General features: G+C 36.2%; 4 protein-coding genes across 11 annotated transcripts; 2 read left to right on the plus strand and 2 right to left on the minus strand.

Annotated features, from left to right (window-relative positions):
- Window positions 1–988: 988 nt before the first annotated feature.
- LOC137396981 (RNA helicase aquarius-like) lies at window positions 989–59,641 on the plus strand. 2 transcript variants are annotated; one of them, XR_010978686.1, is made up of 30 exons: window positions 989–1,060; window positions 4,919–5,101; window positions 9,019–9,153; window positions 9,873–10,003; window positions 10,223–10,341; window positions 10,999–11,171; window positions 11,263–11,376; window positions 12,472–12,708; window positions 14,857–15,070; window positions 17,287–17,414; window positions 19,045–19,221; window positions 21,122–21,319; window positions 21,500–21,669; window positions 23,216–23,344; window positions 24,412–24,507; window positions 24,631–24,811; window positions 26,362–26,471; window positions 28,044–28,179; window positions 30,239–30,433; window positions 31,178–31,315; window positions 32,866–32,937; window positions 36,953–37,124; window positions 41,259–41,446; window positions 41,546–41,702; window positions 49,683–49,801; window positions 52,144–52,299; window positions 53,914–54,030; window positions 58,050–58,558; window positions 59,241–59,401; window positions 59,545–59,641. XR_010978686.1 is itself a non-coding variant. In XM_068083262.1 (28 exons), exons 2-28 carry the CDS (start codon window positions 4,970–4,972, stop codon window positions 58,212–58,214), a joined length of 4,059 nt encoding a protein of 1,352 aa, XP_067939363.1. In that variant the 5' UTR covers window positions 989–1,060; window positions 4,919–4,969; the 3' UTR covers window positions 58,215–58,740. The 2 variants fall into 2 exon arrangements, 1 of the variants encoding a protein (XP_067939363.1); XM_068083262.1 differs by lacking the exons at window positions 59,241–59,401; window positions 59,545–59,641 and having other exon boundaries at window positions 58,050–58,740.
- Window positions 59,642–61,456: 1,815 nt separating this feature from the next.
- On the minus strand, window positions 61,457–78,734 carry LOC137396434 (glia maturation factor gamma-like). 4 transcript variants are annotated; one of them, XM_068082712.1, is made up of 8 exons: window positions 78,717–78,734; window positions 73,128–73,151; window positions 67,119–67,176; window positions 66,330–66,426; window positions 64,975–65,024; window positions 64,761–64,893; window positions 63,810–63,883; window positions 61,457–61,811 (listed from the first exon to the last, which is right to left on the minus strand). In XM_068082712.1, exons 3-8 carry the CDS (start codon window positions 67,119–67,121, stop codon window positions 61,740–61,742), a joined length of 429 nt encoding a protein of 142 aa, XP_067938813.1. In that variant the 5' UTR covers window positions 67,122–67,176; window positions 73,128–73,151; window positions 78,717–78,734; the 3' UTR covers window positions 61,457–61,739. The 4 variants fall into 4 exon arrangements, with proteins under 4 accessions (XP_067938813.1, XP_067938814.1, XP_067938815.1 ...); XM_068082713.1 differs by having other exon boundaries at window positions 73,106–73,151; XM_068082714.1 differs by lacking the exon at window positions 73,128–73,151 and having other exon boundaries at window positions 67,119–67,193; window positions 78,710–78,724.
- A 7,976-nt stretch (window positions 78,735–86,710) lies between these two features.
- LOC137396294 (tetratricopeptide repeat protein 9C-like) lies at window positions 86,711–91,279 on the plus strand. Of its 2 annotated transcripts, none has more exons than XM_068082495.1 (5): window positions 86,711–86,823; window positions 87,049–87,228; window positions 90,375–90,485; window positions 90,715–90,900; window positions 91,141–91,279. In XM_068082495.1, exons 2-5 carry the CDS (start codon window positions 87,051–87,053, stop codon window positions 91,245–91,247), a joined length of 582 nt encoding a protein of 193 aa, XP_067938596.1. In that variant the 5' UTR covers window positions 86,711–86,823; window positions 87,049–87,050; the 3' UTR covers window positions 91,248–91,279. The 2 variants fall into 2 exon arrangements, with proteins under 2 accessions (XP_067938596.1, XP_067938597.1); XM_068082496.1 differs by having other exon boundaries at window positions 86,711–86,804.
- Window positions 91,280–91,541: 262 nt separating this feature from the next.
- On the minus strand, window positions 91,542–139,953 carry LOC137396293 (AT-rich interactive domain-containing protein 4A-like). 3 transcript variants are annotated; one of them, XM_068082494.1, is made up of 27 exons: window positions 139,831–139,953; window positions 139,296–139,403; window positions 138,358–138,423; window positions 138,150–138,243; window positions 133,129–133,315; window positions 125,167–125,391; window positions 123,217–123,299; window positions 120,170–120,348; window positions 119,787–119,853; window positions 117,763–117,870; window positions 117,114–117,192; window positions 113,825–113,978; window positions 110,073–110,286; window positions 108,092–108,308; window positions 107,670–107,879; window positions 107,211–107,292; window positions 106,646–106,767; window positions 105,673–105,800; window positions 105,261–105,317; window positions 104,601–104,723; window positions 102,597–102,784; window positions 102,083–102,211; window positions 100,467–100,583; window positions 96,516–96,704; window positions 95,118–95,268; window positions 94,234–94,383; window positions 91,542–91,716 (listed from the first exon to the last, which is right to left on the minus strand). In XM_068082494.1, the coding sequence occupies exons 1-27, from the start codon at window positions 139,831–139,833 to the stop codon at window positions 91,544–91,546; spliced, it is 3,603 nt and encodes a 1,200-aa protein (XP_067938595.1). In that variant the 5' UTR covers window positions 139,834–139,953; the 3' UTR covers window positions 91,542–91,543. The 3 variants fall into 3 exon arrangements, with proteins under 3 accessions (XP_067938595.1, XP_067938592.1, XP_067938593.1); XM_068082491.1 differs by having other exon boundaries at window positions 105,673–105,818; XM_068082492.1 differs by having other exon boundaries at window positions 105,673–105,818; window positions 139,296–139,399; window positions 139,827–139,881.
- Window positions 139,954–143,266: the final 3,313 nt, after the last annotated feature.

The raw sequence follows: 143,266 nt of genomic DNA on the forward strand, positions 1-143,266 counted from the left end.
GTATAGGAAATGGTGCCTTGAGATGTAAGTTAGCATACGAGCTCAGACCCAGAATCCATTAAGCTCGTATGTAGAGGTATGACTGTATTATTATTTATTATCATAAAAGCATCGACTTGTAAGATAGGTCAGTCAAAACAATTTTTTATTCACAAAAATTTCAAATCTTCAACAGAGAGTCATTTGTTAAAATGTGTAAAAACATTTGCTTAACCGAAAATGATGAAAGAATGTATTTTTAGGTGTTTGCAATCGTATTACGTTTTGAAAAGTAAAGTGATAAAAGTAATTCAAATAATTACGAGTTATTTACCGTCTGATATGGATAGTTTTGCTTAATACACTTTTATATACATTAGTACACTTTTATATACATTAATACACTTTTATATACATTAATACACTTTTATATACATTAATACACTTTTATATACATTAATAAACTTTTATATACATTAATACACTTTTATATACATTAATACACTTTTATATACATTAATACACTTTTATATACATTAGTACACTTTTATATACATTAGTACACTTTTATATACATTAGTACACTTTTATATACATTAATACACTTTTATATACATTAGTACACTTTTATATACATTAGTACACTTTTATATACATTAGTACACTTTTATATACATTAGTACACTTTTATATACATTAATACACTTTTTAAAACCTTTTGTAAATCTTTGTGTACATGTATGAAGATTTAAAGACTCATGTATCTGTAGCATTTAGGGAGGTTAGTTACAGTCAATGGAGGGGCCCTTCTGATCTATCGGAAACCATAGTTGACAGTTTGTGTGGCACGCTGATTAGGTCTGTAACCTTATTACCACATATAGAGTTTGTGCATTCTTTACAGCTTGGCATGGATGACCTAGGATCAGCTGCCAAGCGTAAGGCTGCAGGTTCGAAAGCTTCTGAGCCTAAAAAGAGAGGTCAAGGAGCATTGACTGTGGAAGATCTTGAAGCTGATGTGGTCTCAGAGTTGGCAGCGCAGCATTGGTTAGGGTCAAACCCTACAGCCTTCTCTAGCAAGGTAAGGTGTTGTTGCTAAGTGTTCTAACTTTTTAAGCTAATGAGAGACTCGTGTCAGCACTGCTTGTTATAAGCTGCATTTTTGTTAATGCTGATCTCAAGTATATTGCCATTCCTTAAAGGTTGACTTGCAACAAAATTCACATTACAGTTATTTGGTATCAAAAGATTCACCATGTCTTCCTCTGTTGTGTTGTAGGTGCAAAGTATGTGGAAATGTGATTACAAGCTCTTAAAAGCTAAAAAAACGAACAGTTAATCGCAGCCACACGAGACCGCCGTAGTTTGGATTCTCTTTCCAAAACGGCTCAAATGTGACTAGTTCTACGCGATGGCTTCTGTTTTCACTTTCAAGCAACCTCATTCGTCGAAATATTTTCACAAATATGCTTCACGCATTCAATAAAACCATGTCTATTTTTCTTACGCGTCAATTTTATCGTCATTGTAATGCTGTCACTTTTAGCACTGTTATCTTATAACTTACCGTCAAAATTTGTTTAATTTTTTAACCTTTGCTCGAAGGAGTACATATCATTGTCTGATAATCATGACGAGACTGTTGGTCACCCGTGATAATCAAAAAGTGCTGCAGAAATTATTTGCGAAGTATTGGGTCTCATGATCAGATTATGACTTGGCGATTAGATCAAGCCGAAACAAAACTGTAAAGTAGCGAGCATCTATATTTAACATGGGTTCTTCAGTAAAACCTGAAGTGTTTGTCATAAACTAGTGCTACAATAAGTTTTATACTGAGCTTTTTATTGGCCTTTCAATTTACGTGAGAACATCACGTGACAAGACAATAACCAAAGGTAATGACTACGTCAAAGAAGTAAACAGATTCCAATCTAAGGCGGCTTTTAGTTTTTGAGCTTTTAAGAGCTTGTAATCACATTTCCACATATTTGGCACCCACAACACAGCGGAGAAGACATGGTGAATCTTTTGATACTAAATAACTGTAATGTGAATTTTGTTGCAAGTCAACCTTTAAACTTCTATTTGATATTTTTGTCCTTCCACATAGGTTTTAGAATCCTAACAGGTTATTAAAGAAGTCAAGGGAATCTTGTGCATTCGTGAATTGGGTTGTGAGCAGAGCTCTTTGCTCTAGTTCAACACACTATAACTTATCCTTTAAAGGATTGTTTATTTTCATCTGTTTAGTGAGTCTTAGTACGTCGTGCATTCACTCAAAAGGTATGCGTCATAAGCGCAGTCAGTATACACTTTCAGTACACCTTGTCTACTGTTACTCAATATTAGGTAATGATAATGGTTTTTGGATGATAATCCAGAAACACTTAACAACATTTTGGTTTCAAAAAGATTTTACCTGTTGAGGTCATTTTTAGTTAAGCTATTCCTTCAACATTTTACAAATCAGTAATTATTGTAATTTGAAACCTTTACCCTATGTGGTAATTGAACCAGTTGGGTTTTTCCAGGTGGATCTTATCTTATGGATAATAACATCATATTCTCATTTTTTTGCAATGTTTTAAATTGACTTCCGTGTCAGCAGCAGTAACTGGTATTTCATAAGTGTGCTGGAGAGTAAGTTATTGAGAGTAAGTCACAGGCCTCAAGGATTTGATACTAATTTGCTTTTAGCATTTAAGAAGATAAAAATCTGCTCTTTTTGAAAAAATTATTTGAAGTAAATTCAGCATTTTCATAAAAAATAAAATTTATCATTATGTTAATTTTTGTAATGATTCTGCCAAACGTTCTCACATACAGATGCTAAAGTGAGCTCAATTTGAAAACTCCAAATTTTAAGATTCTTCTGATTGTTTTAACTGTGATCAAATTTCGCGGAGTTTAATCGTGAAACATCCTGGCAGTGAGATCACCTAAAGCAGACATGTCCAAAGTCCGGCCCGCTGGCCAAATGCGGCCCACCCAGGGTCAATTTTCATCCGGCCCGCATCCCAGGGTCAATCTTCATCCGGCCTGCAGCCCCTGTCATAAAATCAATAACGTCTGGCCCGCCTGTAGAATTAACCCGTTGAACCCTAATGACCGATTTTCCAGCATTGGGTAGGGTGTGTCAAAATTCCTAACGGCTGAAATTCTGGCATTCACATGGCTTTGTTAACAAAAGCAGTTTCTAAGTAACAGCGTAAACCAATCACATTAATTCTTGCACAGGATGATTGACCAGAAATGTCTCATCCATTTGTAACAGTTCTCAAATATCTTCACTTCGATTTCAATAAATTTTATTAGAACGGTATCGCGAAAAAATTGATACGACTCGTTTGTTGGTAGGTCATAAATGATTGTGATGCAAATAAAAAATTTTATGATACTAACTATAATTCTCCACTATATTTTGAGTCATGAAATGATGATAAACGTGTGCTCAATGGATATGATGCTACTGTAAATGTTTTTACGAGTTTTTTTTTTAAATCGTACGAACTTTTACAGTTTTTGCCCAAATAACGCTGACGCACTGTTTTTTTTTGTTTGATGACATTTGCTGTGTGTTGCTCGACCTTGTTCTGATGCTTTACCAAATATCATTGTATTATGAGCTTGTTTAGTTATATTTAATAAAAGTTGAAAAACTTAGGATCGTTGGACAGATTGCTTTGGGTTACTGACACCACTGACAAAAATGACCAGGGCTCAAAGGTTAATCAATTGGGCAGAAGCGCTGTTACCTGCGGGTTAAACATTTAAAAATCCAATCAAAATTTATAGTTACTGTCATATTTTAAATGAGCCCTGCACTTGTTGATATGCCTATTACTTGTTCATTTTTTTGTAATTGTGTTTTAAAATTCTATAAATATCAAACTGCCATAGTGAGATATTGTTTCACGTTTCAAATGTAATTTGTACCCAAGAGTACAATTAATTCTGTTAACTGTTACAAAAAAATTAGTGTTAAAAAGTGAAATTTAGTGATTATTAAATTTTAATTATAATGTCAATGCAATTTTGATATGCATGTTTCAAACAAATCAAAACACATGCTTAAGATAGCTGAAATTAAAATAAAAGGCAAACATGAAATGCAGATTGGCTCGGTAAAATTTATTTACATTATTTGCTGTTATATGTAAAAAATTTCCGCCAAGGTTGGCCCCCTAAATTTTTAACACGCCAAATCTGGCCCCCTTTGCAAAAAGTTTGGACACCCCTGACCTAAAGCAACAAACAAACTTTTAAAGGATAGAAAAATATCTAAACTTTCTAATAAAATACAATGTATACCAAAATTAGATGTGACCAACCCTTTAAAAATTTCTTTACAGACAGTTTTGATTCTGTCAATCCAACAAAACTCTAAAGTTACCCACAAATAGTATAATAAGCATCAATTCACGCATAGTTCATGAGTACCAATGCATAAATACTTCAACAAGAAGTAGGAGTAATGGCAGCTCTCACAAAGGATCTTAGACTCTTCCAGAATATAAGCAAACAATCTATGAACGCGCTTTATATGAGAGTTATGGGTTGTATCCTCTACAACACTTATCCATGTTTAAACCTTCAGGTGTGATTAAATTTAGCCAAGTCATATCAAAGTTTCTATGAAATAACTCTATGATGTAGCCTTGCGTTTGTAATAGACAATATATGCTGTAATCAGGCCTCTTCCATTTCAAATTGAACTTTAGCAACTGTATGTGAGAACTTTTGGCAGAATCATTACACAAATTAACATAATGATAAGTTTCCGTTTTTTTATGGAAATGCTGAATACTCTAAACAAAGAGACATGATCTTGCCTAGTTGATGTGAGTTTGTAATACGGTACAACTGATCTGGCTATTTTTTCTTTTGGATTTGCTATGAGCATTAACTCAACTACATGTACATTCAACAATTGTAGCTGGTCGATGAGATATACAAATGCCAACTAGTTTCCGCTAAGAAAATAAAGATGCTAGAAGTCTCTCAGTACCTAGAACTCTACCTCTGGAAACACTTCTCCGTTGCGTCCTCCCTTTCACACCTGATGTCCATTGTCACCATGGTGAATGAAAAGTTCAAGGAGAGAGTGCCAGCGTGGGAGGTTGGTAGTCACTTGTAAACTTACTCTATTTAGCTTGCCTCTTCAAGTACACCTATAGCTTGAGCTCTTGTTTACACGTTGTACTATAGCTTGGTAAACTCACTCATCTGGCAGTTATCTCATTTGGCATTTCGTGGATCCATTCAAAGCTCATCAAAGATATACAGTCATACCTCGACATATGAGTTTAATGCGTTTTGGGACTGAGCTCGTATGTCAATGTACTCGTATCTAAATGCAATATTTTTTATACAAATTAACTAAATACAAATTAATTCCTTACCATATTATGAAAAAAAAACACCTACAAACATGATGTTAGCATGGACAACTTGTTTTTAATTGTTGTAATCCAATAACTACGCTCACCAAGGGAAACAACTACCTATTTAGTGGTTATCATCTGCAATAGAATATAATATTACTATGTACAGTACTGTATGGAGTTCTTACCTTCAAGACAAACATAGCGGCTAATGATGGTGTGAGAGAAACTTACAATAATGCTGTCGATACTTCGGACGTTTGTAACGCTGTGTAACATAATACTAAAAATTTTCCTGTCATACAGCCCACGACCAAAGTGATATTGGAAAAAAGAAACTGTACTGCTGGTTGAGAAATGCAATATTAGCAGTCAAATGGCACTGCAGTGCAATAGGAGAACTGCAATGGTAGCTGCAATGGTAGCTGTAATGTACTGGGTGTTATTATGTACAACAAACAGCAATAATGAAAGGAAAAGATTATATGTTTATATCTCTACCCTGTAATAGGAGAAATGCAATATTAGAAATAAAATGGCAAGCTGCTGTGTAATATACACAGTTTGAAAGTTGGTTGTGTTGAATTTAGAACGGTTTTGACAGCGATCTGTAACCAAAATGAAGAAATGGGTCATGATCACAGAAACCATGGTGAAGTCGGGTGTGTGAGATTTAGATTATCTACACTAGCAGAAGGAGAAAATTCTCACAGTCATTTTGCATAAAAAATTTTGATTCTAGCTTAATTACAGCAGATTCTATGGTCAATAAACTGAATGCATGTTTACCATTAGTGCGCAAACATAGTTCTGAGAAAACTGATGTTACAGTTTTAGAAACGAAAACCAATGCGCAATTTTGTTTACATTTCAAAACGTCATAGCAACCAATATCAAGAAGTTGTGATATTTATCTAGATTTCTGTATTTATATCCAAAATAGTATGCTGAATTTAAAAATCTAAACAGATTTTAGTTGGTTGTCATAAAAATAGCTGTATATGTATATAAGAAAATGTCTTACTTAATTTTGCAGATACTAAAAATGACTTGGCAGTACCGCGATATTGGGCACAGCCGTAGGATCATCAGTAAAATCTTTAGAAAAATAATAACAGTAACATATTGCACACCATCGGTCACTATATACTTCGATCTTGTAAATTCGAATGATTATTCCTATAATTAAATCTTATAAGAATCGTTAACAAAATATCATCGTCATTCCCTTTACTTTCACTGCTTTTGACATCAGTTGAAATACCAAATTACTCATTATAAGTGTCCAAAATGTCAGAGTTAACTTTAAAATCGCCAAAACATCTTTTATCTTAAATCTTTTATCGGACGCCATTTTTTAGTACTTCTTTTAGTACTTCATTCAGTACTTCTATTACAGAAACCTTCGGGGGTTGGACAATGCCTTAGACTGGTGAAATGTACACGTTTTCTTCGTAAAATGCGCACGGCTTCCTGGTTCTACTATCTGTCGCACAGCTTTATGGGCGTTTTGTTATCGGGTCTTAATTTTGACTAAAAAAGGCTTTTCAGGTTTTAATAGCAATTTTAGGCCAAATGAATGTTGCTAGTTATGTATCATCCGATCAGATGGGTAAGTTTTAGGATATTGTCGAGAATTTTCAAAGACTTGGTAACATATTTAAATAGGTTTATATGTGTTTTGTATCGTCATTACACTTAAACGACTCCATACAAAAATGGTTGAATTTGTTGATGAGATTTCGGTACAAGGGTTAGCGTTTGGCCGTTCGCGGATACTTTTCGGGAGTTGTGTGCGCATATGCATTTATCATAAAGCTCCCAAACACTCGCTTCGCTCGTGTTTAGTCGTGGGGATAACTAAATACAAATTAATTCGTTCCCATACTATGAAAAAACACTTAAAAACATGGTGCTAGGATAGAAAACGTGTTTTTAATTGTTGTCATCCAGTACCTAAGCTCACCAAGGGAAACAACTACCTATTTAGTGGTTATCATCTGCAATAGAATATAATATCACTATGTACAGTACTGTATGGAGTTCTTACCTTTGAGACAAATATAGCGGCTAATGATGGTGGGAGAGAGACTTATATCAATGCTTTCGGTACATTAAATATTTGTAACGCTATGTAACGAAACACAAACGTTGAATTTAACCAAACTGAATGTAGCATACTAAACACATACTTAAAGCTAAGTTTTAATCTTTTACTAAACATAACTCTAATTTTGTCATCATTTAAACATTTTATTATTCGTTTCTGTATGTCGAGATAGTGCGTATAGCACTCATATGTCGAGGTAGTGCGTATACCACTCGTATGTTGAGATAGTGCGTATACTATTCATATGTCGAGGAAGTGCGTATACCACTCATATGTCGAGGGAGTGCGTATAGCACTCGTATGTCGAGGTAGTGCGTATATAATTCATATGTCGAGGTAGTGCGTATACCGCTCGTATGTCGAGGTAGTGCGTATACCACTCGTATGTCGAGATAGTGCGTATACCACTCGTATGTCGAGGTAGTGCGTATACCACTCGTATGTTGAGATAGTGCATATACCACTCGTATGTTGAGATAGTTCGTATACCACTCGTATGTCGAGGTAGTGCGTATACCACTCGTATGTCGAGGTAGTGCGTATACCACTCGTATGTCGAGGTAGTGCGTATACCACTCGTATGTTGAGGTAGTGCGTATACCACTCGTATGTCGAGATAGTGCATATACCACTTATATGTCGAGGTAGTGCGTATACCGCTCGTATGTCGAGATAGTGCGTATACCACTCGTATGTCGAGGTATGACTGTATGTGCATGCAGCTTTGTATTTGTGAAGTGGTTTGGTATGATCTCCTTCCATTATACATGTATATAAGGAAAGCTTGTTGTTTTATTGGTTGAACAGGTTATGGTTTGGATTATGCAACAGTATTTTGCATACCTGAACGTGTTTACGTTCATGGTGTGTCGTTGTCTCATCTTTAGCATGAGCTTGACTTGTCTGCTCCCGCCGCCGCTCCCCTCGTCCTCGCTGCCGTCGCTCCTGTCTGGGTAGGCAACAAACACCACGCCAACATTGGTCTACTATTCATGGTTTTTTCTTTTTACATTTGACCAATTTACTTCTGCGTTTTCCTGGTTTTTTCATGACCATGTAGAGCGCCTGCATTCTGCACCAGCATCCATCACCAGCGTCTGCATAATACTGGGATAAGAGAAATTACTATAATGTAGCTATAACTAGTTATTACTAGACTTTAGCCATTAGGTTTATAATTATTGTGTTCAGTGAATAATTGAGCTGCGTATCACTCACTTAGCTTTTGTCAACATTTCCTTGAAATAACATAAGCAATAGCACTCCACAGGCAATACATGGATTATTTGTTCCGTGAAAACTATTATGGTTCATGTATTTAATGTAAAAATAAAACGGTACATAAGTAAGTCAAGTGAGAAACGCTGTTTATGTGATTCTTAGCAGAGTCTACAAGTTGTATCAAACTTGGTGTGCAAATCGCATCAAAATTGGGAACAGTAGATAAAACTTAATGCCTGTTGTTTTCATATGGGCACCAACCAGCAGTTTCTATCCACCCAACACCGTCAATGCTGTGCAATCATGTCTCTTTACTTTTAGGCATTCAAGAAGTCTCCAGAAAAGTTTCCAGAGTTCTTTCAATCAGTTTTAAAACTGACTCTTAACCCCGGTGCTTTGAGCTTTGAATCTCAAACCCTCCTTCTAATTTTTCTCATTCATATATTCAACTCTCTGGTAGGTGTACATCATGCAGTAGATTTTTGTTTTTATATGCTGTCAGCATACAGATATGTTGATGTAGTTATTATGGCTACTCTCTTAATAGCGTTCTTTTTAATCATGCTGTTTATTTTTCAGTTTCGCTTGATAGACTTTTACATACTCTATTGATAGTATATTCATACTTTATACTCTATTGATAGTATATTCATACTTTATACTCTATTGATAGTATATTCATACTTTATACACTATTGATAGTATATTCATACTTTATACTCTATTGATAGTATATTCATACTTTATACTCTATTGATAGTATATTCATACTTTATACTCTATTGATAGTATATTCATACTTTATACTCTATTAATAGTATATTCATACTTTATACTTTATTGATAGTATATTCATACTTTATACTCTATTGATAGTATATTCATACTTTATACTCTATTGATAGTATATTCATACTTTATACTCTACTGATAGTATATTCATACTTTATACACTATTAATAGTATATTCATACTTTATACACTATTAATAATATATTCTTGCTTTATACTCTATTAATAGTATATTCATACTTTATACTCTATTGATAGTATATTCATGCTTTATACTCTATTGATAAGTATATTCATACTTTATGCTCTATTAATAGTATATTTATATTTTACACTCTGTTGATAAACTGTTTATATTTTGGTAGACTATTGTGTAATTGTAGGAGGTAGATATGATACGTGAGCAAGCACAAAAGCTTGTTTCAATTCACATCTGGACTAATCTCAAGTCTGGTCGTCTCAATGAAATACTCAAAAGGACTCCCAAGATGAAGAAGTTTATGTTAGCCATAAAGTGAGTAGTCACACTAGAGATTGATAGGGTGCAATGTGTAGGGATGTATGGTGCAATATGTATGGTGTTTGTATAAGATTGTTACTCTCGTTGTCTGGTATAGTACGCCACTGCAGGTACTTGAAAACGCTATGTTCAAATCATTATTACCATCAGGTCAATCCCCATTATATGCTCTGGTGTTACTGTTCTAAATTGTAGCGGTTTTTTCTTTTACAGGAAACAAGATGCTCGTCTCTCTGAAGAGGATTTGCGCATTACCCAGTTTGAGAGGAATTTTTTCTACAAGCTTTTAAAGGAATGCTTTTGTAAGACTTTGGGCACAGTGAAGGAAAAACGTAGGTAGCTCCTGAGTTAAAGCTGAGAGGTATTTCGTTCTTGCTTCTTCCAAATGTTTAATATAAATTAAGGTCACTACTAGATGAATTCCCGGCGTGGCATAGGTATTAAAAAACTGTTCGCACAGAACATTTGTTTTTAATCAAAATATACCAAATTCGCAATTCTAGCTTTTAAATGAAGGTGGTTGTTTATTTCTGTGTGTGTTATAACTTTAATTAAGTTGATACTATATTTACATATATTTATAGTATTTTTGAGTGGTCTGGGCACATGTTTTTTATTCTAATAAAAGCATGATAATAGAAGCATGAAGCGTTGGTATTTTACCCGTCGTCATTAAAGATTGGCAGGTGTAAAAAGTGTATGCACAATTATTCCGTAGTGTGGCAAGTAGGCCGTGTGGTGAAGTGGATGGCATATCTGTCTGCAGAACTGTGGTTTCCAAGTTCAATCCCAGTTTATCGTTTTATCTTGAAAGTTTATCGCTATAACTGGACATACAAACGACAGACCAACACTCACATTGATGGTGATAGCGGCTATGTTTTTAATACTACTATATACTTTAATGTAAATAGCCGAACATAGCCTCTGATACTACCATTAATGTACCTTAGCACGGAGAGACGCTAACTGGTTTATATGGCACGTAGTTGCAGGTGATTCTGACAAGGTACACTATTGTGAGAGGGTCCTTGAGCTGCTCATTGATCTCCAGGCACAACTGCCAACCAGGCGGTTTCTAAACACCCTACTGGATGACATGCATCTCGTGGTCACCTGTAGGAGGTCATTGCTTTGCAAAAGATCTAAACTCTTTACTCAGGTATGTTCGCGCTTCTTTGTGCTGCATTCCTATTGTAAACGGTTAGTCTGGTGTCGGTATATATGTAACTTGCCTTGGTCTATTTGAGTAGCTCCTGGACATGCTTGAGTTCTACACAGGCTTTGAAATAAATGACTTGACAGGAGAACCAATGACGTCTAAAGAGATGACCAACACACATTATAAGCGCATCAGAGACTTGCAGGTATGTTTTCAGACATTCCATTTGTCATATTTTCGCAGGACTTTGTATTGTCGTAGCCTTTTGTTAGTGAATAAACCTACTTTTAAGTTGGGAGGCACATTTATTGTAGTTTTTATAGCTTTAACCGACAATATATTGTGAGGCCTCATGTAATCACCCTTATATCACAAGCAATATGTTGTGACACCTCATGTAATCACCCTTATATCACAAGCAGTATGTTGTGACACCTCATGTAATCACCCTTATATCACAAGCAATATGTTGTGACACCTCATGTAATCACCCTTATATCACAAGCAGTATGTTGTGACACCTCATGTAATCACCCTTATATCACAAGCAGTATGTTGTGACACCTCATGTAATCACCCTTATATCACAAGCAATATGTTCTGACACCTCATGTAATCACCCTTATATCACAAGCAATATGTAGTGACACCTCATGTAATCACCCTTATATCACAAGCAGTATGTTGTGACACCTCATGTAATCACCCTTATATCACAAGCAGTATGTTGTGACACCTCATGTAATCACCCTTATATCACAAGCAATATGTTGTGACACCTCATGTAATCACCCTTATATCACAAGCAATATGTTGTGATACCTCATGTAATCACCCTTATATCACAAGCAGTATGTTGTGACACCTCATGTAATCACCCTTATATCACAAGCAATATGTTGTGACACCTCATGTAATCACCCTTATATCACAAGCAGTATGTGGTGACACCTCATGTAATCACCCTTATATCACAAGCAGTATGTTGTGACACCTCATGTAATCACCCTTATATCACAAGCAATATGTTGTGAGACCTCATGTAATCACCCTTATATCACAAGCAATATGTTGTGACACCTCATGTAATCACCCTTATATCCGCAAGCAGTATGTTGTGACACCTCATGTAATCACCCTTATATCACAAGCAATATGTTTTCCGACTTGGTACATATTGCTTACATGTATATTTCTTTTCCCTTTAACCTGCGCAGTATATTCTGGTTTTACTGCTAGCTTGCTGGTTCTTCGAAATATATTTAGTCTGCATTAGTATTGATGTTATAAATTACTGCAGAAAGCAGCCTTCAGAGATTTTAACGAAGAGCTCCTTAAGTTCGCTCTCTCCAATGTATCAGCTGTCGACACAAAGAGCTCATTGAGAAAGCATCTCGCTGGTCTCAGCCATGACAAGCTTGCTCTGTTGGCTACGTCACTTAACCTGCTTCCACATGTTGCTAACTCTGAGGAGAAGGGTACCTCTGAGGATAACGCGAAAAATCATTACAGCAAAGAGTTTATTATGGATCTCATGGTAGGCATTGTTGCACTGGTATAAGGAGACATACTCTGGTAAATGACATTATAACTACATGACAGATGAGCGTTTGTTATTTACTGTAAAACCTCTATGTGAACGCCACCTCCAATTGACCGCCACCCCGAGAGACGGGTTGATAAATACAGCGCCACTCTCCAATTGAACACCACCTCTATCTGAATGCCACTGACATTACTTTATCTTTTCGAACCCATAATATCAACTGATCAGTAGAAAAGTATCCACAAAATCCTATTAACAATGAATCGTTTATATCAATAACAGTGAGTTCTCTCGTTGTCCAATTCCAAAGCTTTTTGTTTTATTCGTTAAAACTTTGAAAGCACCACCATAGAAATATTCAATAATGGTCTCAGGCTGGTGGTAGCTCTCTGTCTAACGCAGTCTTTCTACTTCAAAGTAGCCTACATAAAAACGGTTTAAAATTACGATGCTAGATGAACAATAGAAACAATTACTGTCTTAGGCTAATAGTGGTTTCTTGTTTAACGCGGTCCTGATACTTCAAAGTACATTTACATATATAAAAACGGCTAAGTTTACGATGGTAGATAGAACTTTGAAAGCAACGCCATAGAAATAACTACTAACTGTCTCAGGCTAATAGTGGTTCCTTTTTAATGTGGTCCTAATACTTCGAAGGACATGCATATAAAACCGGTCCGCATATTTTGGACCTAAATTACGTTTACCGAGCATACTTTTATTGTGCTAAATGCAGCGCGTAAAAGTTTTGCTCTGCCAAAAATTGTTTAGACGCTAATATCGACTAGTTTAGCAGTGCAGAAGAACAGTTGAGGCCAGTAGATATTGTAGAAGTTATTGGACAACTAGAAGATGTGCGTTCCATCGGAAGCAACAATCAGAATGCAGATATCCGAACAAACGATGGAAATATTTTTGTTTAAAATGTTAATTTTGGTTTTTGCATGTAATATAAGTATGATTCTTTTATGGCACTTGTTCATAAAAATATATTTGTATCATTTAATAGATTATTGTTGTATAACTTATAAATATGCAGATTTATAGCATGCTATTTAATAGCATCCTTGCGGGTATCTTAACACGGCTTACAATGAATCGATGCTCATAACTCCATTTCTATTGCACATAAAAAGCTAGTTTTGGCTGTAGACTGTAACAAGCATATCAGTGAGTGCAATGAACCTCTATTCAACAATGTTAAATATAGATATAAAATAAAAATATGTCTTCAAATTTAGAATGAAATAAAAATTGAAAATGCCAACAAATTGCAAAGAAGGACACCAGCTATAATATCATCACAGGTCAATTGCAAGCAATAGATGCACATTTATTAAGAGATGTTTGACAAGTTAGAGGTAAGTTAGCAGATTTATTGCGTTCAAAATGTTAAATATCAGTCCACCGGAAAAAGTGGGCAAAATATAGGCGACATTTGCTTCGCCCGTAATAGGGCTAAATCTATCTTACGAAAATTCTGACGAGCCATTTGAAAAATAGACGACCAGCCTCTATTTGAACGCCGCCTCCAATTGATCGCCACTATAGAGGAAAAGTTGAAAAATAGAGCGCCATGGCGTTCGATAAGAGGTTTTACGGTAACTACATTACAGACGAGTGTTCATTATCTAACATCATGTACATTCAAACTGGTTGATGATCACCTTTACATTCTAGCTTTTTTGATTTACGTTGTCAAATTTCAGCAGATACTTGTTTCAACATACAAACCAGTTTCTGACATATCATGTCCAAAGCTTCTCAAAACATTTTGTGAATTAAAATACAAATCTGCTTGAAATGGAAAGTTAAAAATGTTTTTATCAATCATTTTTTCATGGAATTTAGGCATTGCTAAGCTTCACTCTCGTCTATGTAGCCCAGAAGTAAAGTAGCGATAACCTTCTTTTTCCATTGTTTATTCCTTTGTCACTTCAGTTTTTACTTATAGTTTAAGATTTTACATTTATCTTTGTTCATAGTTTTTATAATAGATCTGATTTTGTGTTATCTGTAATCAGTTGAGATGTGAATTATTGAATTTTGCCTGTGAATTATGAATGAGGACCGTTTGTCGTTGAGCGAGTTGATAGATCTAATAAATTGTATTTATTCAGTCCATTTCTTGTTCAGGTATTCAGGTTTGAGCGTAGAGTTTCTCAACTGGAGGCGATCAACGAGATGCCTCTTTACCCAACTGAGCAGATGATCTGGGATGAGAACTTGGTGCCAGGTGACTACTACTCTGGGCAGGGATGCCTCGCACTCCCTAAACTCAACCTCCAGTTTCTCACACTTCATGACTATCTCCTCAGGAATTTTCACCTCTTTAGACTTGAGAGCACATGTGAGTGAAGACCATAGAGTTAGTCTATGAAGTTGTCACTAGTATTAGATAATACCATTCAATGTCTTTCGATGGCAGTTTTATGGTCTGTGTGTCAAATGTCATCACTGGCTTTTTTTAGTGATCTTTATTAAAATTGCTAACGGCTACATTCATAAATTGACCACTTCTGCATCTCATTTTGTTATTTGCTAACATTAGTAATTTTGAATGTTAATAATTTTGTTATTTGTTAACATACTATTTGTTTGGGTTTATCTTTATGGTGTACTAAAACGAAAACGCTGGCAGCCCCCTTCCGTTGTGAGAGATTGTCATGCGTAATAGTTATGTACACAATTATTCCCAAGTGTGGAGTGGTGATTGAGTGGTGATTGAGTGGTGCACTGGTAGCATAATCTTTTTCTTAGCACTCTTAGTGTGGCTTTGGATGGACAGACACAGCAGTTGTTATAGTAAAGATTCTGCTCCCTGTATTAAGTGCAAATTGGCTCCATATCCTTATTAAATGTTGACAGCTGCAGCATTGACAGCTTTCAACATTGGCAGCTGCAGCGTTGACAGCTTTCAACTTTGGCAGCTGCAGCGTTGACAGCTTTCAATATTGGCAGCTGCAGCGTTGACAGCTTTCAATATTGACAGAGGTGGGTCGTTATAGCTTTAATACCATGCACTACTTTGCTTTCTATCTTCCATTTATCCATTGGCTTATCGATGATGCTCTGGTAGCAACAAATCAAAAATTGATGATTACTCCAAGTTACTTGAAGACAACAAAGCAGATTTTCTAAATGTGATAAAAAGAGGTGTAAAATAGCAAGCTAAATGATCTATTAAATTGATTTGATGACAACTAAAATACTGGTTAATTAACCATTCCTTGTATACAAATCCTTTGATGTAATCCCATGACCAAACGAGCGGGAGCCAAGTTTTGAGAGTTTTTATGATAAATGCATGTGCACACAACTTACGGAAATTATTAATCAACAACTTCACAAACCCTTGTCTCGAAATCTCATCAACAAATTTAACCATCGTTTTGTAGAGTCGTTAAAGTATAATAACGATACAAAACACATATAAACCTATTTAAATATGTTACCAAGTCTTTGTAAATTGTCGACAGTCTCTTAAAACTTACCCATCTGAGCGGATTATACACAAATAGACAGATTTATTTGGCCGAAAATTGTTATTAAAACTTCCTAAGCCTTACTATTATCAAGGTCAAGAACGGAAATTGAAATGCCGAGCCACAGAGAATAGACCGATTAAGTCGTGCGCATTTCACAAAAAAATAACGTGCACATTTCACCAGTCTAAAGCATTGTCGAATTGCCGAAGGTTTCTGTAATTAACGTAGGAGTACTGAAATCGTTTCATTTTTGCCGATTTCTAAGTAACTGACATTTTAGACACTTTTGAGTACTTTGGTATTCTAACTGATGTCCAACACAGTGTAAGTAAAGGAAATGACGATGATATTGTTTTCTAACGTTTCTTATGAGATTATTACAATATTTAATTATAAGTTTGGATGACTACAGAACAATGACTACGTAGTACAGATATTATAAAAATCTATAAAAATATCAGAACTTCTTGATATTGCTAGCTATGACGTTTTGAAATGTAAACAAAATTGTACATTGGTTTTATATTATTACTATATTAATAATATTGGTTATTCTAATAATATCAGTGCATTTTACTTCTAATATTGGCCAATATTGCATTTCTCCTATTGCAGGGGGAGAGATATAAACATATAATCTTTTCCTTTCATTATTGCTGTTTGTTGTATATAATAACACCCACACCCAGTACATTACAACTACCATTGCAGTTATCCTATTGCACTGCAGTGCCATTTGACTGCTAATATTGCATTTCTCAACCAGCAGTACCCTTTCTTTTTTTCAATATCACTTTGGTCGTGGGCTGTATGACAGGAGAATTTCTAGTAATAAATAGCTGCTCTAATGGTTTTATGTATTAGGCATACGGCATCTTTTAATCAGGTTTACTTATCTGTGTTTAAATATTCTCCAAGTCTATTCTGAGTGTCATATATTTTAGTGAGCTTCTATAGTCACTAAATGGCCACGGTATTAAATGGCTATTCACTTTGATGAATTTATAGTTACTAAGACCATGAGTCTATAAATGTATTGCTATCCTCACTGGTAACTGATGTCTGCTGTCTGATGCAGATGAAATACGTCAAGATGTTGAAGAGACGGTCTACAGGATGAAGCCCTGGCAGTCAGAAACTGGTGACACCTTGTTTGCTGGATGGGCCCGCATGGCATTACCTATTGAAGGCTTCAATGTGGTCGAGGTAATGTGCACCCCTTTGAATGAGCATGAATCATGCATCAGACCCGTCTCTGCTTGCGTTGCCAACGACACCGCATTGTGTGTGCTCGTGGTAGCAACATTTTTTTCCCTGGACGGTAACTATCACTAAGAAAAATACATTTTTTGCTGTCCTCCCTAAATACCTGGGATAAATGGAAAAAATGGGTCATGATCTCAGAAACCATGGTTGAGTCGGGTGTGTGCGATTTGGAGTTATCTACACTAGCAGAAGGAGAAAATTCTCAGTTATTTTGCAAAAAATGTTGATTCTAGCTTAATTACAGCAGATTTTATGATCAATAAACCGAATGCACGTTCACCATTACTGTGAAAACATAGTTCTGAGAAAACTGGTTTTAAAGTTTGAGAAACGAAAACCAAAGCACAATTTTGTTTACATTTCAAAACGTCATAGCAACCAATATCAAGAAGTTATGATAGTTATCTAGATTTCTGTATTTAAATGCAAAACATTATACTGAATTTGAAAATCTAAAAAATATTTTTTCTGGCTGTCATAGAAATAGCTGTATCTCTATCAGAAAATGTATTACTTATTCTTAATTTTGCAGATATTAAAAACTGCTTGGCAGTATCGCGATATTGGGCACAGCCATAGTATCACCAACAAAACCTTAAACAAATATTAACAGTAACATATTGAACACCATCGGACACTCTATACTCCAATCTTGTAACTTTGAATAGTTATTCTTATAATTAAATCTTATAATAATCATATAAAATCGAATAATTAGTCTTATATTTAAATATTATAATAATCTTATAAGAATCATTAGGAAAATATCATCGTCATTTCCTTTACTTTCACTGTTTTTGGCATCAGTTGGAATACCAAAGTGCTCATTATAAGTCTCCAAAATGTCAGAGTTATCTTTAAAATTGGCAAAAAAGAATCAATTACTTTTATCGGACGCCATTTTTCAGTACTTTCTGTTTAGCATAGCAGCGGTTTTAATGAGTTTTTTCCGAGGTTTGGAGACTTCTATTGGCTAAGCTGATTTTAGATTCAGAAAGATCACTCTTTGATTGGTCTGGATGCACGCGTTGCAAAAGTCGTTACCCATATTTTAAATTCAGTTAGAGCAGCTTCAAAGTCGGATAGCTCAACTTCGTGATTTGCGACTTAACCATGATTTCTGAGACCGCAACCCAAACATCAAAAATGGAAATAGAACAATAATTTTAAACTATTATGCCTCTTGCTCACTCTCTATATTTTAACTAAACTGTTTCTACGGTATCTGGTGGGTTACTAACGCTGTTGTTAGACATGGCTGTGTATCTGGTTGGTTACTAACGCTGTTGTTAGACATAGCTGTGTATCTGGTGGGTTACTAACGCCTCTGTTAGACATGGCTGTGTATCTGGTGGGTTACTAACGCTGTTGTTAGACGTGGCTGTGTATCTGGTGGGTTACTAACGCTGTTGTTAGACATGGCTGTATATCTGGTGGGTTACTAACGCTGTTGTTAAACATGGCTGTGTATCTGGTGGGTTACTAACGCTGTTGTTAGACATGGGTGTGTATCTGGTGGGTTACTAAGGCTGTTGCTAGTAGCAGTGCTAAAGGTCAGCGTTTATGACAGGTGGCTAAGCCAAGGCTTGGAGAGAATCATCCCGCACGGGTACGAGCTGATATTACTATACTCCTCAGTCCTCGATACAATATCAGGCACGAGTGGGAGTCTCTCAGAAAGCACGATGTTGCATTCCTCATCTCAGTGAACCCTAGCAACACCAGCTCAATCCGATACAACTATAAGGTATGTATGTACAATGACAGTATTGGCTATCCCCAAAGCATGGGTGGTATATTTTTTTGAAGGTTAACTTTGTCTGCATTAAGATGCACACTGCAGGGTTTGCATTTGTCATACCCAGTGTGTATCACCAATAGTATCATATGTAACTAACTGTTCATCATAGGTTCTATTCATGTAGATGGTATGATACTGTAGAGGCTACATTTACCATCTACTGTGTCATATGTAACTCTTCCTCATATCTAGCAGAAGTAAACCTACTACATACTAGGGTGATTCCTGGGGTGATTCCTGGGGTTTCTTTTCTTTTTTGAAAGTTTAATAGACTGATTCTCAAGAACCAGGCATTGTTTTGAAACTAAATGTTTTAGCTGCTTGTCAGGATACAGAGCATGGATATGCATGTGAAGTTAGAATGAAATCCGCCGTAACATGTGGAAACACATAGCGTTTACAAAGAAGTAATAAACACACACCCACACACACAATTCTGAATTAGGAAAGATTGTGTGCAAACACTAATCAAATGGCATCATTAACATGCTCACTTCTCGATGTACTGATGCCTATATTTAGAACCACAAGTATTCACTTTTCAATGGTTTTTACTACAGCGAAAAGTAATCACATTTTGCTAATAGTCGATCACAATAGTGTCTGCTGCACGCTGCCAGACACGCTGCCAGCCAATGGCTGGCAGCGTGTAGCAGACAATATTTTTTCTTGTGTCCAATTTATTCTCTCTTGAATGAAGCGTTTTTCAAGTTATTTACACATTATATTATTGAAAACTCACTCTTTAAAACTGTTAAAAGTGTAAATGTAAAAATGTAATGCAATCTACGAACTAAGGTAACAATAAAACTATGAAACTACTTACCAGACACCAACTCGTCTTCCATGATAGCTGTTAGCATTCAGAATACTCGAAGCATTTTTATCATGTGATCATCAATATCAAACTGTAAGAAATATTGAAATTGTGTGTAACTTTAGCCCCAATTACAGTCGAATATTACTGGCACATCAAATGAGCTGACAAACTAAATTAGAAGGCCTTATCGTTTGCCCTTAAAACGTTGCATTTAACAAAATGGGATTTAGCTGTGTTAGAAGATATAAGCAAAGCTCCATGAACTTTGTTCAACGGAACCTTAGGACATGGTGAGGCTACAACTTCACATATTTATGTACTTTAGCTTGAAAGTGCTAAAGATCTTAGAAGTTATTTACCTACAATGCATACTCTCAAGCTGTAGTCTTCTCAAAACTTTAACATGTATACTGACCATACCTTCACATCATAAATATTTGGTAGACAAAGTAGTGTCTTACTTTGTCTATTACCTTGCCAATACTTATAGGTGAACTTACAAAAAATTTTAGTAGATTTTATCAAAAAATATCGGTATTTTTTATCATTTGCGATCGTTTTTGATGTGTGAGGTAATCTGGCCGCCAGGTTGTTTCAAGATTAAAATTGGCAAAACTTGATCCCAGTTAGAACACTCAGAAGAAAAATACATGCGACATGACATCACTAGTCGCTATAGTTGATATCAGCTACTGTGTTCAAGTTGCAGCGTTAGGCATCTTTATTCTGTCGATCTCGTAACAACTATAGACGTTATAATCGAACTTTCGCTTGATCTGAGCATTGTCGATTTTAATCGATAGACATCCTGTTAGTCAGATCACCTCAAACATTCAACAACAATCTCAAATGATAGAAAAATACCGGTACTTCCTGATAAAATCTACCATATTTTTGTGCAAGTTCATTTTCAAGTAGAAGTACTATTACTAGGTTCCAGAAAAAATGATATTTTGTTAAACAGTTGGCCAAATGTACAGGTAGTCATTGAGAGAGCAATGATTGCCTACTCGAATGGTCTTACAGGAGCCATTTATTCCCCAAGTTGGTTTGACCTATGTACGAGGCTGTGAGATAGAGGGAATGTTGGACGCTGATGGCAGAGTTATAGAGGAGGGTCCCGATCCCCGCCCTGAATTGAAGGGGAACAGGAGGACCTACAGAGTTTGGCTTGACCCGAACCAGTATAAGCAAGACATGACAGCTAATGAAGAGGGAGAGCAGGTAAATGTTCATTCAGTCAGAGTTTATGGACAAATGCACATTTAATGGTAAAAGGTCAAAAGAATGTTTTTCCAGTGTTTTTAACCTTCTGAGGAGTTGCTGCGCCATATGTAACACTCTGACTGTATAACTGTGTGAAGGGTTGCTATAGTGTATTCACATGACACCATACTTTGGCAGGATGTGTATGATTCATTCAACATCATAATGAGGAGAAAGCCAAAGGAGAACAATTTCAAGGCAGTGCTTGAGACGATCAGAGATCTGATGAATACAGAGTGTGTTGTACCCGGTTGGCTGCAGGATATCTTGCTTGGCTATGGAGATCCTGGCTCTGCCCATTACAGCAGGTAATCCCAAAGTTACCTGGCTGTTCAGCTGTTCAACTTTAAAATCTTACATTAGGAAGTTTGGTTGATTCACTAGTCTACATCAGACCATACTCATTGACACTATGCGTTTGTTATGTGAATGTTTGAGCTGACAGGCAGTCTCTAATAGCTGTAAACATGGGCAGGCATAGTCTTTAACCCTTTGGCTGGGAAAATGACAAAAATGTCGTTTGTCGGTGGCGTGGTGAAACAACTTTTATGTCGCTTTCGGTAGATGTTTATAAAGCTGTCGCCTAGTAACGTTAAACAAAGGATAGTAACCCTAGTACAAGTTAAATATCATCAACAAGATATTAGTCAATAAATTACAGTATGAAACGATTATCTGAGAGGCGTTGCCATGTGCTAAAAGCCAAAGACCGTGCTTCCTTGGAAAAAAAATGGAAGTTGGAACAGTCAACACCGGCTCGACATTCAAAACGGTAAAATAAGTTTATTTGATCCTGCGAACGTTAATGATTTTTTGTCTGATCAGTATAAAAAATGACTCAGATGATAGAAGTGATGTAAACTTTTAGGACTTGAATATACAGAAAAAAGTGATCGTTATTGTAGCTTGCACGGATACGATGTAGCGTTGGACTGAAGGAATGCTTTCAAGCATTTCATACAGGGACAACTGTACATAGTTGTAGCTTTTTTGTAGTAGTATGTATGTAAATGAATGTTTATGTACAAAATATTTGTTTAATAGAAAGAAATTACAGTTTGAGCTATGCATGTTCATAAAATACCGATTTTATTGAAATTTCAAAAATTAATTGCACGACTTTCGTGTGTTTTTGCGGGGCTTTAAGCCTTTAACCCAGCCAAAGTGTTAACAGCTAAAAACATTAATAGGCAACTTTGAAATAGATACAAACATGGAAAGACAATCTTCAATAAATACAAACATGGAAAGACAATCTTCGATAAATACAAGCATGGAAAGACAGTCTTTAATAGATACAAACATTGAAAGACCCTCTTTAATAGATACAAACATGGAAAGACAATCTTTAATAGCCACAAACAATGAAAGACAATCTTTAATAGATACAAACATAGAAAGACAATCTTTAATAGCTACAAACATGGAAAGACAATCTTTCATAGCTACAAACATGGAAAGACAATCTTTAATAAATACAAACATGGAAAGACAATCTTTAATAGATACAAACATGGAAAGACAATCTTTAATAGATACAAACATGGAAAGACAATCTTTAATAGATACAAACATGAAAAGACAATCTTTAATAGATACAAACATGGGAAGACAATCCTTAATAGATACAAACATGGAAAGGTAATCTTAGAAAAACGCTAACTTATTCAGTTCCATTATTTGTCACTGTAATTATATGGCTATGCATTCATGTATCCTTACATATGTTTGATTAAATAACACTACCATAAGCATGACTATATATAATTGTATTCTTATTAATACATATTTAATTAAATTGCACTAGCATTGAGATGGCTATGTGTTCTTGTATCCATATAATTGATTGCGCAGAATGGATCAGCAGCTTCTAACTCTTGACTGGAATGACACATTTATGGATGAGGAGCACTTATGTCAGTCTTTTCCTGGAAAGGAGGTGCAGCTGGTAGACGCAGAAGGTAGCCGCCTCCCTCCCTATAAGTGAGTCCTTTGAGACTTGCCAACCTTCTCATGCTGTGATTGACACTTGTTGTTTTACAACTTAAACATTATGATGTGTTATTTAAAGTCTGCTTTTGAAGATTCTATTTTAATTAAATATGTGTTGGCATCTGGATGAGGTTTTTTGTTAGAGAGCTACAGTCAAATACCAATACAGTTATATGTCAGCTTCCGAATGTTTCTGATCTCAACCAAATCAGATTTTGACAAGAAGGTTGGAGATTTTATGCCTGAAAAACTTCGACCAAAAAGTTCAGCTTTCAACAAAACTAAAGCTTTCAACACAACTAAAGCTTCCAACACAACTAAAGCTTCCAACACAACTAAAGCTTTCAACAAAACTTAAGCTTGCTTTAAAACTAAAAGAAGCCTTTAATGTTTTTGTCACAATCGGTAAACATGTAGACAAGAAATTGTTTATGCTTTGTTTTTTTTTTATTGCACGCCGTCTTTGTTAGGATGCGCTACCGATTTTGCATGAGAATTTTTTTTTATTATAACATAGTGTCAGTTAGCCATTGTTGCTTCAAGGTTATGTTAAAATTGGTAAAGCTCAAACAGATGAAATGTTTTTGCTGTTTCATGACCTCAAATAAGTTATATTTCATTAAAATCAAACAGTCTATTTCTAAACATTGTTATTTATAGTGTATTGTACACAAGAATCTGAGTAACCAGGGATATAAGTTCTTGATAGTTATAGCAGTGCGGTACATTGCCCTACCTCGTCTAGTTTATTCACTGGCTCTTTATGAGACAATCATTTTATTTTAAGTATTGCTTTCTCCCTTATTACATATTGTTACAGCTTATGCTGTAAAAATATGTAACAAACTGTCTTCAAAAGGTTGTTTTACATACATGAAACGGTTGAAAATTGTTTACATTATATATAATGGGGAAAATGGTTTCAGATTTTGAACAAATCGCGTTCAAAACAGCGGAATATATTATGGTTGAAAATCAAGGTTCAACTTTATATGAAATTTATATACTCATCTCTAGTCACCTTTAGTCACTTCTGATACATTGAGATGTCTCTTTAGGCTAACTATGCCAGCTGATCCAGAAGAGACAACACTGGTTGCGAGGTGCCACACTGTAGCTAATAGAGGACCATATGACTACAGTGTTCCCAAGAGGTATGCTAGATAAATCATCTTTGATTGATAACTTCACTTTACTAACAAGATGAAAAGGTTGTAGCAAAATGCGTGTATGTCATCAGTGGAGTCTTTTTATATAGACACAAGCTGTTCTTTTAGGAGCAGCATACGGTTCACTTCAACACAAATTGAGGCCATCAGAGCAGGAACCAATCATGGCTTAACAATGGTTGTTGGCCCTCCTGGTACAGGAAAGACCGATGTTGCTGTGCAAATAATCTCTAATTTATACCACAACTTCCCTGAACAGAGAACTTTGATTGTAACCCATAGCAACCAGGTAACTGATGCAGTTGTCCGCCCATTGATGTCATGTGATATTTATTTACAGGAAGCAAGAAAATAGCTGTGTATTCATACGCTTGTTGGACAAGCTGGCTGGTATCTGTAGATAGGGGTGTGTATGCGTAAGTCAATAATTCAAGTTGGCAATTGTCTTCCAGTAGTGGTGAGTGCCATAAAATCTTTATTTGAATGCCACCTTTATGGGAACGCCACCTCTATTCACCGCCACTCTGACATTATTTAATATTTACAAACCCATGATATGAAGCTGTCAGCAGAAAAATGTTAATGATGACTCGGTTACATCAATAACAAGTAGTTCTGTTGGGATTGCTGTTCGTATCAGGCTAATAGTAGCTCATTGTTAACGCGATCTTGATACCTTGATGTTTGTGAAAATCGGTGTACATTTATGGTTGAATCTGTACCACTATTTTCAGAGTATGAATTGGGTTTAGCGCACAATTAGCGACTAAAAGTTTATCATTATTTTCACGAAAAGTTTTTCTAATAGCAGTGCGTAGGAGTTTCGCTCTGCTGAAAAAATGGTTTTAACGCTAATATCGACTAGCTCAGCAGTGCAGAAGAAGAATTGAGGTCAGCAGACACTGAAAAGTATTGAACAACCAGAAGATGATGTGGTTCCATACGAAAGTGACTATCAGAACGCAACACGCCGAGCAAACAAAACAAATATTTTTGTTTCAACAATGTTTCTTATTGTTTGTGCATGTATTATAATTATATTTTGTTTATGACACTTGTTCTTGAATATATATATATTTGTAGCATTTGATAGATTATCATGATATAATGTATAAATTTGCAGATTTATAGCATATTATTTGATAACATCATTGCGGTTATATAAACTCGGCTTACAATAGATCGACGCTCATACATGTAACTCTTCTTTGATTGCACATAAAAATCCAGTTTTGGTTGCGAACTGCAGCTAACGTATCAATGAATGCAATGAGTTTTAATGCAACATTATTAAATATAGTTATAAAATAGATATATGTCTTCAATTTTAGAATGAAATAAAAAATTGAAAGCTTCGACAAATTGCAATGCAGGCTATAAGATCATCGTAGGTTAATTGCAAGCAATAGATATCAACTGATAGAGATATTTCTCAGCTTCCCAATGCATATTAATTTAGAGATCTACCACAAGCTGGAGGTAAGTTATAGCAGATTGCTTGCACCCAAAAGGGTTAACGTAGCTCGGCTTGAAGGAAAGTGGAAAATATAGGTGACATCTGCTTTGCCCATAAAAGGATTAATTTTATTTTCCCAAAATTGTGACCAGCCATTTGAAAAACATAACGCCAATTTCTATTTGAAAGCGTCTTTAACGAAACACCACTACGGGGAAGGGTTGAAATATAGAGCGCTGTGGTGTTCAAATAGAGGTTTCATGGTGTATGTCAATGTCACAAGTTGGCATGCACATGCCAAGGATAGCCATTGATGTCTGTAACACCAGCTAGCAGGTATCTCCTGAGTTTCATGTGTTTCTTTATATTGCAACTCATTTTAGGCCCTAAATCAACTGTTTGAAAAAATCATGGCACTTGACATAGACGAGCGACATCTGCTGCGTATGGGGCACGGAGAGGAGGGCCTCGAAACAGACAAAGATTTTAGCAGGTATGTGGGTAATGTTGAGACATGGTTGCCTACTTTGCTGTGCGTGTAGCAAAATTTCATATTGTGGAACTGCCTGCTGCTGTTATTGCCTGATGAAGAGGTAGGTATTTATCACAAATAGCTGTAACAATTGTTGGATATTCAGTATGTAAGTGACCCTACACAAACTAGTACTGTTTATCCCTTAAGCATGCAAGTACTGTTAATCTCGTAAAAATGCAATTACAGTTAGTCCCTTAAACATGCAAGTACTGTTTGTCCTTTAAAGCTTGACTTGCAACAAAATTCACATTACTGTTATTTGGTATCAAAAGATTCACCATGTCTTACTGTGCTGTGTTGTAGGTGCAAAATATGTGGAAATATGATTACAAGCTCTTAAAATCTCAAAAACGAACAGTTAATCATAGTCATCACGAAACCGCCGTAGATTGGAATCAGTTTATTTTTCTGACGTAGTCAGTCCATTTGGTTATTGTTTTGACACGTGACATCATGTGAATAGAAAGGCCAATAAAAGGCTCAATATAAAACTTCTCGTAGAATTAGTTTATGACAAGCACTTCGGGTTTTATTGAAGAGCCTTCACTTAATATAGATGCTCGCTACTTTACAGTTTTGTTTCGGTTTAGTCTAATCATCGAGTCATAATCTGATCAAGTGACCCATACTTCCTGCCAAACAGCGTGAACAATTTCTACAGCATTTTCGAATATCACAGGTGACCAACAGGCTCACCATGTTTATCAGAGGATGATATGCTATCGTTCAGGCTAAGATTAAAAAATTAAACAAATTTTCACGGTAGGTTTGGAGATATCAGGACTCAAAGTGACAGCATTACGATGATGACAACATAAGCGCGTAAGGACACTAGACATTGTTTTATTGAATGCGTGAAGTATATTTGTAAAATTATTTCGACAAATGAGTTTGCATGTAAGTGTAAACAGAAGCCATCTTGTTCAACTACATCCCATTTGAGCCATTTCGGAAAGGGATTCCGATCTACAGCGTTTGTGTGATGGCTGCAATGAGCTGTTCGTTTTTGAACTTTTAACAGCTTGTAATAACATTTCCACATATTTTGCACCTACAACACACCAGAGTAAGATATGGTGAATCTTTTAATACCAAATAACTGTAATGTGAATTTTGTTGCAAGTCAACCTTTAAGAGAAGCAAGAAGTTGTCTTCCTTTTTCACCACTTGTCCTTTTAGATCCATGATTTTAACTAAAACTAAAAACGATGTGAAGTACTGTTCGATATCATTGAAACACTGCAGAAAGCAGAGCTGATTACGAAACTAATGTATTGAAAAATTGTAAATGTTGAACAATTCAGCTGTTGAGGTGATCGCATGGAGAAGTTTGTCTGTATGTCACATAAATGTGTAACAATCTACTGCAGTAGTTTTTAGAGCAACTTTCTTTTATCTATTTGCATCTCGGACTATATATCTCGGACTGACTTTTTGCTAACCTTGGACAGTTAGTCAAAAGGTCAGGCTAGACACATTTTACAAGAGGGAAGTTGAGTGATTGGGTTGCTAATTTGTAAAGTTTCACAGATATGGTAGAGTCAACTATGTGTTGGCGCAGAGGCTCGAGCTACTCGAAGAAGTTGCAAGATTACAGGCTAGCCTTGGTGTAGAAGGGGACGTCTCATACACATGTGAAACTGCGGCCCACTTTTTTCTTTATCAGGTAGTCTCACAGTTCACATGTCTGTTTCATCTCTCAATTAGACTATAACATTCACAGCTCACATGTCTGTGTCATATCTCACTAGACTATAACATTCACAGTTCACATGTCTGTTTCATCTCTCACTAGACTAACATTCACAGTTCACATGTCTGTTTCATCTCTCAATTAGACTATAACATTCGCAGCTCACATGTCTGTTTCATCTCTCATTAGACTATAAAATTCACAGCTCACATGTCTGTTTCATCTCTCACTAGACTATAACATTCACAGCTCACATGTCTGTTTCATCTCTCACTAGACTATAACATTCACAGCACACATGTCTGTGTCATCTTTCATTAGACTATAACATTCACAGTTCACATGTCTGTTTCATCTCTCACTAGACTACAACATTCACAGTTCACACGTCTGTTTCATCTCTCAATTAGACTATAACATTCACAGCTCACATGTCTGTGTCATCTCTCACTAGACTATAACATTCACAGTTCACATGTCTGTTTCATCTCTCACTAGACTACAACATTCACAGTTCACATGTCTGTTTCATCTCTCACTAGACTATAACATTCACAGCTCACAAGTCTGTTTCATCTCTCACTAGACTATAACATTCACAGCTCACATGTCTGTTTCATCTCTCACTAGACTATTACATTCACAGCTCACATGTCTGTTTCATCTCTCACTAGACTATAACATTAACAGCTCACATGTCTGTTTCATCTCTCATTAGACTATAACATTCTCAGCTCACATGTCTGTTTCATCTCTCATTAGACTATAACATTCACAGCTCGCATGTCTGTTTCATCTCTCAACTAGCCTATAACATTCACAGGTCACATGTCTGTGTCATCTCTCACTAGACTATAACATTCACAGTTCACATGTCTGTTTCATCTCTCACTAGACTATTACATTCACAGCTCACATGTCTGTTTCATCTCTCACTAGACTATAACATTAACAGCTCACATGTCTGTTTCATCTCTCATTAGACTATAACATTCTCAGCTCACATGTCTGTTTCATCTCTCATTAGACTATAACATTCACAGCTCACATGTCTGTTTCATCTCTCACTAGACTATAACATTAACAGCTCACATGTCTGTTTCATCTCTCACTAGACTATAACATTCACAGCTCGCATGTCTGTTTCATCTCTCAACTAGCCTATAACATTCACAGGTCACATGTCTGTGTCATCTCTCACTAGACTATAACATTCACAGTTCACATGTCTGTTTCATCTCTCACTAGACTACAACATTCACAGTTAATGTCTGTTTCATCTCTCATTAGACTACAACATTCACAGTTCACATGTCTGTTTCATCTCTCAATTAGACTATAACATTCACAGCTCACATGTCTGTGTCATCTCTCACTAGACTATAACATTCACAGTTCACATGTCTGTTTCATCTCTCACTAGACTACAACATTCACAGTTCACATGTCTGTTTCATCTCTCACTAGACTATAACATTCACAGTTCACATGTCTGTTTCATTTCTTACTAGACTATAACATTCACAGCACACATGTCTGTGTCATCTCTCATTAGACTATAACATTCACAGTTCACATGTCTGTTTCATCTCTCAACTAGCCTATAACATTACACTAACGTTCTCGTAGGTCTTAGAATATATCTTTGTTTTCATATTTTCAAAATGCTTAGCATTTATATGTTTAATATTTCTATAGGTTTTAGTATCTCTATAATCCTTTATAGTCTTTATAATTTTTAGTGTTTATATAACATTTAATATATTTATATAACACTGAGTGTTTATATAATCCTTAGTGTCTGCATAATTTGTAGCATTTACATAATATACAGGAGCTACATAATTTTGAGTATCTTTATAGAATGTAAAATCTACATGTTTGTAATGTTTCCAGCATTTTACTTCATTAGCTATTCGCATCAGTCATTACAGTTTTTTTACAGCATTGCTATTTGTTGTAGGTACTTGCTAATTGAGAACATGCCCATTTGCTCTTTTTCCTATGTTAATGGCTTGTATACATTTTACAGGTTCTGTCTAGATGGGAGAGATACTCAGCGCTTCTGGACAATTGTACACTCGATTACATTTCTCAAGACTTTCCGTTTCACACGTTTTTTGAAAACGCTCCTCAACCTCTCTTCAAAGGCAAGAGCAAAGAAGAAGATCTGGAAATTGCAATGGGCTGTTTCCAACATATCAAGCGTATCTTTGCTCAACTCGATGTAAATATTGCTTTCCTGTAATTGCCTGATTTTTCGCTGATAACGTTCATTCACTTTGACGAAACTTTCTACCTGACTTTTTTGCAAAGTATTCTGGAGTTAATAATATGGAGTGGACCATATTGAGTTGGAAATCTTGAGATAATATTTACTTGATAATGTTTAGTTCATAATATGTAGTTGAAAATATTGAGTTGATAATGTTGATTTGATAATATTGAGCTTGTGATATTTAGTTGATAATATTTAATTGATTATAATTAATTGATCATATTGAGTTGATTGCGTTGAGTTGATAGTATTGAGTTGATAATATTGAGTTTATAATATTGAGTTTATAATGCCGAGTTGGTAATATTTATTGAGTTGATACTGTTGAGTTGATAACGTTGAGTTGATAACGTTGAGTTGGTAATATTGAGTTGGTAATATTGAGTTGGTAAACTTGAGTTGATCCAAAGTTCATCGTCCAAAGAAGATGATCTAGAGTTTTCATTTGAGATATTACTCTTACTTATCCTGATTTCTTTAGATAGTCTGCATGATGGTAATCTATTAGTTGTAAGTGGACTCATTCCAATTTTATGTCAGCCTCAAATGTGATTAACTGGAGTCAACAATAATTTCATGAAGTAATTTAATGAAACTGTCTTTGCTACTCTTATCATTTGTCTAGTTTATTTAAGATTTCAGGCAACATATTCTTTGGCCTCATACTCTACTCTTGCTTCCTAAATTTTGCAGGAGTTTCGCGCATTCGAATTGCTGAGATCAGGTGCGGACAGAGCCCGCTATCTGCTCATCAAAGAAGCCAAGATCATTGCTATGACTTGTACACACGCAGCCCTTAAAAGACACGACCTTGTCGCTGCTAGATTTCAGGTGCTGATTGTTCTATGAGAGATGTTGCTGGCAGCTGTATGCGATTGATAGCTTATTACTGATTGGACCTTTCGCGTAATACTCAAGCCGGAAGGTTTTCAAAACTCCAACTTCCCACTTTCAATGTTTGTAACCAAAACTTGAGGATATTTTAAACATCCGGAGTAGTTAAGTTCAATAAAGATTTTGAGTAAAAATGCGTGACAGGTCAGCAATTCAATCATTTTTTCAATCATTCAATCATAATTTCACAATAATGTAGCCAAGCAGTTTAGCTAACTTTCAAGAACACAGGTGTATGGAAACGTACTTCATAAAGGAAGCCTGACACCAAAATCTTAACAACATTATAACATTTACACTTCAATTTATGCTAAAACCAATCATAGATTTGCTTCCCTTGGTTGGCCCTTTGTGTGATGGATGGTAGGTTGAACAGCTGACTACTACAACTGTTACTACTGTAACTACTAGCTCTTCCGTTGTAACTACATAATCGTTCATATACGGGTATACAGCAAATAATTGAAACAGGTCATTTTCATCGAAAAGTTGAAATTGTGCGTGTAATGTTTTTGACATATTTGAATCACCTTGGTAAAATAAAAGAATTTAACTAATGTTGTGTTTTGCTGACTTTTGATCCATTGGGATAGCAATGTAATATTTCTATAGCCATATTATTATACCACTTGTGTTGATTGGCAACACTACGTAACATAGTTAAATTCCTGTGCAGTATGCATCCACATAATTTGGCAGTATGATAGTATGGCAGTATGACAATGCACCTTAAATTGCATTAGTAGTAGACTTATTTTCATTCTAAATGTTAAACTTGAAGCCTAATGCGACAAAAAATGTTGATAGACTAATTGGTGCCTAGAGCATTAAATGTGATTGTCATTAATCTATCCGACTGGACGAACATGCTAAACAACTCTAAATTCCTTTGTGAGGAAATTACTCTTGAAGAAGATAAAGTTGTCTGCCCATGACTATTTTTGTGAAGTTTGCTGATTTTATTTGCTACATCCAATTGCAATCCTAAATAACTTTATTGGTTTTCCTAATCACATTCCTCCTTCATTTGTCCAAATCAAAGGAAAGTTAGCTGAAGTCACTACCAATGCCGTTTGTTTTAAATATTTGAGCATTTAAATATGCAAATCACCAGTAATCGCTCTATGACAACTACAACTAACAACTCCATCCAGCTATAGCTCTATGGCAGGCACAATTGATAACTCTATACATTGATAGCTCTATGACAACTACAACTAACAACTCCATCTAGCTATAGCTCTATGGCTGGCACAATTGATAACTCTATATATTGATAGCTCTATTACCAGTACAAGTAATAAGTTTCCTAGCTTTTTTTGTTGTTCTGTCAAATATTCAATTATTAATCTTACTTTAGCAATAAAAGTTCTTATATTTAACATGATGATGATACTGCCCGATGTTTAGATATTAGAGTTGCTCTAGTAACTGGCGTGCATACTTGGAGTGGGTAGATGATATGATAACTCTATTTTCTTCTGTAGTATGACAACATTCTTATGGAGGAGTCAGCACAGATATTGGAGATAGAAACATTCATACCGCTTCTTCTTCAGGTATTACTCAATAGTTTATATTTATGCAGTACAGTAGACATCCCCCATGATACAGTGGACACCCGCGAACGACATTAAGTCATTCCGGTGTTGGCATCGTAAGGCAAAAATGTTGTATAGAGGGGTATAGGAACCAATAGTAGTTCTAGAATTATCTAGTGCAAACACCCTTAATAAAAATCATCAAAACGTTATATACGTACTCTGCATATTGAAAACCAGTAACAAAATATTATATAAACCTTAGTAATTATAGTTACCTACAGTAACTTAAAGAATAGAGAAAGCATAATATTTTTATGCTTTATTATTTATCTTGAGGTGTTGACTGATGTTCTAAAAAAAGAATCAAGGAGATTGACCAACCAGAAGCTGAGATATAGCCAGCCAAACACAGGTCTACCAAAAAACATAAGTGTTTTGGTAGTCATCAATATATGATGTATGAAATCGACTTGTGTGCCATTGGTCAATTAAGCCAACTAATGCGCTCTCCTATAACAATCACGGCGTTTTAATTGGTTTAATCCCTGGAAGTATAGAACAATCAAATCGGGCCTAACAATCATTGCTCTGAGAATTCCGAACCAGTCCCTCTGACGTGTAAATTAGTTTTAGAATAAAATAATTACACGCATCTATTATTTCGCAACATTCTGCTATCACTTTCTACAAATTATATTAGTTACATCATTTATTCTATACACAGTTATATTATTATTTTGTATAATATGCATTATGATTATTATATTAATCATAAAAAATAATCATAGATAAGATAATAGATCAATAGAAAAATCAAATCAAAAGTTATCGTTTTCTTTTCTTACAGCAAGAGCAGCACGGTCAAGTTATTCCTTTTAAGATTATGGCTGTAGTGAACTTACAGTCTGTTAATAGTGACGATAATCATGAAAATCAACGAAATGCTCCAGTAGATACACAATAGAAAAATGATGAATGAACAAAAATTCACATTCTCATTTCTTATTCTAAACGAACTGCAATCGCGGATGTCGCATATAGACTATACACGCGCCGTTCGTTGAACAGAGGATCTTCGGAGCATATCCGTGGAGATCGAGTTAAAATTTGAAGCACAATAGTCAAAATCTGCTCTTCTGTTTTGAAAAATCACGGCGAGGGGTTGTGGGCAAATGCCTTTACCACACAATGTTTGCTTGATTTTCCTGAGAAACCAGAGCTAGTCTGTAAATTATTTACTATCGCGAGAAGCGTTTCACATCTCGTAGCCAAAACAATCATTATACGTAACGGCGGTAAGGGTGCACAACTCCGGCACGTGAACATTAAGTCGATTTTATACGTCACAGTTTTCGGGATTTTCGAAGGGTTTTCCTCTGATTCTTTATTAGGTAGACCTGTGTTTGGCTGGCTATATCTCAGCTTCTAGTGGTTCAATCTCCTTGATTCTTTTTTTAGAACATCAGTCAACACCTCAAGATAATTAATAAAGCATAATAATATTATGCTTTCTCTATTCTTTAAGTGTATTTAGGGGTTATGATCTGCTTATTATTATGATTTTTATTTCTTTCTTTAACGTCGTTATCAATCTTAGTACCCTTGGCTAACGAATTAAAGTTATATATGTAGTTATCTAGCTTTATACGTATGATAAATTAAAGTTTATAGTAAATATTATATTAAACGCTAAGATGCACAGTAAATATTCACTTTCACTTTTCACTACTTGTTTCACTCACGCAATAGGAAGCATTCACAAAATGTGAAGAATGCTTAACTGAGGGAGAGCGAGCAAAGCCGAGCATCGTATCTCTTTCAGGCGTTGTGGGAGGGATTTTAGCGAATAGCATATCGGCATCTTTGTTATTTCTACATATTCAGTACACCAACCGTCAAATTTGCATTTCGAGAGACATCTTTGTTGAAGTCGTATGGTGAAAAAAAATGCCGTAACGAAGGGACGAAAAAACGTGTTCCACATCATAAGGCGAAAACATTGTAAAACAGGGACACTTATGCTCCAGACATTTAATATAGAGCTGCTGTAAAAAGTTAGAATATTTTACAAATTTTTGTTGCTGTAAGAATCAGTACTTGGGTTGCAAATAAGCTACGTCTGTCCATGTCCTTTTGTTACAGATTTATCTACCCAGAGTTCATTGACGTTGAGTCTGGTCTTTTGTCCATTAATTTAATTCTGGTTAATTGGCCTGGTTGATGGCTGATTGTGTTGCCTTGACATTATAAACTAATTGCAGTGTAACCTCTATGTACGAAAGTCTCTGCGTAGAAATATTCCTTATGAAAGATATTTTTAGATACGAACCTCCGAACGGCGTTTCATATTCTGGCCCGTTTATTTCATTTGTTAGAAAAAAAAATTTGAGAAGCAAAACAAGAAATTTCAATTATACTGTGTATTCATTTTGAATTTACTGTGTATGTTTTGAATTTAGGGTATGTGTTAAATTTTTATACATTACATTTTCTCTCATAATTTATGTCAACTATTGGTCGCTTTCTCCCATTTGTGTAATTTGGAGTTATCATTTATCTCGAACAGGGTAGGACAACTTTAGTTTCTAGCGATTCAAGTGCTCTGTTTTCTACATGATGGCTCAGTTTTTTAGTTTGGGCTAATGTAGATAAGTTTTTCTATTTACATTCTTAAAACATTTATTCTGCACAAAACTTAAACCATGACGACAATACAACACCTATCTCCGATCACTGTCCTCCCATTCCACATCGTCAGCGCTTAGCCTCATCTAGACAAACAACGCCCAAAGTTAAACATGCTGTTCGTAGTTTCTATTTGTTAATTATCTGTTCTTTTTATGTGCACTTGTGCTATTTATTATGCAGTAATCATTGCTACATGTTTTAACCATTACATGTATTTATAATGTATACAAATATTATGCCCGAGTTTGGGAACATATTAGGGTATCTATACAGTTAAATGCGTTTCTGCTAATGAAATTTTCTATTTATGAAACTGTTTTCGAAACGAACCAATGTCATAAGTAGCAGTTTTACTGTTCTACTACCAAACTTATCTTCTACCGTTATCTTTTTTCCTCAAACTATATAGTGTAGTCTGATATTAGTGATACTGTCAGTTAATGTGCAGTTAATTTATTTTATTGTTTTCTTCAAATATCATATTGCATTTTAGAGCCAATATTCTTATTTAAGTATTTGGTTTAATTCGTTCTAATGGCTCATGATTTGATAAGAAATATTGGAGTTTATTATTTAAAATGTTATATGGAACATTTTAATAGCTAAAATTTATATAATAAAGTAATAATTAACAAAAATATGCTTTTATTGTCACTCAGCCTTTGTGCTAAAGACATAACCATGTAACCTTGGTGATACAGGTGATGAGTGCGTGCGTGTGAAGACTATGTAAACTTTATACCATAACTTGTGTCTGTTTTGTTTTTGATGTTTGTGATTGTTACGTGTATCTTTAATCCATTTTTACCATTTCATGTTCTCCTTCCCTTATATCATCACTACTCTTCTCCTCACAATAACTGATAGTTCCTTAGATTATCTCAAGAATTGAGCGTAAACTGTTTTAAATCAATTTTTTTTATTATAAAAAGAGGATTTGTTTTTGTAACCTTTTGCGTTGAGTTTAAAGAAAACATTGCCTTTTTTTTAAGCCATTCCTACTACTTGCTTTTTTCTTTTTTGAATCAAAACTAAAAAGGAGGGCATTAAGACTTGTTTCACCTTAGTTGAATTCCAGACAAACAAACTGAACTGCAAATGAGAACTGCTTAGATATATATTGATGTATGAAGCTGTTGTTTTGTGAAACTTTGTACCTGGTATGTTGAAAATCACATCATATATGAAGCCATATATGTTTGCTAAGGTAAACAAAAAGAATTTGGTTTGGCTGTTTTACAATGAAGATTCCATACGCATACTCAAAATTACATCAACCAGTTGCTTATCTGGGTTTGACTCATCCGGTGTAATAGTCTTACCAATTTACTTGTTCCGACAGAACCCTGAGGATGGTCATAACCGTCTCAAGAGGTGGATTATGATTGGGGATCACCATCAACTCCCGCCTGTCATAAAGAACATGGCCTTTCAGAAATACAGCAACATGGAACAAAGTCTCTTCACAAGGCTGGTGCGCCTCGGCGTTCCCACAGTTGACCTCGATGCTCAAGGTGAGTTCAGATTTTCAGTTGTCTCTCTTGTTGGCGGCCAACAACAGAGACAACTAAAGTGGGTACAGTCATAGAAGCGGCAACCAGAAACAGGTACAGTAATACCTCGAGGTGCGGGTGGCTTGACATACATGTACAATCAATTTGAGATACAAGAAAAATTCTGGTATCTCAAATTTTGACCTTAAAGGTTGACTTGCAACAAAATTCACATTACAGTTATTTGATATCATAAGATTCACCATGTCTTACTCTGTTGTGTTGTAGGTGCAAAATATATGGGAATGTGATTACAAGCTCTTAAAAGCTCAAAATCGCAGCCACACGAGACCGCCGTAGTTTGGACTCGCTTTCCAAAACGGCTCAAATGGGACGTAGTTGTTACAGGATGGTTTCTTTTTACACTTTCATGCAACCTTCTTCGTCGATATATTTTCACAAATATACTTCACGCATTCAATAAAACCATGTCTATTGTTCTTACGCGTCTGTTTTATCGTCATTGTAATGCTGTCACTTTTAGCACTAATATCTTATAATTTACCGTAAAAATTCGTTAAACTTTTTAACCTTAGCTCGAAGGAGTACTTATCATTGTCTGATAATCATGACGAGCCTGTTGGTCACCTGTGATAATCAAAAAGTACAGCAAAAATTATTTGCGAAGTATTGGGTCACATGATCAGATTACGACTTGACGATTAGATCAAGCCGAAACAAAACTGTTAAGTAGCGAGCATCTATATTTGATACGGGTTCTTCGGTAAAACCCGAAGTGTTTGTCATAAACTAGTGCTACGATAAATTTTATATTGAGCTTTTTATTGCCCTTTCAATTCACGTGAGAACATCACGTGACAAGACGATAATCAAACTGTAATGACTACCTCAGATAAATAAACTGATTCCAATCTACAGCGGCTTTTTGTTTTTGATCTTTTAAGATTTGTAATCACATTTCCACATATTTGGCACCTACAACACAACAGAGTAAGACATGGTGAATCTTTTGATACCAAATAACTGTAATGAGAATTTTGTTGCAAGTCAACCTTTAAGATAAGAGACAAATTTGAGATACAAGACACTTCTCAATGCGGTTAGTGGTGGGCGAGTATGCGAGAGGCCGCTTACAAGAACGACATCTCTCGCTCTTTCTCGTCAGATCAGTTTAAAAAAGTTTTAAAGAGCCCTGCTTAAGGTGAAGGTTAAAGCGAGTCTGAAGGCGAATCAAAAAGATCAAAGCCAGAAGAAACAATAGAAATGAAAACAAGATTAGAATTAAGCTTAGTGTAGCTTATAATTACAACTTATTTTCAAGTGTGTGTATCTTATGCTAAGTTCGTTTTAAGTTAAATTTAAAATTTATTTTACTTTATGTAGTGTCACAAAATTCTGAAGGTATACTGCTACCTTATTCTGAAGGTATACTGCTACCTTATTCTGAAGGTATACTGCTACCTTATTCTGAAGGTATACTGCTACCTTATTCTGAAGGTATACTGCTACCTTATTCTGAAGGTATACTGCTACCTTATTCTGAAGGTATACTGCTACCTTATTCTGAAGGTATACTGCTACCCTTTTATCTTTATTAGTGATCATCAACAAAATGATGCTTTTCATTACATGCCAAAAAATGAGTTGAAAGACAGAATTCAGGAATTATTGAGTGACTTGAGCAAAAGTATTTTACAAGTTGATATTCTACTAGTATTTCATAAGAGTTGGAATAATGAATTGTGGTAATAAGAAGTTACTTATGTAATAGTAATGACACGGATGCTTTGTGTGATATTTGCAAACTTTGAGTAGTTCTTATGAAAATTTTTTTATATTTAGACCCGATTTCTTATTTTTAGCATGGAATTTTTTGATAAGGAGAACGGTAAATATATTAGAACCTTGGTGCCGAGAAGTTACAATGTCAGATTGCTAGTTAAGACTATTTGTAAACATTCTTGGTAGGTACTGAAGCAAATGTCTAATCAATATCCGTAATCAAACATCTGAGGTACTTACTTTAATCCTGTTGTTTCTACTCAGCTACTAGGAGGTCTGTCACTCATCTTGCTACAATTTTATGCCAGCTTAAAGCAGGGGTTCTCAATCTTTTTTATTTATTCCTCCCATTTTGCCTTTTCATAAATTTTATTCCCCACGCACTTTCAACTCACATGACTAAAAACAGATTATAATCCCATTTTATTGTACATATCTAAACATATAACAACATATTATTAATTTTTATACAGCATGCATACAACACAAAACAATACCTTTGGCATGGCAGTGAGTCGGTTTATGACTAGGTTAACTTACTGTCCAATCAAAACCTGGATAGATGTGTTCACATATATCTGGGTTCTGGCTAGTAGCTCACTATTAGCAAATAGTGTTATAGATAAAACCAAAATTTTAAATGATGAAACCCAAACTCACACAGCACTGCAGGACATAAATTAAAAGTTTAACAAATTAGACACTTCTCTGTTCCCTCCTTTTATATTCAAAATTCCCCCTTGGGGGAATTCCTCCCTGGTTGGTAACCCCTGGCCTAAAGGCTGCACTCGACGTTGGATTCCGAATGGATAGCTTTTACAATTTTACAAGAAGTACACAGTACCCTAGGACACTTATGTATTCGCGTCATCTAACTTTTGCATTTTCGCGGAGTCATTCATCTCGCGAAAATATAATGAGCGAAACTAAACTATCATAACGAACGAGCGAAAACGCGAAGTTAAATAGCTTTGTTCATTGATATCCACAATAAAATCGTAATATTAGAAATGCAGGCAACTTTCGTCTGTGGTTAGGATAAATGGGAAATTTCTGGTAAACTCATTATAGCTAATACACCAACTGAGCAGCATGGCAAAGCAATATCAGTTTAGTCACCGAATTTGTAACTGATGAGGATGAAAGTCTGGTAGGTGAAGTCGTAAAATTGAAGAATAATTATTGCAGTGATGAATTCTATTACCATCCAAAAACAATATCAACCCTCATCAGGTCCAACCACATTATCTCTTTCACTGCCAATCATGTACAAATTCGTTACCGGCCTAGTGCCAGCCATTTTACCGAAATTGCCGATATTGCTTCATGATATGTATACAGTACTTTTCAAGTTCTACTTTAATTATCTGTATAATCACGAAAATCTAAACTGGCTGTTATGTCATCAACAACTAATTACCTGTTTTATGACTCGCGCAGGGTAGTTAATGAACTCACAGAAAAATGTTCGTTTTTAGATTAGAAATTCTCAAACAAAAGTTTAAAATTGCTTCGTTGTTTTAGGCTGATTTTATAGAGAAATCTTCGGACAACACAGTCAATTTCATAAAACACTTAAAGACCGTGGGTTATGTGGTCAACAAATAATAAAATCAGGTTACCAGACAATTGCTGAGAAAGTCAGAAAATGCGTTTATGTCAGTGGCCCCTAGAAAACACGTAAATGCGTTTATGGCAGCGTAAGGGTTATACAGTATTCGTTGTGAAGTTGGTTGTTACCTATCTATTTTCTTCTTCTTGGGATTCGAGTGTGAAAGTCACGGCGGGAGGGACCTAGACGTCATTGATAGTCTAAGAAACAAATGGCAGCAAGTGATCAAATTGAATTGTCAATCTCACCCACACATTTCAACCTGTGGTTTACAAATACGAACTATTCCCAAATTGAATTTTTTTTTTATTAGTGAACTGGACCTGAGGAATGTAATGTTTTTTCCACTGCATATATTTTCACACCACTATATTTTCGCACTCATCAGAGCCGCGAAATTAAGTTGCAGCGAAATTTTACTCTGTGTGCTACTCACGAAACTAAATACTAACGAAATATAAGTGTCCTAGGGTAGGTAACAATTCAAAACTACTGGAGTTGTCAGATTGAAAATTTTCAAATGGTTAAAAATTGTTTCACGAGGAAACTGTTCTTGATCTGTTAGAAAAGTTTTCTCCGTTGCCACCTTTTTAAAATGAGTAGATTTTGTCACTTTCATCGTTTTTGATGTTTTAGTACTATGCACATATGTTGCTATGGTGACATGAACTTAGCAAAGTATTATCTTTAACTTCCTCCAGAAATGGCAGTTACTTTATGCACTAATTGTCTTATTGCAGGCAGGGCGAGAAGCTCAATTGCCAATCTGTATAGGTGGAGATACAAAAGGCTTGGTGACCTTGAGCACGTCAACCAGATGGACCAGTACAAGACGGCCAATGCAGGCTTTCGATTTGACTACCAGCTCATCGACGTTCAAGACTTCAATGGGGTCGGGGAGAGTGCCCCCAACCCTTACTTCTACCAGGTTAGTTGTTCAGCTATGGCTGTGATTGGTGTATACTAGCTGCATTACTAGTTGATATCATCCATGTTGCTGACTCACAGGTGTTCATCCAATTGTTAGAACCTGGCTGAGGCAGAGTACTGCGTAGCCACCTTCATGTACATGCGACTCCTCGGCTATCCTGCTGAAAAGATCACCATCTTGACTACATATAATGGCCAGAAGCACCTCCTTCGTGATGTTGTAGCGCAGAGATGTGCGAATAATCCACTTATAGGTATGTCTCTTCATCTGGCTTTTCTTGTTTTAGTGGACTGAAGCCCCATCTTTTGATTACCACCAGTAAAACTTTATTGCAATAGCAGTTATCAGAAAGGAGTTGTCTACACTACCATGCACTTGTCTATGGCAGGTCTGTGAAAGCCATAGGGATTGTACTGCAATTCAACTAAATGGTTTTTAAGCCCAATCTATGTTCCATAACCTACTGGCCTCCCTCTGAACTATCAACGTTATTCAAATAATTTATCATTTAGAAAAAAACATAACTTTGCAAATGTGTTATGTGAGGAATCTATTATTTTGGTGTAGTTTAAACTGTATTTAAAATGGCTGAAAAGAGAATTAGATTTTTCATCATCTTTCACCGTTCATCATTCTGTGCATATCTTACTCATGTTCTACATAGAGTGTCTTTAGCTAGTATGTAGGCGATAGTAAGTAATATGGTCATACAATGGTTCTGGTCCTCACTGACCTTCTGAACTCAATGACCCGGATGTCACCGGACCGTTTTAAAAGTACTTTTGACTATTACTCAAATACACTTTGAAGAGTATTTATTAGTCATATATAATAAGTAACATAATAGTAAGAGGTACAAAATCCGAACCAACCACTGAGTCAATATACAAACTGGCTAAGTAAAATCCACTTACTTCATACAGTCAAACATGGATAACTCGTCCACGGATAGCTCGAACACATGGTTAATTCGAACATTTCCTTTGGTCCGTTCCCACGTAATGATAAATTGCTATAGATAACTCGAACTCAACACTGTTAATTCGAACTGTTTTTTGCCCAACGGCTACCGAAACGGTTGTTATCGCTTTAGAAAATCACTTTATTCAAAGCCATAGAGGTAAACTTCATTTTTTCGTAATTCATAAGCGTCGTTATTACCACCATCGGCAAAATATTTTTGTCAACGACTTTTCTAAAAGTTTGGTGAAATTTGATTTATACTGCGATACGATGAATAGCACGGGCTAGCCGGGTCACGCGTGCAAGGATTTTCGCCACGCACATACAAAACAAAAATCGCATGTTGTTTTTGTTTTGTATGTGCGTGGCGAAAATCCTTGAGTGCGTGGTCTAACCCAGCTAGCCCGTGATGAATAGTTTTCCGACGTTGATTCCGTGTTGAATCAACGTCGGAATGTTGAATGTTTAAATCGTCTTAAAAATTCTTGTAATTAAACGTATACGTTGTCTGAGCTACAAAAAAACTATTCATCGTCTGACCTAAACACAGAATACGTGTGTACATTCAATAAGTATCTATTAAAAAAGCGTGAGTGATATAGAATGTACCGTAAAACTTCGTAAAACTTCTAATTGAACTGCCTCGGAGTGTTGCTCTTAACGAATCCCAGGTAAAGTAAGGTAATCTGCATAAACTTCAAGAAAAAACGGCAAAAGAAAAAATGTCTTTTCTTTTGAGCATTTCAACAACGATCAAGTTTTGCCAATGTCAATCAGAAAAACGTCCTGGCAATAACATCACCTCAAACAACAAACCAACCTCAAGTGATAGAAAAATCTCTATACTTTTTCATGAAAACGTTTTAAACTTTACATTAGAAGCATTTAATTTGAAACAAGCCATTTGTGCTTTTGATTTATATTATAGTTTGTATATGTTCATGTATCTACTAATAAATAAGTAAATATATGGACTTGTGACAGTGCTCTGATAACTTGAACGCTCTGATAATTCGAACACTTTTGCTCGGTCCCTTGAAGTTCGAGTTATCCATGTTTGACTGTATATGATTGTATCAGTCACAAATCAACTTACTACATATGTTATTGTATCAGTCACTTACAAACCAACTTACTGCATATATGATTGTATCAGTCACTTACAAACCAACTTACTACATATATGATTGTATCAGTCACTTACAAACTAACTTACTACATATATGATTGTATCAGTCACTTACAAACCAACTTACTACATATATGGTTGTATCAGTCACTTACAAACCAACTTACTACATATACGTATGATTGTATCAGTCACTCACAAACCAACTTACTACATGTTATTGTATCAGTCACTTACAAACCAACTTACTACATATATGATTGTATCAGTCACTTACAAACCAACTTACTACATATATGATTGTATCAGTCACTCACAAACCAACTTACTGCATATATGATTGTATCAGTCACTCACAAACTAACTTACTACATATATGATTGTATCAGTCACTTACAAACCAACTTACTACATGTTATTGTATCAGTCACTTACAAACCAACTTACTACATGTTATTGTATCAGTCACTTACAAACCAACTTACTACATATATGATTGTATCAGTCACTTACAAACCAACTTACTACATATATGATTGTATCAGTCACTCACAAACCAACTTACTGCATATATGATTGTATCAGTCACTCACAAACTAACTTACTGCATATATGGTTGTATCAGTCACTTACAAACCAACTTACTACATGTTATTGTATCAGTCACTTACAAACCAACTTACTACATGTTATTGTATCAGTCACTTACAAACCAACTTACTACATGTTATTGTATCAGTCACTTACAAACCAACTTACTACATATATGATTGTATCAGTCACTTACAAACCAACTTACTACATATATGATTGTATCAGTCACTTACAAACCAACTTACTACATATATGATTGTATCAGTCACTCACAAACCAACTTACTACATATATGATTGTATCAGTCATTTACAAACCAACTTACTGCATATATGATTGTATCAGTCACTCACAAACTAACTTACTGCATATATGGTTGTATCAGTCACTTACAAACCAACTTACTACATATATGATCGTATCAGTCACTTACAAACCAACTTACTACATATATGATTGTATCAGTCACTCACAAACTAACTTACTGCATATATGGTTGTATCAGTCACTTACAAACCAACTTACTACATATATGATCGTATCAGTCACTTACAAACCAACTTACTACATATATGATTGTATCAGTCACTTACAAACCAACTTACTACATATATGATTGTATCAGTCACTTACAAACCAACTTACTACATATCTGATTGTATCAGTCACTTACAAACTAACTTACTGCATATATGATTGTATCAGTCACTTACAAACCAACTTACTACATATCTGATTGTATCAGTCACTCACAAACCAACTTACTACATGTTATTGTATCAGTCACTTACAAACCAACTTACTACATATATGATTGTATCAGTCACTTACAAACCAACTTACTACATATATGATTGTATCAGTCACTCACAAACCAACTTACTGCATATATGATTGTATCAGTCACTCACAAACTAACTTACTGCATATATGATTGTATCAGTCACTTACAAACCAACTTACTACATATCTGATTGTATCAGTCACTCACAAACCAACTTACTACATGTTATTGTATCAGTCACTTACAAACCAACTTACTACATATCTGATTGTATCAGTCACTCACAAACCAACTTACTACATGTTATTGTATCAGTCACTTACAAACCAACTTACTACATATATGATTGTATCAGTCACTTACAAACCAACTTACTACATATATGATCGTATCAGTCACTTACAAACCAACTTACTGCATATATGATCGTATCAGTCACTCACAAACTAACTTACTACATATATGATTGTATCAGTCACTTACAAACCAACTTACTACATATATGATTGTATCAGTCACTTACAAACCAACTTACTGCATATATGATTGTATCAGTCACTCACAAACCAACTTACTACATACAGTGAAACATGGATAACTCGCCCTCGGATATAGCGAACACATGGTTAACTCGACTGGATTTGCTTGGTCCGTTCCCACGCAATGATAAATGGCTCTATATAACTCGAACTCAACACTGTTAATTCGAACTGTTTTTTGCCCAACGGTTACCGAAACGGTTGCTATCGCTTTAGAAAATCACTTTATTTCAAGCCATAGAGGTAAACCTCAACTTTTCGTAATTCATAAGCGTCGTTACTACCTCCATCGGCAAAATATTTTTGTCAACGACTGTTCTAAAGGTTTGGTGAAATTTTATTTATACGTACTACTATACGATGAATAGCACGGGCTAGCCGGGTCACGGGCGCAAGGATTTTCGCCACGCACATACAAAACAAAAACAGCATGTTGTTTTTGTTTTGTATTTGCGTGGCGAAAATCCTTGAGTGCGTGACCCGGCTAGCCCGTGATGAATAGTTTTCCGACGTGGATTCCGAGTTGAATCAACGTCGGAATGTTGAATGTTTAGAACGTCTTAAAAATTGTAATTAAATGTATACGTTGTCTTAGCTAAAAAAACCATTCATCGTTTGACCTAAACACAGAATACGTGTGTACATTCAATAAGTATCCATTCAAAAAACGTTAGTGATATACAATGTACCGTTAAACCTCGTAAAACTTTTAATTGAACTGCCTCGGAGTGTTGCTCTTAACGAATGCCAGGTAAAGTAAGGTAATCTTTGGATAAACTTCAAGAAAAATCGGCAAAATTGATCGTGGGTAAAAAGCTCAAAAGAAAAAGATGTCTTTTCTTTTGAGCATTTCAGCAACGATCAAGTTTTGCCAATGTCAATCTAAAAAACGTCCTGGCAATAACATCACCTCAAACAACAAACCAATCTCAAGTGATAGAAAAATCTCTATACTTTTTGATAAAAAAATGTTTTAAACTTTACATTAGAAGCATTTAATTTGAAACAAGCCATTTGTGCTTTTGATTTATATTATAGTTTGTATATGTTCATGTATCTACTAATAAATAAGTAAATACATGGACTTGTGACAGTGCTCTGATAACTTGAACACTCTGATAATTCGAACACTTGCTCGATCCCTTGAAGTTTGAGTTATCCGAGTTTCACTGTATATGATTGTATCAGTCACTTACAAACCAACTTACTACATATATGATTGTATCAGTCAGTCACAAACCAACTTACTACATATATGATTGTATCAGTCACTTACAAATCAACTTACTACATATATGATTGTATCAGTCACTTACAAACCAACTTACTACATATATGATTGTATCAGTCACTTACAAACCAACTTACTACATATATGATTGTATCAGTCACTTACAAACCAACTTACTACATGTTATTGTATCAGTCACTTACAAACCAACTTACTACATGTTATTGTATCAGTCACTTACAAACCAACTTACTACATATATGATTGTATCAGTCATTTACAAACCAACTTACTACATATATGATTGTATCAGTCACTTACAAACCAACTTACTACATATATGATTGTATCAGTCACTTACAAACCAACTTACTACATATATGATTGTATCAGTCACTTACAAACCAACTTACTGCATATATGATTGTATCAGTCACTCACAAACCAACTTACTACATATATGATTGTATCAGTCACTTACAAACCAACTTACTACATATATGATCGTATCAGTCACTTACAAACCAACTTACTACATATATGGTTGTATCAGTCACTTACAAACCAACTTACTACATATACGTATGATTGTATCAGTCACTTACAAACCAACTAGATTTGATTCATTTGTCATTACAATAATAGAACAATTCCAGAAAAGAGTAAAATAGATTTGCCAAACTACATGTAGTGTACATAGTCACTCAAGCTATAAATGACGAAAGATTTGTATACAACTAATTACACCTAACATCAGATGACATCATTCACGCTTATCACTTTGTATGGAGGTCTTGAGATGAATATTAGGGTGTGCTTGTAAGTTATCAACTGTACTTTATAAGTCATCAACTGTACTTTGTAAGTTATCAACCGTACTTTATAAGTCAACGACTGTACTTTATAAGTCATCAACTGTACTTTATAAGTCATCAACTGTACTTTATAAGTCATCAACTGTACTTTATAAGTCATCAACTGTACTTATAAGTCATCATCTGTACTTTATAAGTCATCAACTGTACTTTATAAGTCATCAACTGTACTTTATAAGTCATCAACCGTATTTTATAAGTCATCACCCGTACTTTATAAGTCATCAACTGTACTTTATAAGTCATCAACCGTATTTTATAAGTCATCACCCGTACTTTATAAGTCATCAACTGTACTTTATAAGTCATCAACCGTACTTTATAAGTCATCAACTGTACTTATAAGTCATCAACTGTACTTTATAAGTCATCGACTGTACTTTATAAGTCATCAACTGTACTTTATAAGTCATCAACCGTACTTTATAAGTCATCAACTGTACTTATAAGTCATCAACTGTACTTTATAAGTCATCAACCGTATTTTATAAGTCATCAACTGTACTTATAAGTCATCAACTGTACTTTATAAGTCATCAACTGTACTTTATAAGTCATCAACTGTACTTTATAAGTCATCAACCGTACTTTATAAGTCATCAACTGTACTTATAAGTCATCAACTGTACTTTATAAGTCACCAACTGTACTTTATAAGTCATCAACCGTATTTTATAAGTCATCAACTGTACTTTATAAGTCATCAACCGTATTTTATAAGTCATCAACTGTACTTATAAGTCATCAACTGTACTTTATAAGTCATCAACTGTACTTTATAAGTCATCAACTGTACTTTATAAGTCATCAACCGTACTTTATAAGTCATCAACTGTACTTATAAGTCATCAACTGTACTTTATAAGTCACCAACTGTACTTTATAAGTCATCAACCGTATTTTATAAGTCATCAACTGTACTTTATAAGTCATCGACTGTACTTATAAGTCATCAACAGTACTTTATAAGTCATCAACTGTACTTTATAAGTCATCAACTGTACTTTATAAGTCACCAACTGTACTTTATTAGTCATCAACTGTACTTTTCGGTAATGACACCTATTGTTTTGATGATAAATTAATTAAATTAGTTAATTGTTGTAATGATAAATTATAAATTAATTGAATTAGTTCGCCATTAGCTGATACAATTAGGTAAATAGTAAGTTGTTTTAATTTAGCCAGTGGGTATATTGACTCCGTGGTCGATTCAAATTTTGCACCTCTTACTATTATACTATACTATTACTAGTTCCTCTTACTATCATGAAAGATGATGACTAATAAATACTCTTTAAAGTCAATTTGACAATTTATAGTCAGAAGTACTTTTAAAATGTTCCAGTGAAATTCGGGTCATTGAGTTCGAAAGATCATTGTGTGAGCTAGAACTCCCATACAGTAATCCCTCTTACTCTGCTGTATCACAGGTTTTTGGTTGCATACATTTAGATACATGTAGCAATACACCGTTAGACTTCTCACTAAGGCGTGATTGCCGGATACACAGTTTATTGATATGAAAGTCAGCGATATAAATAAAAACCCTTCTATGAATAGATTGAGACAGCTTTTTAACTAGCCAACGGAATTTGACCATTTTTCCTCCTTCGACTACAGAGAATCACCAATGAGCACTTTCCATCGTTTTGGCATCCTGATGTTGGTTGGCTCAAGAATAATTAAATATTGAATATCTAACATTAGATATGTGTTGTGCTTCACCGTTCAATTCTCGTCTATTTGTTACATATTTCATTATTGTATGTACAAATATTAATATACTGCACAAATATTGCGCATGTTCAAGGACATGTATATGTATTTACATACGTACTTACATATGTGTACTTACATGTATAGTAATTGCCAAAGTTTAGAAAGCAGTCTAACTGTTCTAAAGTGCTAAAATTATGTCTCATACTCGAAATAGCTAGTAGTACAAGTATGATACTTGACTACGGACCTGATGAAGTCATGTCAAAGCCTTAAAACAGCTTCAAGTGTCTTCATCAACATTTGAGCAGTACCTGAGGAAGGTATTTCTTTTTTTACATAGGGTAGATAGACATCTGCTGTTGTTTACTGCAAAGTTTACCATTGCATGATTCGTAGGTCAGCCAAGCAAGATCACGACAGTGGACAGGTTCCAAGGTCAACAAAATGACTATATACTCCTGTCCCTTGTTAGGACTAAAACAGTTGGACATCTGCGAGATGTGCGCCGCCTTGTCGTGAGTCTTTCTCATTGTCTTTAGTTGGTACAGTCTCCTTCCTGGCCGTGTTACGTGTGTCTAACTCAGTCGCTCTCATGGTTTTTCTGATCCATTGATTGCAGCTCTATTGCCATTTCTTTTTTTTTTGTATCATTTGTTTCACTTGTCATTTGACACAAGGCAAACCAATCAAAATGAAAAAATACAATCAAGCCTCAAAATATGATTCTGTCAGCACAATTTTATAAACATAAATATGAGCATATGTTTGTTTTGACAGGCTAAATCATCTCCAACTTCGTACATTCACAATTTTTTTAAACATTGAATTTTTTAGTTTAAAGTGATAAGTTGAAAAAAACTTGAAAGCAAACTTGGAAATAATTGAAAATATTTGAATACAGTCATACCTCCACATACGGGTACCCTAGCATACTAGAAGTTTGAGATGTGAGCTAAATTTCGAGGAAGTTTTCTCCTTGAGATACAAGACAAACTTGAGATACAAGACAAATTTGGGATACAAGACAAATTTGAGATACAAGACAAATTTGAGATACAAGACAAATTTGAGATACAAGACAAATTTGAGATACAAGACAAATTTGAGATACAAGAAAAACTTGACATACGAGACAAATTTGAGATACAAGACAAGTTTGAGATACGAGACAAATTTGAGATATGAGCTGGTTCTTTGATGCGACCGCTTTTGAGAACAGCATCACCCGGTCTTTCTTGTCAGATCAGTTTGTAAAAGTTTCAAAAAGTGAAGGTTAAAGCGAGTCTGAATACGAGGCAAAAGGCGACAAACTGGGCGATAATAATAAAAAATTAAAACGAAGGCAAATTTAGAATTAAGTTTAGTGCAAGATTAAAACTTATCTTTAGGCGTGTGTGAAATAGATTAAATTTATTTAAGTTAAATTTAAGGTTTGTGCTATGTTAGCCTCACAAAAGCGCAGTGTCCCTAATGTGTTGCCATCAAGTCTCTCTCTCACCGCCAGTAGCCGCTACATCTGTCGCGAAGCTAAAAACCCCATACACTACTGTACACAGTAATATTATATTTTATTGCTGGTCGTAACCACCAAATAGGTAGTTGTTACTTTGTGAACGTAGGTAGTGAATTACAACAATTAAATCATGTTTTTCATCATAATATCTTGTTTTTATGTGGTTTATTCCATGGATGGGAACGGATTAATCTAAGGAATTAATAAAGGAACTATTTGATATGTGAGAGAATAGACACACGAGTATTCTTGTATATGAAAAGGTAATTTAAACAACATTCAGAGTAAGTTAGGCTATATTATGTTACGGACTTCTACTGTTCACTCTCCTACTGCACATGTGTATTCTGTTCACATGTCTCTAAGGAATAATTTAACTGGCTTCATTGGTTACCATTTTATACATTTCGTTGTTAAATAATAATTTAAGTTTTTAGCTTTAGTTTCATATATATGTTACATAATGTTTTATTACTTTGTTTCATATATATATGTTACATAACGTTTTATTACTTTGTTTCATATATATGTTACATAATGTTTTATTACTTTGCATAATTACTTGAAAATTCATCATTGTACAGTACAGCTACATACTGTATACAGTATGTATACAGTATGTAGCTGTACTGTACAATGATGAATTTGTAATGTAATGTACAATGACTACATACTGTATACAGTATGTATACATACTGTGTACATACTGTTTCACATACTGTAGCTGCTAAAGGAATGTTTCTAACTGACTGATTTGTAAGAGGTTCCAGTTTAAAGGTGTCCTGATTCATTTCAGATTTTCAGCAATCAAAAAGTGGCCTTCTCTGTCATTTCAATGCACATTTTTTGCCGCCTTTTTGATGTGACAACACAAAACATTACAACTGTCACTATAAACTGTCACCATAAATTGTTACTATGATTGGAGCAGGTTTGGCGTTCTTATTTTTTTTACAGCTCATCAATTTATCATTTTCCAGTCAGTTATCAGACAAGAACAAGACAACTCCAACGTATAGTTTTAGATTTTAAATTTCTTTAATATTTTTAGCGAACTATTCATGCCAATTTGCACCAATTACCATAATTAATTAGGAAATAGTTGGAAGAGCTATGCGTTTCATGTATGTTTTATCAAAAACCAGTTTTCATGCAGAATTCAGGTTCCATGAAATCTACTGTGCCATTTTAATAACGTCAGAAAAAGAAAGAAATGGAGAATAGCGTACCCAGAAAAGCTGCATTTCATGCTACCAGTTCTTAATGATACTCGCAGCATAAATATTTTAGACTATTTCTATATTAACTTGGTTCATTCTACCCTCGCGTGAACATGTTTTACAGGTTGCCATGTCCCGAGCCCGCCTCGGCCTTTATGTGTTTGGAAGAGTTTCTCTTTTTCAAAACTGCGTTGAGCTGACTCCAACTTTCAGCCAACTTACAGAACGCCCACTGAAACTTCACCTTCTCCCCACAGAAGTCTACCCTACACAGCGGCCTGTGAGTTCTATTTAGTTCTATTTATTAATGTTCACTTTCTTTTTTCAACCGCATTTGCTATGCTTCCAATTTGTTTCTTTGTGCATTCTTATAGGCAGTAGAGGTTATTATCAGGTTGGAAGTTGAGCTGACGCCGATTGTGGGTTTTTAACTTGTTCTATTGCAATTTAAGCAATACAAGATTTATTGCATTCTTCAATACAAAACCTACTATGTAATGATTAAATGACTGTTGCCCGATTCTAGAATAACTACCTCACAGACAATTGCTACCCCTACTGACAAGGCAACTGCCCTCGTAGGACAATTGCTCCCTCTTAAATAATAAGTCTATTGTATGACAAAAAATAGTTCTGCTGCTTGAAATCAAAGAACATTTTTATTTGTCTGTTCAAAGTGCAATAATTATATATATATATAATTATTATATATATATGTGTGTGTGTGTACATATATATTATATATCTGTATGTATCTATATATATTTGTATATGTATATATGTGTTTCAGAGTTTGTTCGTTTGTGTGTCCAGTTATAGCAATAAAAGTTTTAGGAACAAAAACTGTGGATAGTTTTTGAACTTGGAACCTACAGGCCTGCAAACAGGCATGCTAAACCATTCGGCCATGCGGCTGCATTGCTATACAATGGAATAACTGTGTACATCATACTTATTACAACTGCCAATTTTAAGAGCCGGTTGGTTAAAATACTCACACTTCGTCTAGCATGCTTAAAGATCATGATGCAATCTTTTTCTTAATGTTGACTTAAGTTATAATAGTGGCTCTTATGGTAAGATTAACTAGCTTAAGTTACTCAAATTCGTTGAGTAAAGAGTTTTAGCAACAATTATAGAATAAATTTTCGATCGCGGGGGCCAGTTGGACACGTAGTCTGTGGTCTAGCACGCTTGTCTACATACCTAGAGGTTCCAAATTCAAATCCAGAGCAAACCGGATTTTTCATTCCTAAAACTTAATCGCTATAACAGGACGCACGAATGACAAACGACCTACAGACCAACAAACAAACACTTTTGTGAAGTTCGAGTTATCCATGTTTGACTGTATATACATTATATATATATAATGTATATAGATAGTCGATACACTGGTATGCGAACACGCAAAAATGACCTTTCATGGAGTTCGTCGAAGGTGGACGTGGTAAAATGAAGCTTATTTATGAAGGTTACATTTATTAGGTTTAGGCTAGTTAACATTTTTATTACATTGAAAGAATGTTTTAGTATGTATTTAATTTATTAAATAAAACTTTGGCCTTTTTGAAGTTCAATGATTATCCAGGGGCAGTTGCTTCACAGGGGATAATTGTCCAAGGGGTAATCTCACCAGGGGCACTGGTCCAGATATCCTGTTGCCAATCACACTACGTCATTGTTATTGCTGTATCTCTGCTACTATTAAATGTTATTCATACAGAAGCTTCCACCGTCAGATGGGCACCACTTGTATACCTCATTCATTCCTTTATAGACTGAGACATACATAACCTTTGTGTGTTTGTTATAGAGACGTACCTGCTTATTTCTCACATTCTTCTCCAACTCTAACAACATCATTCTATGTTATGATATTGTACCGTTCTAGTTGGAGCATGTGCCAGCTAAGGGAGAGGCAATGGTGGTCACAGATATGCAGGCGATGACCTTCTTTGTCTATGATATGTACAACAGCCAGGTGCAGCTGATGTCAGAGTCGCAGGCGGTCTGTATTTTAAATTAAATAAATTACCTTTTCCTTACGCAGATACTGTATTTGTTTAGCATATATATTATAGTAGTTAACAATAGTTTATAATATATGATAGTAGTTAATAGTATATATATTATAGTCTAATAGAAGCTTATATATACATGTATATATGTTATATTAGTTAATAATATGTCTATTATAGTAGCGTATATTATCTATGGTAGCTTATTGTATCCCGATTGCCTCTATTATGCAGTTTACTTTTTGTATCACCAAGGCCTCATCTCACGTAGTCTGTCTCTAAGATAATGGCGATATGACAATAAAATTGTATTACTGATTATTGCTTTATATAGTTTCTTACATATAATCTAGTTTTTTACAGTTTTATATAATATAGTTTTATATAATGCATTTATTTTCTGAACAAGTGTTGGGTTCTGAACAAATTGAACGAAACATAATATATACTCAAGAATATCTGTTCTAACATCTGATGGTTAATGGTATGATGGAAACAAATATTTGAGCTGATTAACATGATGTGTTGAGGTTCAGCTGTAGTTATTATAAGAGCTGAGGAAAAATCTTCCTTATCACTATTGTTGCTCGTTTGAATATTAAATCCTGTCAGGACCACTACTACTACATAAAATCGAAATGCAGTAGACGCTCCTATAACGCAACGCATACCTCTAATAGCGTAAATTTCACATAACAAAGAATTTTATGTTAAAGGTTGACTTGCAACAAAATTCACATTACAGTTAGTTGATAGCAAAAGATTCACCATGTCTTACTCTGCGGTGTTGTAGGTGCAAAATATGTGGGAATGTGATTACAAGCTCTTAAAAGCTAAAAAACGAAAAGCCATCGTAGATTGGAATCAGTTTATTTCTCTGACGTTGTCATTACATTTGGCTATTGTTTTGTCATGTGATGTTCTCACGTGAATTGAAAGGCCAATAAAAGGCTCGATATAAAACCTATCCAAACCGTAGTTTGGATTCTCTTTCCAGAACGGCTCAAATGTGACGTAGTTGTGGTAGATGGTTTCTGTTTACACTTTTATGCAACCTTATTCGTCGAAATATTTTCACAAATATACTTCACGCATTCAATAAAACCATGTCTATTATTTTTACGCGTCTGTTTTATCGTCATTGTAATGCTGTCACTTTTAGCACTGATATCTTATAACTTACCGTGAAAATTCATTTTAATTTTTTAACCTTATCTCGAAGGAGTACATATCATTGTCTGATAATCATGACGAGCCTATTGGTCACCTGTGATAATCGAAAAGCGCTGCAAAAATTATTTGCGAAGTATTGGGTCACATGATCAGATTACGACTTGCCGATTAGACCAGGCCGAAACAAAACTGTAAAGTAGCGAGCATCTATATTAGATACGGAGTCTTCGGTAAAACCCGAAGTGTTTGTCATAAACTAGTGCTACGATAAGTTTTATATTGAGCTTTTTATTGCCCTTTCAATTCACGTGAGAACATCACGTGACAAGACAATAACTAAATTGTAATGACTATGTCAGATAAGTAAACAGATTCCAATCTACGGCGGCTTTTCGTTTTTGAGCTTTTAAGAGCTTGTAATCACATTTCTACATATTTTGCACCTACAACACAATAGAGTAAGACTTGGTGAATCTTTTGATATCAAATAACTGTAATGTGAATTTTGTTGCAAGTCAACTTTTAAGTTTTTGCTTCGTACCACATAAAAAGTTCCGTATGACGTAAAGTGTCAAGTCGATGCAAGTCCTCGAATTCGATTTGAGCATTGCGAATTTCGTGGTTAACCATAAAAATATTGCTTTCTTTATTGCCACACTTGGGAGAAAAAATGACATATAGGGATATCTCTATTATATATGCTAGTACCCTGGTAGTCTAGTATAGGGATATCTCTATTATATGTGCTAGTACTCTGGTAGTCTAGTATAGGGATATCTCTATTATATATGCTAGTACTCTGGTAGTCTAGTATAGGGATATCTCTGTTATATGTGCTAGTACTCTGGTAGTGTAGTATAGGGATATCTATATTATATATGCTAGTACTCTGGTAGTCTAGTATAGGGGTATCTCTATTATATATACTAGTACTCTGGTAGTCTAGTATAGGTATCTATATTATATATGCTAGTACCCACGCAGTCTATTTCACTGGAAGATCATCAGGTGTGTCGATAAAGCGCAGAAAATAAGTAGCTGCGCAACTCCGGGCGATCAATTGGTGAAGTGGTAGAATGTCCGGGTACCAATCTGAATGTCACGAGTTTAAGTATCGTCGAAAGCTATCTTTTATCCTAACCTTGAATCCTGGCGACAGGTAGATAAATGGATAGACATGGCACATATTATAGTAAAGATATATTTTGGTTTTACTTTATTCTAGGCATATAAAACATTTTTTATTTGCAGAATAGATCGTGCAGTCTAGGAAAAAATTAATGTAAATTGACATTGAACTGTGTGCTCCCTTTAATTTATTATAAAACTACTGCAATCCTATTATACCAAGTGAATGTGATAAGAAGTAAAAGTGATAAGAAAAAGGAGAAAAGTTGTCGATACAAACCAGTAATACCACAGCTACTGTACAACCATTAAACTAGAAAGTTAAGTCTTGTATTTTTCCTTTTTGAATGACCACATGCTTTGGAAAGATCTTGGAACAGATTCGGCAATTCATGTGTATTTTACTGTTAGTATAATGTGAAATCTCTATAACGTAAACGTTCTCGGAACGAATTGAATTATTTACCTTGTAGAAGCATCTACTGTACCAGCTTTCTGTTGGTGATGTAATAGGCTTTCTAGTCAAACAAACAGCTCAATGGCATGGAATTATGCGAATTTGTACGTAAAACTCACCAGGTTGTTAAGATTCAGTTGCATTGAGTTGAACTAGTATATGACTAACAAGAAAGCTCAATAAAATAACAGATTCAATACTGAAAACTAAACTTGGTCAATTTTTTAATTAAGCTCAGAAATGCTAAAAGGTCTAAGAATGTATTCTATTATTTCCACAAAGGGATATAAGTAACTCTGCTAGTACAAAGCGAGTTAGTTTTGTATGCATTACGCAATGTAGGAACACACAAATCTAAGTTTTCATTTGGTAACTTTTCAAGCATTTCAAGTGAACACTATTGAGGTATATACAAAGGCCACTTATTTATCCGGTCAGCATGGACCACCACCAACATTGAGAAGTCAGAAACCACAAAGTAATTATCAACCGGAAATTTTTTGCTTATGATCAATAATGAGACTCGATGATTAATTTTGCTTGAGATCAATCATAGTTTCGCATCTTACGAGCTAGTTTGTGTATAAATGAATATATTTTATTCACCAGTTTAGACTGACTTGCGTGTTAATCTTTCCAACAGTAACTAACTGCTGCGAGATCTCGCCCATAAAATTATTCTTTTGAATAACCCTTGTCATGTAGCCTTTGATATATGAAAAACTAGTTCAGCAATGTTGGTTTTCTAAATCTAGTTGTTATCTAAGAGACACCGGCTAACGGGTCAGTTTCATTGGCTGGAACCATTGTCAAATTTATGACTCTGGCTTTTCTTTGTGTCACCCACCATAGGATGCAGTCATTAAAAAATTTCTGATGCACTGACGTCATTATAATAATGATAGATCACTGTGGGCATCTTATTTTTGTCAAGTGCATTCTCCATATATTTTTATAGCATTTATAACTGCTACAACAGATACATTTTCTATTCTCAACCGTACTAAATATTTGCTGATATTCTACAAGTAAATGTTGGCGGCGCCTACCGAGTATCTGCTGCTAAGAGGTCCACTTGTTTACTTACCACCGCATTAGACACCATGGAATCAATATCCTGAAGCCTGTATTTTACATTCATACAATTGTCGCTGCATGTTGTTTTCACGTTCATTGTTTTGTGTTAGTTGTTCTTTGTTAAACCGTTTCCTTTATGCATGTAGTTTACTAGGAGATGCATATTCATTATAGGCAATGCCCGAGCCACCCTCTTCAAACAATGAAGAGAAAAAAGACGAAATTATCAAGGAAGACTCAACTAAAATTACTAAAGACATTGAATATGAGATTTTAGATGAAACTGTAGCAAAGGAGACGAGACAAGAGGAGACGAAGCCTGAAAAGTCACCTGCTTAGCATGTTATAAGTGCATTTGTTTGTAAATATTCCATAGCTGGTTGGTTTTATCTTTGTACAGCTTTTATAAATGATTATATATACATATATACATTTTAACACCATAGTGGCATACGAGTATATATCACAGAACATTCTGGACGCTCTGAAACCATGGATATACACATACAAGCAAAGCTTCTTGTTACTACAATTCCTCTGTTATGCTATTATTAACACATTCAGACTAGTTTTTATTGGCTACTTGGTCTTGGCGCTTGGTAGCCATTTTGGATTTGCTCCTCTCCAGTTTGTGAAGTCTAATTCATTACTGCTGGAACATGAAGTGAAAAGCATTATAAATGGTAAGATTAAAACTTATTACTTAACATAATTGTGTTCAGGCGTGTCTGTTTTTTAATTGCAGCCATCTTTTGTTTTTTCATACTGTGAACAACGTGAATTTTGAAGAGAAAGATTTTGATGTTACACATGTGTGTCATGATGGACATTTAGTGTCATTTATTATTTACCACGATGAAATCTGTTTGGCTCAGTTACCTAGATGTTTGTATGTTAAGCTTCTAGATCTCTATTTAATCACTTAGTTTGATTGAGATATTTTTCTACCTGGCTGGTCAAAAAACAGTCTACTCTAATCGCACTCTAAAACCTGAATTTATCAAAATTCAGGTTTTTTATGACAGATTTTGCTGCTAATACTGCTGAAGTAAAAATGCATTCAGACATATTTATATCTCAATCAGGTAATTCCACATGCATTTGTTTATTCTTGTAGATCCAATACTGTTAAATGGGTACAGCTCACCTTCTAGATCTCTATTTAATCACTTAGTTTGATTGAGATATTTTTCTACCTGGCTGGTCAAAAAACAGTCTACTCTAATCGCACTCTAAAACCTGAATTTATCAAAATGCAGGTTTTTTATGACAGATTTTGCTGCTAATACTGCTGAAGTAAAAATGCATTCAGACATATTTATATCTCAATCAGGTAATTCCACATGCATTTGTTTATTCTTGTAGATCCAATACTGTTAAATGGGTACAACTGGATAATTATGGCTATATTCAAGAAACGTGTTAGAGTGGAAAGTATACTCGATATGATTGATGCTGATGACAGCGATTTAAAGACCTTTGAGAACGAAAGCGATTTAGATAAAGACTGAACTCCTAATTCACAGGTGAACACAAGCCAACAAGTTATTACTATAAAATAAATGTACATATTTCTCAGTTTATTTTTTGCATCCGACACTTGGTAGGCTGCACATTCTGTAATATTTCATATAAAAAGATATACTTATCATATATATTGAAATTGTAGAACGGTGTTCAATACAATAGTGAGAGTGACAGCAGCAGCAATGATGAACCTCTGGCACATTTAGTTCCACAGGCTGCTTGTACACCCAGAAATAACCAACTTATCACCGGAGAAAGAAGAAATCTTGTCCACCTTCATCAGACTTGGAAGGTTCATCACCGCAGCCTGATGAAAGATCTGACATGATAAGCAACCTCACAGAACGTACCAACTCGTAGTGTTCAGAAAACAGGGAAGAGTGCCAATACTACAGTGAAAGAACTTGAACAGACTGTTTTTCGAATGGGACTAGTAAAAATGGTCAGTGTGCGTCAATACTGAGAAGCTACAAGTTTATATGCACCAGTCAGTGGTGCCATGCCGAGGGATAGGTTTGAACCACTCTGTACCATGATCCACTTCATAAATAATGCATCTATGTAGGATGAAGCAAAGCGGGAAAACAAATTGGAAAATTCAGCCTTTCCTAAACACTGAGGCTACAATGTCTAGCAATTGTCCCAGAAGAACATTCATCAGTTGACAGGATGTGTCAGTATAGAGGACTTGAAGTTCAATATGATTGTATTATAAAAAGCAAGCTCACCTTTGGAGGTTCAAAATATGGGCGAGGGCTAACAATAGTGGACTACCGTGTGATTTTGGTGTTTGTCAATGTGGTGACGGAACTCGGACGGAATTATGTCAGATAGGTGATGTCATTGCAAAGCTTACGCCAACTTTACCAAAACATCAAAGTTATAAGGTGACAAGCTGACAATTTTTTCACTAGTGAAGTAAACCTTACTAAAAACTTACAAATGATGGAATACACTACACTGGTACTTTCATGCAGAACAGGCTTCCAAAAATCGACATGGCCGATGTGTCAGAACTAAGAAAGAATGGTCATGGTTCATATGATTACCAAGTAGAGGAAAAGAGTAATATTGCTGCAGTTAGTGCTATAAACTACAGGTTTCACTTGAAATCAAATAGGTGATACATCTACTGGTTTTGGCACATGCAGTTTATTGGTCTTGTAAATGCATGGCTGATGCACAGAAGAGACTTAACTTTTGAAACTAATGCACAAACTTTGAAACTACCCAAAAACGTGTTGTTGCCCGCAGCGTAACTCTCAGTCCTATGTAGCCTCAGCTTTGGTCATTGTAAACACTAGAAAAAAGTCTTCCTGCCTTGTCTCCACTGCTATTATCAAAATGACAAAACACCCACCTGCCACGCATTGATATTCGAAGAGATCAAGTAAGTAACAGGCCAACCAAAGCTGAAAAGTAAGGATGGTGTAAACTTTGTGAAGTCAATGCAACCGCCACAATGTGCAGCAAATGTGTTGTTCGATTTTGTTTTGCAAAGTTCATAAAACAATTTCTATCATATGAAATTGATTTATGAACTTTCATAACTGAAATTTAACTTGATCATCCTGCTTTCATAATATGTCACATTTTAATTTTTCACTATTCTTATTGTATATAATTTGTAAGCAATAAATCAATGAAGTTCAGTTTATACACCACCAACACTTGTCACATAAGTTCAGATCATAACAAAAATGTGAATTTGAAGAAAATAACTTCTGGGATGTAATTGAGTCAGAAAACACAGGTTATTCAAATAAAATATACAATTCACAGCCTGGGCACTATGGAGTAATAAAAATGAAATCGTTTTGCAGTTGTCATTCAGTCTCAAATCAATTAGTGGTGTAAAATAGTGACAAAATGAAAACCTAACTTTTTCTCATTGCTGGTTTATCCCATGATGCTGGAATCTTCAGGCGATGTATACAAATAGAATGTCATTCGCAGTAATTCTAATATGTGATTACATAGAGTGATCACATAGAGCAATATTTATCATAGCCCGGGAGGGAAATAAGGAGGAGCAACAGACTATGAGTGTGATCTTAACTCTTTATCCACTTTATTAAACTGAATAAAAATATAAACCAATATTGAAGCTAAATGTTTCATCTATAGAATCAGAACCTATATAAAATTGGCAAAAATGATGAGCAAGTTACTGCGGCTATATTCCTTGAAGAAATATCAGCCTTATAGGAACAAAATGTTGATCTATTGACATAAAATGATTTTGAGAGGCCAGGTAGAATATGACGACATGGAATTGAGAATTGGAATAAAAAAACTAAAGTTGTTTCTAGTAAGCGCAGCTTCAAAAGTTGGATGTTAATAGAGCTTCTGTAGTTTTGCTACCAGCCAGCTATCAGTGAGGTCCTCAAGTGTGCGCAGCTCAAACACCTGAATATGAAATTTGAATGACCACATATCTGATAGTGAATATATCAATTGTTAATACTGAATGATGGCAAACTTGCGAGACAAAAATAGTTTCCCCTCTATATTTATAATAAAGGGAAATCATTTTTCCCTTTATGATAAATTATTTATAATTGAAAATGTAATTATTACATAACAAGATCTAATTCCAAAATATCTATTCATTCATGAAAGCAAGCGTTAAATATGTGATAAAGCATCTGCTAGCTGCTACTTCAGGTGTCATGAACTGACAGTGAAGCAACAAATGCAATATATAGCAAAAGAAAAGGGATACAGTAAGCTTTAGGAAATTAGGCATGAAACGATTTCTTACAGATGAACTTACATAAAACTTTTGTATATTTCATCAAAAAGTTCTATATATAGAACTATATCTATACATATATAATCTAATATAACAAAACTATCATCTATATATATGTTGTTCTATCATTTGCGATTGTTTGTGATGTTTGAAGTGATCTCATCGTTAGAATGTTCAAGATTAAAATCTATAAAACTTGATCGAGATTAAAACGCTCAGATCAATTAAAAGTGTGAATTATGAAGTGTCTATAATTGAAAAGAGACCAACAGACTAGAGAAGTATAACGCTACAACTTGAACACAATAGCCGATATCAACTATAACAACGATAGTAGCTAGTGACATCATTTCGCACGTGTTTTTCTTGCGAGAATTTTAATTGTGATCAAGTTTTATAGATTTCAAACTAAAAACATCCAGGCAATATTATCACCTCAAATATCAAAAACAAGCGCAAGTTATTGAAAAATATTGATACTTTCTCATAAAATCTACAAAAAGTTACTGTAAGTTCGTTTTTAACCAACAGATACAAAAGAATGTGAAGAGATTAAGCTCTGACTGCGCCAGGGGTCAGCAACCCGCTGCTCCGGAGCCACATGCGGCTCTTTCATCCCCTCGCTGCGGCTCCCTCTGACTGGATTCTTTTGTTTTTATCATATGCTAAGTAATTCATAAAAAAGTATAGAAGTTTTATCACTAGATGTTGTAATATAATTTAAAAATTGTAATTATGGTGATAAATCAAACATTGTCGCTTGTTATGGGTCATTATTCATGCGCCAATAAAATCGCCAAAATTACACCAGACGGCACGAAACCTCTTGATTTTTTTACCCCAGATAAGCAAACTATGGCAAATACTAAGAAAAGAAAAGTGGCAGAGGAAAATAGAACATTTAATCCTCCATGGACTGATTCGTTTACTTTCACTGCTCATGAGACCGGTTCACCAGTTTGCTTAATATGTAATGAGAAATTTGCAAACAAAAACTCAAATGTCACAAGACCCTTTCAGAATAAACGCGCAGCTTTTGCTCAAAAATATCCAGAGGGAGATGAGAGAAAAAAGGCCGTTTCGGAACTGATGCGTAAGGCTAATTTAAGCAAAAATCTTTTCAAGAAGTGAGTGAAGTCCGCAAATTCAACTACATATGCTAGTTTTGTGGTCGCCCAAGAAATAGTCAGGCATGGAAAGCCATTTATCGACGGAGAATACATAAAAGAATCATTCGTTAAAACTGATTATTTTATATATTCTCAGTCAGCTGCAGTTAGAATTTAAGTTCAGCGTTTTATTAAAAGGATTGAATTTAACATGAAATTGCAATTTTTCTTGAAAGTAACTTTAAAAACAACATAATATTTTCACGCTATGTACAAGTTATTATTACTATTTTATTATTCTTTGCAAAAGTGTAATTTTGTTTTCTCAGCAGTTAAATCATTATACATGCCACATCTTTCCGTTTTTTGGTGTAAACACGGGATAAAAGCATTAAAAGCTAAATGAAAAATGAAAAGCTATTCTTTTTTTAAAGTTAAAATATCAAAGGGGGTCTGTGGCTCCCAGTGCGTTCTTTCCTGCGGAAAACAGGTCTAAACGGCTTTTCGAGAGGAAAAGGCTGCAGACCCCTGGAGTACACCTACCTTGGTCATCCCAGTCTCGACAACTAGTGCAGTTTTGCTGCCTGCATACATCATACTCAGCTCCGGTTGACACCCTGTCAAAGCAATGACACCAATTCTGTGATTTCTAGCGCTAAGTGAAACAAGTTGCCAGGAATCTTTTCACATCAAATGCTTTAACTAGCGAGTCCAGTTCTGATTTTAGTGAGATATCTTAGTCACCAAGGCAGGATAAACGTGTCACCACTAGTCAACAAATGGTAGAAGGAAGTGAGTATGTGAAAATTCTACTGTTATTTAAATATGAAATGTCGCTAACTAACTGGACCAGCTAAAGGGATTCAAACAACTATGCATTTTGGCTTGGTAGCTTTTCCATATAGGTATATAAAATAAAAAAAGCATGATATGAACAAGCTCAACTGAAGGCAAGTAAATTATGGCCACAAGCCTTGGAACCAAGTAGATTATGGTTAATGTTTCTATAGATAACAGAAATACCAAAGAGTGAAATTGCAAAGAAAGTTTTTAAAAATGTGTGAGCAGTCCCTCGAAGATAAAGTATAACGTCTGCTTAGCTTACTGCAAGTCCAGTGGCAGGGAAACCACAGTGACTGCAGACATGTACAATTGCAAAGTGCAATTTGGAGCCTTTTTGGGAATTTGCTAAAACACAGCCTGTTGTCTGCAGGTCAGGTGTTCTAGACCACAAGACAACCTTGAAAATAATTGATTTGTAAAAGCCTGCATCTTGAGTCTATGGCATCACGCGGCATTGTATACTCCGGCACCTTGAGCCTATGGCATCTGCACGACATTATAAACTCTGGCATCTTAAGTCTATGGCATCACACGGTATTATAAACTCTGGCACCTTGAGCCTATGGCATCACACAGCATTATAAACTCTGGACCCTTGAGCCTATGGCATCACACGGCATGGTAAACTCTGGCACCTTGAACATTACTCACCCTCTGGACTGACGTAGACGAAACACATGGGGAAGGATATTCTACCATCAGAATGTTCCTGTTTAAAACTATAGACTAAGTACCTAGGCTGATGTTCGGGAAGGCTCTCTCTCACTTCATCTATATCACAATCCTAAAAAAATAATTTTATAATGTGGCCAAAATTATCGTGCAAGCTTGTGAATGAAACAGGTACAAACTTGAGAAAACTAACCTCTAGCTCCTCGTCTAGACACACAAGCATAGTCGACTTCTCTATTCTCACTGAAAGTACAATAATACTAGAGCCAATCAGCTAGCAGTATAAGCCATTACCAAGTTTCCATGCAGTGATAGCGTAGCCACACACCCCCATATAGAGCTGCAATAACATCATGGAAACAGCCATGTCACTCTCATTCTGCTGTGATTCAGTGTCACTGCGCAGAAACGGAACACCCATACGATGCGCCAGATTTGTGCAATGCAAAAAGGCCTTAGCGGCCAATGGCGTCGCACTTGTGCATGCGCATAGGTCTTGATTGACCTTGACATAAGGCTTTGCAAAACCATCGCTCTACGTTTGCGTCTGATAGAAACATGATCTGCTTGTCGGCCCAGCGTAGCGCTTCAGCATTGGCGCACCCAGGTGTCATCACACCGGTGTCAGCAGGTGTCATCACACTATCGTTGTATGAAAAATTAGTAATAGACCCTGATAGGTTATCAGGCAAACCAATCAGCTGACAGTTTACTGCCAATTATCCAATCAAATCACTGACTAGCAGTTAGCCATGCTAACACACAGCATATTCCACTAGCTGAGCAACTTTGAAAAGTTGAAAATTGTAGCTGGTACAAGTAACCCAATACTACTATCTTCTAGGACTTTAGGGGCCTTTGAGCGCGTTTCCTAAATTATATTGGATAGATGGTAATCCTCATACTACTGAGGAATGTACATTGCGTAAACCAATCAGCCAAAAACCACACAAAATGTAAGGTTCCTGAAAAAGCCTATTGCACTTCTGGCAACTTATAGCCAAACAGGTAATGTAGTTACGCTGTTCTTAAACTGTTTTTATGAAAATCTACAATACATTATCTGCAAGTAAATGGAATCATAAAACATGTCAAATCAGATGAATGCTTTGGAAATCAGTGAAGGGTGAATGTTGTCTCTCTAGGAAATGTTTCCCACTTTTCTTATTACTAAGAGATGCTTCCAGAAATAATGTCAATATAATGGAAATGTAGAAATATAATACATTGCAGTACCATAATAATTTGTAACAATGTTATGAAGAGCAACATATATGACTGCTTTGAAAGTCCTTTTTAATGTCAATCTAAATCACTCATCGGCAATTCTACGAAATCGTAGTGTCTATTTATACTAGCTTGCCAAGAAACGCACCAAATAACCCTGTTTGACATTCTTATGTTGAACAGTAGAACCAGTAAGAGATGCGGCCAAAGCAACTGTTAGTGGACTCTTAGGAAATGAAAATTGTCTAGCAACGGCTAGCGATAAGTTATTAGCTGAAGTGATGCGCTAGCCATGGAAAGCATACTAAAATAGTAACTCACTGACAATCGCTGCATTGTTCTGTTCTTTTCTGAACCTAAATTTTTTGAGAAGTGCCTTCAGCTCTGGGTCTACCTCACAAACTTTCAGCTCTTGAGTCTACATAATACATAATCTGAAGTCAGAACTTTATTTCTATGGCTTCATCAGAAATGAACGAAATTGAAATTTTAATAGAAGCCCATAAAGCAAAACTAAGTCAAAATGTAATTATAATAATTTTTAATGAAAATTAAAAAATATCAAGAGAAAGATGACAAAACTGAGAATGATAAAGCAAAACCAAAATCACGACTAGTAAAGATTAAAATCGAGAGAATATAGCAGTAAAATTTAGAAAAAATCAAAAAACCAAAGACAGCCGATGAATCTGAGAAAAACCAATATAGGCCTGTCGGAGAGAAGTGGTGAATCGGAGAAAAGTGGTGAATCGGAGAGAAAGTGATGAACCGGAGAGAAGTGGTGAATCGGAGAGAAGTGATGAACCGGAGAGAAGTGATGAACCGGATAGAAGGTGATGAACCGGAGAGAAGTGGTGAATCGGAGAGAAGTGGTGAATCGGAGAGAAGTGATGAACCGGAGATAAAGTGATGAACCGGATAGAAGTGATGAACCGGAGAGAAGTGATGGACCGGAGAGAAGTGATGAACCAGATAGAAGTGATGAACCGGAAAGAAGTGATGAACTGGAGAGAAGGTGATGAACTGGAGAGAAGGTGATGAACTGGATAGAAGGTGATGAACTGGATAGAAGTGATGAAGCCAGAGAGTCTACACTAGAGTAACGCTTACCATGATATGGTTAGTTGTGAGCAAATGAATCAGTTCGTCTCATACAATAGGCTGTTACCTGAAAAAGGTGACATTCTGAAAACATTCTGACAAAGTCAGAATGTTGATTGATGTAGCACAGATGTTAGCACAAATTGAAATAGACGGCTAAAAAGGAAAACTAAAATTAGGATTGAAAATTTAGCAAGCGACGGGTGAGTGGTTCGATATTCCCTAAATGATGCTGGAGAGAGCATCTGATCATAAATTACTGCTGAACCCAAAGATAAGCAAGCGACGGGTGAGTGGTTCGATATTCCCTAAATGATGCTGGAGAGAGCATCTGATCATAAATTACTGCTGAACCCAAAGATAAGCAAGCGACGGGTGAGTGGTTCGATATTCCCTAAATGATGCCGGAGAGAGCATCTGATCATAAATTACTGCTGAACCCAAAGATAAGCAAGCGACGGGTGAGTGGTTCGATATTTCCTAAATGATGCCGGAGAGAGCATCTGATCATAAATTACTGCTGAACCCAAAGATAAGCAAGCGACGGGTGAGTGGTTCGATATTCCCTAAATGATGCTGGAGAGAGCATCTGATCATAAATTACTGCTGAACCCAAAGATAAGCAAGCGACGGGTGAGTGGTTCGATATTCCCTAAATGATGCTGGAGAGAGCATCTGATCATAAATTACTGCTGAACCCAAAGATAAGCAAGCGACGGGTGAGTGGTTCGATATTCCCTAAATGATGCTGGAGAGAGCATCTGATCATAAATTACTGCTGAACCCAAAGATAAGCAAGCGACGGGTGAGTGGTTCGATATTCCCTAAATGATGCTGGAGAGAGCATCTGATCATAAATTACTGCTGAACCCAAAGATAAGCAAGCGACGGGTGAGTGGTTCGATATTCCCTAAATGATGCTGGAGAGAGCATCTGATCATAAATTACTGCTGAACCCAAAGATAAGCAAGCGACGGGTGAGTGGTTCGATATTCCCTAAATGATGCTGGAGAGAGCATCTGATCATAAATTACTGCTGAACCCAAAGATAAGCAAGCGACGGGTGAGTGGTTCGATATTCCCTAAATGATGCCGGAGAGAGCATCTGATCATAAATTACTGCTGAACCCAGAGATAAGCAAGCGACGGGTGAGTGGTTCGATATTCCCTAAATGATGCTGGAGAGAGCATCTGATCATAAATTACTGCTGAACCCAAAGATAAGCAAGCGACGGGTGAGTGGTTCGATATTTCCTAAATGATGCTGGAGAGAGCATCTGATCATAAATTACTGCTGAACCCAAAGATAAGCAAGCGACGGGTGAGTGGTTCGATATTCCCTAAATGATGCTGGAGAGAGCATCTGATCATAAATTACTGCTGAACCCAAAGATAAGCAAGCGACGGGTGAGTGGTTCGATATTCCCTAAATGATGCTGGAGAGAGCATCTGATCATAAATTACTGCTGAACCCAAAGATAAGCAAGCGACGGGTGAGTGGTTCGATATTCCCTAAATGATGCTGGAGAGAGCATCTGATCATAAATTACTGCTGAACCCAAAGATAAGCAAGCGACGGGTGAGTGGTTCGATATTCCCTAAATGATGCTGGAGAGAGCATCTGATCATAAATTACTGCTGAACCCAAAGATAAGCAAGCGACGGGTGAGTGGTTCGATATTCCCTAAATGATGCCGGAGAGAGCATCTGATCATAAATTACTGCTAACCCAGAGATAAGCAAGCGACGGGTGAGTGGTTCGATATTCCCTAAATGATGCTGGAGAGAGCATCTGATCATAAATTACTGCTGAACCCAAAGATAAGCAAGCGACGGGTGAGTGGTTCGATATTTCCTAAATGATGCTGGAGAGAGCATCTGATCATAAATTACTGCTGAACCCAAAGATAAGCAAGCGACGGGTGAGTGGTTCGATATTTCCTAAATGATGCCGGAGAGAGCATCTGATCATAAATTACTGCTGAACCCAAAGATAAGCAAGCGATGGGTGAGTGGTTCGATATTCCCTAAATGATGCCGGAGAGAGCATCTGATCATAAATTACTGCTGAACCCAAAGATAAGCAAGCGACGGGTGAGTGGTTCGATATTTCCTAAATGATGCCGGAGAGAGCATCTGATCATAAATTACTGCTGAACCCAAAGATAAGCAAGCGACGGGTGAGTGGTTCGATATTTCCTAAATGATGCCAGAGAGAGCATCTGATCATAAATTACTGCTGAACCCAAAGATAAGCAAGCGACAGGTGAGTGGTTCGATATTTCCTAAATGATGCCAGAGAGAGAGCATCTGATCATAAATTACTGCTGAACCCAAAGATATGCTGACCATGTTGCCAGCATTGTATGCGGTCAAATCTACTACCCCAAAAAAAATTCCTGCTCGTCGGTTTCTAGGAATTCTCTTAGGCATTCAAAAATGTCGGAGAATCAGAAGTTCAAAAGGGTGGCATTGCTAAACATAAATGCACTACAAACCAATATTGACATCAATAAATTCTTTAAACACAAGCCAATATTACTTGCAATCTTTTAGCATACCCCTTAATCACCTGGCAGTGGTTCCACCAGAATATCATCTAAACAGACATACACATGGTAAAGCGGCTAGTAGTACTTCAAAATTAAAGAATGTGAATGTACATGTATATTTCAGGCCATACCACTTGCATAATGCAAGATTTCAATTAGCTAGCACATAATAACACACTAATTTGATAGTGCTAGCCTAATATTAAAAACCCATAGTGGCCAGAGCAGAATGGTGTGACAAAAGGTCTATTTTTGTAGCAGTACTACTGTAATTGCGAATGAATAACTGACTATTGTAGGCTTATGAAATCCAAGAAAGATACTTTATTCTCTGATATATAACTTGTAATATTGCCCATGAAGCATATGGCGAATTGACTAATTATGGCGAGTTTAATTATAACATATGGCAAGTTGACTAATGTAATCTACTCTAGGTATATAGCAGCGCTACTATTTAAAAAAACCAAACATGTTCAGTCAACTAAAAATACTAAATGACACAAAAACTTAAGGGGCTACAAAATTTTGAATTAAGTTTTTGAAAAAAAACCTATTTGATATTGTGTAAAGGATAAACCAATCTTGTCACTACCATAATGCAGACCTGCAAAGGGAAAATTTCTCAAATTATATCAGTCCGTTTCAAATATTATTTCATCTAATGTTCGACATTGTTGTAATATTGGACAGTGATGTGCTACTATTTAAAAAACTTGTTGGTAACACTAACACGATAAAATTCGTTACACAAACTAACACTAAACTGGGCAACTTGTTTTAAATAATTCTAGCAAACATCTACTATTGGTAATTAGGATTGACTAGACATAAGTTCGATGTATGTTTTGATGTTTGAGAGAACCCATGTATGCACTGGAGTTCATACAACCGCAGTAAAACAAGAAATCCAAAAAGGTATTTCAAAGAACAAACTCTATAAACTGAATCGTAGCCCTAAAAGGGCTGTAAGGGAGCAACTCCGCGGAGTTAGCTGGGCTGCATGGCATCTCTCACGCAGTCGGGACTGTTTCAGAGAGTAGATCTGGGCTTGATAAACTTATAGTAAAACGGGGCAACTGAGCCACTATATATAGGTACACAAAAAGGACTTCTGGAACAGAAGTTGACTTAGAAACAAATTAAAATGTCATATGAAGAGATTGATGAGAATATTTATACAATTAGGAATCTTTAATGAATTTATTCATATTGTTGCATGTTAGTAAAATTTAATTGTGTTCACGGTTGTTTGCCGGAGTAATGGAACTACATATTTCAATTAGTTATTCGCAGCTTCGAATTCCATAAATCATAACTGCCACAAACAGCTTTCATTGGTTGTTCGTAGGTATCGGAATTAGACACGCTGATTCCGATTTTGTACTCAAAATAAAGATTGGTCCACTAACTTTCAAAGTCATTTTTGTTTTTGCAGGCTTTTTTACAGCGATTCAATATCGGTGTCGCAATCGACACAACAAGCCCAGCCCAAAAATATGTGATGTAACCTCGCTTTTTTTAAGGACGAAAGTGGGAGATGTTTAGTCCGATCCAGAATCATAGAGATGGGTGTCTTAAAACCCATTATTATCTAAATTTAACCTTCAAAATAATCTGTTTCTTCTGAAAGGTAAATAAGCTATTTAACATTGCTTGTAGCTTGTTTAAGGATGTTTAATAAGCTAAACGGCAAAGAAAATGAGCTCAAAAAAGCGCAATAACAACGCTAGCTTGTAATAAAATGTTATGTAAAAGTACGTTATGTATAGGGAAATCTTTTGAGATGGCATAACTGTGATGCTATGGCTAGATGTGTAGGCCTATTTTTTAAGAATTGTAGCAGGATAATAGTGTTTTTTCAATAGCCTTCAATTTCGACTAATAGTCTATGAATTCAACTAACAGCCTGTCGGCAACAATGGTTTAGGCCATTGTCTTTTCGACTAAACCTCCATTTACCTAGCGACCAGCACAAAACTAAATAACTAGCATTGGCCAAGCATGGTTATTAAATCTTATTTATCGGAGCTTAATGCCTCAACAAAAGATGTACAACACATATAGATCCACATTCAGAGACATGCTCTGGTGCAAGGCCGCTACATCCACAGCTATGCTACACTGTAACCAACCCTTCCTCTTCTATCTTAATGTCAATTAAACTTTTAAATGTAAACGGATCTCATTTAAAACTGTTTAGTACATTTGTGCTATCTCCTTTAATAAACACAGCCACTAACAAATAATGAGCATTATTAATTAACCCACTAGCCTTTTCATCAATGACTGATTTTTACTCAATGGCTTTGTTGTATGAAAATATAAGCAAAACAAGATACAAACAGGGAGTGAAGCCAAACTCCAAGATACACACCCCTAATACACACTAACAAAGCAATACCCAACTTCATAAGATCCAATAATTGGAAAAGCAACAACAACCAATTAGAAACTTCAGAGTGGAACAAATCCATCACAGAAGATGAGTCAATCATCCTGCTACGAAATCACCAAAAGAAATTAGACCTCTAACAGACACGACCAAATCAATTGGAATAAGTCATCATTTTTATCCTTACAATCTCATGAAGTACTCAAGACAAGTTTACTCAATGTATGTTTACTTACAATTTACTTTACTTATTCTCTGCAAGACAAAGAACAGCACCTGAGCACCTAAACACCTCACAGGCTGTAAGAGACATCTATAAAAGAGAAAAAGTTCAATGACTTGGCCTCTTTCCCATGAGCCTGCTGAGACTCCCTCTTTCCTCATGTCTGCTGAGGCGCTTCTCTGTGCCTGTGTAGCCTCTCTCTCTTCCCTCTGCCTGTATAGCCGTTCTCTTCTTCCTCTGCTTGCTGAGGCTCACATTTGCCTATTGAACTTACTTCTCCATCATCAGCTGAGCCTCTTCTACTTCACTACCACAACTGCCGAACCTTTATATCTAAGAACTATCATGACTCTCGTTTGACTGCCGAGACTTTCAACCATACGGGACTGATCAAACAAAAATGGACGACCGTTCGAGTAAGAGTGTAACTTTTATTGACTATTTTAACCTGTAACACTATTTTTAGAATTTCATTAGTTGTGTATTTCAATTGTTTGACTTATAGAATAAATAATTAACTTTTACTGGTAAATATCAGTATTGCTTACATTGGGTTAACACCTTTTCTAGTACCTGAACCAGTAATACTCGAAATAGTTCACACAAGCTAGGCCAAAGTCCACAAACTAAACATATTCAGAATAGAATAAGATGGCAAAGCCAATTCATCACTGGTGTTATGTGTGGATTGGGATGTGTTATGCATAACATAATTTCTCTCTGAACACAGATGGCAACAGTTTGTTCACTTTTAATCCAACGTTACCCTTTTCTGTTGCAAAAAAGATAATCAAGAACTAGCAATGTAGCAGATAGTTGAACATACATGAGTTTTAAATATATCTTACGAAAATAGGAACTCTATGGCAGTCTGCGCGATCAGTGTCGTATAGGGAGAGTTACGCCACCAACGGAGCTTATACAAACGCATCGAAAGTTCCAAACAAACATCGGCCACGCCTACTTTTATATAGAGTTACAATGGACTGCACTTACCTGTCTTTGTTTATCAGTTAATAAAACTACTTTGGGTAACCTTAGAGCACTATCAAGTATACCACAAGAAAGCTCAGGTTTTGCTCTAACTCACATAGCAGTTGTAAAAGTGACAACTCCATATTTACAGGTTTTCTGCTACTTCATAGTAAATACCTCCTATTATCTGCACTAGAATGTCTTAGCTAAATTGTGTTTACTTGCAATTTCACAACTTTGGGCGACCAAACAAACAATTAAATGTATTCACAATAATAATTATATTTATAATACCATCACTTGCCAATTTTTTTGTTCATAAAACTTATAAACAGGCTTGTTTTATGCAAATTAATAGACAACCACAAATTTATTACGGACAATGATTTCAACTAAACGTGCAAGAAGTATGAGGTACAACATAAAAATTGAACAACTTTCCATAATAAAAACTGAATACTAAAAGAGCATATTATACTACATAGAAAATCTTTCATAGTAATGTTACAATAAAAATTATTAACTTCAAATAAACAAGTCAAAGAAGCTAAGCTGTACTAGTACTATAGTAAGGTACGCCAACAAAGTATTTTGTGTGCAATAGCGGACTTACACATGTTTATAACATATATAAATATAATACTAGTCCACAAGAATGAGTACAGTAAAAATGGAGAAAGCATCAAATTTCAACAACACTTAATGATGAATATTCTGAGCTAGTGTTCGCATGGCCATGCTTCTGCTACCAAACTGCACTGATTGTGAGGCGGAGGTATGTTTTTTACATAAAATATGAAGTCTAACATTCACAAACTTTCTCACTAGCTTCTGCAATATAGGATGACAAGTGGGCAGCTCACATGGCATATCAATATTCTCCATGCATTTAGAAGCTATCAAAGTACCTATATGGTTGTTCTTAAGATGAGGTTCAAAGCTTCTCACGACAGACTCCCACTTTTTGAACAGAGCAAATGTGTCACCGGAAACTTCACACAAAGCACCCTCTTTAAAGTTTTTAAATTGCAGAAAACCAGACCTACAGTGCGGAACACCAGATGTGTTAGATAGGCTGGTGCAGCAACCTTCACATACTTGCTTCAGCTTTAGCAAACTCTGTAGACAATAGCCAGCAAGATAGTATAATGACTCTTCTTCTGCTGCGCTGATTTCCTCACGTGAAGCCAGAGGTACATCTATGAGCAAAGGCTCGGCAGTTGGTACTTCTATGGTAGATGGCAATAAATCTCCGAAGTACTCTCGCTCATCTTCTACATAGTTAGAAGCTTTGGTCGGTTTGAGATACTGTGCCACAGTGATCAGTTTTAAAGCATATTTAAATTCTCTAGCTGTAGGCACAGGACTCCTACATCTTACCGAGCTGAAAAGGTTCTCGATACAGTCTTGTGTCAACCTGGAGGTGAGTAAGAACTCCATGTTGTCAAGCATGTCATCACAAATGTTGAGTATGGACCGTGTAGATAGGTGAATACCAGCCTGGACTGGCTTCCATGCATACTTGAATCCTATCCGCATTGACTGAACTATTTGTATGAAATCATCAAGAAATGAACGAGCATCTGCATAAGCGTCAAGTTTGTGTTTAGATAAAGCCATTACCGAATGTCGAGAGGACATCAAATCAAACCAATGATCGACTGTGTCAATAAACCAAGCCGTTGTCAAATACTCCTCAGATCTACCTTCCTTACTAACGAGGTATCTCAGAGCAGCACTAACAGACTTACTAAAGAGATGCATGGCATTCGCCACATTCATCTTGCTGAAGTGTCCTGTAGACGAGACAGTTTTATCAGACAGATTGGGTGCTAATTTTAAGTCTTTACCAGACTGGAATTCAAGAAGATCCAAAACATGGGCGAGTTTAATGCAGTTAAAATGAAGATTATGTTTTCTACAAATATCGTCAGCTATTGTAAAAACTTTATGAGTGGCAAACGCATTTCTTAAATTTTTAATAACGTGAGGAACGTCAGCTAAGAAATGAAGTACATTATCACCAGACACAGGATGTGGAATACAGCTCACTAGTGAATCCCTTTTGCTTTCTATACCAAACGTCTTCCACATCGCTTGGTTGCTTGACCCCATGTCTGAAGTAACAGCGACAACTTTCAGACCAATACCGCTTGCATGTGTTATGACATCAATAATAAGAGAAGCTAGACTGTCCCCGGAAATAGATTTACCAGTGAGATGGAATGCGACAACTTGTTTCCATCTTTCAGTAATTCCTGCAAAGATACAGCCAACACTCGGATTCGAAGTACATGTAATATTAGTGGTAAAACTGCAGACACAAAGAGGAAAGTAATAAGTGAAATAAACAAGAAATTAACGTCACCAACCTCCAAGCATAACCACTAAACCATGACTAGCAAGGCCACTATGGCCAGGTAACGTCACTTCTCCTATTACGGAGCTGTTGCTAGCATCATACTCAAGGGCTTCAGTAATCTCCATCTCATCCAACACAAGGCAACACTGTCGACCCCTCTCATCCATACTCGCAGCCTAAAACAAAGAAACTTGTAAATGCAGTATAATCCGCAAAGACATCAGAATATAAAAAGAGCGATTAACAAAACAAATGAGAAGCATAAAATTGAATATAAACATAAGATAACTCTTAATTACACAAGCTCACCTTTTCCTTCATGTATTGAAAAACAGTCGTGAGAACTCCTGGCTCAAAGCAGATAGTTTGAAGTCGTCTTTGCAGTGTCCTAACAGACGGAAGAGGCATTCCTGAATCCAGAAGATGATTGTAACCTGTGGACCCACAAGTAAACCGCAACTTCAGCCCTTTCTTTATTGTATCGAGTTGCCATTGCAATCCTCTAGTAGAATGTCTTTGAAGAGCAACAAGTTGATCCCTGTTGAACAACTTTTTGAGAGCCATTTCATGGGTTTGGAGTTTTTCTAACGTAGCCCTATATTCTTGTTGGACCTGTAAAAAAATAAACAAGTGGCAACATTGTTGAAAATGTTCTTGATTACCACTGCTGACCCTTACAAGTAATCGACTACGCAAGTTGGTATTAAAATAATCAATAGCAACATTATAGATCTGCATGTTATCAAAGTGAAATCGATCACAATTCTCAACAAGCATATACATGTACATGCATATACATGTTAGGGTTTCAGAGAACTTAAATTTCCTCAAAATTACTCGTATAAAACTGTTCTATAACACTATGAGTCTGAACTGCTCTTACCTCAATGCATAATAGCGTAAATCAGCTTATATTTTTAAAAATAATCTATATCAAATGATAGTTTTCGATATATTTCACTAATAACATACTTTCTTAAGCTTCTTCCGTAACATTCGCTCTATGCTCTCGATTTCGGATGTGATCAAAGTTGTAGGCTTACTTGTCGCTAGTTCTGATTCCAAGACATTCGGTGAATCAATTTCTAAAAATTCAAATATACCATATTAAAATAATGACAATTATAGTCACTTTTAAGATTCAGCAAATGGGGAGCACTGTTACTCTCTGGACAGCGCATAAACTTGCAAATCAATATGAATAGAATGTGAGAAACGTTTGGCCGAGTGAATTGAAATTGTGCAGCAAGCAATTTATTATCATTGGCGATGAGGGATTGAATTCATTAGTAAATGCGTGAATGTTAGACAGATATTTAAATCATACATAAAACTTATGCCTGAGCCCCTAAGTTCTACTGGCCACAACAACTGATAAGATAATTGCTGTACCGCTAATAGGAAAAATGTTATAGAAGTGAGTGTCAGTTAGGAAAGTTAGAGTGTGTAAGAAAGCTACATATATAATGAATACAATTGTTAATCACACAGCAATTTTGTTCCCATACCTCTTTGTAGTCACCTGTTAAAAGATACATTTAAATTAATAACTGAAACTGATTGTAATATAAAATTACTTTTGCAAAAATCTGTTGCACAGTTTGATATATCATAAGCAATAAATGAGAAATTGAATTGTATAGAAATTAATGACAAAAATTTTCTCACCCATATTTTGGCTTGTTCTGGGGAATGCAGAAGAGCTGCGGCTTGTGATTATAGTATTTTTTAAAGCTGTTTTTCTTTCAGAGACAGGTGGTGGCCTGTGAGCAAACAGAGTAGGAATGGCATCACTTGTCAGTCGACGTTTTTCCGTTTTAGTCAGTGTAAAACACTTTTCTTCAAAATGTCTCTATAAGTAAACAAAAAAGAGGAGAGGTAAGCAAGGGAAACAGTAATATGAATACTACTATTACTATTAGGCCTACTAATAGGGCTACTACTATTACTATTCAACTTATTCTTAGATGCCTATACAACTTTTTCCAATACTTTTAACCAGTTATCTCTTAATGAATGCAACATACTATATGCAATTTTCATCAACTTCAATAATAACACAAATGCAAAGCAATACAACAGATAAGAAAACTTTGGTAATAATAATAAAACATGACAAAAACAATAGTGGTACTATACAAACAACTAAACTTATAAATAGCATTTATTATAATTGTAAAATGTATTCTAACAACTAGCAGCAATAATTACAATGACAATAAGAATACCAATATGGTTTAAAAACCGATATACATGTACGTATATACGTATAACAAGATAATTCTAAACAATATTTTGACTAACCTCACAAAGTTTAGAAGAAGCAGTTGGCTGCAAAAGTTTTGGATTCCTTTTGCTACTTCCAGAATCCAACCTGTAATTTTCACATTGACACTGTTTAAATAAATAAAATAATAAAAAATGACTCCGTTCACATAGGCCTGACACGGCTATGAATAAGTCTACAACTATCCTTAGCTTTCCTACTAATCAGTTCAATATTAAACTTATAGTAATATCTAAATCTATACAATTGCAAACACTAAAAACAACTTGATTCTTACCTGCCCACTTTAACAATCCATGCATTCCTTCTCTGGATCTGGATCTGGATAAATTAGGTCCCAAGACCTCTTGAGCCGAGTAAAATGATCTTTCAGGATCTTTTGGGAATTGAAAAACCTGTAGACCTAACTCCGATCTGCCTGAGCATCCCACAGCCCAACAATTAACCATTGTGATGAAGATATTTAAATCACAATTAAATTTAAAATTATAAAAAATAAAGGGGAAATGTGTTGACGCAAATATCGAAATAACTCCACGCTGTGTGATGAACGGAACTTTGACTTTAGCCTGGTGTAAATCTAACGAACTATAGATAAGGTGCTCGTGTTATACATGAAAAAAATCAGAAAATTCTGACGATCTTTGTGGTATATAAAAAGGCTAAGAAAATGGTGATTTCGACTGTGTTTAAGTCGTATTTATGATTCGATACCTTAATTTTCAACAGAACTTTATATAGCAAAGCGAGTTTGTTTGGAACTATCGAAAATGAGGTAACTCCAGTTGGCGTAACTCTCCCTATACGACACTGTGCGCGATACGAACGTTGCTTCCGGGCTGCGAGAATTGCGGTGACAGACTAGTTCCGCAATCCACACCCGCCCCCTTTTTCTGCGTTACAACTTGTTACGGTCTTTATTATGGACGTGCAAGCGTTCGGTTTGGTTTACACACTCGGTAAACCTTCGTCGTATAAGGACACTGCGGTAAACTACCGTATACGACTCTCCATTGAACTTAAAAGGGGTTTTAAGTTCAATGCGACTCTCTATACGACACTGCGGTAAACCAATACAACCGAGTTTGTATTTCGAAGGGTTTGTTCTTAGTTTGCAGCTAACTGCTAAGGTGAAGGTCCTTCGTAACTCGCTTTTTGCCTTGGTGATTATTCTATTTTTGTCAGTATATGTATCTGGCACCGTTTCGTGGGCAGCATAAATTTTTATGAAAGGATTAGGCCACGCGATAATATGTTTAGAAACAGCTTTTTAGAAAATGTGTAACCTGTTTGGGAATACGTAAACCGTTATAAATAAGAAACTTGTTGTTTGGTGATGCCCTCTCGATAAGACTGTTTATATAATCAATGTGGTATTTCGCTTCATAGTTTTTACCCTTATTTCACTTATTATTGGCTGTTGTACTGTTATTAAGGAGGGATTTAGAGGAATTATGTTATACACAATTAATCTGCATCGACGCATACATACGTGTTGACTTTACTTTGTCATTTTATTTTGAACATGTTTAGTTTGTGCACTTCTGTTTAGCTTGTGCGAACTAAGTTGATTATTACTGGTTCAGGAACTAGTGAAGGTGTTAAGCTGTTGTAAACAATACTGAGATTTTCCAGTAAAAGATACTTCTTTATTCTATGTTCTGCCAGTATCAACAATATAAGACCTTGGTGTGGATTGAGTAGCAATTACTTGTCCTGCAGACCAATTTGTTTCTTGATCAGTTCTTACGAGCATTTGGGTATTAGGTTGTATTTCAGGCAAAGCTTTAGCATGCTGGTTGTACTGATCTTTAGCTAGCTCTTGCCGTTTGCGCCGCATCTCAAATAGAGCAACTACTGTAGGTTTCAGCGACTTTGTAGTTAAAGGTCATCCCGTTCTCAATGTTCTACTAAATAGCATTTCAGCAGGACTGTACAGGCATCCAGACAGCGGAGCTGTATGATAAGCTAGAAGTGAGCGATAAATGTCCCTTGCAGAGTTTTCACACATCTCCATGAACTCCGTTAGACTGGTGGTGTTGTGGACTAGAAGTGACAATAGAGAACCCCCAATCTCTAGCAAACTCTTTCATATAATAGCTTCCAAAAGGCATGTTATCAGCCATAATTGACTTGGGTATGCCATGCACAGCAAATATTGATTTGAGAGCTAATATCACCTTGTCTGCAATCTTTTGCCTCAACATTCAAAGTTCGGGGAAAATGAGACATACAATCAACAGCCACTAAGTAGTTGTTTCCTTTAAACTCTAGGATATCTATGGCTACTGTATACCAGGGTAGTTCTGGAACTTCATTTGGCATCAGCGGCTCTCTTGTTTGTCTGTTGACGAATACAGCACAATCGCGACAGAAACTCACGTTCGACTCAATATATTTTTATTCATTCCTGGCCAGCAAATTGTTTCTCTAGCCTTGTTTTTACATTTTGCATTCTCAGGTGGCCTTGGTGAATCATTTCTAACACTTTTCTCTGTGCAGATGCTGGTATTGACAAGACGTTAACTTAGATACAGGCAACCATCTGATTCTAATGAACCAGTATGGATGAAGATTGCAGGGTGCATGCTTTTTGTGAGGCCAGTTCCATCAGTCTTGACACAGCAGTTTCAGCTCAGCTATGGTCTGGTCATCAGCATAAGCTCCGGAAAGCCAGTTTGCCATATCATCATACATTTCCATTGAGTGCACCATCACTACTTCATCCTCAATATCTACATACTTGTCTAGATGGGATGTCCTTCATAAAAGCTCTAGATAAAGTGTCAGCTAAATAGAGATACTTTCCAGGCACATAAATAACTTTGGCAACACAGTATTGTTGCAGTCTGATCAGTAGTTTTTGTAGCCATGACAGCGCCTTTCGAAGTGGCTTTTTTATGATTGGTAGTAAGGGGCTGTTGTCTGTTTGAATGGATATGGGATGACCATACAAATAGCTGTGAAAGTACGCACATCCAATTACTATAGCCAGAAGCTCTTTTTTTATTTGTAGGTAGTTTATTTTAACTGTGTGAGAGCCCTTAATTCATACGCCACAGGTCTTCCTTCCTGAAACGGCACTTAAGCCATACTGTGATGCATCCACTTGTAAACTAGCTTCTTTGTTTACATCAAAGTACTTGAGAACCTGGTCACTAGACAGTATATTTTTGATGGCATTCATAGCATCTTGTTGCTTCTGTCCCAAGAACCAAATTACATCACTTTTAAGCAGGCTGCGAAGAGGCTGTGTCAGTGTTGACATATTGGGTATATAACTGCGAAGAAAGTTGAGCGTTCTTAAAACTCTCTGTACACCTGTCTTATCAGTTGGGTTTGGCATCTCTGAGATAGCACGAACTTTCGCTGACCCTCCGTTGACCCTCCGTTCAAGTTCATCCACTGATACAATATGTCCTAGATAAGTTACCCCAGACTGATTCAGTTGAACCTTGTGACGGTTGAATCTGACATTACACTCTTGTGCTCTTTGTAACAATTTTCTCAAGTTGATGTCATGTTGTTCTTGTGTCTCTCCTGCCACAATGAGGTCATCAAAGTATATCGAGACAGGAAGACCACCAAATATCTGTTCTACACATTGTTCATAAACTTCAGCAGATGAGTGGAGTCCAAATGGCAGTCGTCTCTAGCAATACCGGCCAAAAGGAGTGTTGAATGTTGTAAGTAAACATCTCTGTTCATCCAGAACAATCTGCCAATATCCATGCTTCATATCAAGAATATTGAAGTATTTTATTCCAGCAAACTTAAAAGCTATGTATTCTAGCGTTGGAATCTTATGATGTTCCCTCAACACTGCTCTGTTCAGATCTCTGGGGTCGAGACAAATCCTCACTGTACCGTCCTTTTTCTCCACACACACTATACTACTCACCCATTTAATGGGTATTTCTACTTTAGAGATAACACTCATGGCTTTCATTCTACCTAGCTCTTCTTTGACGCCATCCATCATGCTTATGGGTACTTATTGTGGGTGAATTATAGCCTTCACTGATTCATCCACAGAGATTGTGTACTTCCCATCCACATGACCAATGCCTTTGAAAACATCAGAGAACTCATTCAACATATCACCAGAGATTATCTCATCTAAACAGTTTATCAACCCTAGTGAATCACTAGCTTCCAAACCAGGAATTGGTGTGAATTTACAAAGTGATCTATTCCATTACACTTTTTACATCTCTTTCCATAGGCAGGACATTTGCCATAGACATGTCCATATGAACAAAACCTACATTTAATCTTCTTTGGTTCATCACTTGCTGGTTTATGATCAACAGCAGCTATCTGTCGTGAGCTCTGTCTTGTCTCCATCAGCTATTATATTCAACTGAGCAGCAGGGATTTCTGTAGCCCTAATATCTGCTATGGCCCACTCAAAAGTCATAGTGTTATCTCTCAACAGCCTTTCCTTCAGCTTGACAGAAGATAGTCCAAATACCACTCGGCACAATAACATTTTAGACTTAACATCTTGAGGGAAATCACATTTGACAGCCTGCGATTTCAAACATTTCAAGTAAACATCAATGGGCTCACCCTCATTTTGTGACAAAAACCAGAATAGTCACCACTCATATAGCTCATCCTTTTTAGAGTTACAATAGTTATCAAACATCTTCAGGATATCTTTCAAAACTGCTTTGCTCTAATTGTTGGGGTTTCCAACTGGCCAACACTTCATTTGCTTCGTCACCAGGAACATGCAGAAAGATGGCAATTTGTCTTCGTGAGATAGCAACATTACCTGGAGGTGCGGGGTCTGTATCCACAGCCTTCACTTCCAGAACCAAATTCACTGCTAACAGGTAATTCTCAAAAATCCTTCTGAATCTCTTCCATTTGTCTGAAACATTGCCTTCAAACGACATCTCAGCAGGCAGCTTCATTCCTTCCATCTTAGCAGCAAACTAATACATGTATAGTTGACAGAACAAACAATGTTACTACAACAAAAATAATGTTAGTTAATATTAGTAGACGAAGTAGGTCTGTGGTCTTGATTTTGTTATGTACTCAGCTGTTGTTCATGAGTCCCTTGAGAATCCTTGACATCAGATGCTGTTGTCATAATCATCTACATGTATAACTGAGATCGTGCTGCCACCTTGTTGCATTCTCACCTTGTATAGGTATGATCTTATTCTAGTGTCAACTTTTGTATGTATCTTGAGCGGAACGGGGCTGGCCAGCCTGAAAAATTCTTAGAGTTCATTTGTAACGCACATCTTCTTTTAGCTCTAGCATGTCGTCCCGTTCTGTAGATCGTGCTGTCCTGTTATTAGCGATTCCAAATGCTCCGATATTAATTTTTCATATTTATAGTCTTTAAGCATAACACAAGATTTACCTTGTCATCTTATTCTATTTAACTATGTTTAGTTTGTCCACTTTTGCTTAGGTTGTGTGAACTAATTTGATTATTACTGGTTCAGGCACTATTGAAAGTGTTGTGATGATACCAGTGAAGATACTTTTTTATTCTCTAAGTCCGGCAATTAAAATACACAGCTATTAAAATTCCGAACAATAATATTAATGACAAAAGTTTGAAATAGCCAATGAATAGTCACCCTTAGTTTAACAGTCGTCCATGTTTGTTCGCTTACTTCCGTATGGCTGCAAGTCTTGAGTTTGACAGTCAAATAAGAGTCATGACAGCCCATATATAGAGAAGTTCAATCGTTAAAATAGAAGTAGCTTTGGCAGTGAAGAAGAGTCTAAAAATGTATAAAAAGGTATATATAAAGGTATAAAAAGCCAATAAAAGTTACAACCTTGCTCAAACAGTCACCCATATTTGCTCGCTCAGTTTCATGCAGCTGCGGGTTTCGACGATCAAACTAAAATCATGACAGTCCATAGATAGAGAGACCCAGCAGTTGAAATAGAAGGAACCTTGGCAGTGAAGGAGAAGAGTCTCGGCAGATGATGGAGAAAGAGGCTCCACAGATGGAGGGGAAAGAGGCAGAGTCATTGGGGCTGTTCTTTTTTTATAGATGTCTCTGTTAGCCTGTGAGCAGGTGTTTAGGTGCTCAAGTTCTGTTCTTCATGTAGTAGGGGGTTAGTATTAGAGTTTATGTGCCTGGAGTATGTCACGGAAGTGTACTGACTGCAAATGATGACTAACTCCAATTATTTTGGCTGTGTTTGGCAGAGGCTGGCTGAACTGTGCGCATATCATTGTCTCTAATTTCTTTGGACTGTTTTCTGACAAGCCAATAGATGCCTCGTTTCTCATGGACTACTTCTAGTGAAGGTTTTTAATCTGCCTGCGGATGGATGTAAGATTATTGCTTTTTTATAGTCCTCTGTGGTACCAGGTGTTTTGTTCATTGCAGTATTGCGTATTGATATCTGCTTTTGCTAGTGCCTTCATACAACAGTGCATAGTCTGTGATGCTATCCTCTAAGTAATGGAGCAACTCTTAGTCTTAGTTAGAAGTTGTTACCCAGTTTAGTATCTACTGTGATCCCTTGCGCCTTGCGCAATATCTTACGCCTTTCTTTTCTGTTTCATTCCAAGATGCCATATCACTACATCACACAATTTTAGCAGTAACTCTCTTAACTCGTAAACAACAGTTGCATATAAATGGAGTTATAAAATGCCTAAAACAAGTTCTTTGAAATGCAGATGTCTACTTTTGTTACAAATATGTACCTTATGTAGTAATTCACCTTGACAACTACGATGTATATCCTTAGCATGCTTGCTTACTGATGTAAGCAAGCATGAAATTGCTTTACAGGCCTTGAATCTTTGCTTTACAGGCCTGATTATTTATGTAAATAATACCATTAATTACTGTCAATTTATCTTGGAGTTGGTGAAGAGCTTCTTCAGCTAGTCTCTATTAGGAGGGCCAGAAGTTTGTAATGTGATTCTCTATCTCAGAGATTCTTTTATAGTAGGTAAATGATGGAACTCTTTTAGGACAATTTTATTCAATTTGGTGAAATCAATACAGCCATGATTCTTTTCACATTTCTTTAGAACCGCAATACAAAATGCGCACCATTCTGTGATTTTTTTTTATCACACTAACGCCTGTATCCTCTTCAGGTCCTTCTGTAGTTGGATGTATTTGGTCGCTGCTCTATTTGGCATGTCTTGTGCGAACAGAGCTAAGTTAAACATTTGTTTCTATTGTTCTCAAACCCTTGAGCAGTTCTAGATGGTTGTTCAACCAGGCGTCTCAAATCATTGGTTAACTCTATCAGTTGAAGCCTGGCTATCGCCCGATTAACCGCCAGTAGTGTCACTAAATCTTCAGTGATTAAATTTTGTCCTTATCCACCCTACTTTTAAACGACAAGATCAGTTGCATCATTTCTTTAATTTTCATCATCTGATTTTTGGATTGTAAACGTTTTTTCTTTACTGACTCTTGAGTTTCTTTTGTTGGAAGTCCTGTCTCGTATGCATCAGTTTCTACTGGGGATTTTACTGGCATTTCGTTCAGATTAATGTCACAAAATCAAGCTCTATTTGTTTCAGTGATGCTATCTATTTGTGGTGCAGGCTAACTGTATAGTCAAATTGGCTCAGTCGTCATATAGTTTATCGTCTGTTGTTCTTTTTCCTCGCCCCTTGCACAATCTCTCAAGAACCTTTCTCTTTCATTCCAACTCTGGATGCTACGTCATCACACTACAAAGGCTTCAGCATTAACTCTCTAAACTTGCATTTATGTAGTTGCTTTTGTCTAGACTTTGTTTGCCAATAGTTTGATTTACGTTTCTATGGTATTTATTTCGCAACCCTAAAATTACATTTATTGTCTGTCAATCTACTATAACACCCAGTAATCTGTACACATTCTTTTTAGAACTATGTCTTTGAATGTTGTACTCATTGTCACAGTTTCGAGTTTCTATATTTTCTCACGTTACGGGTTGGATTCCTACGCTTCTTGTCAAGGCTTTAATTTTTACTCCATGTGCCATTGTTGATATTACACTCTCATTGAAAATTGGCCACTTTAAGCATTTAAATAAAATGCGCTGTAACTCGACTTTGCTATTTCAATATCTTGCCCTCTGCATCTGTTCTTTAAATTTTTTTAAAGAAAAGTAGCTGATTTGTACCTTCTGAGGCTTGTTTTATTGCCTGTTAAGTTTACAGCTTTATTTATTTTATTGTAAAGGTTTAGAGTAGTGCTGCACGATATCTTTGCATGTGCATTTGATTATTTAGTCTCTAAATATATCGAATATCGAACATTGTAGTTGTCTTCTTTCGATATATAGTAGTAGGAACGATATGAGAGAATATTGGTTGAAAAACAGTAGTTGTCACCTCTTTAAGGAGAATAGACAACTCCACTTTTGCAAAATATATTTCGAGAAAATATCGGCTTCGATATTCATATCAACTTGAAAATTGACCAAATATAAAATCATCCACTGAAATATATCGTCACATCGACTTATATCGTTTTATCGTGCAGCACTAGTTAAGAGTAGGTGTCTAGGTCAGCTATTTGTGATATTTTGTTTAGATCTTTTGCGCATCGTCTCTGCTTTATTTTTCCAAGTTAATAGGTTTTTCATTTTAGAACAGCTTGCAACTTTCGAAATATTTCATTGCATTTTGTTGGTTACTTTAATTTTAGTTGGCTAAAGCTTAGGTGGTTTCAAGTCTAGACTATTGTTTACGTCATAAATTTGTGTTCTTGGGGATGGTTAATGTCTCTGCATGTATATAAATCTTCCTTATCTCAATAGTTCAAAAGTGCAATTAATATTTTCTGTATTATCCATGCTCTTTGTATTTCTACTTCAAGTTTTGGAACCGTGGAACCTTTGTGCTCAACCAAAGTTAACCGGTGACTGTCCGTTGGTTAACAACTGGAGGTTAACTAGGTAACCTCCCAGTCAACCAGTATGTAGCTGGTTAAATGTTATGATAGAGTTAAGAGTAACATTTTGGTTAGCTCGTAACTAGTTAGCTAAGAGTTAACTATCAACGGGTTAGCTAGTTGGTTAGCTGAAAGATGATATTTTATAAAATGCTGCATTAAATTTCAAAGAGGAATCGCGTGCAGAAATAGCATAAACTTTGGTGGTATTTGATATAAATTTTAAAATATGCATGGTTTGATTTTAGTAATGGAGTCACTGGCAGTAGATGGTTTCTCTAGAGGCAGTTTAGAGAAAATTGAACGGCTGTTGGAAGACGCCAAAAAATGCAAAGAACAAGGTAACATGGAATACGCAGCTCAAGACTATCGCAAGGCAATCAGAAACTATCACAAAGCTCTTCTTTACCTGCGGAGCATTACACAAGGTTATGTCATTCTTCAATTGGTGCTTGATTCTCTTGTACTTGGATACAAGTGAGGCCTGGTGCCGCCTTATTGTATGGTTGATATATAGAGCAATATTTCTTATAACATACAGGTATTATGTTATTATTAATACATACAGGTATTATGTTATTATTGATACATACAGATATTATGTTATTACTGATACATAGAGGTACTATGTTATTACTGATACATACAGGTATTATGTTATTATTGATATATACAGGTATTATGTTATTATTGATACATACAGGTATTATGTTATTATTGATACATAGAGGTATTATGTTATTATTGATACATTGAAGTATTATGTTATCATTGATACATAGAGGTATTATGTTATCTTTGATACATACAGGTATTATGTTATTATTGATACATACAGGTATTATTTTATTATTGATACATACAGGTATTATGTTATTATTAATACATACAGGTATTATGTTATCATTGATACATAGAGGTATTATGTTATTATTGATACATACAGGTATTATGTTATTATTGATACATAGAGATATTATGTTATTACTGATGCATAGAGGTATTATGTTATCTTTGATACATACAGGTATTATGTTATTATTGATACATACAGGTATTATTTTATTATTGATACATACAGGTATTATGTTATTATTAATACATACAGGTATTATGTTATCATTGATACATAGAGGTATTATGTTATTATTGATACATACAGGTATTATTTTATTATTGATACATACAGGTATTATGTTATTATTAATACATACAGGTATTATGTTATCATTGATACATAGAGGTATTATGTTATTATTGATACATACAGGTATTATGTTATTATTGATACATAGAGATATTATGTTATTACTGATACATAGAGGTATTATGTTATTATTGATACATAGAGATATTATGTTATTACTGATACATAGAGGTATTATGTTATCTTTGATACATACAGGTATTATGTTATTATTGATACATACAGGTATTATTTTATTATTGATACATACAGGTATTATGTTATTATTAATACATACAGGTATTATGTTATCATTGATACATAGAGGTATTATGTTATTATTGATACATACAGGTATTATGTTATTATTGATACATACAGGTATTATTTTATTATTGATACATACAGGTATTATGTTATTATTAATACATACAGGTATTATGTTATCATTGATACATAGAGGTATTATGTTATTATTGATACATACAGGTATTATGTTATTATTGATACATAGAGATATTGTTATTACTGATACATAGAGGTATTATGTTATTATTGATACATACAGGTATTATGTTATCATTGATACATAGAGGTATTATGTTATTATTGATACATACAGGTATTATGTTATCATTGATACATAGAGGTATTATGTTATTATTGATACATACAGGTATTATGTTATTATTGATACATACAGGTATTATGTTATTATTGATACATACAGGTATTATGTTATTACTGATACATAGAGGTATTATGTTATTATTGATACATACAGGTATTATGTTATCATTGATACATAGAGGTATTATGTTATCTTTGATACATACAGGTATTATGTTATTATTGATACATACAGGTATTATGTTATTATTGATACATAGAGGTATTATGTTATTATTGATACATACAGGTATTATGTTATTATTGATACATAGAGATATTATGTTATTACTGATACATAGAGGTATTATGTTATTATTGATACATACAGGTATTATTTTATTATTGATACATACAGGTATTATGTTATCATTAATACATAGAGGTATTATGTTATTATTGATACATACAGGTATTATGTTATTATTGATACATAGAGATATTATGTTATTACTGATACATAGAGGTATTATGTTATTATTGATACATACAGGTATTATGTTATCATTGATACATAGAGGTATTATGTTATCATTGATACATAGAGGTATTATGTTATCATTGATACATAGAGGTATTATGTTATCTTTGATACATACAGGTATTATGTTATTATTGATACATACAGGTATTATGTTATTATTGATACATAGAGGTATTATGTTATTATTGATACATACAGGTATTATGTTATCATTGATACATAGAGGTATTATGTTATCTTTGATACATACAGGTATTATGTTATTATTGATACATAGAGGTATTATGTTATTATTGATACATACAGGTATTATGTTATCATTGATACATAGAGGTATTATGTTATCTTTGATACATACAGGTATTATGTTATTATTGATACATACAGGTATTATGTTATTATTGATACATAGAGGTATTATGTTATTATTGATACATACAGGTATTATGTTATTATTGATACATAGAGATATTATGTTATTACTGATACATAGAGGTATTATGTTATTACTGATACATAAAGGTATTATGTTATTAGTGATACATACAGGCATTATGCTATATGTTCGGTTTTTAAGATATTAAGTTGAAGTAAATGTATTGTTGTTAGTAAACGGTTTATGGGTATGGAATGCATACGGTTTGCCAAGTTCTTTGCTGATAACACATCTCTTGCAGTCAATTGTTTTAACAATGGCCGTCTTATGATTTAGGTTTTACCACTGACTTCCATGCACCTCTGTTTTTTGCCCTTCCATACCATCTACTTGTGTCTAGTTATCGCAACTCCATACTACGCTGCGCTACATCTTTGTGTCTGTCTGGGTCTGCCCTGATTTCTCTTTTCTTCACAGAGTTATGAATATAATAGTTGTCTTGGTAATGATCCTTAACCCATCCTGTGCAGATGTCCCAACCATGTTGGGCTCTTTTTTAATCAAGATGTCTGCCATGGATGGAATGTCTGCCATGGATTACGGTGTTCACGACCTTCATTTAGCACTAGAGAGTAAACCCCAATTTTAGTTAATACTTTCCTGTCTTCACTCACAATTAGTAGTAACATGGTAAAGGTGAAAACAAGTCAGTAGCTGAATACATGCTTGTATTGCATCAACTAGCTGGGGTTTCATTTGGGCCCTTTTGTGGTTCTACAACTTTTTTAACCCTCTACTGATGTTTTACTAGCCTAGCGGATCTCTCGTGTATATCAATCGTATTGATAATATCTTGCAGGCCAAGATTCTGTGGGCACTGTCCTTGGCATGTCTAAGAAAGAGGGGCTACCCCAAGATCTGCAAACAGCCATCAATAAGCTCTCTAGTGATTGTCACAACAACCTCGCTGGTACTAAGGCTAAGCTATGTTAACAATAGCTTACTCGCTTTAATATTGATGGGGTAATTCTTTAAATATGGTTTGGGTGGTGATAGTCAGTAGTTATGAAAAGGTACTGGTAGGTTTAACAGATATGTATCATATACTCTGCGACTATCACTCTACAGTTACAGCTAGTAACAAAGATATCGCTGCGGTATCTATATATCAATATCATGGAAAACATTGTTATTTCCAGCATGCCTGATGTCGAAGCCACAGCCAGACTATGATAAGGTCATCACCTATTGTAACCTGGTCATTGAGACACAGCCCGGTAATCCAAAAGCGCATGTAAGGAAAGGCATTGCTCTATACAACCTCAAAGATTTTGGCAATGCACTGACAAGCTTACTTAAAGCTAAAGACTTTCTAGGAGATGGAGGTGAGATAATAACAATGTCAAATTAGATATGTTAGGTGAAGGAAGGTCCTATCAGATATGCATTAAGTCAGACACACTCCAACTTACAAAGTGATGTCAGATATAGGTCATTTAGCTGATGGTTCTTTCAAATCTACATTAGATTAGAAAACTCCCAATCACTTTGCTCAAGCACAGTACACTGTGACTAGCACAATGCATTGGAAGATTAAACAGCTAAGTCAAGCACTTTTGTTTCAGATAGTAAAGTCAACAAATACATCAAACTCTGCCACCAGCACCTTCGGACAGAAGACAAGAAATTAAAAGTTTTGTATCAGAACATGTTCAAACAGAGTACTGCTTGACTCATTCCTTTCCTTACTCATTTAAGTATTTATTTTATTTTGAGACAAATATACAATTATGAAAATGTTTACAATGCAGCTACCGACAAATTTGTACAGAAAAAACACTCAAAGTATTTACACGGATGAATTTGGAGTAGCAAGCAGTTGTGACCATCGGGTATGACTACAGGTGGCCAACACTAGCAATATATAGATCAGAAATGGTTTAGTGCGAGAAATAATGCTACAAATCTTTCAGTATCAGCGTTACACTCACTGGTACACCTATGTACAGCGTGCGGCGTTCATGGCATCTAATCCTGGCTGTGATGCAGTAAAGGTTCTCTTACTTGTCTCACACGCCTCTTCTTACGTTCTATGCTAGACAGGTTTGATTTGACCTCACTATAGAACGACCTTATCTCCGCCATCTTGTTTACGAGATACTCTATGCGCTCATCCTGGTCCTTTATTTCTGCCAGCTCCTCTACAGAAGAGTATTCGCTATATGACTAGTATAGAGAGCATATACTTCTATGGCTAGTTATATCATGGTGATAGTGGTAGGTAGTGTATAACTAGTATAGAGAGCATGTACTTCTATGGCTAGTTATATCATGTGATAGTGGTAGGTAGTATGTGACTAGTATAGAGAGTATGTACTTCTATGGCTAGTTCTATCATGGTGATAGTGGTAGGTAGTACATGACTTGTATAGAGTATGTACTTCTATGGCTAGTTATATCATGGTGATAGTGGTAGGTAGTGTATGACTTGTATACAGAGTATGTACTTCTATGGCTAGTTATATCATGGTGATAGTGGTAGGTAGTGTATGACTAGTAGAGAGAGTATGTACTTCTATGGCTAGTTATATCATGGTGATAGTGGTAGGTAGTGTATGACTAGTATAGAGAGTATGTACTTCTATGGCTAGTTATATCATGGTGATAGTGGTAGGTAGTGTATGACTAGTAGAGAGAGTATGTACTTCTTTGGCTAGTTATATCATGGTGAAAGTGGTAGGTAGTGTATGACTAGTATACAGAGTATGTACTTCTATGGCTAGTTATATCATGTGATAGTGGTAGGTAGTATATGACTAGTATAGAGAGTATGTACTTCTATGGCTAGTTATATCATGGTGATAGTGGTAGGTAGTATATGACTTGTATAGAGTATGTACTTCTATGGCTAGTTATATCATGGTGATAGTGGTAGGTAGTGTATGACTAGTATACAGAGTATGTACTTCTATGGCTAGTTATATCATGGTGATAGTGGTAGGTAGTGTATGACTTGTATACAGAGTATGTACTTCTATGGCTAGTTATATCATGGTGATAGTGGTAGGTAGTGTATGACTAGTAGAGAGAGTATGTACTTCTTTGGCTAGTTATATCATGGTGAAAGTGGTAGGTAGTGTATGACTAGTATACAGAGTATGTACTTCTATGGCTAGTTATATCATGTGATAGTGGTAGGTAGTATATGACTAGTATAGAGAGTATGTACTTCTATGGCTAGTTATATCATGGTGATAGTGGTAGGTAGTGTATGACTTGTATACAGAGTATGTACTTCTATGGCTAGTTATATCATGGTGATAGTGGTAGGTAGTGTATGACTAGTAGAGAGAGTATGTACTTCTATGGCTAGTTATATCATGGTGATAGTGGTAGGTAGTGTATGACTAGTAGAGAGAGTATGTACTTCTATGGCTAGTTATATCATGGTGATAGTGGTAGGTAGTGTATGACTAGTATAGAGAGTATGTACTTCTATGGCTAGTTATATCATGTGATAGTGGTAGGTAGTATATGACTAGTATAGAGAGTATGTACTTCTATGGCTAGTTATATCATGGTGATAGTGGTAGGTAGTGTATGACTAGTAGAGAGAGTATGTACTTCTATGGCTAGTTATATCATGGTGAAAGTGGTAGGTAGTGTATGACTAGTATAGAAAGTATGTACTTCTATGGCTAGTTATATCATGGTGATAGTGGTAGGTAGTATATGACTTGTATACAGAGTATGTACTTCTATGGCTAGTTATATCATGGTGATAGTGGTAGGTAGTGTATGACTAGTAAAGAGAGTATGTACTTCTTTGGCTAGTTATATCATGGTGAAAGTGGTAGGTAGTGTATGACTAGTATACAGAGTATGTACTTCTATGGCTAGTTATATCATGGTGATAGTGGTAGGTAGTATATGACTAGTATAGAGAGTATGTACTTCTATGGCTAGTTCTATCATGGTGATAGTGGTAGGTAGTGTATGACTAGTAGAGAGAAGCCATAGTCCTGCTAGAGTCAGTAAAAATAAACCTGCTCTTTTTTTATCATAAACACCTACATCAATCTCTATATATTCATACACATGCGCACACATTTATATATATACTTATATCGATATACACATACACATGCGCACACATATATATATAAATATATATACACTAGATGAATGCCGGGTTAATAAAAAAGTCTTTGGACAGAAAATATATTTTTATTCAACATACACACTATTTACCATTCTAACTTTTAAGCCTCATATCATGAGAAGTTTTTTTGTGTACAATTTAAATGAATTAGAGTAAAAACAAGACAACTAAAGGTTTTCAAACAACTGTACCTTAAATTTCATATCGTGAAAGAAGTTTTTTGTTGAAATAAATGAGAAAAAATTAAATTATAAAGGTATTTAAATGTAAATGTGAAATCATTAGCAATTATTGGCTAAATATACCTAGTCCGTTTATCTACAGTTACAATGAAAAATTATTTGGTATACAAATATATGATTTTAATTCGTTTCACTGTTGGCATCAAAAGGCGAATCAATCGTATAGAGTGGTATAGAAACTACACAGTACATGTATATATTACCAACTTCTTATATATATATATCAGTCTGCATGGGTGCAGTAGTCAGGCATACGGCTTGTATTCCCACTCACCACAGACTATTTCTTGTGGCATCTCAATACCCTTGCTTACCTTCGATCCTGAAGTTATACTTTGGTTGTCTGGGTGGACGATGAGCTGCTGACTTGGGAGGTTTAGTTGGTGATGTCCGCTGAGTTGATGTAGTAATATTTGAGATCTCATCATTAGAAGGAGATGGCTCCATAGTATCCAGCTCTAAATCTATATGACACGCAGTGATTCGGTGATTACTATGTCGCCTATAGTATTAGCTTAAGAGGGGTGCGTTGGCGAGTGATCTATGCAAATTTGACGCAAACACTACGCAAACCCTGCGCATAAAAATCCAAACAGTTAAATAAAAACAAACAATCACTATGTTTCCACAGCTCAGTTAATCGGCAAGCTTGCCTCATCCGCAAAATGTAAATGACAGAAACATGCGAGTCAAATGAAATTTGTTATTTGCAAAGTTTTATTGAATGTTTTATGCTTGCAAAAGTGGAAACGGCCTTGCAAATAATGCACACGAAAATGCCGCGCAAGCTATTCCATTTTAAATATTTTTCACATTTGATTCGCTCATATTTTAAATGTCTGCTGCTGAGTGAAACAGGTGTGTGCCGTTATGACTTCTGGAGTAGAATTCGTTATTTTTTTTAACAAAGCACTTTTTTTAACTGTGTTAATCCGCAACAGGCAAATGAATGTCCGTTGAAACACTTATCACATGGTAACTCCAAGGTGCCCACAACTCCACTTCCACACAATGGAAACATTGTGATTGTCCACATGCAGTCAAGCTACAAGTTTCATTCTCACCGGCTGTCACAAGAAAAGACACCAACAAGCTATTGATGAGTCAATTTAGCGAGTCAAGTAATTTTTCAAGAATGCTGAATACAGCAATTAGTACTATAAAATATACCATCCGGTGCACAAATGAAAGAGAGTACCTGGGTATTTGGGCCGTGGAGAACGTTTGGCAGCCAGTTGTTGGCGCCTAGTAGACGAGCGTTGCTTGGCACGTGAGAGACCAGGTTCTAGCTGTGTAAGGCTAGCTTGCTCTGAGAGGAGTGAGAGATTGCTGGTAGCTGAGTGTAACACCTGTCACAATGGAAGCAAGAAAAGGCGATAACATGGTACTCCAAAGAGTACATAGACAAAGGCATTTATTGCTAGAATGCGCTAATTATAAATAGAAAATATCACCTACCATTACTATACAAATTACTTTCATTAAAACAAACTTATTAGTTCAGATATCGGGTATAGTCCGGCTATCCGCAACAAATTGTGGAAAAGAGTTGCAATCAGAGCGCAAAAAAATGCTGTGCAAGCTATTCTAATTTAAACATTTTCCACAATTGATTCGCTCATATGTTCAATGTCTGCTGCTAAGCGAGACAGGAGTGTACCGCTACGACTTCTGGAGTAGAATTGCTGATCTTTTTTAACAGTGAATTGTTCCTATATACGTAGACCCGTATACCTAGACCCGTATACCTAGACCCGTATACGTAGACCCGTACACGTAGACCCGTACACGTAGACCCGTACACGTAGACCCGTACACGTAGACCCGTATACGTAGACCCGTATACGTAGACCCGTACACGTAGACCCGTATACGTAGACCCGTATACGTAGACCCGTACACGTAAACCTGTACACGTAAACCCGCATACGTAAACCCGCATACGTAAACCCGTATACGTAAACCCGTATACGTAAACCCGTATACGTAGACCCGTATACGTAGACCCGTATACGTAGACCCGTACACGTAGACCCATATAAGTAGACCCGTATACGTAGACCCGTATACGTAGACCCATATACCTAGACCCATATACCTAGACCCGTACACGTAGACCCGTATACGTAGACACGTACACGTAAACCTGCATACGTAAACCTGCATACGTAAACCCGTATACGTAGACCCGTATACGTAAACCCGTATACGTAGACCCGTATACGTAGACCCGTACACGTAGACCCGTACACGTAGACCCGTACACGTAGACCCGTATAGGTAGACCCGTACACGTAGACCCGTATACGTAGACCCGTATAGGTAGACCCGTACACGTAGACCCGTATGCGTAGACCCATATACCTAGACCCGTATACGTAGACCCATATACCTAGACCCGTATACGTAGACCCGTATACCTAGACCCGAATACCTAGACCTGTATACGTAGACCTGTATATAGGCAAATCGGTTAACCTGGCAAATCAGTTAAACCGGACCTCCCATCATCCCTATTGATCTGTTTTCCAGAGGGTCAACTATACACTGGTTACTAGAAGAAAACAGTTCCACTACGACTACTGTAGTACATTACCTGTTGACTAACTGTAGCGGTGGCCATTTGATTCATAGATTTACTCTCAAAATCAGAACCCAGGCTAGTCTCAGAGTCATCAGCTAATGATGAAACAGCGCTCGTCTTGCTCTCCGAGTCCGCTGATGGCGTTATGCCAGTGCTTGCCAAAAGTGGAGGCAACTCCAGTTCTCTGCTGTCTTTCTCCGACTAAAATGGTAAGGCAGTATTTTGCGACCTCAGAGGATGAAGTTTTTGTTAGCATAATTATGTGAACCAAATGGTCAAAAGAGCATTAAAATGCAAACAGAATATATTTTTCATCTAAACAACCCAAGTAAGTCATACATCACTTATAACTACTCTCAGCAAAGTAAGTCATACATCACTTATAACTACTCTCAGCAAAGTAAGTCATACATCACTTATAACTACTCTCAGCAAAGTCCAAGTCAGCTGTAGAGCCTTCCTAAGCGAATATAACTAATTTAATATTCATGCATCGTGTAAATTAACTGACCAATCACATTCTGCAGTGTCACAGCAACTTTAAACGTGTTGGCATTTTTTCCACGAAGACATTCCGTAGTATTACTTAAATTCATGTACAAATTGTACATTACAAGTCTACCAATTTCAGTATGGCTAATCAATACTCAATATCATATATTCAATTTCCGATAACAATCACTCTTGAATACGTCATGAAGTTCTTCACCCCTGATATAGACACCGTATTAGACCCCCTGATATAGACACCCTGTTATACCCCCTGATATAGACACCCTGTTAGACCACCTGATATAGACACCCTGTCAGACCACCTGATATAGACACCCTGTTAGACCACCGGATATAGACACCCTGTTAGATCCCCTGATATAGACACCCTGTTGGACACCCTGTTAGACCCCTGATATAGACACCTTGTTATACCCCCTGATATAGACACCCAGTTAGACCCCCTAATATAGACACCGTGTTAGACCCCCTGATATATGTAGACACCTTGTTATACCCCCTGATATAAACACCCTGTTAGACCCCCTGATATAGACACCGTGTTAGACCCCCTGATATAGACACCCTGTTAGACCCCCTGATATAGACACCGTGTTAAACCCCCTGATTTAGACACCGTGTTAGAGCTCCTGGACTAAAATGACACCAGTAAAAAGGCCCAAACACTGCTCAAAAGTATCTGTTTATACAAAAGAAAAGATTTCAAGAGTTTCTAGATAGGGTGTTAGTACATCTGGAAATAGCTGAACAGCTAAATGCAGGAACTCAGGATATTCAGAGACAGCTTAGTTGTCTATGAAGAAGAGTAAAACTCATAAAGTAAAGCATCAAGTCGGCGCAAAATCTCAAATCTGATTTGAATAAAGATTTCCATGGTTAAACTTGAGAATATGGTTTTTTCTCTTGCAGCACTTGGGAGAGAAAACAGCGTATATGGGTGGCTATATACTAGGGGTGTTATTATGTATACTAATACTTTGACAGGCTTGTGTTATGTGAGAGAGAGTCAGGTTTGTCGATGAAGCGAGGAGAATAAGTAGCTGTGCAATTATTGTGGTTTTTGTGGATCGATTGGTTTAGGTGTTTGATTGTCGGTTTACCAAACTGAATGTCAAAAACTGGAGTTGCGTTGGAAGCAATATTTTATCTTAACCTTTAACCCTGGCTTTGGATGGATAGACAGACAGACAGGCAGATACCGCTTTTCTTGTAGCAAAGATATATTTTTGTTTTACTTTATTTTAGACATATACATATTGTTCTCTTTGTAGCGCAGACCTTTCTGTATAAGAAAAATAAAAAAATCGATTGAACTAGACATTGAAGGTGTGCGATCCTTGACTCAGCGTGAAATTACCGTAATCATGGCCCCTAAACCGAGTGAAAGTGATAAGAAAAAAAGAAAACGCTGTCGATACAAACCAATACTACTACAGCTACTGTATAGTCAGTCATTAACTTAAAAAGCTAATTTTAGCTTTTTTTCTTTTTGAATGGCCAAAGGAGTTTGTTTGAGAATACCTTAGAAGAGATTAGGCAGTTTACATGTATTTTACTGTTAATAAACATAACATTAACGTTCCTGGCACTGATTATTTAGGTTGTAGGAGCATCATCTATATTATTTTTTTATATAGGGCGAGTCTCAGGGAATCTTCCAAAGTTCAATTCTGCTCTTCCAGTCATTGCTTATCCTCATAAATGTCTAACAATATTTTTTCTGACCAAAATTCCTAAAAGCCTTATGCAAATTGCACTCAGACTGCTGCTACAAGATATGATGTTTAAAGGTTGACTTGCAACAAAATTCACATTACAGTTATTTGGTATCAAAAGATTCACCATGTCTTACTCTGCTGTGTTGTAGGTGCAAAATATGTGGACATGTGATTACAAGCTCTTAAAAGCTAAAAACGAACAGTTAATCGCCGCCATCACAAAACTGCCATAGATTAGAATCCTTTTCGAAAATGGCTCAAATGGGACATAGATGAACAAGATGGCTTCTGTTTACACTTTCATGCAACCTCATTCATCGAAATATTTTCACAGATATATACTTCACGCATTCAATAAAACCATGTTTATTGTCCTTACGCGTCTATTTCATCATCATTGTAATGCTGTAATTTTGAACACTGATATCTCAACACCTAACGTGAAAATTCGTTTTAAGTTTTTAACCTTAGCTCGAAGGAGTGCATATCATCCTCTGATAAACATGATGAGCTTGTTGGTCACCTGTGATAGTCGAAAAATGCTGCAGAAAGAATGGGTCACATGATCAGATTACGACTAGACGACTAGACCGAGCTGAAACAAAACTGTAAACTAGCGAGCATCTATATTAAGTAAGGGCTCTTCGATAAAACCCGAAGTGTTCGTCATAAACTAATACTAAGAGAAGTTTCATATTGAGCCTTTTATTGGCCTTTCAATTCACGTGAGAACATCATGTCTCAAAACAATAACCAAATCATTTTACTACGTCAGAGAAATAAATTGATTCCAATCTACAGCGGTTTTTATGGCGGCGATCAATCGTTCGTTTTTCAGCTTTTAAGAGCTTGTAATCACATTTCCACATACTTTTCGCCTACAACACAGCAGAGTAAGACATGGTGAATCTTTTGAAACCAAATAATTGTAATGTGAGTTTCGTTGCAAGTACACCTTTAATGTAGTTGGTATTATTTCTGCTACAACAGTAACCTTTTTATACACACACTTCTATGTAATCATTGTTATTATTAATTGAACATAATCATTATTTTTATTTTGTTTTTCTCACTTCGTAATGATTGTATCAGTGTCAAATCATTTTCATTGTAATCACTGTAGTCAAACAGACTATGTAGCGATTACTTGCTAATTATTTCATGGTTAAACACCTTTCCATTTGCTTCATTTCTCTCTTAATTTATTTGAACAGCACATAACACCTTCCACATGATATGAAGTTTAAAAGTTAGAATGGTAACTGCTGTTACATGTTAAATAAAAATAAATTTTTTGTCCAAAGACCTTTTTATTACCCTGGTAACACTGGGCATTCAGCTAGTCTGTATTATAATAAAAGCAGTGTCTGTCTGTCCGTCCACCCAAAGCCACAGTTGAAGGTTGGAAAAAGGATTCCATCGTACAGGCTTTGAACTCTCGACTTTTAGCATGGTAAACCGGCGTTCCAGCAACTGCACAGCCAACCGACCACCATTATTTTAGAATAAGTGCGAGCATAGTAATTACACCTGATGATTGCTCATGGTAAACTAGACTGTCCAGGGTACTAGCAGAGATGAAAAGAAGTTTCTAGCACTTATTGTATGCATATTATTGACTTCAACTAAATTACTGGACCTTTTTAAAAACAGTGCCGAGCAGGTAGACTTATGCTTGCATCACATGGTCAGTGCAGTTAACATTTCAACCAATATTTGGAGTTTCACTTACCTGCTCATCGGACTGTTCAGAAGACTGGCTTTGAATGGCTGGATCTTGGCTCAGAGTTTCAATTTTGACAAAAGCTTCATCACAGGTGATCGAGTTAGCCGAGTCACTTTTTTCTACCTGCCAACATGTCACAGAGTGCCAAAATGTAAATCACAACAGACCACCATGCATCAAAATAGTGTCCGCGCTGATGAGCTCGCCCGTAAATGACACCCCATCAAGGAACCCATGTTAAAATGGAGTAGAGTGAGAAGGTGTCAGAAAGGTGTCGGAATGTGTCGCGCGAGCTCACGGCTCATCAAATTATGTCGTGATGAGTAAAGTACCGTACTTTTCGGACTATTAGCCTCTACATTTTTCTGATGATTTGAGCCATGCGGCTTATATAAGGTGCGACTATTCTGTGGCTTTTTCTTTCACCACTAGGGCGCATTAACCAGAATCTTCAGTTAGTGCGCCTCTAGCAGTGAAAGAAAATACGAAATAATGCCTAACGGAACTGTTTCGTTAGACACTTGGTTAAAAAGCATCGGTTAATACGAAACAGTGCCGTTAGGCACTGTTTCGTTTTAAACGTTTCAAGTTGCTGCCGCGTTAAAAAGCACCGTCCTGAGTTCTGCGGCTTATCCAAAGGTGCAGCCTATGTATTGTTTTACGTATTATCGTCTTTTGGAAAATAAAGCAGATGCGGCTTATTAAGGGGTGCAGTTTATGGTCCGATAAGTACGGTAAAGTTGTCAACATAGTGCAACATTGGCTAAAAGGAGATAACTTTTAAAAAATTGATAATTGCTCACTGGCTATAAGAGTAAAGGACATACTATCCATGTACTTACTAAACCCTTTGGCTGGGTGAAAGCCCCGCAAAAAACAACCGAAAATCGTGTAATTTATCTTTTTAAACTCAATAAAATCGGTATTCTATGAACATAGATAGTTCAAACTGAACTTTATTTCTATTAACTAAATATTTTGTACATAAACATTCATTTACATGAGTACTACTACAAAAAAGCTACGACTATGTACAATTGTCTATGTATGAAATGCTTGGAAGCATTTCCTTCGGCCGAGTTCAACGCCACAGCGTAGCTAACGCCGATAGCATCGTCATCGTCCGAGCTACTATAACGATAATTTCTCTCTGCATATTCAAAGTCTTCAGAGTATACATCACTACCATCATCTGAATTATTATCATACTGATCAAACAGAAGATCACTAAGGATCGCGAGATCAGATAAATTTTTATTTTTTCGTTCTGAACGTCGCGTCGATGTTGACTGGTTTGTCCAATTTCCATTTTTTCAAAGGAGTCGCGATTTCTTTATCTTTTAGCACAAAGCAACGCCTCTCAGATGATCGTTTCATATTGCAATTCATCGAGTAACATCTTGTCAGTAATATTTAAGATTTACTAGCGGTTATACCTTTATTTATTGTTACTAGGCGACAGCTTTACAAACGTCTACCGAATGTGACAAAAAAGTCGTTTCCCCACGAAACCGATAAACAACATTTTGGTCATTTCCCCAGCCAAAGGATTAAGTAATGTACTTACTGATTGACAAGTAAAGAAGGCAGTATGATACATGTAGCCATATTAATAGTCTAACCTTAGCTAACTTAGAAGGCGAGCACTCCTCCACATCATCTGCAGTAGGCACGTCGCCCTCGACCACTTGATTAATGATGACATCATGTATCTTGTTTACAGTATCCTCGATCGTGCTACCTGCTGTCGTCTGAAACAATAAATCAGTTACTTGCGAGATGATTAACCATAGACAAGAGTACGACAGCAAGTAACAATGAAGACATTCCTTAGGAAAAGGCACTCTATCACGGAAATAAAAAGTAAATGCATACACAGTTTTTTACGTTTGTACTCATGCCACACTAGCAGTTTTTCAGAATTAGCAATTTGACAAACGCACATATTCTCCAGACAAATTTCCTATTCCCCGTGAAACAGTAACCCAATATTTTAGGGATATCCCAAAATGAATACCATTAAGCCTTAAGTAATACTTAAAATGTTTCAAATAACAAGTTGCGGGTGAAATATGTTGGCTGAAGCTAGTTTCACAGAGAGATGGAGAAATGCACCAGTGTAAGTGTGTCAATCACCTGTGTAAGTGTGTCAGTCACCTGTGGAAGTGTGTCAGTCACCAGAGTGGAATCAGCACATGTCTTTGCATCCTCAACAACATTTGGCGAGTCTGCATCAAGGCTAGCAGTGGCGATAGAAGATTTGTTTCCACCACGTACCAACCGCTTTGGAGTTTTGCTAGTTGAAGCAGGAATTTCAGGAGGAGCTAAAACATTGAGACAGTTGAACATAGATGAGAAGGCTGAACATAGATGAGAAGGCTGAACATATATGAGACGGCTGAACATATATGAGACGGCTGAACATATATGAGACGGCTGAACATATATGAGACGGCTGAACATATATGAGAAGGCTGAATATATATGAGACGGTTGAACATATATGAGACGGCTGAACATATATGAGACGGCTGAACATATATGAGACGGCTGAACATATATGAGACGGCTGAACATATATGAGACGGCTGAACATATATGAGACGGCTGAACGTATATGAGACGGCTGAACGTAGATGAGACGGCTGAACGTAGATGAGACGGCTGAACGTAGATGAGACGGTTGAACGTAGATGAGACGGTTGAACGTAGATGAGACGGTTGAACGTAGATGAGACGGTTGAACGTAGATGAGACGGTTGAACGTAGATTAGACGGTTGAACGTAGATGAGACGGTTGAACGTAAATGAGACAGCTGAACATAGAGAAAACAGTTGAACGTAGAGAAGACGGTTGAACGTAGATGAGACGGTTGAACGTAGATTAGACGGTTGAACCTATATAAGACGGTTGAATGAAGATTAGACCGTTAAACGTAGATTAGACGGTTGAAGAACAAGATTACAGGAATGAGACAATTAAGGAAACTAGAAAATTTGAGATAAATAATGAAGGTGTGAATATACTGTAAAACATTGAAGAAAGAGGGTACAAGTGGAACTACCAGAAAGAGGGTACAAGGGGAAAAGCCAGAAAGAGGGTAAAAGGGGAACTACTACAAAGAGGGTACAAGGAAAACCACCAGAAAGAGGGTACAAGGGGAACCACCAGAAAGAGGGTACAAGTGGAACTACCAGAAAGAGGGTACAAGGAGAACTACCAGAAAGAGGGTACAAGGGGAACCACTAGAAAGAGGGTACAAGGGGAACTACTAGAAAGAGGGTACAAGGAAAACTACCAGAAAGAGGGTAAAAGGGGAACTACCAGAAAGAGGGTACAAGGGGAACCACCAGAAAGAGGGTACAAGGGGAACTACTAGAAAGAGGGTACAAGGAAAACTACCAGAAAGGGGGTACAAGAGGAACTACTAGAAAGAGGGTACAAGAGGAACTACCAGAAAGAGGGTACAAGGGGAACTACCGGAAAGAGGGTACAAGGGGAACTACAAGAAAAGTTAAAACCAGTATGTAAGAAGTGAGAAACAAATGCTGAATAGAGAGAGGGGTCGGTGGGCCGGGCATGCTATGACGTGCACAAGAAGCAGCGAGACTAGGAGAGAACTGTGGTTAATGGAAGATTAAAAACAGACAAGGAGACAAAAAGAAGATGAAAACAAGCTAAGAATGAGACGGGACCAAGAGAAAGAATATAACAAAGAGAACGGCAAGAGACCCGCAAGAGACCCGCAAGAGACCCGCAAGAGACCCGCAAGAGAACGGCAAACAACAAGAGACCAGCAAGAGGAAGGGAAAGATACAAGGGCGAAGATGCAAGGGTGAATATGCGAAGGTGAAGATGCAAGGCTGAAGATACAAGGGAAAAAAAGAAAGGGGAAGAGAACCATAATGAAAGGGGACAAAAAAGGGAAGGGATGGAGACAAAAAGTAGATGGGAAGGAGATGGGAAGGAGATGAGAGGAAAACAAGAAAGAACAGATGAGACAGAAATACATTCTGAGAACGAAACAAGCACGCGATGGGGAAAATAGGAAAAAACAAGAACGAGAGAGAAGAACAACAAAAAGTGAAGGATATAGAAATGGAGTAGAATAGAGAAAAGACTGTAAATGGAAAACATACATTTATCAGCAAAGCTATCAGTGAATGCTTTTTCAGAGACTTGTGCCTGTGACTCTGGTTTTTCTGTGTCAAGTTCATCCGTTATTGACTCTTTACAGTCTTCATCAGTCGACTCTCCATTGTCTGTAACAGATACAGAGTCTACAAACTGTCTGCAACAGATACAGAGTGTACAAATTGTCTGCAACAGATACAGAGTCTACAAATTGTGATGGTGCTTTGAGAGAGAAAGCTGAAAGCAACATAAACTAAGTCTCATACCAGATATGAGTCCAGCACACTGACTCACCAATCAGTGTTTACCAGATGTTTCAATTAACAAAAAAAGTGAACCACTAGAAAGACCGATAATAGGAAACATAGAATGTCATTCTAGGTTTTTCCACTCAAGCCAAGAAGATCATAGGATCATAGGTAGTATGACTAGCAGCTGCACAGCCAAAGACATCAACAGTTTTCAAATTTTTTTAGCCACCACTAGCCTGCATTAGTTTGCCGCCGTTGTTTAAAAAATCTTTTACAGTCGGTAACTGGCGATCATGATGGTGAGGTGACTCTCCTGTTTGCTTGACAGGGAACCACTAGAGTTTGAACCATGTGCATTACAAAGGATGCATGTTCATATTCACCAGACAGTACCATTACAGATCAGGTTCTTACCAATATGAGGCCTCTTCGTTGAACCATCTGCAAGCACACTCCGCCTACGCTTCCGAGCTGCAACAACAAGTATGTCTTAGTGAATGCTGCTATTAGTGGATTAATATGATACCGATGAGAGGTCAAATGGTACATGACTAATATATCAACTAGTTCTAACATTATATAGGTGAGAGGTCAAAAGGCTTACTCGACTAATATATGAACTAGTTCTAACATTATATAGGCGAGAGGTCAAATGGTACACGACTGATATATCAACTAGTTCTAACATTATATAGGTGACAGGTCAAATGGTACACGACTGATATATCAACTAGTTCTAACATTATATAGGCGAGAGGTCAAATGGTACACGACTGATATATCAACTAGTTCTAACATTATATAGGTGAGAGGTCAAATGGCTTACTCGACACATTTGAGACACTGGAGTCCACACTTTGCGATCTTGTATGTTTGGCCAAAGTCACCTCATCTGTGGTAGATGACCTCGTTGTTCTGGAAGTTACTGGAGTAGGCACAGTTTTACCAGTTTTGCTGTAAGAGTATATTCTTCTATAAAAAGGTGCATTTAGTTTATTATTTTTAGAGTAAATATACATGTAGCTGTTACATTGCATCTCTCCGAGAGTACACTGTGCAGGTTTCACAGTGCTTAATACAGTGCTGTTATGAAGTGAATGTTTATTGCCGATGGCATGTATTACAGGGTGTATCTATAGACAAGCAAAGTTGCGAGGAAAACACTTCCTCATATAGACTATGGTAAGTGAAGGCAAATATATTGCTTGACGCAGTCTACTGTTGTAGTAAAACAAGTCTATCATGCGACACTGTTGTAAATAAATACATCCATATGTACTCCCATATGTATTTCCATGTACTTATATCTCCAGTTTAACATGCATATTAAAGGTCGAAGTAGCATTCAACAATTATAGCAAGGCAAGTCCATTATAGCAAAGCATGTCCATTATAGCAAGGCATGTCCATTATAGCGAGGCATGTCCATTATAGCAAGGCATGTCCATTATAGCAAGGCATGTCCATTATAGCAAGACATGTCCATTATAGCAAGGTATGTCCATCATAGCAAGGTATGTCCATTATAGCAAGGCATGTTCATTATAGCAAGGCATTTCCATTATAGCAAGACATGTCCATTATAGCAAGGTATGTCCATTATAGCAAGGTATGTCCATTATAGCAAGGCATGTCCATTATAGCAAGGTATGCCTATTATAGCAAGGCATGTCTATTATAGCAAGGTATGTCCATTACAGCAAGGGGTGTCTATAGCAACGAGTTATGTATGTCTATTTCTAGGTACATCTCTTGTGCTCTTCACAATCGGTCAACATCTGGACTTAGTTTGAACTCACGGAGGTACTTTTTGGCAACTCGATGACTTCGGAGCTGGGGGTTCAGGAGTTCGAGAGCCAGTCGATGAGGCTGAGGTCGTGACTTGACTCACACTTTTCTGCTTTTTATAGCGTCCAGGTTTCTGCAACAGAAGTTAAGGTTTAGTGAACTGAGTCACCATTAGCTACAGGCAGCAAATATAGCTACAGGCAGCAAATATAGCTACAGGCAGCAAATATAGCTACAGGCAGCAAATATAGCTACAGGCAGCAAATATAGCTACAGGCAGCAAATATAGCTACAGGCAGCAAATATAGCTACAGGCAGCAAATATAGCTACAGGCAGCAAATATAGCTACAGGCAGCAAATATAGCTACAGGCAGCAAATATAGCTACAGGCAGCAAATATAGCTACAGGCAGCAAATATAGCTACAGGCAGCAAATATAGCTATAGGCAGCAAATATAGCTACAGGCAGCAAATATAGCTACAGGCAGCAAATATAGCTACAGGCAGCAAATATAGCTACAGGCAGCAAATATAGCTACAGGCAGCAAATATAAGATTAAATGATCTAAACTTACAACTCTCGATATGTCCATTTTCTTCTTCTCACATTTTCCTGTCGTGCCTACTATACGGTCATTGGTGATAACCTCATCATATCTACAAGATAAAACAACTCCAATATTCACCGCAATCAGAGTTATCCTTCATGTAGCAAGAAGCATCTGTTTTCTGCGATACATCTACATTGGCAATACACTGTTACTTGCATTGTAAATCACTGCCAGCGGTCACTACCAGAACTACCGGCACTACCAGCATTACCAGAACTACCGGCACTGCCAGCATTACCAGAACTACCGGCACTGCCAGCACTACCAGAACTACCGGCACTGCCAGCATTACATAGACTAATGATCCAGAAACTCTGCTAAGTAATCCTCCAACTACAACCCACTTTCTACCAGATAGTGTTATAGTTTTCAAACTATAACACTCTCTATCTGATGTTCCTTCAACTCCCACACACTCCCTACCTCGTGTTCCAACCATTGTAGTGAACGCTATAAAGAAGTTGTCTGTCCTCTCCTAGTTTCACTTCCACCACCTTTGCATCATATATCTTCACATTTCTCGCCCTTCCATAGCGTACCTTGAGCTTAGTGCCAGGTGGATAGTCTACCTCCACACTAACCTTCACTCCTGAACTTGAAGTTTCATCCTCTGAGACGACTGAATCATTGTCCCTAGAAGTAACTGCAGGTAATGAATGACCAGCAATACTGAAAAACAGTTGACTTTCGCAACGGAACTCTGTTGAATATGAGCAGTTATCTAATACAAATAACAAATCTCCGAAGGTAATCTGACTTGAAAAATCAACATTCAGATTAGAAATCATTAGGTTTGCAACATGCTTGGCTAACGGGTCAACAAGTCGAGATTACGCTAAACCCACGTTTTGAAATCTACAGGTTCATCTTTAGGTTTGACCAATATCTCCTTGACTTGGGAACCACAAGGCTTCACCATAGTACCAGAAAAAATGGTGGAAGTGTCAGTATAGGTGGCACTAGCAACCTCCTCATCAATGTCACCATCATCCATGGAAAGCTTTACTGCCTTTTCCACCTTCATGTTCAGCTTAGTTGAGGTCGGTCGAGTGCGGCTTCCTGCTGCAAAAAGGAGCTTCCATTTTTATTTACTTCGCATTACATACGAGTCAGAGGTACATATAGCAGTGAGAACAGGTATGTTAGAAGTACATACAGCAGTGAGAACAAGTGAGTTAGAGGTACATATAGCAGTGAGAACAGGTGAGTTAGAGGTATATATAGCAGTGAGAACAGGTGGGTTTTAGAGGTATATATAGCAGTGAAAACAGTTATGTTAGAGGTACATATAGCAGTTAGAACAGGTGTGTTAGAGGTACATATAGCAGTGAGAACAGGTATGTTAGAGGTACATATAGCAGTGAGAACAGGTGCGTTAGAGGTACATATAGCAGTGAGAACAGGTATGTTAGATGTACATATAGCAATGAAAACAGGTATGTTAGAGGTACATATAGCAGTTAGAACAGGTGTGTTAGAGGTCCATATAGCAATGAAAACAGGTGTTAGAGGTACATGTAGCCATGAGAACATTGTGCATTAAAAATGTATTCAAAGTATTCAAAAAGCAGTTTGCTCCCAAGGTAACTTCTTCAAGGTGACTTACAATGCTTTGAGAATCCTTGCGTGTACCGTACAGGGGTATGCATAGCAAAACATTTAAAAATCTAGAAATGGGAACTCTATAAACTTGTAGAGTTATTTTCTAAATGCAGCTTTCAGTGAAACTCGACCGACGTGGTAATTACTCTGTGGAAGACATACTAAATGAATCTAATGATGTTTCATTTCACTAGAAAGCAAACGTGTCTGTTATGAAGTGTTCAGTTATCGCAGTCTAAAAATATTGATAAAGATTTCAGAGCCCCAGTCCTTGCTGATGAATCAAACTCCGGTAAATCAAATCAAATGAATTGAATGAATCAAACTGGGCAGCAGCCCCAATACAGTTAATGTGCACCACAATTAAGGCAGCAGAACCAATTCAGTTAATGCGCACTACAATTAAGGCAGCAGACCCAATTCAGTTAATGCGCACTACAATTAAGGCAGCAGACCCAATTCAATTAATGCGCACTACAATTAAGACAGCAGACCCAATTCAGTTAATGCGCACTACAATTAAGGCAGCAGACCCAATTCAGTTAATGTGCACCACAATTAAGGCAGCAGACCCAATTCAGTTAATGCGCACTACAATTAAGGCAGCAGACCCAATTCAGTTAATGCGCACTACAATTAAGGCAGCAGACCCAATTCAGTTAATGCGCACTACAATTAAGGCAGCAGACCCAATTCAGTTAATGCGCACTACAATTAAGGCAGCAGACCCAATTCAGTTAATGCGCACTACAATTAAGGCAGCAGACCCAATTCAGTTAATGTGCACCACAATTAAGGCAGCAGACCCAATTCAGTTAATGCGCACTACAATTAAGGCAGCAGACCCAATTCAGCTAATGCGCACTACAATTAAAGCAGCAGACCCAATTCAGTTAATGGGCACTACAATTAAGTCAGCAGACCCAATTCAGTTAATGCGCACCACAATTAAAGCAAAAGCTATTGTAAGTCTGCTAAAATTTTGAGAGCTACATGATTGAAATCTAAAATTCCCATGTGTCTCCCTCATTCGTGGAGGGAAACCCCCCATTCGTGGAGGGAGCCCCCCCCCCTGTAACCCCCAATCGTGAAGGGAATCCAAAAGCGTCCTTAGGAAACTTGTCCCAAAACTGAATTATGAGACTCTGGCTTATTGGTAATCTTTCGCGTCAATAATACGTAGTATACTTCAATACTGGAGTCTTTTCTATGTAAACCACTAACCAACTGGTGTCTCGACTTTCTTTGGGTTTTCCACTGTTCGTTTCTCTTCTTTTTTACAAGCCTGTCGAAGGGGTGTTCTCCTGGATGTATCCTCTGTGTCAGTTCGAAGGTTAGTGTCAGATCTTGGCTTCTGCTCGGGAGAAGATTGAGGAGAGGGAGCATTTTTCTCGATAGATGGTGCTGATGCTTCCTTCAAAGGTTTAGTTGAAGAAGTCTGAAATTATAACATTTCCTGATATCAAACCAGAACAGGCTATCTTGGCGTGTAATGGTAAGATAACTGGATAATATCCGTAGGTAGGAAATAACCCTCTCTAGAGATAATATCAGTAGCTAGGAAAGAACCATCTGTAGAGATAATATCAGTAGCTAGGAAAGAACCATCTCTAGAGATAATATCAGTAGCTAGGAAAGAACCCTCTCTAGGGATAATATCAGTAGCTAGGAAAGAACCATCTGTAGAGATAATATCAGTAGCTAGGAAAGAACCATCTCTAGGGATAATATCAGTAGCTAGGAAAGAACCATATGTAGAGATAATATCAGTAGCTAGGAAAGAACCCTCTCTAGAGATAATATCAGTAGCTAGAAAAGAACCATCTGTAGAGATAATATCAGTAGCTAGGAAAGAACTCTCTCTAGAGATAATATCAGTAGCTAGGAAAGAACCATCTGTAGAGATAATATCAGTAGCTAGGAAAGAACCATCTCTAGGGATAATATCAGTAGCTAGGAAAGAACCCTCTCTAGAGATAATATCAGTAGCTAGGAAAGAACCATCAGTAGCGATAATATCAGTAGCTAGGAAAGAACCATCTCTAGAGATAATATCAGTAGCTAGGAAAGAACCATCTGTGGAGATAATATCAGTAGCTAGGAAAGAACCATCTCTAGAGATAATATCAGTAGCTAGGAAAGAACCATCTGTAGAGATAATATCAGTAGCTAGGAAAGAACCATCTATAGAGATAATATCTGTAGGTAGGAAAGAACCATCTCTAGGGATAATATCAGTAGCTAGGAAAGAACTATCTGTAGAGATAATATCAGTAGCTAGAAAAGAACCATCTGTAGAGATAATATCAGTAGCTAGGAAAGAACCCTCTCTAGAGATAATATCAGTAGCTAGGAAAGAACCATCTCTAGGGATAATATCAGTAGCTAGGAAAGAACCATCTCTAGAGATAATATCAGTAGCTAGGAAAGAACCATCTCTAGAGATAATATCAGTAGCTAGGAAAGAACCATCTATAGAGATAATATCAGTTGCTAGGAAAGAACCATCTCTAGGGATAATATCAGTTGCTAGGAAAGAACCATCTCAAGGGATAATATCAGTTGCTAGGAAAGAACCATCAGATAATATCAGTAGCTAGGAAAGAACCATCTGTAGAGATAATATCAGTAGCTAGGAAAGAACCATCTCTAGAGATAATATCAGTAGCTAGGAAAGAACCATCTCTAGAGATAATATCAGTAGCTAGGAAAGAACCATCTCTAGAGATAATATCAGTAGCTAGGAAAGAACCATCTCTAGAGATAATATCAGTAGCTAGGAAAGAACCATCTCTAGGGATAATATCAGTAGCTAGGAAAGAACCATCTCTAGAGATAATATCAGTAGCTAGGAAAGAACCATCTCTAGAGATAATATCAGTAGCTAGGAAAGAACCATCTCTAGAGATAATATCAGTAGCTAGGAAAGAACCATCTCTAGGGATAATATCAGTAGCTAGGAAAGAACCATCTCTAGAGATAATATCAGTAGCTAGGAAAGAACCATCTCTAGAGATAATATCAGTAGCTAGGAAAGAACCATCTCTAGGGATAATATCAGTAGCTAGGAAAGAACCATCTCTAGAGATAATATCAGTAGCTAGGAAAGAACCATCTCTAGAGATAATATCAGTAGCTAGGAAAGAACCATCTCTAGAGATAATATCAGTAGCTAGGAAAGAACCATCTCTAGAGATAATATCAGTAGCTAGGAAAGAACCATCTCTAGGGATAATATCAGTAGCTAGGAAAGAACCATCTCTAGGGATAATATCAGTAGCTAGGAAAGAACCATCTCTAGGGATAATATCAGTTGCTAGGAAAGAACCATCTCTAGAGATAATATCAGTAGCTAGGAAAGAACCATTTCTAGAGATAATATCAGTAGCTAGGAAAGAACCATCTCTAGGGATAATATCAGTTGCTAGGAAAGAACCATTAGATAATATCAGTAGCTAGAAAAGAACCATCTCTAGAGATAATTAATCTCAGCAGTGGTTAATAAAAAATATTTTAGTAATAGCTATTATATCGATGAGTGTGGCACTGTCACTAAACCTAAACGCATGGCCTTTTCACATTAACTCCCAAACAGATATAAAACTAAAGGTTGCACTACTAGTGACTCCCAAACAGATATAGGACCAAGGGTTGCACTACTAGTCACTCCCAAACAGATATAGGACCAAGGGTTGCACTACTAGTCACTCCCAAACAGATATAGGACCAAGGGTGGCAGTACTAGTGACTCCCAAACAGATATAGGACCAAGGGTTGCAGTACTAGTGACTCCCAAACAGATATAGGACCAAGGGTTGCACTACTAGTGACTCCCAAACAGATATAGGACCAAGGGTTGCACTACTAGTGACTCCCAAACAGATATAGGACCAAGGGTTGCACTACTAGTGACTCCCAAACAGATATAGGACCAAGGGTTGCACTACTAGTCACTCCCAAACAGATATAGGACCAAGGGTGGCACTACTAGTGACTCCCAAACAGATATAGGACCAAGGGTGGCACTGCTAGTCACTCCCAAACAGATATAGGACCAAGGGTGGCAGTACTAGTGACTCCCAAACAGATATAGGACCAAGGGTTGCACTACTAGTGACTCCCAAACAGATATAGGACCAAGGGTTGCACTACTAGTGACTCCCAAACAGATATAGGACCAAGGGTGGCAGTACTAGTGACTCCCAAACAGATATAGGACCAAGGGTTGCAGTACTAGTGACTCCCAAACAGATATAGGACCAAGGGTTGCACTACTAGTGACTCCCAAACAGATATAGGACCAAGGGTTGCACTACTAGTGACTCCCAAACAGATATAGGACCAAGGGTTGCACTACTAGTGACTCCCAAACAGATATAGGACCAAGGGTTGCACTACTAGTCACTCCCAAACAGATATAGGACCAAGGGTGGCACTACTAGTGACTCCCAAACAGATATAGGACCAAGGGTGGCACTACTAGTCACTCCCAAACAGATATAGGACCAAGGGTGGCAGTACTAGTGACTCCCAAACAGATATAGGACCAAGGGTTGCACTACTAGTGACTCCCAAACAGATATAGGACCAAGGGTGGCAGTACTAGTGACTCCCAAACAGATATAGGACCAAGGGTTGCACTACTAGTGACTCCCAAACAGATATAGGACCAAGGGTTGCACTACTAGTCACTCCCAAACAGATATAGGACCAAGGGTTGCACTACTAGTCACTCCCAAACAGATATAGGACCAAGGGTTGCACTACTAGTGACTCCCAAACAGATATAGGACCAAGGGTTGCACTACTAGTGACTCCCAAACAGATATAGGACCAAGGGTGGCAGTACTAGTGGCTCCCAAAAAGATATATAGGACCAAGGGTGGCAGTACTAGTGGCTCCCAAAAAGATAAAGGACGAAAGGTGGCACTACTAGGGTTGCAACGTTCAGAATACATCATGTCATGATCAAATACCTTGACACTGCCGCTGGCTACTAGTTGAGATTCTCTGTCTCTGGGAGGAAGGACATTGCGTCCAACAGAACTTGTACTTTTCTGGACACGAGAACCCTCAAACATGTGAGTTTCACCTATCTTTCGATGAAACTCCTCAAACGGTAGCAAGTAGCTGCAAGATGAAAATAAAGCTCTAACACTGATGTGCCAAAAATACTCCTTTATATGACATACTATCAAGAAAGGCATTACCTAATACAGTGGCTGTGTTAATCCTGACTTACATGTACATTCAAACTTCAGTAAACAGAGTTCATCTGTTGCACGATTTTACATTATGTCCAAACTGTTGCATGTTGAAAAATAGTTTGTTAAGAATACAATATATTTTATTTTATTTCACAATGCAAAAACCTAATGATAAATTCTGTGATTAATGCAATGAAGCATTAAAACAAATGCATTACATTGAACTATAAAGTAAAAAATGGCAAAACACTAGAGTATATTTATAAAATAAAACTAATAAAGTACTTCCAATGACGACTATAACTCGGTGTTTACACCAAAGACACGTCGAGTTGTAGCGTTCATGGCTTCGAAGGGACAGACAGACAGACACGACTGTTATTACGGTAAAGACGAGGTGAATGTCCGCCATTACACTGAAATAAAAAGTTGCACTGGGAATAAAAAAGTTTTTGCACCAAAAATTTATTTTTCTTTAACATATAAAAACAGTTACCATTCGAATTTTCAAACTTCATATCATGACAAAAGCCTTTTGCGTAGTTTAAATAAATTAAGAGAAAAAACAACTGTAAAGGTGTGAATGTGAAATCATTAGCAAGTAATGGTTAATTAAATTCTGTTTCGCTATGATTACAATGAAAAATTATTTGGTATACAATTACAGGATTTTAATTCGTTTCAGTGTTGGCATCGCAAGGCGGAATGTCGTATATAGTATAGAAACTCATAGTAATTAAATAATGCAAACACCGCATGGTAAAAATCATCAAAACTTTATATACGCACCGTACATATTAAAAATTAGTATATTATATTACCTACCAGAAAAATATATCACAATTTTGTGAATATTTTGTTTACAATTCTTTGCTAAACTATATACATGTACAAAACTTTTCGTTTATTTAACCACTAAAACACACCAAGAAAGAGAAGCACTGCTTAATATTATCAAATCAAACTATACGAGTTAAAGAAAGCTGCATACATTTGAACTGATCTACAACACCAACTGATCTACAACACCAACTGATCTACAACACCAACTGATCTACAACACCAACTGATCTACAACACCAGCTGATCTACAACACCAGCTGATCTACAACACCAGCTGATCTACAACACCAACTGATCTACAACACCAACTGATCTACAACACCAGCTGATCTACAACACCAACTGATCTACAACACTAACTGATCTACAACACCAACTGATCTACAACACCAACTGATCTACAACACCAACTGATCTACAACACCAGCTGATCTACAACACCAACTGATCTACAACACCAGCTGATCTACAACACCAGCTGATCTACAACACCAGCTGATCTACAACACCAACTGATCTACAACACCAACTGATCTACAACACCAGCTGATCTACAACACCAACTGATCTACAACACCAACTGATCTACAACACCAGCTGATCTACAACACCAACTGATCTACAACACCAACTGATCTACAACACCAACTGATCTACAACACCAACTGATCTACAACACCAACTGATCTACAACACCAACTGATCTACAACACCAACTGATCTACAACACCAACTGATCTACAACACCAACTGATCTACAACATCAGCTGATCTACAACACCAACTGATCTACAACACCAACTGATCTACAACACCAACTGATCTACAACACCAACTGATCTACAACACCAACTGATCTACAACACCAACTGATCTACAACACCAACTGATCTACAACACCAGCTGATCTACAACACCAGCTGATCTACAACACCGCAATGTTTCAAAACATTCTGCGTGATGTACGCTGAAAATTATTTCAGAATGCTGAAGCGAGTATTAGCTCTAATTTTATAACGTGTGTTGAAAATTATACATGTTGAGGTGATCGTAAATAGAGAGACGACTGTAGTTCAGGCAATTAACACATGATCAATTTGTAACTCCATTAGAACACGAGTGCGCGCTTGGTGGGTCCTTACGAATGTTTCACTCTGTTGACATAATATGGAAGTGTGAATAAATCTGAGAGAGGGCACTAGGAGAGAAAATACCACATGAAAAACCAGTTCTGATGTAGTATGCCATAATTAATGCATTTCATTCAGTTGTAATTTTCACAGGTATAAGCAATGGGTATTTCTGCATTTTTTACAAGCAGATATGCCTGTACTTTGTACAAGCAGATAGGCCTGTACTTTGTACAAGCAGATATGCCTGTACTTTGTACAAGCAGATAGGCTTGTATTTTGTACAAGCAGATATGCCTGTACTTTGTACAAGCATATATGCCTGTACTTTGTACAAGCATATAGGCCTGTACTTTGTACAAGCAGATATGCCTGTATTTTGTACAAGCAGATATGCCTGTACTTTTGTACAAGCAGATATGCCTGTACTTTGCACAAGCAGATATGCCTGTACTTTGCACAAGCAGATATGCCTGTGCTTTGTACAAGCATATAGGCCTGTACTTTGCACAAGCAGATAGGCCTGTACTTTGTACAAGCAGATATGCCTGTACTTTGTACAAGCAGATATGCCTGTATTTTGTACAAGCAGATATGCCTGTACTTTGTACAAGCAGATATGCCTGTACTACGTAAAAGCAGATATGCCTGTACTTTGCACAAGCAGATATGCCTGTACTTTGCACAAGCAGATATGGCTGTACTTTGTACAAGCAAATATGCCTGTACTTTGTACAAGCAGATATGCCTGTACTTTGTACAAGCAGATATGCCTGTATTTTGTACAAGCAGATATGCCTGTATTTTGTACAAGCAGATATGCCTTTACTTTGCACAAGCAGATATGCCTGTACTTTGTACAAGCAAATATGCCTGTACTTTGTACAAGCATATAGGCCTGTACTTTGTACAAGCATATATGCCTGTACTTTGTACAAGCAGATATGCCTGTATTTTGTACAAGCAGATATGCCTGTATTTTGTACAAGCAGATATGCCTGTATTTTGTACAAGCAGATATGCCTGTACTTTGCACAAGCAGATATGCCTGTACTTTGTACACGTAATCACGCCATTTAACTTACCGTCTGTATAACAGCTTCATCTCAGTCCCAGCAGATATACCTGCGAATCCTAATCTTTTCGCCACATCTCTCCATTTACCTTAAAAACACGTGAATGCTAGGTGAATATTTGAGAGATTGTAAAACATAGCCATGTAGTCTCTGTCTAGATTTTATGAGGGTGGAGATGGCCAGGCATCGTATAACCTTGTTTATAGAGGAAACAATTCACTGCTCATTTGAGACAGATAGAAGGTGAGTTTGCAGCAGATGTTACTGCCAGTAGTCATAGATATATGACAGGATATGCAAGTGCTTAATATGCGTTGCCAGTAGTCATAGATATATGACAGGATATGCAAGTGCTTAATACGCATTGCCAGTAGTCATAAATATATGACAAGATATGCAACTGCCTAATATGCGTTGCCAGTAGTCATAGATATATGACAGAATATGCAAGTGCTTAATACGCATTGCCAGTAGTCATAGATATATGACAGAATATGCAAGTGCTTAATACGCATTGCCAGTAGTCATAGATATATGACAGGATATGCAAGTACTTAATACGCATTGCCAGTAGTCATAGATATATGACAAGATATGCAACTGCCTAATATGCGTTGCTAGCTCGCTACTATAAAACCAAACAAGTGTGAAATCTCACCAATGGCGCATACTTTGCTGAACCCTCCATAACGTCCAATTCTTAGGTAGAGTTTCGATAGGCTGACATCCCTGTTATAGAGCTGTGCAGGCTTGTTAATAGGTGTACCTACATAGAGATATTACATGTGCATGCATCTATCTAACATACTGTCAGCCGTGCTCTTGTCCCTGAATTAGTCATACCTATAGTAACTAAATATATAATTACAGTTTCCATGCTTCGAATGGATTTGGAGTTGTTTCCACTTCGAATCATAGAAACCGTAAAACCCAACCGCATTCGATGCCATTTCGCTTGGCTTAATTTATGTGAAATCATTCGCTGTGAGAGTATTTCATAGAAACACTCACGGCTGAGCGTTTCTATGATGTCGATTCAAATCCATAATACTCACCTAAGCTCTCACCAGTAGAAGTAAAAATAGCTCAGCATTGCGATCATCAAGCATTCGGGCTAAGTGCAACTAGTGGACTAGGCATGAAATAAAAAGTGATTGTGTCGCGAAAGCGAGTTTACTTAACAAGTATTGTTTAGAAGAATACATCGCGAGTCTTGGAACTAATATATGTATAGTGCAAGTAGTGGAATATAATGCAACTCCGAGTCATTAAAGCGAAAGGCTGCTAATCCGTCAGTAGCCGGAGACCTGAAACCCATTCGAAGTATAGAAACACTGGGATAGAAAAGAGCTAGACTGAGACCAGGTCATTTCTCATAAGGTCCTATTATAGGAGCTAGAAATTGTCACATATATATATATCAAAAATAGCACAAAAATGCCCAAATGCATAGTTTATAAAATGTGATAAAGATGAAGAAAGCAGAGATGAAGGCAGAATCAAGCTGCAATGAAAGATATACAGTCAAACTTACAGCAATTTTAACATATCATATAAACCGAGAGCAAATACTTGACAACCAAAGTAGTTTCCAGTATATGATGTCAACTTTTCCAAAACAGTGCAATTTTGTATATCAATACACACTACAGAGTACTTTTTCACATCGTACATTCTACTGTGTTTAAACAATACATGTGTCTCCACCTCTATCTAAAGTAACATCTGTCTCCACCTCTATCTAAAGTAACATCTGTCTCCACCTCTACCTAAAGTGCCATCTGTCTCCACCTCTACCTAAAGTAACATCTGTCTTCACCTCTACCTACTCACTATTATCATCCATAAACTATAGAGAGTAGAATATAAAACTCCCTTCTATCATCCATGAACTATAGGAAATAGAATATAGAACTCACTTCTATCATCCATGAACTATAGAGAATAGAATATAGACTCACTTCTATCATCCATAAACTATAGAGAGTAGAATATAAAACTCCCTTCTATCATCCATGAACTATAGGAAATAGAATATGGAACTCACTTCTATCATCCATGAACTATAGAGAATAGAATATAGACTCACCTCTATCATCCATGAACTATAGAGAGTAGAATATAAAACTCCCTTCTATCATCCATGAACTATAGGAAATAGAATATAGAACTCACTTCTATCATCCATGAACTATAGAGAGCAGAATATAGACTCACTTCTATCATCCATGAACTATGGAGAGTAGAATATAGAACTCACTTTATCATTCATGTACTATAGAGAGCAGAATATAGACTCACTTCTATCATCCATAAACTATAGAGAGTAGAATATAGACTTACTTCTATCATCCATGAACTATAGAGAGTAGAATATCCATCATTTTTTTGACGTCATCAAGCCGTTTACACATGCGCTCGGTCACGAAAAAGCCGCCATATTTGTAGAAAACGATCATTTTTCTTTTATTTAATAGTACTTTTTAGTGTTGTTTTGATACTATAATAAGAAAGTTGCAAACAAAAGCATCGTTTTCAAAAATTCATTGCCAAAGCTTCGTGTTTTTAATGATAAAATTGTCTATAAAGATAGCCAACGACAATAAAATGATGTAACGATAAAACGAAGAATAGACTCGCTTATATCATCCATGAGCTATAAAGAGTAGAATATAGACTCACTTCTATCATCCATGAACTTGTAGAGCTGGGCTATAAATCTGTCGTTAGTTTCTTCTTCCTCACTTGACTATCAGAATAAAAAAGTAACTGTTATTTCCTTTGGACTGATCTAGTGCCTTTGACAATTTCATCTTGACAAAACAACTTGTACTTTCTAGTAAAAAAGACTAAAAACTTATCATATAAAGCTCATGAAAAAATCTGGCGCTTCATGACACCACTAGAATTGTTAATATTCTCCGCTGTAACAAACAATAGCTATCTTACCAAAAACGCTACCTTAATAAACTAGTTACTACGCTAGTATAAATAGTAAAAGGGTGAAACAGAGTGCGTTGCTAAGCAACACTTTTACGTATTGTGTGCAAGCGTCTCAAACTTACACTAGAATCTTCATCAAATGAGTTGTCTGGGATGGGAGAGGAGGCACTGGGAGGGGGAGTGACTGAAACAGCTTGGACTGCCACTTTCTTGATTTGCTCACCTGAGCCTAAGATTTCCTCACGTTTCCACGAGACGGGCAACTCCTTAGAGCTTGTATACTTGTATGCCCGCTCGAGAGCTGCCAATCATTACAGCAATCACAGCACCGAGAATTAATATCATGTGTAAAACATACAGACAACAAGACACCTGCTAAACAGTTCGCAATGTAGTAGTACCTACTAAAAAGCCAGTGTCAACAGACAACCCAACATAAACCAAGGACCAACACCAACAGCAATGTAACACCATCAAATGGCTGCTTATTATCCTAGCACAATTAACTGCAATGCCAGTAGAAGGTGTGCTTAGACCAAGATGATTTGTTGTAGTTGTTTCCACGCTCACAAAGTCTGTTTGGTGTACAAGAAAAAGCAGCTATGCCCCAGTCCCTGACACGAGACATAATGATCAGTGAAAATAATCAGTGAATTGAAATCAGTGTAATGATTTTACTGCGTATTATGTTTGTCCGTTTGTACCGGCCGTACTATGTTTGTCCGTTTGTGCCGGCCGTACTATGTTTGTCCGTTTGTACCGGCCGTACTATGTTTGTCCGTTTGTGCCGGCCGTACTATGTTTGTCCGTTTGTACCGGCCGTACTATGTTTGTCCGTTTGTGACGGCCATCATTGACAGAGTACAACATGGAATTGATCAATCTCATATCGTAATGGCAGTAGCACCAAAAACATAAGCAAATGTAATGGATATTGATGCTGTATTTCATTGGCTATAAACGGTGACCCATTTTTATAGTCAGAGTTTGAATTGGTGCGGTGTAGAGTCTTAACATACTATTTACGATCTGAAATATATTTTCAAAATGCATTTCAAACTGTAAACAGATCAAAAGCATTTCCAACTCCAGCTCTTTCAGCAGAAACACAACTCTGATAAATCATCCTAGTGAGAACTCAAGTTTACAAATACGACGAATCATCAAGTAGTGCTGATAGAAATACTAACAATACATGGTGTCAGATTATAATTTTCATCTTTCTAGTTGCAACTACTAAGTCGCAGAGCGAGCTCAAAGATAAGTGAGATGCTAAACTATAGTCTTTCTAATGTTTGTCGTTAGCAATTTTGGTACTAGGATTGTTGTTGTTAGTTCTTATTATTCTTATTAGTATTTTACACAATGTTAGAAATCAGGAACAGAAAAGTATAAATAATGACGCTACAAAAATAACTTATTCAGGAATTGTCTCATTCTTGGAAAAAGACAATTTTGCCAATATCTTCCTGTTACTCTTACAAGTAACAGCAAGATGAGATGTAAATCCCTCCAATACAAAGGGTAGGCAATGATGTCTACAGGTGTGCATCTTCAAGCATGAGTGAAAAAGTTGAAATAGTGTTTTGATTACTCAAAAGTCACATGACTTTACAGTAACTAAGTTTTTTAAAAGTTAAAACTAGTTGATAATCATAAATTAATAGACTAGGGTAAAGAAGAATAATATATATTACAACTATTATTATATCACATATTATAATTGCTTCGCTTGATTTCTGATGCATCATTTTTTTGCTTTACTTGGTTTGAGCGCAATCGGCATCGGGACCATGATGAGAGTGTACAGTAAATTACAATATGAAAGATGACAATCTTTCCATGACGATATCTACTCAGCAAGTGGGTGAGATGCAACCTGCTGAACGTTATCTCTATGAATATACCGATAGACACGCTGAATGTTATCTCTAAGAATATATGGATAGACACAAGTTGCAAAGGTTGTAACTCAGATTAAGAGTGTAGACTTAGTTCCTCAGTCAAAATTTTTTCAAGATTTAGGTCCGACAATAATGCATCGAAAGCTCACTGTGTAGTGAGGAATGTTTGTCTTGTGTGTACAAGATTATCTTAAACGATATTCTCCCAAATCCAAGAGAAAAGGGAAACAATGCAGTAATCATGGTTGTCTATAGCAACAAGTGTGTTTAGTTGGTAGATAGGCAGTGGAAAAAATAACTATGACTACAACAATTCACATTTATCATTGATCTGCTCTTTTGCTTGTGTGTAAGCATAAAAATGCCCTTGAACATTTCCATTAATCACTGTGTTTCCATGCTTTCAATGGGTTCGGAGTTGCCCACTGCCGACAAATTCACATCCTACCATTTCAATGAGTTAAAGTTCAGATAGATATTTCCAAGATTCGTGATGTATCCCTTAAAACAAAACTTGTTACAGGAGACTCACTTTTGGGTCATGGTTACTAGAAATTTTTGCGTAGTCAACTAGTTGCACTAGAAAATAATTATTTCATCATCTCCATACGAGCAACGTATGAAGATGACGAAATCAATTAGAAACAGTAGTGAGTAGCAGTAGAGCGTTTTCATAGCAGAACGTGGTTGTGCTGGAATTGTTTTACCTTCACTAAGGGAGAGCTTAGCCGAGTACTACTTAGCCGAGTACAATTGATTTGGATCCATCAGCAGTGAGTGTTTCTATGATGTTTAAGTAGTCACACAGTGACTTCACATAAATTTATTGAAGCAAAATGACATCGACTGCGTTTGGATGTTACCGTTTCTATGATTCGGAGTGGAAGCAACTCCAAACCTATTTGAAGCATGGAAATGCAGTGAATACGTGAAGTTGTCTGTCCAATAATCATATTTGTAAAATTCATGTTGTATTCGAGTCTTTCATGTTTAACTCTAGCCTTTTATGCAGAACCAATGTTTTTCATGTTTGCGTATCAAATTACTTGGATCCATCAGAAAAACTTTTCATTATTAGGCTATTAATAAACTTGATTGATTTCCTAGCAGAAACAAAAACTGACAATTTACAACTAATTTAAATTATGACAAAATATAAAATTATCTATGGCACATACTGCCACAATGCGGTGATTACGCTGACAAGGTAAAGTACAAATGTAACTTTAAGTGGAATAATAGAAAATGACACCTAGTACAGGTACCTGTTTTTGTGAGCTTGTCATCGGCATATGATCGAATAGACTCCCTGCTAAAGTCCCTCAGTTGTTTCTCAGTCACTGTGTATCTGTTAACAAGAGCAAATGATTGACACTAATTTTATGATACAACATAATAGCTCCACATACATGCTTGCCACACTCGACACGCACAGCAGGCGGTCTACACAGAGTCACACAGCATAGAGAAAAACACAAAGCAATTAAACTGTGTCACAATTTATACGGACACTTTTACTGCCCGCCAACAACCATTACATGGTACCATAGTTAGTAATCATAGTCCTTTTGAAAAAGCAACTAATCATACCTCAACATACAGGCTTAATGAGTCATACCTCAACATACAAGCTTAATGAGTCATACCTCAACATACAAGCTTAATGAGTCATACCTCAACATACAAGCTTAATGAGTTCCAGAACTGAGATTGTAAGTCAATTCTCTAGTCTCTCAAATCAAATTTTCCTATATAAAATACCTAAATATCAATTACCGTAAAACCTTTATTTTAATGCCATGGCACTCTATTTTTCAACCCTTCCCTCAGAGTGGCACTTTAGTAGAGGTGACACGCAAATAAAGGGTGGCGTTGCATCTGTCAAACACCTCACCAAGATGTTGAGAAGGTAAACTTAACCAATTCACAGGCGAATCGAACGTCGCCTGTATTTTGAACTTTCCTTCGGGTGGAGCGACATTAACCCTTTTGGACTCTCGAAATTTGCTAAGGTACCTCCAACGTGTCGTAGATCTTTAAATAAATATGCACGAGGAAGCTGATACATGTCTCTACCAGTTGATATCTAATGTTTGCAATTAACCAACAATTATCTTATAGCCTGCGTTGCTATTTGTTGAAGCTTTCAAGTTTTCTATTTCAAATTAAATTTGAAGGTACATTTTCATTTTATAACACATTTTATATTAGATTTTTTGGATGCAATATATTTGCTAACTTACCTCCAACTTATCAAAAATATTTTAATAAGTATGCATTGAGAAACTGAGAAATATCTCTACCAGTTGATATCTATTGCTTGCAATTAACCTGCGATGATATTATAGCCTGTGTCCGGCTTTGCAATTTGTTGGAGCTTTCAACTTTTATTTCATTTTAAATGAGAAGACATATTTTTATCTCTGTTTAACAATGTTGCATAAAAGCTCATTGCACTCACTGATATGTTTGCCACAGTTTGTAGCTATAACTAGCTTTTTATGTGCAATAGAAGTGGCGTTATGAGCATCAATCCATTGTAAGCTGTGTTAAGATAGCCGCAAGGATGCTATTAAATAACGTGCTATAAATCTGCATATTTATAAATGATATAATGATAATCTATCAAATGATACAAATATATATTCATGAACAAATGACATAAACGAACCATACTTATATTACATGCGACAACAAAAATTTACATTTTAAAACAACTATTAACATTTTTAATACAAAAATATTAGCGTAGTTTGCTCAGCCAGTTGTGTCTGATTGTCGCCTTCGTTTGAGACCATTTCATATTCTTTTAGCTGTTCAATACCTTCCAGTGTTTTCTGACCTCAACACGTTCTCCGCACAGCTGAGCGAGCCAATATTAGCGTCTAAACAATTTGTTAGCTGAGCAAAACTTAACACGATGCCATTTTGAATCCGACGATCCGACGAAAAAAACTAAGCGATGCTATTCTTGTACGCGGCCTCTCACATACTCGCCCACCTACCGGCTGCATCGGGAACCGTCTCGTGTGCTCGTATCTCAAATTTGGCTAATATCTCAAGACAAAAATTTGCTCAAACTTCTCCGTATAATTCCAATTTCTCGTTCCTTGTGACGCTCATGTATCGAACTATGGCTGAATATATGAATGGAAGGGAAAAGAGGAACTTCAGACAATTATACCAACAGTTTTGACCTTGTCAAACAAACTTACATTTTGCCATCCCGAAATGACTTGACCATGATAAGCCCCTTGTTCTTCATATCAGCCTCATGGTTGCTTGGTCTGATGACGAGGGCAGGCACCCACCTTTTCTTCTCACACACCGAAACCACCTTACCTATGGTGTCTAATGCTTGGCGAGAGTTTCCTCTTGGTGATATGCGCCTCGACAGGCTCGCCGTCTCATCAATATCACTATCGTCACTCATGGTAGCGCTGTACAGAGATAAGAGTTGTGAGATTCACTGAGTAAGGTGAGATGCAATTCACAATATATATATACTGATATAGCATTCAGATGAGATATGTTAAATACAGGATTTAAATTCAGGCATATCTTCTCACATTATCTGTCAAACCATTGTTAGTCGCGAGTAATTACAGAGATTACAACCACCTGCCTAGACGACACGACTGCTTTGAGCCTTGACTACCTAACGAGCATGGGCAGTAGAACAATAGAGATTCCTGCCAGATGACATGTTCATAAGTATCACCTAGAAATTACTGGGTTATATAAATGCTTCAGATATAAAACTCTATAAAACTAAGCATTCGTATGGCAGAGATCTCTGTTAGTAGAACAGTCGTTTTTATAAATATATATACAGTCAAACATGGATAGCTCGTCCACGGATAGCTCGAACACATGGTTAATTCGAACAGTTTCTTTGGTCCGTTCCCACGTAATGATAAATTGCTATAGATAACTCGAACTCAACACTGTTAATTCGAACTGTTTTTTTGCCCAACGGCTACCGAAACGGTTGTTATCGCTTTAGAAAGTCACTTTATTCAAAGCCATAGAGGTAAACCTCATCTTTTCGTAATTCATAAGCGTTGTTATTACCACCATCGGCAAAATAATTTTGTCAACGACTTTTCTAAAGGTTTGGTCAAATTTGATTTATACTGCTATACGATTAATAGCACGGGCTTGCCGGATCACGCGCGCAAGGATTTTCGCCACGCACATACAAAACAAAAACAGCATGTTGTTTTGTATGTGCGTGGCGAAAATTCTCGAGTGCGTGACCCAGCTAGCCCGTGACGAATAGTTTTCCGACGTTGATTCCGTGTTGAATTAACGTCGGAATGTTGAATGTTTAAAACGTCTTAAAAATTGTTTTTATTAAACGTATACGTTGTCTTAGCTAAAAAAACTATTCATCGTTTGACCTAAACACAGAATACGTGTGTACATTCAATAAGTATCCATTCAAAAAGCGTGAGTGATATACAATGTACCGTTAAACCTCGTAAAACTTTCAATTGAACTGCCTCGGAGTGTTGCTCTTAACGAATCCCAGGTAAAGTAAGGGATTTTTCTTTGGTAACTTTTTCTTGAAGTTGCATAAACTTCAAGAAAAATTGGCAAAATTGATCGTGGGTAAAACGCTCAAAAGAAAAAGATGTCTTTTCTTTTGAGCATTTCAACAACGATCAAGTTTTTCCAATGTCAGTCTAAAAAAAACGTCCTGGCAATAACATCACCTCAAACAACAAACCAATCTCAAGTGATAGAAAAATCTCTATACTTTTTGATAAAAACGTTTTAAACTTTACATTAGAAGCATTTAATTTGAAACAAGCCATTTGTGCTTTTGATTTATATTATAGTTTGCATATGTACATGTATCTACTAATAAATAAGTAAATACATGGACTTGTGACAGTGCTCTGATAACTTGAACGCTCTGATAATTCGAACACTTTTGCTCGGTCCCGTGAAGTTCGAGTTATCCATGTTTGACTGTATATCTATACTAGCTGAATGTCCGGTGTTACACGGGCAATAACAAAGTTTTTCTTTAAATTTACTTTTTATCAACATATTCAACATCAAAATTCACCATTCTAACTTCTAAATGAAGGTGTTTGTTTATTTTTGTGTAATTCATACTGTACCGGCTGCAGTGCCTACTACGGATCTATACTGATTGCAATATTTTTGTTGGCTACATGAGTTTACACTTTTTTTCTTCACTTATGGGCATGCATTTTTCTTTTGGTATGGCTTCATGAATTTTTCTTCTGGTATGGCTTTACTCAAAATGTTAGCTGCAGTGTTTAACGCGAAGTCATAAAAGATTAGCATGTATTCCAAGTATGTGCCAAATTTACTCCATAGTATAGCCAGTTGGACAGTGTGGTGTATTGGATAGATGGATGTCCGCAGAACTGGAGGTTGTGAGTTCAAATTCAGTTCACAGCGGACATCTCATTCTTAAAATATTATTGCTATCGCTGTACAGATTGATGGACAATGAGAGTTATAGATGTTGTAGACGCTCCTACAGTCATATGCAAAAGTATGGAGCCACCCTGTAATTTCTGTGAATTTTCTTCAGCTATAGAACTCAGGAAGCCCAATATAATCAGCCTAAATATAACAAAGTTAATCTTCAAACTACTCATTCAGTGATGTTATTGTATTGTTTGTGAGTTGAAACTTATCCCTAATTACATACTACCCTCACTGAGATCTGCTCTGTATCAATGAAACATTAACAAAAGGTAATTGGCACTAATTCTTTCTCTCAAATCATTGCATTAAATTCTTTTAACTTCTCTCAAGTGTTTGACATTTCTACTTCCCAGCAGTATAAATTCAGCCATGTTGGAAACTTTAATCATTAATTTCTCAAAGTAGCGTATAGTGAAGAAATATTCCCATTTAACATTCCTTACCAACATAACAGTCAGAATATCAGAGTCAGTTGCTTTTAAAAGAACTGCTCACAAATAAAAACAGCAGAGGGTATTCTGAGCATTAAAATATTACCAAGTTTTTGTGTCATTTTTTTAAGGCAAATTACGAGTTATATAGCTTATAGCTATATAACTCGTAAGCCAAATGTAACTCTTAGCTATGTAACTCGTATAGCTTAAAGCTATATAACCCTATATAGGTAGCTATATAGCGTTATATAGCTTATAGGGTTATATAGCTTATAGGGTTATATAGCTTATAGGGTTATATAGCTTATAGGGTTATATAGCTTATAGGGTTATATAGCTTATATGGTTATATAGCTTATATGGTTATATAGTTTATAGGGTTATATAGCTTATAGGGTTATATAGCTTATAGGGTTATATAGCTTAAAGGGTTATATAGCTTATAGGGTTATATAGCTTATAGGGTTATATAGCTTATAGGGTTATATAGCTTATAGGGTTATATAGCTTATAGGGTTATATAGCTTATAGGGTTATATAGCTTATAGGGTTATATAGCGTATAGGGTTATATAGCTTATAGGGTTATATAGCTTATAGGGTTATATAGCTTATAGGGTTATATAGCTTATAGGGTTATATAGCTTATAGGGTTATATAGCTTATAGGGTTATATAGCTTATAGGGTTATATAGCTTATAGGGTTATATAGCTTATACGGTTATATAGCTTTTAGGGTTATATAGATTTTAGGGTTATATAGCTTTTAAAAATACTAATTTATAGTCCATGGCTCCATACTTTTGCACATGAAATGTAAACAATCCATTCTGAGAATGTTTACGTTATATGAACAGTAAAATACATGTAAATTGCCTGATCTGTTCTAAGATCATCCCAAACTCACCTATTCAAAATGAAAAAATAAACTGAACTGTTTAATTTAATGACTATATACTAATTGTAGTATTATTGGTTTGTATCGACAACTTTTTTCTTTCCACTTTCCCTCGGCTTATGGCCCGTGATTGCGGTAGTTTTACAATAAGGTAAGGGGAGCACACATTTTTAATGTAAATTTACATCAATGTTTCCCTTTGTTCCAGACAGCAATGTTTATTTTGCAAATAAAAAAACAATAAAAATGTTTTATGTGTTAAAAAAAAGATAAGCGAGTAACTTTACTATATAAGAGCGATGTCTATCTGTCTGTCCGTCTATTCGTCGAAAAGGTTCAAGGTTATGATAAAAGATAGATTCAACGATACACCAACTCGTGACTTTTAGATTCGTAGACCCATCAAAAAATTGTGCACTACTAATTATCTGTGCTTTATCAAAGCGCCTGACAATTTTTCATGGCTATCTAGACCGCCAAAGTACTAGTACATGTGTTAAAGAAAACTCTCTACGCCGTTGTCTATGTCTTTACGTCGTTGTCTATGTCTCTGCGTCATTGTCTATGTCTCTATGTCGTTGTCAATGTCTCTACGTCGTTGTCTATGTCCCTATGTCATTGTCTATGTCGCTATGTCATTATCCATGTCTGTATGTCATTATCTATGTCTGTATGTCATTATCTATGTCTGTATGTCCTTCTCTCTTTCAGGTGCGGCAAGAAGGAAAGCAATACTTCTAAGACCAATCATGAAATGCTTGTTATAAATTTATAAATTATTATAAATATGCAAGTTCTCAAATTTGCTCGAATCAAATTTGAGAACTTGCGCTGACTTCACACTTTATATTATAAGGAATGGAATTTTTTACGTAGGACGAAGCAAAAACGTAACATGAATTTTTTACGTTGTTTAGAATTTAAATTATAGGAGGTATATGTTATATGAGCGTCTACTGTATGCGTATATATATATATAGGAGGTATATGTTATAGGAGCGTCTACTGTATGCGTATATATATAGGAGGTATAAGTTATAGGAGTGTCTACTGTGTGCGTATATATATATAGGAGGTATATGTTATAGGAGCGTCTACTGTATGCGCATATATATATAGGAGGTATATGTTATAGGAGCGTCTATTGTATGCGTATATATATAGGAGGTATAAGTTATAGGAGCGTCTACTGTATGCGTGTATATATATAGGAGGTAGATGTTATAGGAGCGTCTACTGTATGCATATCTATATAGGAGGCATATGTTATAGGAGCGTCTACTGTATGCATATATATATAGGAGGTATATGTTATAGGAGCGTCTACTGTATGCGTATATATATATAGGAGGTATATGTTATAGGAGCGTCTACTGTATGCGTATATATATAGGAGGTATAAGTTATAGGAGCGTCTACTGTATGCGTGTATATATATAGGAGGTAGATGTTATAGGAGCGTCTACTGTATGCGTATATATATATAGGCCTATGGTTGTTTCTTTTCACTAAACATAGGCGCCGACTTTGTTGTTATCACTGAAGTTTGAATACATGAAACCTAAATACAGTCCTTGAAGAGCTGACCAAAAACTAAAGCTTTCCTCCACCATAAAATCTAATAGAAGCAATATTGGATTATCATTCATGTCATCCATATCCATATCTTCTTAACAAATAATTATGTGATAATTTTCTCTTGTTCTAAAGCCAAAATTCCTGAATTACATATCCTAGCCTAAAAATGAACAGTTGTTGAGGCTAATACTGTATACAGCTGCGCAGCGTACAGCCTCTTACCTTCCTACCAAGCTTCAGATACCTACTGTATATATATACATATATATATATATACATATATATATATACATATGTATATATATACATATATATATACATATATATATACATATGTATATATGTATGTATATATATGTATGTATATATATATGTATATATACATACATATATATACATATATATATACATATATATACATATATATATACATATATATACATATATATATACATATATATACATATATATATACATATATATACATATACATGTGTATATATATACATATAAAAATTGTTTCCTCACCCCGGTTAACTTGTATGGGTGGTAATTTCTGCTCCAATTCGGGTCTCCTACCAGAGACCTGGGAGTTTGAGCACTCGCCTCAAGATCTTAGCTGTTCCTAATAGCGCACTTTTCTGTAACTCACCTGAGTTGATTGCTGTTGGTATTTGGGCAAGCCACATTTTATGCGCCGGTGTTATTGCGCCCAGTGCCCCAATGACTACTGGGATTACAGTTGTTCTTACATCCCAGCATTTTTCAATCTCTTCTCCAAGAGGGAGATATTTCTCTACCTTTTCTTTTTCTTTGCTGGCTATATTGTAGTCATTGGGTACTGCTATATTTATTATAGTAGCCCTCTTGTTCTCTTTGTCCACCACCACTATATCTGGTTGGTTTGCTAGGACATGCTTGTCAGTCCGGATGTAGAAGTCCCAGAAGATCTTAGCGCGGTCATTTTCATTGACCTTACCAGGAGCTTCCCACCAGTGTTGTGGTTTATTAAGGCCATACTCGTCACATAGACTTCTATACACAACACCTGCGACATGATTATGCCACTCAGTGTATGCCTGTCCTGCTAGCTGCTTGCATCCACTGATGATGTGTTGGATGGTCTCAGGCGCATCTTTGCACAGTCTGCATCTAGGATCGTCTCTAGTGTGATAGATTTTTGTTTATTTGATATATACATATATATATATACATATGTATATATATACATATATATATAAATATATATATATATATATATATATATACAGTGCTGTGCAAAATTATGGCAACCCCTGCACAATATGACAAGCGTCACGTTTCATCGGTAATTTTTGCGCTTAAAATCAAGAAAACTAAGCAATGTTATACATCATTTTGCTCAGAAATTTGTGAGCAATTCAAAGATGCATTTTAATTCTAGCACATTTCAACTGCTTTCTTATAACTGAAAACATATTTTTAATGGTGGAAAACTTGTTGCTATATAGTGAAAGTGCTCAAATTGGTTTAGCATCGAACATTGCTCAATTGAAGAAAACTTACAAACTAAACTCTTTGTACAAGTGATGGTGGCCCTGAAAAGGGCCGTTGGGTTTAAAATTGAGGTCTAGTACTTTGTTGGCCAGCCTTTATTTCTGATGTCAGCGGGACACCGCCTTGACATGCTGTCAACAAGCTTTCGAGCTTTTTCAGGTGTCACTATGTGATGCCAGGCCTCAATCGTCTCAATAAGTTCTCTTTGCTAGTAGGTATGCCCAATTTTTGCCATAAATTTTCTATCGGGTCGAGGTTCGGAGGCCCTTGCCAAACGTTTCTCCCTCTGCTTTTCTGACAGCAGTGGCTTTTGTCTTGCCTTACATCCTCTCAATCCATTTTCAATCAGTCTTCTCCTCACTAATGAGGATGAGGCGTCTACTCTAGTAGACTCTCTCCATTCTCGTCGCAGGTCAGTGCTGGTTTTCTTTCTGTCAGAAAGTGAAAGTCGCACCAAACTGCGGTCATCTCTGGTAGAGCTTTTGCGTTTTCTCCCTCTGCCTTTACGATCATCTGTCATGCCTGTCGACTTCCATCTATTGACAGTGCCAGCAACACCTTTCATGGAACATTGAACCTCCTTAGCAATTTGCTTGTTTGATATTCCTTGCTGGTGAAGGTGAATGATTACAACTCTCTTCTCATCGGTCAACCTCATGTTGTGATAGAATTTTAAAATGATTTCGCTGGTCATTGTGAGCCGACTTATATAGCCAACTGGTCATTGTTAAAATGGATTTGTGATAGTTTTGAGATAGTTTTGCATTGTTGATGAATTTCTTACATGTCTTCAACATTCTGTACAACATTGAGCAGATTAAAATACTTCAAAAACCCTGTTTGGGTGATTAAGCAAGTGACAAGTTTATAGTGAGTTTAGAAATTAAAAACAAATCAAGCTCTTTAACTTTTTGTAAACAATCAAATGAATACTTTCACTAAATTAAATGGAAAGGTCATACATTTAGCTTCAAAATGATATATAGATGTAAAAAATTAGGCTAGTTTGAGATCAGATATGAAACAAGAGAGGCTATTGGCCATATATACATGTATATATATATAGTTAGTCCGATTGTGGTGCTTTCAATTTTACAGTAAACCATACAAAACAATATTGTGGTGCAATAAAATTTAGTGGCTCTATAACTTGTTTTTATATGTATATAAAAAATATATATAAATATCTATATAGGGTACATAAAAATAGTTGATACATGCGCTAGAAGATGTCATAAAGCACTAAAGATGAGCCCCCACCTCGAGTTGTGACCCAGAGCGCCAGATCGTCTCCTCCTTTCCTTCTTAAGGGGGTTGACAGGAGTACTGAAGTGCTCCGGATTGGTGAGAGGAAGTTTATCCAGAGTGTCTCCCTCCATATAGTGTTTCTCTCCCTTGAGGCAAATCTGCGTTCTTTTCAGGGTGGCGACATCGCCATCATCAAACACTACACATAATACAAAGATACATATGAGGCATGGCATTAGAACAATACACTATCGTCTAGACATTTAAGCGGTAGAGCCATTCATACATTATTACGATATATATAAAACTTGAAAAGAAATTATAAATACAACTATATACCGGTAGCTAATATAAATTACAATTATAGAGTAGACCGTGAAATAATAGAGTTGTACACACTGACAGCAGCTTTATAGAACATACGCAATAATATACAGTCAACCTTGAATAATGGCCTTAAAGATGAACTTGCAATTTTTTTTGGTAGATTCCATAAGTATCAGAAATTTTCTAGCATTTACGATTTTTTGATGTTTGAGGTTATCCGATTACCAGGATTAAACAAGGAATACCAGATTAACATCGATAGAACTTGATACCAGTTGAAACGCTCAGATCAAAAATACCTGCAAGATGACGTCGCTAATTCTTATCGTTGCAAAGGTTTATATCGGCTATTGCGTAAAAGTTGCAGCATTATACATCAAATCAGCATTATACATCAAATCAGCATTATACATCAAATCAGCATTATACATCAAATCAGCATTATACATCAAATCAGCATTATACATCAAATCAGCATTATACATCAAATCAGCATTATACATCAAATCAGCATTATACATCAAATCAGCATTATACATCAAATCAGCATTATACATCAAATCAGCATTATACATCAAATCAGCATTATACATCAAATAGGCATTATACATCAAATCAGCATTATACATCAAATCAGCATTATACATCAAATCAGCATTATACATCAAATCAGCATTATACATCAAATCAGCATTATACATCAAATCAGCATTATACATTATACAAAATGCAGCGTTACGCATCTCTATTCTGTATTCTCTTTGCAACTATAGGCACCATAATCGCACTTTCGATCGATACGAGTGTTTTAATTGCGATGAAGCTTTATCGAACTTAATCTTCAAACATACTGACAATCAGACTATATCAAACATACTGGTAGTCAGACTATATCAAACATACTGGTAGTCAGACTATATCAAACATACTGACAGTCAGACTATATCAAACATACTGACAGTCAGACTATATCAAACATACTAGTAGTCAGAATATATCAAACATACTGGTAGTCAGACTATATCAAACATACTGGTAGTCAGACTATATCAAACATACTGACAGTCAGACTATATCAAACATACTGGTAGTCAGACTATATCAAACATACTGACAGTCAGACTATATCAAACATACTGACAGTCAGACTATATCAAACATACTGGTAGTCAGACTATATCAAACATATTGGTAGTCAGACTATATCAAACATACTGGTAGTCAGACTATATCAAACATACTGACAGTCAGACTATATCAAACATACTGACAGTCAGACTATATCAAACATACTGGTAGTCAGACTATATCAAACACATTGGTAGTCAGACTATATCAAACATACTGGTAGTCAGACGATATCGAACATACTGACAGTCAGACTATATCAAACATACTGACAGTCAGACTATATCAAACATACTGGTAGTCAGACTATATCAAACATATTGGTAGTCAGACTATATCAAACATACTGGTAGTCAGACGATATCGAACATACTGACAGTCAGACTATATCAAACATACTGACAGTCAGACTATATCAAACATACTGGTAGTCAGACTATATCAAACATATTGGTAGTCAGACTATATCAAACATACTGGTAGTCAGACGATATCGAACATACTGACAGTCAGACTATATCAAACATACTGGTAGTCAGACTATATCAAACGTACTGGTAGTCAGACTATATCAAACATACTGGTAGTCAGACAATATCAAACATACTGGTAGTCAGACTATATCAAACATACTGGTAGTCAGACTATATCAAACATACTGACAGTCAGACTATATCAAACATACTGGTAGTCAGACTATATCAAACATACTGGTAGTCAGACTATATCAAACATACCAGAGGTAAGACTACATAAAAATTTGTGTATGTTCATCTTTAACACACTCATTTTGGGTACAAAATAAAAATGGAGCAAATATATATCAATATTATATATCAATGTTATATATCAATATTATATATCAATATTATATATCAATATTATATACTGATATCCTAAGTCGATGTTATTTCTGAATATATGACAACTGAAGTAGTTTAAAACATTGCAGTTTCGTAAATTAGTACATGTGTATTCATACACAATACATGAGTATAGAGCCAAACAACATTCTTTAGAATGCTGTTTGATTTAAAGTTAAACAAGCTCTGTATTTCTCTCACGACCTCTACCTACAAACAATCCATTTTCTGCATCACTAGTTCGCCGTTCTTTAATGTAAAGTGACAACATCCTCTTGTTATTCATCATACTTTGTTTCCTACATCTTAATCTTTAACATAGTTGTAATACATTTGTATTATTACTATATTTAATAACTATACAAAGTAAACTACACAGTAAAAATGCTGTTGCCAATAATGACCTACCAAAACTATATATGCTGCTGTCTATGACTTACCAACAGTATATATGCTGTTGTCTATAACAACCTACCAACAGTATATATGCTGCTGTCTATAACAACCTACCAACAGTATATATACTGCTGTCTATAATGACCTACCAACAGTATATATGCTGCTGTCTATAACAACCTACCAACAGTATATATGCTGCTGTCTATAACAACCTACCAACAGTATATATACTGCTGTCTATAATGACCTACCAAAAGTATATATGCTGCTGTCTATAATAACCTACCAACAGTATATATGCTGTTGTCTATAATAACCTACTAACAGTATATATACTGCTGTCTATAATGACCTACCAACAGTATATATGCTGCTGTCTATAATGACCTACCAACAGTATATATGCTGCTGTCTATAATAACCTACCAACACTACATATACTGCTGTCTATAATAACCTACCAACAGTATATATGCTGCTGTCTATAACAACCTACCAACAGTATATATACTGCTGTCTATAATGACCTACCAACAGTATATATGCTGCTGTCTATAATAACCTACCAACAGTATATATGCTGTTGTCTATAATAACCTACCAACAGTATATATACTGCTGTCTATAATGACCTACCAACAGTATATATGCTGCTGTCTATAATAACCTACCAACAGTATATATACTGCTGTCTATAATAACCTACCAACACTATATATGCTGCTGTCTATAATAACCTACCAACACTATATATGCTGCTGTCTATAATGACCTACCAACAGTATATATGCTGCTGTCTATAATAACCTACTAACAGTATATATGCTGCTGTCTATAATAACCTACCAACAGTATATATACTGCTGTCTATAATAACCTACCAACACTATATATGCTGCTGTCTATAATAACCTACCAACAGTATATATACTGCTGTCTATAATAACCTACCAATACTACATATACTGCTGTCTATAATAACCTACCAACAGTATATATACTGCTGTCTATAATAACATACCAATACTACATATACTGCTGTCTATAATAACCTACCAACAGTATATATACTGCTACCTACAATAACCTACCAATACTACATATACTGCTGTCTATAATAACCTACCAGCAGTATATATACTGCTGTCTATAATGACCTACTAACAGTATATATGCTGCTGTCGATAATAACCTACTAACAGTATATATGCTGCTGTCTATAATAACCTACCAACAGTATATATACTGCTGTCTATAATAACCTACTAACAGTATATATACTGCCGTCGATAATAACCTACTAACAGTATATATGCTGCTGTCTATAATAACCTACTAACACTATATATGCTGCTGTCTATAATAACCTACCAACAGTATATATGCTGCTGTCTATAATAACCTACCAACAGTATATATGCTGCTGTCTATAATAACCTACCAACAGTATATATGCTGCTGTCTATAATGACCTACCAACAGTATATATGCTGCTGTCTATAATAACCTACCAACACTACATATACTGCTGTCTATAATAACCTACCAACAGTATATATGCTGCTGTCTATAACAACCTACCAACAGTATATATACTGCTGTCTATAATGACCTACCAACAGTATATATGCTGCTGTCTATAATAACCTACCAACAGTATATATGCTGTTGTCTATAATAACCTACCAACAGTATATATACTGCTGTCTATAATGACCTACCAACAGTATATATGCTGCTGTCTATAATAACCTACCAACAGTATATATACTGCTGTCTATAATAACCTACCAACACTATATATGCTGCTGTCTATAATAACCTACCAACACTATATATGCTGCTGTCTATAATGACCTACCAACAGTATATATGCTGCTGTCTATAATAACCTACTAACAGTATATATGCTGCTGTCTATAATAACCTACCAACAGTATATATACTGCTGTCTATAATAACCTACCAACACTATATATGCTGCTGTCTATAATAACCTACCAACAGTATATATACTGCTGTCTATAATAACCTACCAATACTACATATACTGCTGTCTATAATAACCTACCAACAGTATATATACTGCTGTCTATAATAACATACCAATACTACATATACTGCTGTCTATAATAACCTACCAACAGTATATATACTGCTACCTACAATAACCTACCAATACTACATATACTGCTGTCTATAATAACCTACCAGCAGTATATATACTGCTGTCTATAATGACCTACTAACAGTATATATGCTGCTGTCTATAATAACCTACCAACAGTATATATGCTGCTGTCTCTAATGACCTACCAACAGTATATATGCTGCTGTCTATAATGCGGGTGATGATGCCATCAATTAGCTGGCCAGAGTCAGGCTGGCGCACTTTGACCAAACCTCCAATCTGCAAAAAAATGCGTCACCAGCGTGATTATAGGACTGTAAAGTTACCAAAACAAACAAATTCAAAATTATGGTTGCGTAAACATTATCTTCAAAAATGTAACACATAATTGACCTTCAGGTGACCTTGTATCGCATCATCTGCCACACTAATCTGTGGACCACCATCTTTCGGAGAAACCTTAAAGACAAACAAAAAAACTTGATTATGGTTGCCCTAAGACCATTTCAGCAGCGTGTATGTCTATAAAGCTATGTTAAAGTTTAATTATATTTGAACACAAATACTTCAGAAATACCAATATTTCAACAATGACTTGAGATCTCAACAGTTGGAATTTATCATCAATTTATTGAATCAACCCATTTGAATAAAAGTTCCATTAATTGCAAGAGAAAGCCCATTATGCCACGGGATACTAAACATACTGTTGCAGGGTAGAAACTAGGAATCATTGCCTAGTATTTTGTGGGGTGTCAATATATATAACTACTAGCTGTGCCTTCCGACGTTGCCCAGGTATTAAAAATCAGCTTATAAACCATGAGAAGTGATGAGATTTGCCTACCACTTGCTGACAGGCAACTCTCCAGCAAATGGCAGGCCATTGCCAAGTGGCCTGGCACATTGACAACGAAAAATTTCAGTAAGCTAGCCATGACTTTGGTCTTCATGGTTGTCCAACTACAGCTATTCTAATAATAGCTATAGCCGGAATGCAGACAGACGACAGAAGACTTACTTTGAGAAATATATATATAGATTAAAGCGTAAACTAGGCTACCTCACTAACATAGACATCTGGTCTACCCATTTGTTTAAATTTATGTGTTTTGCCTTGATGCCTTTATTGTAATATGCGATGTTTTACTGCAATAAGAAGCCATCAATAAACAAACTAGTAGCATTAAAGCATATGGTGAGTTTGTTTGAGCTGTAAGGCCGATATATATAGACCGATATATGTGGACATTTTCCCCATTCACACATCCTATTTCATAAGCAATAACTTACGTCGAATTACATAAAGATCAATATAAAACCCTCAATACCTTGCACTTCACTGTTTTCTGGCATTTTTTGATCTTAGCCTCACAAAAAGCTCCCTTGTATTTTGCACTAACTTCAGTTCCTGGTGAGAGATGCGGTGGATCGGCTGACTGTAACGGTTCCCAGAAAAAAATAAAACGAAATTAGCACGTAAGCTGCGTACAATGAGCACTTTGGATAAGCAGGCAGGCGTCATAGCCATGTATAAGGGTCATTATCAGTAATATATATAATGCATAATAACGCATTAGGAGTTTCAACTGTATATCTTCTCATATTTTTTTTACTTCAATAAAAAAATATTAACAAAGTTGCATTCTTACCGACAAAAGCTCGCAAAATTGTGCAGCAGACAAAAGTTACTTATTAAGTAAAAACTTTCAGTTGATATAACTACCTTAAAAACCATTTTATGCGATAATAAGTAATGAGATATGTCAAATATTTAGGAATGATTATCAATTTACAATCACCGATTAAATTGCTCGTGGATTTCGTTTAACTTTAGTATTCATAAAAGCAAACAGCTTCACTTGCCATAATGCTTCGTGCTTCGTAACGTTTGTAATAAAGTTTCCAAACAACTGCAAACTCATATGTCGCTGATAAATCCTGGCAACGCTGCTAGACCTCAAAGCTAAAGATTTATTCAGCTTTCCGACAAATCTTAGACTAGCGCTTGATTTTACTACTTACTTTTTAGTTTACCACCCGTTCCATTTTTAGTCCACAGTGTTGCTTAGAATTCCCAACATGTTTGGTTTTTGATTTTCTTCATAGACATTGGAAGCAAAAAAATGTATGCGAGCGGCAATAGGTACATCGACATCCCCTTATGAACTTAACTCGAATCGTTCTATTAGATGCTAAACAACTCCTAATTGGATTTCTAAGGGAGGTAATTCCAGAAGCATTGAATGACAATAGATTTTCTGTGTGAATAAGATTTTCTGACATTTCACGATCTCCATAGGTTAGCAAGAGGTAAACAAATTGAACGTTCTATAAGAAATAATAATAATAATAATTTGAAACCAGCAGTAACGATGGTCTAAAAACCTATTTCACTCCAAGATTCGTAAAAACTGATGTAGACTGATACAAATAACCACTTGGACATATCCAAAATTATTCTTTGTTTCTGTATGCGTAGTCATTATATGTGTAGCCATTATCTAATCATATGTTAAAGGCGGGATCAATTTTTCATTGCAAACTCTCATGTACCTAGCTATTCTCTTTAACCTTGTTGAACTTGTTAAGGCCTGCCCTTTAAGATCTAAATGCCCTGTCTGTATAGATATGCTCATTCTTGTGCACAATACAAAACATGCTGCAATCTTACTGGATCTTTCTACAAACATCAACTAGCTTGACTTCATCTGCGTTGCACCAGCATACACATTGCGCCAGCATACACTTTGCACCAGCATACACATTGCACCAGCATACACATTGCACCAGCACACACATTGCACCAACAAGCATCACCTCCAATAAGCAAATAGGCTGACAATATCTCAGATTGCACCAGCATTTTGGATTGTACTAGCACCACAATGCACCAGCAGGACAGTTGCATCTCCTTGGTCATTTCCACTTGTCAGGACCCGAAAAAAGTGGTGTTTTTCCTTTATTAAAGCAGCAACAAGTTAAGAGTTGCAATCCTTGTAAAACAGTAGATCAGGGATCAGACAACCCCTCGTAGCTTACTAACCTAAATCCATTTCAAAACCTTTTCTGTATCTTTGGTTCTTCCATTGTATCAAAGAAGTGAGCAAAGAGAAATTTGTATCCTGCCTCAAATCCAGACAATTTGCATAATTTAAGAAACTTAATGGTTTGGTTGTAATTGCTGATTCTGAAAATTACTGTTGTGATAGACAAGGTGTAATGACAGAGCACTATGATCAGGGCCTGCTGCCGAGTCAGCCTTATGATTGAGGTCACGGTCGAGACCGACTCTCATCACAACAAGAGACTTGCTTATCGGTTGTTAACAAAGAAAAGGGCAGAGCCTATCGCCTCAGCAGGCTATATAACGAGCCCGAAGAGAAGACCTGAGCAGAGATAGCGGTAATCTCTCTGCATGTTGTCACTTGTATGCATAAACATTAAGCACACAAGTAACAAACTTGTATGCCCTGGCGATACACGCGGTGTATTTATTCTTGTGGAGAGTAAAGGAACCCCCAGTTTCCTTTACAAAGGCCCATCAGGAGAAGAGGGTGGTTGTTCAAGTTAATTTGTTTCTCAAATGCAAGAATCAGAGCTATAATGCAAGCTAACATCTGATGAAGTAATGCACATAAAAACCCTCTAAAATATTATTGACAGTTGTGTTGGATAACTTTTACGATTAACTGAGGAACCAGATTATATATAGATAAAGAGATGAACTGTTGTTACGGGAGATCTGAATGTAACACCTAGTTAGTAGTTTTTATCAGAGGTACTAGTTTGTAGATGACATAAAAAAGGTGGAAAAAGCTTCGAAATAGACAGGTTTCACAGGATTTTGAAAAAAAGGGTAATTTTGAAGTTGTGTGCTTTTACAAAGAGACTTCCTTAAATTATAAGGCTATATGGTTTTACTTGATTATCAGTCCACAAGTTGCTCGTCTTTGGCCAGGCCTGATTGAGGATGTCCTCAATCTAACTGTAGCCTCCACTCCAGCTTCTCTCAAGCACTATTCATCAAACCAAAAACAATCCGAATTGTTGCTGTGACAATCATCTTAAACCGCATACTGATGATGAGGAACCTGACTAGCACTCATACTCTGCTGAAACCAACAGAGTGGGCTGTACTCAAAGCTACCTGAAATACAACTTGCTAGACACAAGAGGAAGAAACTCAACTTTTTCTGAACCAATATCTCTTTGTAAATCCGCTTGTCTTTACAACGGTGTCATAGCACACAATCAATCTGTTAACTAAGCTCAAGAGGCAAGCAGGCTTTTTCAGTGAATAAATGATTTAAGTGTACAAATCAAGTGTTTTTGAGACTCCAAAACTGAAAATGAAGCTGCATTTAGAAATTCCTGTGACTGCTGTGGTTGCTTGAATCTGCTGATCCATATTTCAATTAGAAAAACTGACTTCTTCATATTTTTTGCGTCAATTTTAGTTCCAGATGATAGAGGTTCTTCTTTAGTCATGACGTCAACTATGTGTAATTATTTCAAATGAACCAAACACTTCTCATTCCTGCAAGATTTACAACAATTTGAGAATAACTTTATTAGAATATATATATTTTAACCCCAACCACCCCGATGCTATTTATCAAACAGCAAGAAAGACTAAAAGGCCTTGTTTGTCTCAAGTTAAGATATACTAAGACCCTAAACACACGCCGCAGTAATGGTCGCTGTGCCCAAGCATCAGCGGAGGTCATTTTGTGAACTGTGCTTCTCAACCTCAAAAGCCCCTCAAAATACATCTACATGTCTAGTGCATGCGGCTGTATATGCGATTTTATTATTATTCACCTTTGCTTTTGTTTGTGCTAATTGTATTGTGTGTAGCTATCCCTTTGTGTTGTATGTGCTAATTGTATTGTGTGTAGCTATCACTTTGTGTTGTTTGTGCTAATTGTATTGTGTGTAGCTATCACTTTGTGTTGTATGTGCTAATTGTATTGTGTGTAGCTATCCCTTTGTGTTGTTTGTGCTAATTGTATTGTGTGTAGCTATCACTTTGTGTTGTATGTGCTAATTGTATTGTGTGTAGCTATCACTTTGTGTTGTTTGTGCTAATTGTATTGTGTGTAGCTATCACTTTGTGTTGTATGTGCTAATTGTATTGTGTGTAGCTATCACTTTGTGTTGTTTGTGCTAATTGTATTGTGTGTTGCTATCACTTTGTGTTGTTTGTGCTAATTGTATTGTGTGTTGCTATCACTTTATGTTGTTTGTGTACATATAGCAAGGTTTACTGTGACTACTACATAGTTTATTTGAATATACT

The sequence above is a fragment of the Watersipora subatra genome, chromosome 5 (assembly GCF_963576615.1).
Source record: "Watersipora subatra chromosome 5, tzWatSuba1.1, whole genome shotgun sequence".
NCBI lineage: Eukaryota > Metazoa > Bryozoa > Gymnolaemata > Cheilostomatida > Watersiporidae > Watersipora > Watersipora subatra.

What these genes read in the sequence shown, in the direction of transcription:
- LOC137396981 (XM_068083262.1), top strand. Translation starts at nt 4,970, where the DNA reads ATGCTAGAAGTCTCTCAGTACCTAGAACTCTACCTCTGGAAACACTTC. An exon ending in AGCCGCCTCCCTCCCTATAA is followed by an intron (nt 23,345 to 24,411) that starts GTGAGTCCTTTG and finishes ATGTCTCTTTAG; the next exon opens with GCTAACTATGCCAGCTGATC. An exon ending in TCTACCCTACACAGCGGCCT is followed by an intron (nt 52,300 to 53,913) that starts GTGAGTTCTATT and finishes GTACCGTTCTAG; the next exon opens with TTGGAGCATGTGCCAGCTAA.
- LOC137396434 (XM_068082712.1), bottom strand. An exon ending in GTCTAGACGAGGAGCTAGAG is followed by an intron (nt 64,894 to 64,974) that starts GTTAGTTTTCTC and finishes TTATTTTTTTAG; the next exon opens with GATTGTGATATAGATGAAGT. An exon ending in TCGAGACTGGGATGACCAAG is followed by an intron (nt 61,812 to 63,809) that starts GTAGGTGTACTC and finishes TTTCATATTCAG; the next exon opens with GTGTTTGAGCTGCGCACACT.
- LOC137396294 (XM_068082495.1), top strand. Translation starts at nt 87,051, where the DNA reads ATGGAGTCACTGGCAGTAGATGGTTTCTCTAGAGGCAGTTTAGAGAAA. An exon ending in CCTGCGGAGCATTACACAAG is followed by an intron (nt 87,229 to 90,374) that starts GTTATGTCATTC and finishes AATATCTTGCAG; the next exon opens with GCCAAGATTCTGTGGGCACT. An exon ending in AGACTTTCTAGGAGATGGAG is followed by an intron (nt 90,901 to 91,140) that starts GTGAGATAATAA and finishes CTTTTGTTTCAG; the next exon opens with ATAGTAAAGTCAACAAATAC.
- LOC137396293 (XM_068082491.1), bottom strand. An exon ending in AGAAAACAGTGAAGTGCAAG is followed by an intron (nt 138,424 to 139,295) that starts GTATTGAGGGTT and finishes TTTGTCTTTAAG; the next exon opens with GTTTCTCCGAAAGATGGTGG. An exon ending in AGTTGCCAAAAAGTACCTCC is followed by an intron (nt 105,819 to 106,645) that starts GTGAGTTCAAAC and finishes ACCTTTTTATAG; the next exon opens with AAGAATATACTCTTACAGCA.